This window comes from Leopardus geoffroyi, chromosome C1, assembly GCF_018350155.1.
Source record: "Leopardus geoffroyi isolate Oge1 chromosome C1, O.geoffroyi_Oge1_pat1.0, whole genome shotgun sequence".
Classification (NCBI taxonomy): domain Eukaryota; kingdom Metazoa; phylum Chordata; class Mammalia; order Carnivora; family Felidae; genus Leopardus; species Leopardus geoffroyi.
In genome coordinates this window covers 18,894,781-19,038,571 of record NC_059328.1, presented here as the reverse complement: position 1 = coordinate 19,038,571, position 143,791 = coordinate 18,894,781, and the positions used below count along the sequence as shown (strand labels likewise).

Genomic DNA, 143,791 nt, shown 5'->3' with positions numbered 1-143,791 from the left:
AAGGGATAAAGAAAATAAAAGCAAAAATGAGCTATTGAGACTACACCAAAATACTTTTGCGAAATGAAAAGGCAACCTACTACATGGAGAAGATATGTGCAAAAGAGATATTAAGGGGTTAATATCCAAAATATATAAAGAACTTCCAGAACTCAAAACCAAAAAAAATCCAATCTGATTAAAAATGGGCAGAGGATCTGAGTAGACATTTTTCCAAAGGAGACATACTACGAAAAGATGTTCAACATCACTCATCGTCAGAAAAATGCAAAATAACAAAATCACCTTATACCTGTCAGAGAGGCTAGTATCAAAAAGACCAGAAATAACAAATGTCGGTGAGGATGTGGAGAAAAAGGAACCCTTGTGCACTGCTGGTGGGAATGTAAACTGGTGCAGCCAGTACGGAGATTCCGCAAAATATTAAAAGTAGAAATACCATATGATCCAGTAATTCCACTCCTGGGTGTTTACCCACAGAAAACAAAAACACCAAACATGCACCCCTATGTTTTTTTGTAGCATTATTTACAATAGCAAAGACATGGAAGCAACCCAAGGGTCCATCAAGAGCTGAGTGGATACATAAAATGTGATATGTATTTGTACACACACACACAGAGAAGAATATTACTCGGCCGTAAAAAAGAACAAGATCTTGCCATTTGGGACAACATGGATGGACCTAGAAGACACTATGCGAAGTGAAATAAGGCAGACAGAGAGATACAAGTATCACGTAACGGCACTGATGTAAGGAATCTGAAAAACAAAACAAATGAACAAAGAAACAAACGAAAGCAGAAACAGACCCAAAGATACAGAGAACTGGTGGTTGCCAGAGGGTAAGGGGATTGTGAGGTGGGCAAAATGGGTGAGGGGTGAAGTGAGAGGTATAGGCTTCTAGTTCAGAATAAATAAGTCACAAGGATAAAAAGGTACAGAATAGGGAATACAGTCGAGGGACTGCAACTATACCCTAGTGTTGTATGGGGACACTTGCATTGAACACAGCATGACGTACAGAGTTGTGTGCAATCACTACGTTGTACACCTGCACCTAATGTCACATTGTATGCCAAATATAATGCCATTAAAAAAAAAAAAAAAAGAAACAGGGGCACCCGGGTGGCTCTGTCGGTTCAGCGTCCGACTTTGGCTCAGGTCATGATCTCACGGTTCGTGAGTTCGAGCCCCGTGTCGGGCTCTGTGCTGACGGCTCGGAGCCTGGAGCCTGTTTCCGATTCTGTGTCTCCCTCTCTCTCTACCCCTCTCCTGCTCATGCTCTGTCTCTCTCGCTCTCTCTCAAAAGTAAATAAACATAAAAAAAATTAAAAAAAAAAAAAGAAATTTCTACAGGAGAGAAATGATATCTAATTTTAATCTATAGGTCTTTGGTGATTGATGAGGATATATCCTTATATTCTTTTCAGCCATTTCTTTTTCTTCTGCGAATTATTTGTTCACATCTTTCGCCTATTTTTCCAACTGAGCTTCACTTAACAAATTTTATGAGCTACTTACATATCAAGAGTATTAATTCCTTATATTTGTTGCAATACCTGTACCCCCCTCAATGGATTTTTTTGATTTGTTTTTTTTTGTTTTGTGATTTTTTTTCCCCATTATTTTCATTTAGAACATTTTTCCCGGTTTCAAGATCAAATAAATTCTAGTATATTTTCACTCAGTTTAAAACAAAATGCTTCTTTTCACCCCGAATTCAACTCTTCATCTGGAATTTCTTTTTGTGTGGTAGGAGATGAGCTTCTAATTTTTTTTCCTGGTCATTTAACTGTTCCAAAGCCTTTTTCTGACTGATCCTCACTGTCCCATCCATTTGTGCTGCCACTTTTATCACACACTTTGGGCTTGGTCTCCAAGTTGTGTCATCTACTCTAGCGACTTCCCTTTTTTTTTTTTAATTTAAGTTTATTTATTTGAGAGAGAGAGAGAGAGTGTGTGCATGTGCAAGTAGGGGAGGGGCAGAGAGAGAGAGAGACAGACAGAGAGAGAGAGAGAGAGAGAGAGAGAATCTCGAGCAGGCTCCTCGCTGTCAGCACAGAGCTCGACGTGGGGCTCGATCTCACAAACTGTGAAATCACAACCTGAGCTGAAATCAAGAATCGGATGCTTAACCGACTGAGCCACCCAGGGACCCTAACGTTACTTTTTTTTTTCTTTAATGTACATTCATTTTTGACACAGAGAGAGAGAGAGAGAGAGAGCGAGCATGAGCGGGGGAGGGGCAGAGAGAGAGGGAGACACAGAATGGGAAGCAGGCTCCAGGCTCCGAGCCGTCAGCACAAAGCCCGATGCGGGGCTCGAACCCACAGACCGCGAGATCGTGACCTGAGCCGAAGTCGGACGCTCAACCGACTGAGCCACCCAGGCGCCCCCTAATATTACTTTTAAATGTCCCTTTGCAGAACCAATGCCAAATACTTGGCTAAAGTCCACATGGGTCAGAAAACTGGTTGTGTCCATAGCACTGGCAGCTTTTCCTCTCATGCACTGCTCAGAACTGCAATCTGCAAGGTGCAGAGCCATCCAGAACGGTGAATTCCCTGGTGATGGACAGAGGTTTAGGGCTAAGAAGAGGCATACACGTTCCAAAGATCACTAGTCTGGCCTATAACCTGAAAGAATGTGATGAATCTACAGGAAGTCAAATTCTGGTATAAACCGTGTCAAAGGACCATCAGCATTCCTGGTTATGTTAGAATCCAGCTAATTAAATGTGACTTGAACGAGCTGCATGAGGCTAGAGCTTCTTTTTGGCCTTCAGAGATTTTCCGGGGTGGTGGGATTTGGCCTTTTATCAAAAGGCACCATCTCCACACTGCAGCAGTGAGCACACAGCTAACACAGAAGAGGAACCCAAGTACGAGAAAGTCCTCTGTGCCCCCCGTACCTGAACTTTCAGTTCTAGTTCTCTGATCTGGTCTTCTTTCACTTTCATGTCCATCGTGAGCTTCTTGCCCTCTGCTTCTAATTCTCTGATCCGATTCCGTAAGGTTTCGGTGCACTCCCCCCTTTTGAAAAAAAAGAGAAGGAAAGAAAGGGATTTAAAAGACTATATGGTTTACTTACACTGCAGGACTGATAGTTCTCTTCTACTCCGGAGTTGGTCAGGTTTTAGTTTTTGGCTCAGTCTGCTCATTCTCTGTTCCTTGATTGTTTCAACAATGATCTAAAATGATTATCATTAATTGGGTATCTAATATAAGCCAGGCCTAAAGTGAGGTACTTTACCCATTCTGCCTTCTTTGCAAGGGCAGGACATATTGTCCCATTTTCCAGATAAGAAAACTGAGACCACACAGATATAATACTAGTCCAACACCACCTAGCTGGTAGCTCTCAGAACTGGGATGAGAAGTGAGGTTTTCCAGCTTCCTAACGCAGCCAGCTTCCACCAGGCCACGTGACCTGAGGCGGTGCCCAGGAGCTGAGTAAGAGAGCCCCGGGCAAGTGCTGTCTCCAGCAGGGGGCAGTGAGCTAAAAAGTTTTCACTTTTGAGGGTCTATGCATTGGCAAGTTCACCTCCCTTGAATCACGAAGTTGCCACAGCATCAGGCTGCTTCTCAGGGCCGGGCCGTAATAAGGACAAACTAAAAAAGGTGATGGCAATGGCCACTCTGAAGCTGATTAAGCATTTACATCACAGACACAGCCAGATGGAGAAAGCAGGTGTCCTGTGCCTACCAAAAAGGAAGGTCCAGCGAGAGACTTACACCTGGAGATTTACTCGGGAATACAGACAGCCTCTAGGGAAGGGATGGCAGACAAGGGCCATCTCAGGGGAAGACCAAAACAAACAGGCTTGACTGGAAGCGAAAGGGAGTCAGGGAAGAGACTGAAACCAAGGTCCTGATTCTCAGGCATCAGGCACTGAACAATTTGGTTAAGGGACTGTCATATCCTCCTCAGTGGACTTTTTTTTCAGGGTAGGTGCTGGACGAATTAAGGACAGCACAAGCCACATCAGGTGACTGTTCAGAAAAATCTCCTGCCAGTGTCAGTGCTTCAGAAACTTGGGCTTTTTTCAGAAGTCTGTGCTTACAAATCTTTAAACAAATGAATAAACAAAACCCCCACGTGCTAGGCAGGCTCGTAAAGTGTGTTGTGAGTCTGTATAGACGCTGATGGGCCAAGTGAGCTCAGCTACGTGCACTAGAGAGTCTACTGGGGGTGGCGGGCTCACACAGGAGGAGCGAGTTCTCTCTGGCTATTATTTCCTTAAATGCGAAACGATGGTCCATCAGTTATTCTACAGAGCCCAAGAGAAGGCTTTTAACATGACGTAAGGCAAAGAGCAAAACTTAAGGAAGAATGACAGTAGAGATGTATCACGTAGATACAAATTAGGGTCAAGACTTAAAATGAAATAAATAATAGTTTACCCTCGCCCTGCAACTGTAAACCCATAACTGACCCCTACACACAGATGGAATTCACTAGTCAAAACAAACACAGAAGAGAAAAAGTGATAAAGTGAAGCCGAGCACCCCCTCCCCTCCGCTGCCAGCGCTCTACCCCCGCCCAAGAGTTCTCTAAACGATCTTCTCTCCTTGCTGGAATTCAGGTGGCAATTACATATCAGTTTCTGGAATCCTTATATCCTTTTCAATGGTGTAGAAGTAGTCCCCAGTTCTCCTCACTCCACAAATTCAATGATATCTAATAGTGACCTAAGTTTCCTTTCATCTTTTCCAGTTCATTTGACAGTTTGCTGATATCCAACAAAGACAGGAGCGATCAGTACAAAGTACTTGGGCAAGGAACATTTTCCCTGTCTTCTATTTTAAGATAAAAACTCCAGAAACACACACACCTGAGAGTAGAGAGTAGCGACAGCTCTATAAAGGGAATAAAATCCCAGACTGGAATCTCTCTAAGCGTTTAGTAGTTACTGGCCACGCACAAAGTGACTGGAAACCCATTTACAAGCAGCACTTTGCTCCCGGGTGCGGGAACCATGGTGAGTCCCTCCTCCCACTCCATTGATGAGGTCGCCAAAGGACGAAGCCGTTACGAGACAGTGCGAGTTGCACAGACGGGGCTTGGCCAGCTCATGCAACAGTGCTTGGTGGCCACCTATCCCTGCACAATCGCTCTATTCCAATCCTTCCCAAGGCCTCAAATCCCCATGCCTGTCTTGCTGCAAGGCAGGCCAACCTCAGAGGAAGCGCTCGGGGGACACAGACATACCTCGATGCAGCAGCAAATGCAACGGCCCGGGCAGCAGTGGCTTCTTCTAACTTCTTCCTTTTTTTCTCCTCCATTAACTGCTTTTCTACAAAACTTCGGGCTTCCTGCTCAGCTTTTAGCTTTTTCTCCAGCTGGCTGATATTCTGCTTGTCTTTTTGCTTCATTTGCACAGCATTATGTAATCTATATGGAAATGATTATCATAGAGTTTTGTAATTAGAAATGCCCACTCGGGGGGCGCCTGGGTGGCGCAGTCGGTTAAGCGTCCGACTTCAGCCAGGTCACGATCTCGCGGTCCGTGAGTTCGAGCCCCGCGTCGGGCTCTGGGCTGATGGCTCAGAGCCTGGAGCCTGTTTCCCATTCTGTGTCTCCCTCTCTCTCTGCCCCTCCCCCGTTCATGCTCTGTCTCTCTCTGTCCCAAAAATAAATAAACGTTGAAAAAAAAAATTAAAAAAAAAAAAAAAAAAAAAAAGAAATGCCCACTCGGAACCCTGGAGAAACATGGCTCCTCTTTTGAACAGCAAATCATAAGAGTCAGCTCCCAGAGATCCCAGGAAGAACATAATGCTGTTATTATTTAACAATTCCAAAACATCAACAGAGAGGTTGCCTACCAAGATACAGAGTAAGACCCGGCCTGTTAAGGTAAGTGATCTACAGAAGGTAATCCAGAAAAGAAGCATAAAACGAGTTTCCATCAGAGGGAAAGATAGTTGTAGAACTAAGTCTAGGGCCCCAAAGCACCTTGAAGAAACTTTATCCAGCCCCACTGAAACTGAGGTCAAGGGGTGGGAAGGGGAGGTTTTTCTTTGCCTGAATACAGCCTTTCCTTTCCAGCTGTGAGATGTTTTCTGAGGATCCCAAAATAGATCCTGGAGTTAGAGTCACACAGCGCTTCATTTCAGACAGAAATTTTAGCCATAGTCCCTTCCCTGCCTCCCACCACCCCCAGCTTTACCTATCAATATAAGGTGAGTTTATCTCAGTATATCAGTGTAAGGTGAGATGTTCTCCATCCCACATGTGAGCCAGAAGCAATGGAGAAGTTATTTGCTTATAACAAGCTGTAACGCTCGAGTTATGCTGTTCAAAAATGCTGAAGGACTTCTCTTTCAATGGGGAAAGCCCACAGCCTAGAATAGTATCACTACCCCAGGCACACACTGCAGAGATTGAAGAAAAAAAAAAAAATGACATATTCATATTGAGTCAAGAAGAAATTCCAGGATGAATCAATGGGAAGCATAAACAAATTCACGCAGAAGAGCTGGCTTTTTTTTGCTTGCCTCTTCAAATAAAATCAAGGTTCAATGTCATTTTTGAGTTCCAGAGATGAAGGTAAATAGAGTGCATTATTCCCCTGGAAACTTTCATTCAAAGGAGCAAGATTTTCACATTGTAGCGGAACTACTTCTCGTCACTTTTACTCATATTATCACAAAGGCGCAATAACTATTTTAAACTAAGCGAAGAAGGGGCGCCTGGGTGGCGCAGTCGGTTAAGCGTCCGACTTCAGCCAGGTCATGATCTCGCGGTCCGTGAGTTCGAGCCCCGCGTCAGGCTCTGGGCTGATGGCTCAGAGCCTGGAGCCTGTTTCCGATTCTGTGTCTCCCTCTCTCTCTGCTCCTCCCCCGTTCATGCTCTGTCTCTCTCTGTCCCAAAAATAAATAAACGTTGAAAAAAAAAAAATTTAAACTAAGCGAAGAAGTTATTAAATGAGCAAAAAATAGTAATATTAATAAACTGTTTGGTTGCAATGTAGTAAGTTTTTATAGATTTTATAATATGTTAGCTACCTAATACTAAATTGAACATTTTAAACATTTCATCGGAAAACCCCCTTGCCAGGTCCCTCCGTCCTCACAAATCCTGTGCTCCAAGCCACAGACGGTGCGGCCGCCTGGCTCCCGACCCAAGGCCCGCGCGGCGCACGTACTTGTTCTGCAGCAGCTCGTTCTCCTGCCGGAGCTGGCCCATCTCTGAGCGGATCCCTCGCTCGGTGCTGGAGAGGGAGCTGATCTGGCTGCGGAGCTCCTGTTCCACTTGTCTGCTGGCCTGCAGATCAGCCTTTAACTTTTTAATATCTTGTTCCAGCCTAGGAGAGGGAGAAATGTGGCATTTTCATCCCGGAAAGGACACACACGGGCCTCTGCGGGAGAGCCTGGCTCAAGTCCCAGACCGCCGGGCACAGGGCAGAAGACCCCTCCCTTCGGTGGCTCCTGCCAGCACCGGGATGCCTGCCTGCGACAGGCTTTCTATGGAGTGCTTCTTTCTGCCTGGGCCCCCGCCTCTTCCCACCACCAGAGAGTAACTGTGGGTTTCCTCCAAATGTTTGTGAACACGGACAGGTGAGGTGCTTGTGAGTTCCTGAGCTGCTAACGAAGGAGGAAGGAGACAGAGGGAGGGTGGCTGAAGGCTTGGGTTCCCCCCCCAACCCTTCCCCCTGCACCACCCACACACCCTGGTGAATTTCCTTTGCCCCTCAGCAAGGGGGATGTATTAGTAGCAACCAGCTTATGACCCACCTGCCCTGGTATATTCTGACAGAGCGGAATTTACCGTCTGAGATTCCCTCCCACCACGGGCCTAGAGGAGTGTCTAAGACAACCTCTGAAATTACTAGCGTCTTGGCTAAATGATGTTCACACTTCCGGTGACTATGACAGCAGGACTCACAAGACTCAACAACAATGAAAAAAAGAACAAATGACATGCTCTGAGAATCATAAGCAAACTCCATCTGTGAACTGAAGCCTATCTTCTCTCTTCAGTTTCTTACGTTGGCGCCATCTGTTTTCTTTAATACAGGAATAGCTTCGTTTTAAGCGGTATGTCTGGGGGAACTCTTATATGCACACGTAGGACTGAAAAGCGTCAACAGAAAGTATAAAATCAGGATTCTTTCTTCATGAGAGGGCTTTATAATTTCACTAGGGGCCAGTAAGCAGCTACTTAAAGTGATTAAACACTTAACGCAAGGAAGGCCACGATTAAATATATGCGAGAAGGAATGATAACTAAAATTTAATGAGAACTTTAATGCGCCAGGAATTGTTCTACAGGCTTTAATGCTATGAACTCATTTAGTACACACAACGTGGGCTAAGGGTAGATTATGACTCCCATTTTTACGGATGAAGAAGTCTAGATTCAGGAAAGGTTCCAGCCCACGGTTATACAGGCTCCAGAGCCCATTCTCTCCTTCAGCAGGCTGAGCTGTGGCTCTGTCATCTCCCCGTGGTATGGGTACAAGTGCCACAGGAGCGCTGACAAGAGAAGATGAGAACCAGGTTGGGCCTCGAAGGCTGGGCAGGATCCAGAGAAGTAGAAGAGGGGGAGGGGGGATTCTAAACAAGGGGAAAACATACTCAAAAGTAAGGACGGTCACAGATGTTTGGGGACGGAATGAGCCTGGCCTCTGAGGAAAGCCTGGACTCTGGGAAGAGAGTGAGAAAGGGCAGAAAGGGTCTGGTGGATGGGACTGTGGAGGGCGGCACTGAAGGTCAGGCCGAGGTTGGCCGCCATGTGGGACTGAGAGGGTATCCTTTCTGACAAACAGGCGGGCAAAAGTCAGTCTGCTACGATGAGACCCTTGTGCATTTCACTGATCTGATATTCCAACAGAACCGAGATTTCTGGATGGCAGTAGTGATCTCTCCCCAGAACGGCTGGCCCCACAGACGAAGTCCTTACAGCCATGTTTTGTTAAGCACTAAGTCCCCAGGGCCCGCCACAGTGATCAGCACGTACTAAACATATGTTGCCTGGCCTCCCTTAGAAAACCAAAGAGCAGCTTTATTTACCGATCTACCTTTCGTCACCTGAAACAAAATCTCAAAAGCAAAAAAGTCGTAAGCCATCGATGGTCACTGCCCAGGAACAGTAGCCTGTCCCCCGGTCCTGTGTCCCGGAAGAGACTTGAGACCCAGTATTCCAGAACACTGCTGGGTCTCCTGACACAGCTCACTCCCCAGGGAAGGGGTCACAAGTCGACATCACGCCATACTTTCCCTACTGCCAGGGTTATTCCAGATGAATGTCCTCCCAGAACTGCTCTAAACAATTACAGACTGGCATTTGTACCAACCCGACACCATCCTTCATTCACCCGAAGCAACCCAAAGCAGGTCAATGCTGTCAGGTTATCCCCATTAAGAAGTTTGGCTGAAAAACATGTTAGGTTATTCATCTTTCCGCAGAAGTCGATTTCAAAGTCTGAGGACTGCATTTTTAGTAGAAAGGGTGAGTTTTAAGAGGAGCATAGAGGCTTAGCATGGTTTACTAATGGGGTTTAGGATCAGGATTCTAGATTCAGCGCTGGTACCAACTCCGCAACCCTGGGCAAGGCATGTAACCTTCCAGGACTCAGTTTCCCTATCTTGGGCTAATGACCTCTAAAGTCCCTCCCAGCTTGGTCTAGGATTTCTAGGCCTGACACACTTACTGCTGGCTGCTGACCTGCTTCTTCAGATTAGCAACCTGAGCTGTATCATATGCAGAGGCACAGGAATCAAGTTCCACACAACCAGCCGCAGTTGGGAATGAAAGAAAAATTAAATCTGCTGAGCCTAGCTGTCAATAATTTTGCAGTTTTCACTTTTTTGCATCTTTAATCTCTGAAGGCCAACTTTCCTATCCTGAACTAAGAATAACGACAATATTCTGAATGGAAATTTAGAGTTCCTTGAAAAAATGTAAAAACTCGGAGAGTTAATGTAATCATGAGAACAAAAAAGCAAAATATCTTAAGCGTAACTTCCAGAGACCATAGAACCCTGAACAACAATATATTTTCTTATGTATAATTACGAAATTTTGTCAAAGACAATGCAATAAAAATAGAAAAGCGTGGCTACAAGGGTTACGAAAATTCATAAATTGTATACTTAGGATTCGTGCACGTTTGCAGATGTGTGTTGTACTTCAATAAAGTTTATTTATTTTTAAAATAAAATCACCTAATCTTACAAGACAGAGAAGTGAAATTAAAATGCTTCAGGATTTTCAGGGCGCCTAGGTGGCTCAGCCAGTTAAGTGTCCAACTCTGGATGTCAGCTCAGGTCATGATCTTACAGTTTGTGAATTCAAGCCCCACACTGGACTCCATGCTGACAGCACAGAGCCTGCTTGGGATTCTCTTTCCCCCTCTCTTTCTGCCCCTCCTCTGCTTGTGCTCTCTCAAAATAAATAAATAAACTTAAAAAAATGCTTCAGGGGGCTCCTGGGTGGCTCAGTCGGTTAAGCGGCCGAGTTCGGCTCAGGTCATGATCTCGCGGTCTGTGAGTTTGAGCCCCGCGTCGGGCTCTGTGCTGACAGCTCAGAGCCTGGAGCCTGTTTCAGATTCTGTGTCTCCCTCTCTCTCTGCCCCTCCCCCACTCGTGCTCTGTCTCCTTCTGTCTCAAAAATCAATAAACATTAAAAAAAAAATTCTTTTAATAAAAAAAATGCTTCAGGATTTTCATAACTGCCCTTAATTTTGTAAAATTCTGAATTACTATTCTCCAAACAGCTACAGCAAACCTGTGAGCTGACACCAGCATTCCCAGTTTAAGAAACGCCGATCTGTACGAACACCGCGTGACGCGCAAGATACCTTAAAGTGCTAAACGAAAAACTCAGGAATTTTTAAAACTTACGAGGGGAAATTTTTCATTGTCTCTCAGAGAAAGCGTTAATCTAACCTTGAATGTTATACATATATAGTGAACATTCAAGGTTAAATTAACGTTTTCTTGAGGTGCCTTGGTGGCTCAGTCGGTTAAGTGACCGGCTCTTGGTTTTGGCTCAAGTCATGATCTTGGGGTTTCGTGGGTTCGAGCCCCATGTTGGGCTGTGCACTGGCAGCACAGAGACCTCTTGGGATTCTCTCCCCCTCCCTCTCTCTGCATGTCCCCCACTCATGCAATCTCTCTCTCAAACTAAATAAACTTAAAAAAAAAAAAAACGATGCTTTTCCTGAGAGACAATTACATATATGTGTATATATAAAATATATATAAATATAAAAAATATATATATACATATGTGTGTGTGTGTGTGTATATATATATACATATATATATATATATATATATATATATATATATATATGTATTTTTTTAGGTAGGCTTTACACCCAGTGCAGAGTCCAATGCAGGGCTTGAACTCATGACTCAGAGATCGAGACTTGAGCTGTGATCAAGAGTCAGATGCTTAACCTACTGAGCCACCCAGGTGCCCCAAATGTTCACTATATTTTATTTTATTTTTAAATATTCACTATATTTTATTTATTTATTTATTTAAATGTTTATTTTTGAGAGACAGAGAGCATGCACACGCGCACAAGCAGGGGAGGGAGGGGCAGAAAGAGGCGGGGACAGAGGGTCAAAAGCGGGTTCCATGCTGTCAGCACAGAGCCCAACGCCAGGCTCAAACTCATGAACTGCAAGATCATGACCTGAGCTAAAGTCAGATGCTTAACTGACTGAGCCACCCAGGTGCCCCTAAATGTTCACTATATTTTGAATCTTTACTGAGGTAGGTGGTAATTTACAATCCCTTATTAGGTTTATTTTTTATTGCAAAAGTGACACCCAGGCAATAGTAAGAACCGCATATAATAGAAAAGCACAAATCTAGAATAAAAAGGTAAATAATCTTAGTTCTTTCGTCCAGACGGAACCATTCACTGTTCACATTTGGTTTACTTCCGTTCTGTGTGTTTCTCTTTTCTCTTTCTTCATGCATGTTAATATTGTTTCATGCTGATGAGAGAGTACCACACACATAGTATGTGCATCTTAAGTGCCTTCCCACACCATTAGGAATTTTGCATAAACAATTTACCTGCTGCATAATGTTCCATTGTATGGATGCACTATATGTTCCTATTTTCTAAGATATATCCCAATTTTTGAGATATGCTCAATGGAAAAATGTATACGAGTTTTAAAAGAATTCTGTGAACTAGTAAACTGAACTGAATCAAGCTAGTCAAAGTGCCAGGGACATTTAGCAGACAAATACCTGCTACTTGCCTTAATGGTATACTTAACCCTTTGGTGCTGAAGGCCAAAAGTTCCTGGGTAAAATGCAGATATGTAATTTATTGGTGTGAAGTCCAAGAGGTACTGATTAAATGGGGTTAGAGGTTAATGCTAAATCTTCAAATGCATTCATGGGATTTTACGAAAATGTCAATAGCTGCCACCTGAATTAGAAGCAAGTGGTCAGGAGGAAAATGAGGCAGAAGTAACAGTATATAACCCTTAAAACTGATTTCTGTAAATAGGGGTCGAAAGAAAGCAGGAAAAAGAAACAATGCATCCGTAAACTCAGGCCTTTTTATCAGAGCTAAATTCTACTCTCTTCCCTATACGACAGACGATTAAGATATAAAAGCGAACTTTACTCTAGACCTGCAATCTCACCCCCCCAAAAAAAAACAAAAAGAAAAAAAAATTGGGCCAGACAGATCTTAACAAAACTTTGGTAAATGCTCAGGCAGGAAATAAATGCGCTTCCTGCTTGCCCAACTCCTGTGGCCCCACTTTCCACCCTTGCGAGGTCTGCCCAGTGAGGTCCCCACGTGGGAGACAGACGGCAGCATGGCAAAGGTCTAGAGTCTATGCGTCTAGAGTCTAGAGCCTAACTATGTCCACTTGTGCCCAATTAGCCAAGCCAGGGTTCTAATCAACTCAAAATGTTACCTATCAGGTCCAGACACCTTTCCAGGCCACTTTTACTGATGATTTAAAAAAAAAAAAATTTTTTTTTTAACGTTTATTTATTTTTGAGAAGAGAGAGACAGAGCATGAGCGGGGGAGGAGAGAGAAAGAGGGAGACAACAGAATCTGAAACAGGCTCCAGGCTCTGAGTTGTCAGCACAGAGCCCGACACGGTGCTCGAACTCAAGGACCGCGAGATCATGACCTGAGCCGAGGTCAGACGCTTAACCGACTGAGCCACCCAGGCGTCCCACGGATGATTTTAAAAGATGACACCCAACCTGTAACCTGTGAAGCCACCTCCGACCTCCAGCAGCTACCTCCCTCCCAGCCACAGCGGGGGTTGTTCAGAGCAGCGCTCCTTCAGGACGTCACTCCGATGGGCAGGCCGCCTTCAAAGCACAGCTGCCGGGTAAGGATCCCTCTTACCCCACTCCAGACCCTAACTCTATCTCATTTTCTCTCTCGTCCCACTCAACTAAGGTAAGCTATAATATAAATGGTTGGTAGTTATTAAGAGGAAAGATTTACATTTTAATAAGGGGTAATCTTCTAGCCGACCAAAAGAATGAGGCTCAAACATGAGTCTGTCAGGCAGGCTAAGTAGGAAAAATATCTCTGAGGATCTTGAAGTACATCTGGTAGTAAAACAAAGTACGGGATTCAAGTGTCAGCTTTTAGTTGAAAGCGGTTTTGTGTTTAAGTATGTGAAAAGGTAGGGAGATATTTGTGTCTAAATGTGTATAATCCTTAGCTTCTGTGAATTACTTGAATTACCGCCCACAGTACTATGACTTCATTGAAGGTTTAAAAGTCTCCAGTGGGTACTGACAAGAACTTCAGGGTTTTTATAAACCCAGAGGCGTTATGAGACCTAACGGAGAGCTCAGAGAAACTTAAGGCTTTGGGGCGGTAAATTTCCCTAGGAAGTAAGTCCTGCAAAAAAAGGAGGAGATCTTTTCTCAGCCAGGATTTCACCCAGGGATGAGTAGCTATATCCACTATTAGTCACAGTCTGTCTAACTTAGGTTAGACAACTACCTAAGTGTATACTTCTAGGGCTGATGAGCCCATGAGCCCATCAGGAAGGTGAGAGGCTCTCTCAGCTCTGTTGGTTAGCCCTGAACGCTAAAGAGCTGGTGACAGAGAGGCTACAGGCTCTGCAAGACAACACAGAACTAGAAGTAACAAGTGTCAACAGGGATGTGGGGAGAAGGGAGTCCTCCAGCACTGGTGCTGGGAATGTAAATTGGGGCAGCCACTCCGGAAAGTAGTATGGAGCCTCCTCAAAAAGCTAATGATGGAAGTGCCATACAATCAGGGTGCCTGGGTGGCTCAGTCGGTTAAGCATCCGACTTCGGCTCAGGTCACGATCTCACAGTTCGTGGGTTCGAGCCCCGCGTCGGGCTCTGTGCTGACAGCTCAGAGCCGGGAACCTGCTTCGGATTCTGTCTCCCTCTCTCTCTGCCCCTTCCCTGCTCACGCTCTGTGTCTTTCTCTCTCAAAAAAAAAATAAATAAAAGATCGAAAAAAATTTTTTTTAAGGAAAAAAAAAAAGTACCATACAATCCAGTAATTCCACTTCTGGGTATTCACCCAAAGAAAACGAAAATGCTAATCTGAAGATATATGCACCCTATGTTTCCTGCAGTGTTATTTACAATAGCCAAGACATGAAAGAAACCTAAATGTCCATCCGTAGATGAATGGATAAAGATGTGGTATATACACACAATGGAATATTACTCAGCCATAAAAAAGAATGAGATGGGATCTTGCCATTCATGGCAACATGGATGGACCTAGTTACGTTAAGTGGAATAAGCCAGAAAAAGACAACTACCGTATGATTTCACTTATACGTGGGATCTAAAAAAACAAATGAACAACAACAAAAAAGAGAGAAACGGACTCATAATCCAGAGAACAAACTGGTGGTTGCCAAAGGGAAGAGGGAGAGGTGAAATGGGTGAAGGGGATGAAGAGGTTCACTCTTCCAGTGACGAAATAAGTAAGTCATGGGGATAAAAAGTACAGCATAGGGAATACAGTCAATAATATAATACACTTATCATGGTGAGCATTTCATAATGTATGTAATTGTTGAATCACTTACGTTGTACACCTGAGACTCTAATTCAATATTATGTCAACCACACTTCAAAAAAAAACCCCAACTTACAACATGGCTTGCTCTGTAAGAAAAGGGGCTTCAGAAGATTGTCTCCAAATCATGCAGCCAAGTGGCTGAGAGATAGGTGCTTCTAACAACCTCATCGTACCAGCCAAAATTACCCACTCCTGGTTTCCAGACATCTTCTGCCTTTAATTATACCAGCCCTTGGGTAGGAATGGCCTCCAATTTTCAAATCTCACTCTTCAAGGCCCAGTTAAAAAATAAAGACAAGGGGTGCCTGGGTGGCGCAGTCGGTTAAGCGTCCGACTTCAGCCAGGTCACGATCTCGCGGTCCGTGAGTTCGAGCCCCGCGTCGGGCTCTGGGCTGATGGCTCAGAGCCTGGAGCCTGTTTCCGATTCTGTGTCTCCCTCTCTCTCTGCCCCTCCCCCGTTCATGCTCTGTCTCTCTCTGTCCCAAAAATAAATAAACGTTGAAAAAAAAAATTAAAAAAAATAAAAAAATAAAAAAATAAAGACAAAACAAAGCAAGCTCTCCAGCACAAGGTGCAGTTCTCCAGGGCCCAAAGTCCTCTCTCTCCCCCTGATATGTGAAAGCCTTTACTGTGAGTGATCCTTGTTGGGCACTAAGCTGTTGCCCTGTGCTGTTTTTTAATTTGTTTTGGTGTTTAATATTTTCCTGTGTACGTATCTTTTTCTCCAAAGACTATATATTCTTTGAAGCCAGGGGCTGAATGGGCTATAAAATTAGAAGCCGGAACTGTAGTTCTTTTTTTTATTAACTTTTTTTTAATCTTTATTTATTTTTGAGGGAGAGAGACAGTGTAAGCAGGGGAGGGGCAGAGAGAGGAGACACAGAATCCACAAAGCAGGCTCCAGGCTCTGAGCTGTCAGCATGGAGCCCAACACGGGGCTCGAACCCACAAGCTGTGAGATCATGACCTGAACCGAAATCGGACGCTTAACTGACCGAGCCACCCAGGCACCCCTGGAACTGTATTTCTATTTTTTAACAATTAAAACAATATTTATTATTTTTGAGAGGGAGAGAGAGAGACAGGGGAGGGGCAGAGAGAGGGAGACACAGAATTCAAAGCAGGCTCCAGGCTCTGAGCTGACAGCAGCATGCCCGATGTGGGGCTTGAACTCACGAACTAGGAGATCATGACCTGAGCCAAAGTCAGATGGATGCTCAACCGACTGAGCCACCCAGGCGCCCCGGAACTGTATTTCTAAAGTTTCTTCCAGTCCTTATAGGCCACTGTCTCTAACCCTCACAGTGCTTAGAACAGGGTCAGCCCTAGCAACATTCTACCTACAGCAGGCCGTGAGAGTTTTCAGTTAATAGTGGCTGAAGGAGACAGGGGTAAACGGGCGTTTGCTTATGAAGAAGGCAGGTGTACATGAAAAGAATAAATGAAGGCCAACTGCTTCATCTTGTTAAGGACCTAATTCCATTAGGAGATCCCCTGTTACACATTAATCATACAAGACAAGACTTGTTTAGGACCACACAGCTGTCTATGAGGAACACTGAGCTCATACGTTAAAGCTCTGTCTCCAGAAGAAACAGTACTCACCCTCTCCACCATCTCCTTCCCTTCCCCCTTTCCAGGTCATTCTCGCTGACAGGACAGGCAGCACGGGACAGGCACACACAAGCCTGAATGCACTTCATCTTCAGTAAGGCCTACGATGCTGACTTGAAGTTGCTCCCACATGTCCTATAGATCACAGCTTTGGATACAGTGATCTGAAGCTGCCTCGGGTCTCACGGTGGTTACTACAATTGCTTACCAGGCACAGATATCCCAAAACACGCAACAGACTGATGATTACTAAGTAAAACCGTTATTACAAAGTACTTAACGTCTCTGCTCCCTAATCTGTCAAATGCAAAAGGTAAACACATTCATTGTCCTCAAGAATGCAAAGAGAGAAAAGGAATCCTAGAGGCATTCACGGAACTGGTCCTATAGGGAAATAGGGGAACTGACTTCTTGAAACCCTTCAAGAATAAAGCTGTGAGTGCTACAACTAGTATTTTTAATAAGGTCCTTAAAGGATGTGGTCAGATTTGATAGTTTGTATCAAAAGCCTTTAAAACGTTCATCTCATTCCCTGACATTTATCCAGAGGAGAACTGGAGATCCACACAAAGACTTATGTAAAAGTGTGTTTGTTGCAGCATTACTTCGAACAAGAAAAAAAAACAGAAACACTTAAATTTTCAACAGAAGACTGACTAAATAAATTGTATATTCATGTGTCTGACATGCAGCCAGTAAGAAACCGTTAAGGAAGAATATTTGAGGACACAGTAGAATGCTCACGATGTAGTCAGTGAAAAAGACAAGTTACAAAATATTTTACATGGGGCACCTGGGCGGCTCAGTCGGTTAAGCGTCCGACTTCGGCTCAGGTCATGATCTCACGGTTCATGGGTTCGAGCCCCGCATAGGGCTCTGTGCTGACAGCTCGGAGCCTGGAGCCTGCTTCGGATTCTATGTCTCCCTCTCTCTCTCTGCCCCTCCCCTGCTCACACTTTGTCTCTCTCTCTGAAGAATAAACAGATATTAAAAAAAATTAAACAGAACACAATATTACACATAGTATGAGCTCTGTTTGTAAAAATAATATGTATGCACTAACATGTATGCATGCAAGAGAAAAAAGACTGACAGGATATTATATTAAGATAGTGGCTATCTCTTCTTGATCTTCAAAGTTAGATACAATCAACATACAGAACTTATTTTTATTTTAAGTTTATTTATTTTTGAGAGAGAGAAAGAGAGGGAGCGAGCGGGGGGGGGGGGGGGGGAGGGGGGACAGAGAGAGAGGGAGACCCAGAATCCGAAGCAGGCTCCAGACTCCGAGCTGTCAGCACAGAGCCCGACGCGGGCCTGAACCCACGAACCGTTGAGAGCATGACCTGAGCCGAAGTTGGACACTCATCTGACTGAGCCACCCAGGAGGCCCCGGAACTTACTTTTAACATTTTAATTATTATTTTATGATTGGGCGAAACTTATTTTAAAAGAGGAGGCTACGATGAGATTGTCGCCTCACACCTTTTAGAATGGCTAAAATCCACACCACAGGAGACAACAGGTGGCGGCGAGGATGTGGAGAAACCCTCTTGCACTGTTGGTGTAGTGCAGCCGCTCTGGAAAACAGTACGGATTCCTCGCAAAGTTAAAAACAGAACTCCCCTACGATCCAGCAATTGTACTACTAGGTATTTACCCAAAGGATACAAAAATACTAATTCAAAGGGATACGCGCGCCCTGATGCTTCCAGCAGCGTTATCTACAACAGCCACGCTATGGAAACGGTCCACGTGCCCGTCAATTGATGAATCGGTAAAGAAGATGAGGTGTGTATGTGGCAGACCACTCAGCCATAAAAAAGACTGACATCTTGCCACGTGCAACGCCATGGATGGTGCGAAAGAGTATTCTGCTAAGTAAAACCAGTCAGAGAAAGACTGTGACTGTCACTTCATGTGACTTCACTCACGTGGAATTTAAAAAATGAAACAAATGGGCAAAGGGCGGGGGAAAGAGAGGTAAACCAGGAAAGAGACTCTTGACTATAACAGAACAAACTGATGGTTACAAGAAGGAAGGGGGACAGGGGACAGGTTGAACAGGCGATGGGGATTAAGGAGTCTACTAGTCATGGTGAGCACTGGGTCTTGTACGGAAGTGTTGAGTCTATACAGTATACCTAAAACTAACATTATGATGTATGTTAACTAAATGGAATTTAAATGAAAACTTAAAAAAAAAAAAAAAGAGGAGGCTATTAATCTGCTTTCCACGGCTTTTCGATGTTCACTGTTACTCTTCGATTTGTCCGTGTCACAGGCCAGTTTCAGAATAATCTGAAAGCCTTAGGGAAAGTCCAACTCTTCTACTTTATAAACTTTTTAGGTCACTCCCCAAAAAGGGGAATTTAAGCTTCTGGAGTAGAGAATGCCTCACTTCCTGAATCGACATCAACTACTTCCCATTCATCAATTGCTATCAAAACAATAGTTTTTCTAAATCTAGACTCTAGAACTGCAGTTTATTGCCCTGGTCTGGCTCCCTCTGGAAAGGCAAGAGCAGACATCGTTCTGACATCAGGCTTCAAAGTATACACACGTCATAAGGGATGGTGCTGGGAGGCCAGATTCTAAACCAGCTGGCCCGTGAAGTCTGAATAACCAGCATCCCCGTCCCAAATTTTGATGGATTTTATGCTCTAAGGACACGGGAGAGAAACATGTTGGCGTGGGAGAAGTCACCAGTTCTAGGCCCAGGAGGGCTAAGCAGCTCTCTGTACCATATGGTTGGAGGAACACCGGACACCCAAACCACCCTTGTCACAAGGCCGGCTGTCCCTTCTCCTTCTAAGTGCTCGGAAAGCCTCACAGTCAGCTGTGGGCATTTGACTGTGAAGGGGATGGTCTTTGGGGTGGAGGGAGACACTGTCAACAGGTGCATGTTCTCCAAGAATGCCAAGAACTGAAGGAGAGGATAAAGCAAAAAGTTCCCATTCATACGTGGCAAATGAGTTCATGGGATTTACCAGATACTCCGTAACAGAAAAATCCTTCCTATAGGAGTCAAGTTTTGATTGGTAGGGCCAGAGGGGTGGGAGGGAACAAAATACAAGAATAACAGGAAGGGTCAGGTGCAGAGGCTGCAAACTGGTAAGCCAATCTGGCCCATAAACATGTTTTGTTTGACCCTCCCTGACTTCAAAACTGGGAGATTTGACATAGATACCTATCTTTGGCATCTCTTCAAAATCTCAGAAGATTTAGCAACACCCGCCCTGCAATCCCCCACAGCAACAATCGGCTGTCCCGCAGGAAGGGAACGTGCAGTCCCCCATGGTGACAATCAGCTGTCCCGCAGGAAGGGTACGTGCATCCTGACTCCCAGGGGCCAGGCACAGTAGTGAATGCAAATGGTGCCAACCCCAGCCTGTGCTGTGCCCTGTCCTGCTCCCAGCTCTAGGGCCAGGGGGAGAGTAAGGGCGACGGTCTTTTCCAGTTCATTACTCTGTTTCTTTTGCAAGCCTGGAACAACACTGGGCCAAGGGAGTTGTGAAATGCACCTTATGAGAGAGAAGAGCTGTCATTCTTCCCATAAAAGAGAAACCAAAACTTATTCTAACCCCGAGAGGCCCAGCTGGCTGGAAAAAAGGTCTCAGACATTTGCAAAGATTGAAGTATGCCCACACTGGCTGTCAAAGGATTCAAACAGCTAGTTTCTAAATGATGGCGTGAGTAACATTTAAAGAATATAGTTCCTTTTCCTTGGAGTACGTCCCCTTCAGGGAATCCACCACTAATCCCCTTAGCTGGAAATCTCAATTCATTATGTGCCAGCAGGGGTACTGACTCAGAATTTAACACAAAGTTTTATAGTAGTTCCTTCTGAATTCTAGAGAGGGAAACTTTCCAATTGTCTAACTAGAAATCCCTGTTTTGTTAGAATAAACTCTTAGTACTCAACAGAAAAATATTTCCAGTGTGGACTCCCTACAGCAAATAATTTGTGTCATTTCGTCATTTATTTATCTGTACAACATAATTATCTTCTTTGGTTACCTGGATGTGAAGGCAGTAGGCAAATTGGTGGCTTCAAGTCACTGATGCCTAGTTTCTCCCGAGCTACGTGGTTTTCAAGTCACACGCTAGCCCTGTTTAAGTATAAAATTATCATGCTCCTATTACCACATTTAGATCTCAGAATATGATCGTTTTAAATAACGGCAGTGCTTAAAATCAACTCAAACTATACTGTGGATTAATGTAAACAGAGCCAACCAGATAAAACCTGTAGGTACCGTAAATATTATGAGCATGGCAGAAAGTGGAAATAAGTCATGTCTGCTCAGAGGCAACGCTACACAAACATGAATCAAAAACATTTTCCCACAGAGACAGAAAACACACACACCGAATTTACTAAATAGAACTATGGCTCTACTGCTTATTTTTTCCACTTAATCATTTCCAAATAATTCAGCAGCCGCTGAATTCGACATATTTAATCTAGTTGGAACCTCTAACTGCCCAGTTTGCATCATCTTTATTCTAAAATTTCACACAGTTTTACTAAATTCTACCTCTGGGCTAGAAATAATACTGTTACAAATAAATTACTCTGTGTACCTAGAGAAGCAGAAAGGTCTGCTTTGGTAGCCAACACTCCCTGGGGAGGGGAGCAAGCAAGTCATTTTGCAGCCACGGTTTGTTAGCTCTGCGGTGTGCAGGGGCCACCCGTAGGGGATGCAGCCGGGGTAAAGTCCCAGGGCCCAAGCCCTAGATTTTCTTCCGCAAACTGTTTCTGGCACCCAGCAAAATGTATTCAGATGCAAAAGAGAACAAATGTTATCATTCTCCCTCTGGCACCAGAGATGATATATAAACAGTCAACACATTTTCTTTTTTAATGCTTATTCATTTTGTGGGTGGGGGAAAGAGAGAGAGAGAGAAGGAGAGACAGAGAGAGACAGAGAGAGACAGAGAGAGAGAATATTCCAAGCAGGTTCCAAGCTGTCAGGGCAGAGCCCAACACAGGGCTCAAATGCACAAACCGTGAGATCATGACCTGAGCTGAAATCGAGAGTCAAACGCTTAACCGACTGAGCCACCCAGGTGCCTCGAGTCAACACATTTTCTAACCTGGGGGATTTCCTTGAAGCAGAAACGTGGGATCTGAGCTCCCTATCCAGCTACCACACAGACAAAGAGCATGGCCAGGGCTGGCAGGGGAGAGGGCAAGAGATGAATAAGCAGCAAACTGAGATCTCCTCCAAGTTCTTGGCCGAGACGTGGCTTGTGCCTAGATTCCCTGGCCCTGAAGCACAACCGACCCACTGCCAGAGCAAATGGCTTTTTTGAGAGGAGTCCCTTGGATGAGTTTTCTCCCCTTGTCCCTGGTAACTTCCAGAAATTCTTGAACCTCCTGAATATCCTTAGAAAATAGTACTGACAGAGTACTAAATTGCAAAACTTCCTAGAAAATACCAAGGAAAGGGGCTTAGAGTGGAAAGTATTTCTGTTTTTTAGAAATAAGCGTGTTAACAACCTACTCACGAGCAACGAATAGTGGGACACTGAATGTTCGGTGCTTGGCCTGTCTAATGGAATATGTAACTTTTCTAACTTCAAAAGCCTCTCTGAGCCACACTGCCACTCAACTTTGAACTGCACTGCACTGCGATGACTGAGGCTCATCTTCCTCCCCGCCTCTTTCTAGCATTTTCTCTGCACGAAGGGAATGCTCATTCAACAGGTATTTATTGAGTATCTACTCTGTGTACCATAGCAGGTAAGAGAAAAGGAGGTCCCTGGCCTCACTGAGCTTAGGTTCTATTCTGGGTATTAACAAGCCCGGGTAAAAATTCAAACTCCACAGAAACAGACAATGTAAATAAAAAGTAAATATCCCCTACAATCAACTACAATTGACCACCTGCTATGTGTTATTTCAAGTAATTTTCTGTGTATCTGAGAACCATATCCACCCATAGTTTATAATGGCCTCATAAATGCAATGTTTTGCTACTTCCTCCCCTTTAACAATCAATCTTGGAGGCTTTCCATTACTCGCTTTGAAGATGGGTTTCCACCTTTCAAGAGAACCCTCTGTAAGCTGTCTCACCCAAACCCCTGTGATTCCCCACTGAGGACTCTTCAGGCCTTGGGGGGAGGGCTAGATTAGTCCATACAAGTGCCATCCCCCCCTGGGGCACCTGTCCAAGGGGATGCTCATAGGCTCTACCTCCTGAATCCGCTGCTCTTAGTTCTTCCCCACGGTCAGGTCTCAGCTTTGGACTGTATTATGGCTTTGTGCCTACAATCTTGGGTTCCATGCACTGAATCTTCTTCCTCACTTTCTGTTACAACTTGGAACCACCCACCAAGTTCCTTGTCTTTCCTGGCCTCTGGAGCTAGGAGCCAGCCCCACCCACTTCTAACCCTGAGATGGGCAAACACCCGGACAGCTTCCTACAAGGGACGAGAAAGACGGACAGTTGTAAGAAGAACTGGAGTCTCTTTGTTCTTCTGGGACATGGCATCTGCCCTTGTCCCTAACTTTCCTTGTTGCTTTGAAAAGCTTCTCTGAGATGACAAAATACGAGTTTCTTGGAGTCTCTCTTCGCTTAGCTCTTTTTCAGTTATTCACACCAGGTCATACTGAACCCACTGATGATTAAAAACCAGAATCTAAAAACATGGCCCTTTCTTTTCAAAGGATATGTAATTTTTAGTTGTGCATGGACATCTCAAAATGTGGGGTAATGAAAAATGGGAAGTCCTGTAAACCGGTCTCCTGTCGTTTTTCCCCACAGAGCAAGACCACACTAAGAAGGCTTATGTAAGTCAGAGGTTCTACAACAATCTCAAATGCTGGTATTTGGAAGACAAGATTAAATTCAGAAGTACAGCAGCACGTGGGTGGCTCTGTCAGTTGAGCGTCTGACTCTTGATTTCAGCTCAGGTCATGATTCCAGGGTCACGGGATCAAGCCCCACGTCAGGCTCCACACTGAGCACGGAACCTGCTTAGGATTCTCTTTCTCTCTCCCTCTGCCCCCACCCCCCGGCCCCACGCACTCTCTCTCTGAAATAAAAATAAAAAAAATGTTTTAAAGTACAACAGATTGTAAACTGCTAGTCACAAGTCACATCTGGGCAATCTGTGCCACCAGCAAGTCCGGTCAAGGGGGAGAGCTGGCTGTTTTAGCTTTGGCCACCTTCGTCCCCCTTTGTAAGAGAAACCTAAAATCATAAATACAAATACAAGGCTTATAGGGGCTAGAAAGTGGAATGAAGAACAATGACATTCTGCCCCCCCCCCCCACTTAAACCAGAAAGACAGGAGTCACAAACAAATCACAGCCTGCTAAAACATAATACTAATCGATACACTCGTTGACGGGCTACAACATTACATAGCCTATTTAATAAAACATGTTGTCATCAATCTATATGTTCCAAAAATATTTCTCTAAGGTCCAGATCTGGTAATATAAGTCAGTCCTTGGGCTGAGTGTTAAATACTCCTCAGTGTAAGTCAACGAGTTAAAATTTCTTTTTTTTTTTTTTTTAATTTTTTTTAAGATTTATTTTTGAGAGAGCACAAGCAGGGAAGGGGGGGAGAGAGAAGGAGACACGGAAGCCGAAGAAGGCTCCAGGCTCCAAACTGTCAGCACAGAGCCGGATGCGGGGCTTGAACCCACAAATTGTGAGATCATGATCTGAGCTGAAGTCGGACACTTAACCGATGGAGCTACCCAGGCGCCCCAGTGAACAAGTTAAAGTTTCTTAAAGGGGGCGCCTGGGTGGCTCCATCGGTTGAGCGTCTGACTTCAGCTCAGGTCATGATCTCACGGTTTGTGGATTCAAGCCCCACGCTGGGCTCTCTGCTATCAGTGCAGAGCCTGCTTCAGATCCTCAGGTCCTCTCTTTCAGCCGTTCACACCCTCTTAAAACTAAGTAAACATTAAAAAAAAATTTTTTTTTAATTTCTTAAAGTACTTCTCTATCCGTCCCCTTCCCTCCTTTCCCTCTGAGGCGGGGTCCTGACAAAGTTTTCCCCTCCCCACCACTACCCTCAGGATCTCAAGTCTCCTAACAAGCAGAATTATGTGAACAAATTAAGTTATAAGCAACTACGTTTTGGTGTGCCTAAAGTAACCAAATAAATTTAGAGAGGAATAAAAGAGTGAGTATTGAATAGAGTATAACTTTCCCCAGATCCCATTTTTCCCTAAAGAGAAGGCTCTCCCCGGCTCCCTGGCTTCAAACTTTCTCCAGAACTTACTATCATGGCAGTGTCCCAACCCCAGGATCCCAGGCCTTCCAGGAAGTCACTCGCTAGTGGCCTCTCCCCAGGGTAAGTTGATGGTTCCATCCCTGGGCTTAAGTCTTCCAGTTCAGGGCTCTTGGCTGTCCAGGTGACCAGTTAAGCCTACGCCAGAATTCTCCCTCCCAAAAGGGCAAATTCCATGCTGGGTGGTTCTGGGCTGTCTGAACCAAGCTAGCCCTAAGCAGAGTTGAATTCTCAGAGACCTCGTAAGCTTTCAAGGGTATAGTGGCTGGCCCCTCTACACTCAGAGATTAAGTACACCCTTGTGTCTTTGGCAAGAGCAAAAATTTGAAAAACACTTAGAACAGCGTCTCTCTACAAAAAAGGAAATGAATGAATTCTGAATAACTCATGAATTAATAAAAAATGAATTCTGAAGTTCTAAGCGTTTCTTCCACGGATTTTAGCCACGAGAGCCTAAAATCTAGGTCTGGTGCCAGTCACCGAGCCAGCTTTACTTGCGTGTATATTTAAAATGAGTAACAGCACAGAAAAAAATATATAAAGCAGAAAAATAAAGCAGGTTGATAAACCTTTTTTTTTTAATTTTTTTTTTAACGTTTATTCATTTTTGAGACAGAGAGAGACAGAGCATGAACAGGGGAAGGTCAGAGAGAGAGGGAGACACAGAATCGGAAACAGGCTCCAGGCTCTGAGCTGTCAGCACAGAGCCCGACACAGGGCTCAAACTCTCGGACCGCGAAATCATGACCTATGCCGAAGTTGGCCGCTTAACCGACTGAGCCACCCAGGCATCCCTGATAAACCTTTTTAAAGTAGCATGGTTAGAACCAAAAAGGCAGAAGTCAAGAAGTGTGGGTTCCAGCCCTGGCACCGCCACTCTAGCTTGGTCACTCAGACTAGCCGTCTACTCTCCCAGGGCTCATCTACTTCACAGACAAGAAGACAGGGTTGGGGAGGCTGGTCTAGACGCCCCTGAGAACGCTTCCAGCTCCAACAAATAAACACCATCCTAAATCCGACTCGGTTTTGTTAAATGCAGCTCTGCGAGGCAAACCCTGGAGACTTTTCCTTCATGACTCTTTGTACCAGATACGACTCAACTACATTAGAGACAAAGTTGATATCTTATTAAGAACAAGCACTAAAAATAGAAGGGATGAATCTTCTGTCTTGGGTACCAAAGAAAAAAAAATAGACTGGAAGTGAACCGAGGAGCCTTTTTTTTGTTTCAGCATTTCAGCAGAATAGCGATCACTTTACATTTTGTAGTCAGAGTTTTACATTCTCTCCCTTGACCTGGAAACAAGGGAGAGTGGCAAAGAAGAACCCTCCAGTCTGGGGCTGTATCTGAGCGGGAGCTTCGTGTCGAGCGCACACACGGCTGCCGGCTCTCCCGCTCCCAGGCCCTGAAACTGCAGGAGAGCCACTCCACTGTCACCCTGACCTGCCCCATCTTAGAGCAGCTGCCAAGTGATCTCACAGACTGCCATGGAATATTCCACATCAAGGGGAAAAGAGGGTTCGGCTGCACTGGCAAAATGATTTAGGTACAATTTAAGAGAAAGAAGCCGGACACGAAAACTACACAAACACTATGGCCACAACTAGGTAAGTTTAGTTGATGAAAAGAATACACGACAAAATTTTAACAGTGATTTGTGTCACATGGTGCGACTATTTCTCCCTTTTCTCTAAATCTTCTGTAATTTTTTCACATTTAAAATGTTTTAAAATTGACCAGATTTTAGAAGAAATGTAGCAGATCTCATTCTAATTTCCATCATTCCTTTTAACCCAGCTCTTAATTAAAATAACCGATCTTCGGGGCACCTGGGTGGTTCAGTTGGTTAAGTGTCTGACTTAGGCTCAGGTCATGATATCACGGTTTGTGGGTTCAAGCACTGCGTCGGGCTCTGTACCAACAGCTCAGAGCCTAGAGCTTGCTTGGGATTCTGGGTCTCTGTCTTTCTCTGTCCTCCCCCCCAACCCCCCCACGCTTTGTCTCTCTCTCTCTCTCAAAAATAAACATTTTAAAAAATTAGAAAAACAAATAACTGATCTTCCTTCTTGTATTTTCTGTTTTTATCTAGAATTTTTCTCAGGTCAGAATTTAAATATTTTGGCTACCAACAATATAAGACTGTTTCTAAATATCCTGGGTAAAGGATTCAGAAATCAAGCTGGCAGAAGTCAGGTCATTTTGTAAGATGTATTCTTCAAATGAGAAGAGAAACTTTGGGCTGGCTTTCGCGCGTTCCCAAACTTTTCCTAGGAAGGATCCTACAGGCAACACTTCTTCCCAAGTCCCCACCTTCCCGCACATTCTTTAACCGTAGCCATCTATCAGCATATTTTTTCTGCAAAGGGCCGGACCGTTAATATCTTTGTCTTTGTAGGCCACACGGTCTCTGTCTCTCTGTCGCAGCTACTCAACTGCCACTGTGGCACAAAAGCAGCCACAGACGCTACGTAAATGAATGAGCGGGCATGGCTGTGTTCCAATAAAACTATTTTTTACAAAAACAGGCAGTGGGCCAGATTTGGCCTGGGCGCAGTCATTTGCCAACCTGTGGAATACAGCGCACGGGGGGGGGGGGGGAGCGTGCGTGGGGCTGAGAGGGACAGAGAAAAGACCTCAAGGACTACTTGCTCCTTCCAACAAGGAGTGGCCATCAACCCTTTTCACAGCCACAAGGACCTACAAGAATTCTCTTTGAAAGTGGTGTCCTAATGAATTTTTCCCCCAAGTCACAGTACCGGTTCCTCAAATAGAACAGCTCTCAATCATGATGCTGAGACAGACGAGCTGTGGAATGTTTTGCAATTAACTTACCATTATATTACAGTACTGGTTTTTCAAATGATTTAAAAAAAAATTTTTTTTTTTAAACAGGAAGCGGGAGATCAGTCTTCTCCCTCCAGCCAGCCTGGCTTGTGCACAACCAGAAGCCTGTCTGCTGTAGCCCAGGGCTCCCATATAGGCTGTCAGCCCAGTACATTTGCATCAGAAGGAGCCTTACGGGCCCCTGAAACCAGCCCCTCTCCATCTTAAGACACAACCCCACTCTCTAGCTAACAACTGGAGCACGTCAGGTTTGGGTCAGTTATAGTCTTACGAATATTTACCAAAGCATACATGAAGTCAAACAAGAGGAAATGGGAGATGGCCAAGAAGGACGAGAGGAAATGTGATAAGGCCTCCTACAACCAAGCTGAGTAATGTGCTCAGATAGCTTCTGTTTATAAACTTCTATTGTTGTTCGTCTTGGAAAATTTGAAAATGCATGAAAGTAAAAAGAAAAACTAAAGCCCCAATACTATCATGAGGCAGTAATTATTGCTATCATTTTAGTTCCTTCCCCTTCGAATCATTTTTGTGTATATTAGAAAAAAGGATGTTTTTCATAAAACTGCTTTCTACTTTCTTCATTAAATATTGTGTCATGAGCACTTCCCTATATTGTTTAATATGGCTCAAAAATATGATTTTGTAATGTCTATATTAAAAATTCATCAGAAAGGGTGACTCAGTCTGACTCTTGGTTTCAGCTCAGGTCATGATCTCATGGTCCATGAGTTCGAGCCCCGTGTCAGGCTCTGCCCTGGCAGTGTGGAGTCGGCTTGGGATTCTCTCTCCCCTCTCTCTCTCTGCTCTCTTTCTCAGAGATAAATAAACATTAAAAAAAGAAAGTCCATCAAATGGATGGACCATAATTTATTTAGGTTTCTCCCCTGTTGATATTTACAAAGTGTCCTTATTCTTTGTAATACATTAGACATTGAAAATAATCCTACAGAAGCTCATAAAACATTTTAAATATAATATTTCCTATTTATGTATTTGACAGCAGGTATTCCCTAAAACAGGGTAAAAATATTCTGGGGCCCTTCAGATCAAGGCACATCAGAGTACACATTAGTGACCACAGGAAGAGCCATACCACCCAGGACGAAGGAAGGAAGGAAGACTGGCCATCTGAGTCCTTGAACTTCTTTACTAGAGGCAGATTAGGTGGCAGAGTCAATCAACATTACAGCTGGGGCCCAAGTGAGATGGTATCACAAGACTGAGTCTTATCTGCTGTTTCTGTAATACCCAACAGCAGAAAACTGTTTTGACTTGACTGCTATTCTTTAAAGTGAATAGGAGGGGCGCCTGGGTGGCTCAGTCGGTAAGAGTCTGACTTTAGCTTGCGTCATGATCTCATTGTTCGTGAGTTCGGGCCCCGTGTCGGGCTCTGTGCTGACAGCTCAGAGCCTGGAGCCTGCTTTGGATTCTGTGTCTCCCTCTCTCTCTGCCCCTCTCCTACCTATGCTCTCTCTAGCTCTCAAAAATAAACAAACATTAAAACACACAAAAAAACTTAAGTGGATAGGAGAAAGGATGTTAAAAAGCTTGTGGCACATATTTCATTTACAGCATATAATAAATTTGTGGGACATTTGATTTGAAATAGAAGGTTAACTAATTGGTCTTTCTCCCATGGGCCCCTGGAAGAGGGTTCTCTGCTGAGTGTTTTCTCTGCAGGGCATCATGGGCAGAATGTTGCAACAAACAGATGTGGATGCTGGCCTGACATCATCAGCAGCATGGTATGCTTCTAAAGGTGGCTGGGGGCTAGGAAACCTCTAGAGCCTTTAGCAGCAGAACCCACATATATTTCTCTTGATCTAACCGCCAGTCAGAAAAGTAAGACAAATTAATAATCTATTTTATATAATTTATAACACTGGAAACCTTCCCTCCTAGAAGAAATTGTCTGCTCTTAATTAAGCCAAAGGAAGAGGAATGGAAGATGACTTAGTGGAGGCAGGGAGTTATAACCGTCCTCTTGAGTTACACATGAAAAAAGCTCCAGTTCAGGAGCGCCTGGGTGGCTCAGTCAGTTGAGCAACCGGCTTCGGCTCAGGTCATGATCTCACGGTTTGTGGGTTCGAGCTCTGCGTCAGGCTCTGTGCTGACAGCTCGGAGCCTGGAGCCTGCTTCGGATTCTGTGTCTCCCTCTCTCTCTGCCCCCCCTCTGCTTGCAGTCTGTCTGTCTGTCTCTCTCAAATATAAATAATAAACATTTTTTAAAAATCTTAAAAAAAAGGTCCCGTTCAGATCCCAGTTTCCAAATCAAAAAGATACGAGGTCAAAAGAACATATGTGTATTTTAGAAAATATATAAAACGCAGCAGACTTAAGGCTGAGACAGTCAAGGTAAATACAACGATGTTATTCTCTTACTTAAAGATGGGAAAAGGAACATTTGTGATTAAAATTGAAGTTTAACATTGTATTTACCTGTGGGATGTTTAGAGATTACCTTTCAAACTTGATTTCCCCAGAGTTATCTGGGGACATAATCCACGTTTTAAGTGGAATTAACCAAAACAAGCAAAAACAAGCACAAGGTGGTAAGGTCAACTTTCTCCGCACCCACCCCACCCCGCCTGTTGGATCCAGTCTGACAGAGGGACATGTGCGAACAGGACACAAACTCTTCGTCTTGTGTCTATGCCACAAGAACTTTGGATATGCAAACAGAGCAAGACCAGAACCACAGATCTGTCTCTCAAAACCACTGCAAGAATCGAGTTACGGGTACATTTGGTCACGTGTGCAAAGAGAACACTGTCACCTCTTACTCAGAACACTCAAAAGGGCCCGAATCAATGCTTCAGGACAACGGCACTAGGTGACCAGCAAACTCATGTGAAATAAACACTTCAAATACCGCCGGGTTAAAAGCCACAGTATCTGGTCACCAATTCCCACAGGCCCGTATGGAAGGGTCTGTTTTTCCAGACTTAAGTTGGGTTTCCTGGAAAAGTGGTCGAAGGACACAGCACGCACACTTACCTCACCAGTGCGTCTGGCTTGCTTAGCTGGTTATTAGGAATACAGTTTTCCATTAAGTCCTTGTGAGCACTTGGGCTCTTGCTCGTGCATTTTTGCTTCTTCTCGTTTTTACTAGATGAGGAAGGAATGCTCCCATTTGTGGCGCTATGACTGCGAGGTGAGGAGTTCGCAACTCCACTGGCATTTTTGTAATTTTTTGAGGAAGCAGTGCATGAGTCCTCTTTCAAGAGATTTTCTGTACTTCCCACAAGATCATTATTTAATCTTTTACTATTGATATGGTTTTCCATATACTCAATTTCTTGTATTTTCGAGTCTACAGGTTGTAGAATATTGTTGTTATTTATTCCAAGGTTGTGTTTTTTGGCATCCTTGTCCTTTTCTTTCCCTTTTTCTCGGTATTCTATCTCTGGCAAAGTTGTGGAGAGTTTTTTGTTGGCTGGAATACCTCCGTTGTGGTGTATAAGGATCGAGGAATCCATATCAGGCAATCCTTTGGCTGCTACAATACCAAAAACAAACCAACAAACAAAAAAAACCCACACCGGAACATTTAGTTGTATAAAAACACAGCACAGAGTCAACCAACTGCATTATCTATGCTTAGAAACTTACTCCATCAGTTTACAAACTCATTTAGAAGCAATAATAACCACACCACATCATGCTAACTTGTGCAAGCAAATCCATGGGGTGCCTAGGGTTAAGGTTAAGCGTCCAACTCTCGATTTCAGCTCCGGCCATGATCTCATGGTTCATGGGTTTGAGCCCCACGTCGGGCTCTGTGCTGACAGCATGGAGTCTGCTTGGGATTCTCTCCCTCTCTCTCTCTAAATAAATAAATAAACTTAAAAACCTATCGTTTATGGAAAATCACTATCATTTATAAACACCGGGCCGTTCTAGTTTGGGCCTTGAAAAGAAGATGAGGATTTTACAGTTAAGTCATACTTAATTTATCAGTCAAATCAAACTTGTCTGTCACTGGGATGAAGAGGACACAGGCAGGTCAGACTCTTAAGAGACTATCTTTTAAAACAGGCTAAGCAAACTGTTAGTAGCTTTACTGAAAAGAAAGTGATTAAATGAAACAAAAGGAGAGGTATGAGGTCAGGATATGGGGCATCTATATTTTTCTCGACTCTAGCAATGAGGTAATAAGTCTATGACATTTAGTAGGGCACTCGAAAAGAATTTTCCGTATGAGGTCTACACATTCCAGTCTGTCCAAGTCTACTTGAAGAGATCCTTCTGCACTATAGCAGAGAGTAAGATTGGTATATTTCAACTAAAAACATGACTCCAAACTTCCAGCCTTCAAAGAAAACTAGTATTGTTGTCAATTCATCTACTGAATTAGATACGTGCTCATTAGAGTGGTCTTACTAGAAACTGCTCACTTTAAGAGCCGCACTGCATTATAGGAACCATTTAGAATGGGGCGGAACCACTTTTGCTCTATTCAGAAGAATTTTAACTTAAAAAACAACTATTTATGTCCACATCACGATCTTGCTTATACTTTGGTTCTTGGCTTGCTTCAATTATAAACTCACATAGTTATATAGCTATGTTGCTGAGAATAAACAGTTTTAAATATTTGTAACAAATAAAAGGTTGAAATGGAAAATACGCTATAAAAATAATAAAATAAAATAAACATATTTGAAGCACATGGTCTTCAGCTACTAGCTAGAAAACATCCACGCCCTGTATTTCATGATCACACAAAGCAATGGCCCTGAAAGGGAACACCAGAAAACAGGAAAATCCTTGGTAATCTTCCAAAGTCCTACCAACTTTTCCAGGGCCAAAAAAGAAATCTACTGATAGACAAAATAATGACTAATCTACTGAGCCAACACAGCTTTAGGGTAAAGACCTACCTTCCTCGGCTTCTTTTTCTTGCTTCTGGAGCATCTGTTGCTCCGGGGGGAGGGCTTGTTGAAGAAGCTGCATGTAAAATTCGTTCTCTTTCTGCACTTCCTTTTGCTTCCTTAACCGCATTTTGTAGCTTACGTAACTTTTGAAGCCAAAGCCCAAAGTCACCACGGGGTACCCAATGCTAGAAAGAAGAAAACCTAGCCAGTAATTGCCAGTTAAAAACAAACCACACATGCATCAAGCACACGAGGACACCTACGACTGAAATTAAGAAATACATTCTAGATGATGATGGCAGTGGAGCATTTAGTACACATAAATGTACGTGATGTCTGCTGTGGAAGTGACAGGCAGCGGGCACGTGGAGCAAACCCCCAGGGAACAGAGGGACTGCCGGACCGTAAGAGGCTGCTCTTCAGACTCTGACATTCTTCAAACCAACTCAAGAACTCTACCCCAGTGACTGCTGGATACGGTTGCTAATGTCTTTGATTAACAAACTCCCTTGTGCACTTTTAGAACTTAGGCATCTGGGGGCGCCTGAGTGAGGGGCTCAGTCAGTTACGCGCTGACTCTTGATTTCGGCTTAGGTCATGATCCCATGGTTCGTGGGATCGAGCCCCGTGCCGGGCTGCGTGCTGACAGCGTGGAGCCTGCTTGAGATTCTCTCTCTCCCTCTCTCTCTGCCCCTCCCCCTCTTGCACTCTCTCCCTCTCAAAATAAATAAATAAACATTTAAAAAATAAATACATAAATAAGTATTGATATTATCGGTGCCAACATTTGGTTTGTACCACCAAATTAAACCAGATGTACGTACAACCTCTGGGATAAAAAGTTGAAATAGTTTCATTTGACTCATCAGTCTGTCTAATATCATTTCAAAGCTTCTGCAAACACTGTCAAAACTCATATTAAGTCTCATTAACGTTCAAACTTACAAATTATAATTAGTCTAAATGTGCTCTCACTACAAATTTAAAGTGACAAGTTTTATTGACCAAGTTTATTTAATGCACTTGCTTGTGAAAAGACTTTAAAATATTGGAAACGATATCTTCTTAGTTGATTCCTGTTTATTTTGGTTTGTCATAAATACTAGCAAAAATTAAGTCAGTTCATTTAAATTTCATGAGAGAGCCATCTATTTCAAGACATTTTGGAATCACTATCTGATTAAGATAAAAATAGACAACATTTATCGGACACCTATGTGCTTGAAATTAAGTTAAATACATATATCCCCTCATTTCATCTTTCCCATGACCCCACAAGACAGGTCCCCAATACACAGGTGAGAGGGCTAAGGCTTAGAGCCGGTGACATGTCCAAGGTGACAATGCTATCAGGGGAAAGAAGTGGGGCTCGAATACTCATCTGCCTGAAAGGAGGGCCCACGCTCTTTACTGCCATATTATGTTGTCTTCGGGTTCGTGTAAAATCTCTAAGAAAAAATTTATAATGGCACTTACCATTCTACACTGAAAACACTGAACTGAATTAGAGACTAAGAATACACATAATACTCACCAGTGAGCAGCAAAGGGACGACAAAGGTCTACATGAAAATTTTTGAGATCTTTAAATCTAATCGCTGCTTCAATATAAACAAAGAGTATCCAGAGGGACACCGTGGGCAAACACACTCCCCTTTCTGTGGGAAACAGCAGAGAGACAAGCATCAGCGATACATTAAACTAACATAACAGATGGGTTGTTTGGGACACGAGTTCAATTACAGTAACTTTCTTTTTCTTTTTTCTTTTTTGAGTTTAGCTGACATACAACGTTACACTAGTTTCATGGGTACGACATAGTGATTCGATTTCTCTATATGTAATGTTATGCTTACCACAAGTGTAGCTACCATTTGTCACCACACAACGTTATTATGATGTCATTGGCTGTATTCCCTATGCTGTGCCTTTTATGCCCATGACTTATTCATTCCAAAACTGTAACCCTGTGCCTTCCACTTCCCTTCATCCATTTCGCCCATCCCCCTATGCTCCTTTCCTCCGGCAACCATCACTTTGCTCTCTTAACTACAGTAACTTTCATTAAAACTTTCAAACTAATTAGGGGTGTCTGGGTGGCTCAGTCAGTTGAGCACCCGACTTACACTCAGATGATGATCTCGTGGTTCCTGGGTTCAGGCCCTGAGTCAGGCTCTGTGCTGACAGCTCAGAGCCTGGAGCCTGCTTTGGATTCTGTGTCTCCCTCTATCTCTGCCCCTCCCCTGCTCACACTTTGTCTCTCTCTCTCTCTCTCTTTTTCAAAAATAAACAAACATTAAAAAATTTTTAAAAAGACTTTCAAACTAATTAAAAAGAAGTTTGACCCAAACTGAAAGCTTTTACATAACAAAAGATGCAATGGAATCACAGACAAAAATAAAACACAAACATTCTGGCAAAAAATATTTACAATATGTAAAAGAAAAGAGTCACAGCCCTACTTTACAAAGAGCTCCTACAAATCAATAAAAAGGCAACTGAAGAAAAGAATTTGCAACTTATAAAAGAAAAATATAGATGGCTAAAAAACATATGAAAAGATGCTCAACTTCACTACTACTGATTAGGGAGATACAAATGTTTTAAAAATTAGATTCCATTTTTCACTCTACTAGATAAGCAAAAATTTTAAAGACAAGTAGTAATATAGGGAGGGTAAGCCAAAGGGTTCATTCTCATACTTGACAAAAATATAAATTGGGGCAACAAGTTTTAGAAAGCCGTTTGGTTAGTATAATTAAACTTAAAATGTTATACCTTTGACCCAGAAATTCCAATTCTGGGAATCTACCCTACAGAAATATTTTAAAACTCCCCGGAATAAATATATAAGAATATAAACTATCTTATTCACAATAGCAAAAATGTAGAATTTAAATGCCTATCAACAGAGAACTGTCTATAATAAATGTGTATAACGTATATGATACAGCTTTTCAAAAGAATGAAGATCTGTACTAACATGAAATGATACGTAAAAAATAAATTCTTAAGAATGAGTTATAACATAAAGAAATGTTTCTGACATTTAAGGGGCACCTGGGAGGCTCAGTTGGTTAAGCCTCTGACTCTTGATTTCAGCTCGGGTCATGATCTCACGGTTTGTGGGTTTGAACCCTGCATCCGGCTCTGTGCTGACAGTATGGAGCCTGCTTGGGATTCTGTCTCCCTCTCTCTCTGCCCCTCCCTCGCTTGCTCTGTCTCTCTCTCAAAAATAAATAAATAAACTTAAAAAAAAAAAAAAAAACTAAAAGAAATGTTTCTGACATTTAAGTTCTGTTCTACAAATTGTTTTTCTTGACTATAAGCTTATATTCCTTTTGTAACTAAAAACAAGTTTCAAGGGAGGAAAAAGCAGCTTGGAGCAGAATAAGTAAGATACAAATAATGGGGTAATTTTCACTGATTTTTACAATCAAAATCTGCAAGCTGGGACTATCTATGTGAAGACATGATTAATAATGGGATTTTTTTAATGAAGATGGACTACACAGGCATGAGGTCCAATAACTCTGGAAAAGAGCTCCTTTGAGACTGTATAAGACAAGTGAGTGACAGAAGACGGAATGGGTCGGGGGAGGGAAATCAGTAACCTAAGGTCTTCTTACTAAGGATCTTGGGATGAAATAAAAGAAAAATCATAGCATCTTGAAACTACAAAGAAGATCATTTAGTCTAAGCTCCTTATTATACTGAAGAAGAAAGTAAGGCCCAGAGTTTATAGAAATTGGGTCCAAGATCACCGAGATGATGCGGAGTCTGTTCCTAAGGAGAACCTAAATCCCCTGAGACCTAGTGTGTGAGGCAAGAGACACTCAAAGTCCTGTCAAGGCAGCTAATGGCCTCAACCATTCTTACAGATTTAACCTATAAAAAATAGGGCATTTTCACAAATTCATTTCAAAATACATTTTCAAAAATTTGTATTCCTGGGGTGCCTGGGTGTCTCAGTTGGTTGAGCGTCAGACTTCGGCTCAGGTCGTGATCTCACGGTTGGTGAGTTTGAGCCCTGTGTTGTGCCTGCTGCTGTCAGCAACAGAGCCCCCTTCTGACCCTCTGTCCCCTCTCTCTGCCCCTCCCCCACTGCACTCTCTCAAAAATAAATAAGCTTTTTAAAAAATTTATATTTCTTAATTTCTTATATTAATTTCTAAACTTACCATACACATAATATGCACATTATAGAAAAAAATGGAACATTTTGGACAAAATATCTATATTTCTACACTTGTCAAATAATAAAATCATGAAAATATTTTTGAACAAGTGAAAGAGTCATATTGTACACACAGTTTTGTATCGTGTTTTTTTCCCTCTTAATAGCAAGGAAAAGAAGTTTATGATCTAATATTATCATTCTTTTGTGGCAATATATAATTTCATCAACTATTCCTAATAAAGTTAAGAAATAATTTTAAATTTTAACAAGTGGCAAGAGAAATGTATCCCGTGTTATAAAAACTGTACTCGTATCTGTCTGGCCCAATAAGAATACAAAGTTTGCTTTTTTGTTTATTTGAGCACTAATCATTCCAAATTACAACCTACTTCACAACTTAGCTATTCCAACATGCATTTCTGAGCCTCAGGCTAAAGGGAGGCCAGTATCCCTTATGATCCTAGCTTCACTGCTGCCCTGTGGTCCCCCACCAAACTCGTTCCCAATAGGTTCTATTAACTGTTACAGGGGTAGTTTTTTCCCCAACTACTAAGACATTATTAAAGTAATTTAGAAAATCACTATAGTTCATCACAGTCACAGATTATTGAGCTGGAAGGCTCCCCTAGACATTATCTAGATTACTTCACCTTCATATGACAAAGAAAAAACTGCAACCCAGACACAATGACGAGTGTAAATGGCAACTCACTTGAACCAAGACCCGGGACCAGGAAATACAAGGAAAAATAAAGTATGAAGAAAATCACTTTAATTAGAGGAAAGCAGACTAAGGAACTGTCATGTTAGCTTATAAATCAAGTCAGATATGAGAGAGTGCTAAAAGCTGGAGAAAACCGTGCTCACAGTGGATACTTCAAATATCAGAACTGACCCGTGCCTTCTACACGGGCCAACATCATCCCCTTGGCACCTCTGAGAAGAGGATGAACAATGCTCCAGGGAGCTTTTAGGAGCTGGCACTCCCTCCAGGATCAAAATCCTAACAGGTCCTGCAGCTGGGCCTAAGGATCAAGCTTCGTGCAGCTTTGCTGAAAGCGTAGCACGCTGAGAGCCAGTCCTCACGTCCCCATGCCCCCAACTCAGGCTGCCACGGTGGCCCGGAAGAATGTGAGAATGTCTGGCCTCATCTTAGTTTGAGACAGCAGAAGTACAGCTGTAAGGACGGAGGCGACTGTGTGGCTCCACTCCAGTCAGAACACACCTGAAACGGCACGTTTCGGTTAAGAGAACCGCTAAGAGCTAAGAAGGTCAGGATGGTGAAAGTGGTTCAGATAACATACAAGGGAAGCTGATGAAACTAGAGACGTTCTGCCTACAGAAAAGAAGACTTGAGAGAGAAGACGTTAAATCTCTGAAGAAATGTTAACTGTGGATGGGAGACCACACTCATTCGGTGTGGCTCTCATGTAGGGATGCAATGCTTGGGCTCAAGGGGATGGTCTGTAGACCCCTCGAATCTGAAGAAAAAGTTCTGTGCACTTCCCTTTATTTGTGGGGGAAAGCCTCTTTATGTCCTCTGTGAGATAAGCAAGCCCCCAAACAGTCAAGATGTGCTGGGTCAAAAATATCAGGAGGAAAATTCTGGGTCAGTATCAGGAAGAGCTTTCTATTACAGCTGCCCCAAATGCTGAGTTCCTTGTCACTGTAGGCTTTCAATCAGCGATTAAACCACTAAGTGTCAGTGATGCTGTGGGGATTCTTAGACCGAACAAGGGTTCAACTAAATGACCTCAGACATTCCTTTCAAAGCTGAAACTCTGGGAACATTTTTCCTATGTGGAACGTGGCTATCTTCGAGTCTACCTAAAGAGAAATCACACACACACACACACACACACACAAGAATATCTTCATAATGAGGATTGGTCGTTGAAATGCCTACAACTGAGATGTCAAATCATAAAGGCTTAAACTTTTCATTCAATAACGAAAAAACAGACGAAATAAACTTTAAAGATGTAATCTATTAGGAAAAGGCCACTTAAAAATGTCCACATTAAATCCAACCCTAAGTAATGTATTCAAAGAAATCATTTAAAAAGTTGAATCTAAGATTTCTATCCATGTTAAGAAGCCATTAAGACTTACCTGTGTGCCATACGTACTGAACCCACACATAGGTGCTAGCAGCAAAAAAAAGCCATTGTATGGGGATGAACAGCAGACATATTATATTTGACGTGAATGCTACACAAACAAAAAATACTGAGAAGGCCTAAAGGAAACAAAACAAAACAAAATTAAAAACACGTCTTAGAACTTCTTTTTTAAACAGCGGTTATTAAAAGCATGTTGGACAAAGATCTCTGAAACTGCCATGCTATAGAGCAAGTGACAACAGGACATTTTAAACACTGAAAACCCACCATATAAAAAGGAGAGGTTAATTGAGCATTAAAGAGTAATCCTATTTATGGCCTCAAATCATGAAGAACAACCGGACCAGACCACACTGAGGCTGGATCACAGTGAGTTCATTTGGACTCCACAGGTGGGTCACCTAAAAGAGTTAGAATTTTAACACAGAAAAGGCTCCTCTCCTCATCAAGCATTCCTAAAGAGCCTCATTCTTAAAGAAGAGGCTGTTGGAGCACAAATGAACCACAGTAGTAAGAATTATGCTGATGTTCAGGGTTTTAATAATGCAACATTTCTCTGGACACACCACTATTATGTATTACCAACAGGACATGAGCTCAAAGCCATCTCTTCTAGGCTCTGGATTTCGAAGTCGAAGAGTTACAGGTTTAAGGTGTGGTCATGGAACACAAGAGAACTGCAGGTCAACCAAGGGAACAAGCCCAGCTCTTTGCCCTCGTTCTAAACCTGTAGTTTTCAAACCACAGCCTGGAGCTGTGTGGGGAGGATGCCTCAGCGACCCAATCAGTTAAGCGTCTGACACTTGGTAAGGGCTCAGGTTATGATCTCATGGTTCCTGAAATAGAGCCCATATCAAGCCCCGAATCAGGCTCCACGGAGCTTGGGATTCTCTCTCTCTCTCTCTCTCTCTCTCTCTCTCTCTCTCTCTCTCCCTCCTTCTCAGCCTCTATCCAGCTCAAGGGTATGTGCACGCGTGCACACACTCTCTAAAAATAAATAAACGAAAAAAAACAAAGCAAAACAAAACAAACCTAGTTTGGGGATTCCTGGATCCTTTCAGTGGGTCTCGCAAGTCAGTATCATTTTCATAACAATACCAAGATGTCATCTGCCTGTTACACGCTCATTCACTCAGGCCTAAGGTTTTTTTCTAGAAGCTACGTGATATGTAATATTGCAATTGAGTGAGTTCAGAATCAGATATGAAAATGCAGCTGTCTTCCATTAAGCCAGACATTAAAGAGATTTGCAAAAATGTAGTCAATCTTCGCATTTTTTTGTTTTGGAAAATATAGTTATTTTTCATTTAAAAAATGTAATTTGCGTTACCATGTGATGGGCTTGTTACTATTTTCAAGTGAATTACCAAATATCTAAATTTGCTTTCAAAGTTTTAATTTCTAATATAGTAAATATGGACAGATCTAACCCACATAAATAAAAGTTGCTTGGAATCCTCAGCAATTTAAGAATGTAATGCGGCCCTGAGACCCCCAGAAAGTTTGAGAACCGCTGTTCTAACTCTAACCCAATCACTAACACAGTGATTGGGGCCCCAGAAATACTTCGGAGTAGGGCTAGGTAATTATTGTTTCCTTCACTACTTTGTTTCCCTCCCCAGGTCTTCCCTTCTCTTGTCTCTAGAATGGTAGAGGAGGCAGGGAATGTGACGATTTGATCTGTGGGTTTAGACAAAATTGCCTTAAGAGGCCAGTTTCAGTCCATAGGTCCTATTAGCTCAGTACAGTCACCTAAGGACTGCTAATAAGATGTACTTTAGACAGTTTTATCATCAGTTACTGAAGATTTTCTTAGAAAATTAAATCGCTTATACTTGAAATACATGGATTAATAAACATACCAGCCCCTGGTATCTGAAGGAATCATAGACGCTCCTGATGAAAAGCCAAAATGGCCACAGGTATTCAAATCTGAACTCCAGGACAAAATCGGCCAGGAGGACAAGTGCCCACACTACCAGGAATTTCAGGTACAAAAATGTACTGCAAAGTAATAAAAGTAAAGAATTAATTCAAGGTCATCTGGGAAGCACAGAAAAAGAAAACACACTTTTTTTTTAAGAGACAAAAAAATATCTTCACATACCATGAAAACAATGGAGAAAAAGGACAAAAAAGAGTTGTCGCTGGAACCCATTTAATTTTTAACAGCTCTGGCGTTCACTCTGATACCCACAACCCTCAAAGAAAGGTGATGACCAAAAATGCTTAATTCCATTTAAGATAAAAAAAATTTTTTAATCTCACCACTATTTAAAAATGTGCTAAGTACTTAACTTCAAAATACTGCAACACTCTCAAAATTACAGCTTTCAGGCTATTCTTCATTAGAAGAAAATGTCACGGTTGAAAGGCTTCAAATTTGCTGTTTCCCCACCCCTCTACAGCTGCTTGAAGAGTCTTTGAAATTCTTGATGTACATCCCTACATGCTTGAAGGGTTCTGTCTTTTTCCCTCTTTTCTCCTCTTGCCTCTCTATGTATTATTCACCTGCATTAACCAAACAAAACTCAAATGACTTCCCTAAACAGAAAGAAATGAACTTCAGGAGCAGATGCCAATCACTGCTAAGGATGTAAAATGTACTTTGAAGAGAGGTGCCTGGATGGCTCAGTCGGTTATGTGTCCGACTTGGGCTCAGGTCATGATCTCATGGTTCGTGGGTTCGAGCCCCATGTCAGGCTCTGCACCGATGGTGCTGAGCCTGCTTGGGATTCTCTTCTCTTCCCCTGCCCCTCCCCCACTTGCTTGGGCTCGCTCTCTCTCTCTCTCAAAATTAATAAATAAACTTAAAAAAATGTACATTAAAGAAAAAATCCTGAAGCATCTTAGCCTTGCTCTAGCTAAGATACAAATATGTGCTTCCATTTCTCTCTGGATATATGTTAAATAGAAACACACTTTGATAAACTGGGCAGAACACATATTTAACCACTCCAGTAGCTCAAAACAAGGAAATGGATTAAAATCTCAAAGTCCATTCTTCCAGTTCATGAGTTGTATAGTAGATGAGAGTAGCCTTCAGATTAATAAGCCCCTTATTATTTAATAAGCGCCTAATTCTATGTCCCTAACCTAGTCAATTGTGGAGCAGGTTAAATCTAGGCATTAAAAAAAAAAAAAAAAAAAAAGGTTTTGTAAGATACAGATTGAAAATACCTAACACTCACTTTGACTTGGGCTAGAACCTTGCATGCTGCTTTGTGATATAAATATTCCAATATTGATAGGATTACATTAGCTGTTTGAGTATATATCACCACCACCAAAATCAAGACTTCAATAAATCATTTTGAAATATATTAAAATAAGCTGCAAAAAAACTTAGAAACTTGGGGGCGGGGGCAACAAAAACAGGATCCAGCACTGAGGATTGTTTCTGTGCCCTCTCAAGTCACAAGGGTAAAAAGATGTCAAGAACAGACATGTATGACCCTCAATGATACAGGAGCAAAATGATGCATAATTTGCAACTAGGGGCAATTTCTAATACTAACTCTTGATAGAACCGCTTAGGGCTCTGATAATAGGCTTCGATCAAGAGGTCTGCAATAGAATCAAGGAACCCAAGGCAAACCAGAAAACAGGCTTGTATTCTAAGTCCCACCTTTTAGTTTCATCTCCCTAGATAGACTCAATATTAGCCGGGTGACGATCGGGGTCCCCATTCTCACTCAACAAATCTATCACTGATCCAGTGGAGAGCAAGACATATTTTATTGAAAGAGACAACTGAGTCCCGAATAGGCATTCAGGAACACAAATCTAGTTTCAAACCAGCTTTCCAAGCTGCTTGGCTTTCAAACGGAACGGTTTTTTCCTTGTGTCTAGAATTGTTTCTAGATTTTAAAGAAGTATGATAATAGCCTCTCGGCCATGTTTCTAAGGCATTTAAGAAATGGCATGCATGGAGATGTTTTTTTACTTCGCCTGTAAACACTTTTTCCCATGGGGCTGCCTCCAGACTGCAGCTGAAGGAGATGTGGCGAGTAGGTCAACCTGTGGAGTTGACACCGCTCCCAGGTGAAGGTGGAGTACCACTCTCTGCCCCAAACGCTCCCCAGGCGTGGCAGCCCCCCTGTCCGGCCAGCAACATCCTACTGCACTAGTTAGACAGCCATTATCCAAAGACTGACAGCCTGTTGAATACTTTTTCATGACCTAATCATCTAAACCTAAGGCAATACAGAAGTTATCATCTTTGTAACAGTGACTACTCGTTTTCAAGTCTGTGACTTCACAAGAGTTCCTTTTCATATATTTCGTATCTTTTCAAAAAACTGCTTTCATACTTTTCGTGTTCCTTGGCACCCAGTTCTTAGTCACAGTTTAGAAGTGTAGATATCTAAGGAAACTCGATCTTTCACAAACATATGCCGTACCCTCAACTTTCGTCAGGCTCCCCTTTTAGGAGCACCTGCCTCTAAAAATCAAGAGGCGATCGAATTAACAAAGTAGATTTTATGAGTTTTACAAGAAGAGTTCTAGAGTTTAGTTGCACAATCGTGTGAATATACACGTGGTTACTGACCTGGACATTAAAAATGGTTAAGATGCTAAATTTTACATTATGTATTTGGCCACACTTTTAAATATATGTAAATAAATAATTTACTCGTCTTAAAAAGAAGTTGATTTTACTTTAGGACTGGTACTGAATTGATTCATTTCCGTCTTCAGGGTTTAGAAAGTTTAAGACAATTGCCTGATTCAGTATTCACTTAGTTCTTTCTATCAGTAAATTATGCTTATTATCCTTCTATAGGTACCTGTAAAAAAAAAAAAAAAAAAAAAAAAGGCCAAAAGATGAGTAATCTAAAATGACTACTCTCCGTGTAGACACCCTAACTAATTCCTTTCCTTCCATGTTTTGAAGGTCATAAGATTTTGCCAAATCCAAAGAGATGACATTGTAAAGGGACAGAAAATAAAGTTTTAAGCCATTATAGCATTCCACAATATTTCTTTTAAACCGAAAATATGATTAAATATAAAAGATTTTTATGCATACAGTTCATAACATGGTTCATAGCTTGATGTTACTTTCTCTGATCCAAATACATTTACCAATAACTATAAAATGTCTTGAATGAAAAGATAAAGCATAACTGCAACAAAAAGATAGTTTTCATAATAATATAATGAAACAAAGGTAGACCAATAATGTCTTTTGATGGCCTTACGTGCTTCTGTTCTAGATGCCAGTGAAATAAAGAAGTGATGTGTGTAATTATTAGTCTTAATGGGGGTGACTCTTTCAAGGGGTTGTTAGCTCTAAGTCCCCCCCCCACCCCACACACACACATTCTATTCCTGCCCTTGCCATTTACAACCATTTTTTACCTGAACCTATTTAGCAATACTCTCCACCTATGGATTAATCATTTATGATTAATGAGAAGTAGTATTGAACATTTTTCTTTTTCCAAGTAAAGTGCACCTTCTCTCTGCTACCACTAGCTGCTTGTCACTTAGATCATTTTCTGGAGCCCACATAATTGCCATAGTGTGGCCATCAATCCTCAGTACCTGACCTTTTCCCTTGGCAGACTAATGGCCATTTAGTTCACTTGGTCCTCACCACAGAAATGACTCTCTAGAACACTTCACTGGCTGGCTGTGCTAGCGGCCATCTATCTCAATTCCTAGCTTTCCCGTCCTCTCAGACAGCAACTGTGAACTGCTTTTAGCTTTCAGTACATAGCATGATACGTCTTACACCAGACTGCTGTCTTGTCTGTTATCAAATACCTCTCCCTACTCGACATCACCTCTAGACTATTCCTCCAGTCTTGTCCAGCTGATATTCCTGCTGAAATCTTATTATGTATGATTTTAGTCCTGCTACTCCAAGTGTGGTCCAGGGACCAGCAGCATCAGCATTAAGGACGAGGTTTTCAGAAGAGCAGTATTTCAGGGCCCGCCTCAGACCTATTTAATCGAAGTGTGCGTGCTCACCGGATCCCTAGACCCTGTGTGTGTACATTAAAACTGGAGAAGTACTGTCCCGTCATATAAACTTCTCGCTGTTATGGTACCAGCAGCGAACTCCACAATGTCTCAGAAAGAAAACAACCATCTCCTCGGATTATCAGTTCTTCTCTCCAAACCCTTAGCTCTCCTTGCCTCAACTAGGAACACTGTTTAAGGTTAATTCGTCCATTTTCTTACCTTTCTTTCTGAGTTACAGACAAGATCCCTACCAAAGTACAACGTAACCACATGACGCACTTCTAATTACTTCTCGCCCTTCAGTGCACAGCATGAGCGTCACTTCCTTAAAAAAGGTCTCCGTGATCCCAAAGTGAAGACTGGTACCCCATGATACGCTCACACAGCATCCTGGACCCTAAGAACGTTTACTCGCAATTATAAATAAATAGTATTTTATTTTATTCACTGTTTAAAAGTAAAGTCCAGGGGGGTGCCTGGGTGGCGCAGTCGGTTAAGCGCCGACTTCAGCCAGGTCACGATCTCGCGGTCCGTGAGTTCGAGCCCCGCGTCGGGCTCTGGGCTGATGGCTCAGAGCCTGGAGCCTGTTTCCGATTCTGTGTCTCCCTCTCTCTCTGCCCCTCCCCCGTTCATGCTCTGTCTCTCTCTGTCCCAAAAATAAATATAAATGTTGAAAAAAAAAATTAAAAAAAAAAAGTAAAGTCCACCAGAACAAAAGAGCTGCCTATCTTGTTCCCTGCTTTAGCCTCAGTGCCCAGCAGAGCGCCCGCACACTGCAGAAGCTTAACAAATATTTGTCGAATGAATGACCTACAATGCACAAGAGTGTTCAGAATCGACAGTAAGGCCTTTACCAAAGCACACGCTTAAAATGAAGGTAGATGGAGAGATCGTGCACAGATGACTGGGAAGGGTATTTAAACAAAGCAACATCAACCAACAAAACAAACACAGCTTCTGCTCCAAAGATTACCATGCACATGCTCCCAATCTGTTTTCTCCTTCACTAGGAACAAACGAATCTATTCACTAATCAGTCTTGCTCTGGGTGCCGGACCATCATTCCATTTGGCCTACCTGCCACTGGCTCTGCCTACAGCGGGAGTTCTCAAAGTGTCTTCTGTTAAGCCTAACATTACAGAAATCTGCAAAAATGTAGAGCCACACCACCCTTCTCATGGGTTTATTACTATTTTTATATGAACTAGTAATTCTTAAAATGTTTCTATCGTGGGGAGCCTGGGTGGCTTAGTCAGTTAAGCTTCCGACTCTTGGTTTCGGCTCGGGTCATGATCTCACGGTTTCAGGAGTTCAAGCCCTGCATCAGGCTCTGTGCTGGCAGCATGGAGCCTGCTTGGGATTCTCCCTCTCCTCTCTCTCTGCCCCTCCCCAACTTGCACCGTCCCTCTCGCAAAATAAATAAATAAACTTAAAAAAAGTTTCTGTCTTAATTTCTAATATAGCAAATACTGATAGCTATAACCCATACAAACCAAGAGTGGAAAGAGGTCCTGAGACAAAAACAACTGAGAAATGGTGGACTATAGAAAGTTGTGCGCAAGCATCAAGATCAAATGGTCTAGACCCACTGCTATGTTCTGCACCTGCATCCCGGTGTGCAATCCAGAGAGGAGGGACAGTCTGAGAAGACCTAAGCTGCTCCTTACTTGTCTTTTCTATTCTAGTCCTCCTGCAGACCGCAAAGAGAACTTTTCGAGAGTCAATTACACACACATGCACGCACACACACACTCATACATATATATACATACACAGGCACCGCAGTGACAAATCTACTATAAAATACAACCAATTTAAAAAGAAAAAAGAAAAACTAGGATAGAAATCACTTAAAAAAGCTTTTAAGAATTTTTTAAGAATTGTGTGGTATAGTATTTTACGAAGGACTGTATGGACTACAGAGATATCAAGGACTGGAGAATTTAGAGTTTTAGAAATTCTGTTTCAAAAACACTTTCATCTAAAACACACACACACACACACACACACACACACACACACACCTCTGACAGTGTGGACTCTATGAGGTTTGGGATGGGGAGGGGGCAGAGGCACATGAGGAGAAAGAGAACAAGCCACAGTATCTTGTGTTGAAGACACTTCGTATCTTCAACGGTAGTAATCACGCACCTAATCACACCTTACACTTACACCACACGTGTAATTTTTCCAAATGCTTTCATGTTAATTATCTCATTTTAGCCTTACAACAGTGAAATAGGCAGGGTAGTTATTACCATTTCATAAGAAACCTGAGGAACCAGGAACCTAGAGGCTGCAGGGCACTGTTGAAAGAGCACAGGAATAGGGGTTTGGAGACCACAGAGAACAGAGTGAGTTCTATGTGGAATGCTGTACGGCTGCTAAAAAAATAAATAAATAAATACATTTCTTTTTTTTTTTTTTTTTAGTTTTTAATGTTTATTTTTGACAGAGAGAGAGAGAGAGAGAGAGACAGAGCATGAGTGGGGGAGGGGCAGAGAGAGAGGGAGACGCAGAATCTGAAGGAGGCTCCAGGCTCTGAGCTGTCAGCACAGAGCCCAACGTGGGGCTCGAACTCATGGGCAGTGCGATCGTGACCTGAGCCGAGGTCGGACGCTCAACCTACTGAGCCACCCAGGCGTCCCTAAATACAATTTCTATGGTAAGAAATGGAGAAGAGATTAAGTGAGGAGAAAAGCCAAGAAACTTTTATGTAAAATGGAATCCTACTTTTGTTAAGGAAGAAATATACCCATTTGCTTATATAGAAAGAAGAACAATAATTAAAAACTATGTAATGGTGATTATCCCAGAGCAGGAGCACTAAGGTCTGTTGCATTGTGCTAATACATTGTCATATTAAGTTTTACTTTTGTTTATTTTTCAGTAGACTTCATGCCCAGTGCAGAGCCCAACACGGGCTTGAACTCACAGCCCTGAGATCAAGATCTGAGCTGAGATCAAGAGTCGGATGCTTAACCAGCTGAGCCATCCAGGTACCCCCTCACTACTTTTATTTTTTTAACTCTTCATTTTGAAATGACTTTAGACTTAAGAAAAGGTGCATGAATTGTATAAAGAATTCCCTCCTATCTTTCGCCTAGATTCCATAAATGATAAAATAAGTTATCAAGTTTCTGTTATCATGCTCCCCCTGTTACCATGCATACATATTGGTTATTTTTTTTAATCAGTCAGGAAATTAACATTGATATGTTACTATTACCTGATCTAGAGACCTTATTCAAATTTCAGTAATTATCTCACTAATGTCCTTTGAAGCAACAGATGAATAAATAGAGATCGAGCCATCGACATATCCTGGTCCAGAATCACATTTTGCAGTGTTGTCATATCTATACTGATTTTTTTTTTTTTAATTTAACAGAGATTCTCATTTAAAAAAGGCTCCTGGTAACTGTTGCTTCACCTGGAGAATGAGGACAATGACACTTGCCCTACATGTAGTAGAGAGTTGAGAGCTCCGTATGAATTATTACACATGCATGACACTCAGAAGTGTTGAAGCAGCACCATACTGTGCAACAAAAAAGAGAACAGACTTTGGGGTTAGACAGATATGGGCCTCTATCAAAGGAACTAAACTTGGGGCAAAACTTGGTTTCCTCACATACGAAACTAAAGCTAACACCCTTACTGGAACAAAATAAAAGAATGAAGAGAAAAAAAAAATAGTAACAGCAAATAACTTTCCGAGCAACTCTCTGTGTCAGGCATTATGCTAAGTTCTTTATGTCACTTATCTCAATTGTCCTTATATCAGTCCTGTAAAGTAGGTGGTCTTATTTACTATTCTCATTTTATAGATGAGAAAACAGAGAGAGAAAGCAAGTAAATGACTTGTTCAAGATCACACAACTAGGGTCGGGGACATCCCTTGAACTCAAGTTCATATGACTTAAAGCCCATACGATTATCCCTCATTCTGGACTTTCTCATCTCACATTAGATATTCAGTAAATATCATTTTCCTTCTTTATATCCTTTCCTATGTGTATATTCAAATTATATAATTCTTTAATTTTTCCAACAGGACCAAGTTTTTAAAAAATGAGCAGATGTACTTTAGGAAAGAATACATCCTCAGTATCTCATTCATAAACTATGAATTTATAAACTTAATTTGTAAACACACTATGAAGCTCTGCAGGAAAAAAAAAAATTAAGTCAAATGTTCTTTACAGAAATAACTATGGCACAAAAGATGGGACAACTCAAGACTGCTTTCCAGCAAAATTCACACTCTTAGAACGGTCATTGTAATAAGGAAACATGTAATTCAAAAATAAAAAGACAACTCATCTTTTTAAAAAAAATCATAAATACAATGAACCATGACGTATACAGCTTGTCAAGCCTAGAGCAAGACAAGAAAATAATGCTTACTACCCCTGAGAAAGAAGACTCCAACCTTAGTATTTCTCTCATCTGAGACAGGAGTTTTTGTTTGACCATGAACGTGGCACTCACCTCTCTAGAACTCAAGTGTCCTCACTACAAGATAGGCAAAATACTGAATTTAGTACTGAGTAGCTTATTTGGCTTTTAGAAGTGTTTTGAAGATGAAAAAAGTAGTAATATAATTTGAAAACAGAGCTAAACTGTTTCCAGCCACCTCCGCCGTACTAGGTAAGGAAACAGATCTCAAGCAGCGCAAATCAATCAGTGATGTCTACAGGTACACCTAAAGTGGACTCGCCGCACTGTTTCAATCCACTAAATGCAAAGCCTCTGAAAAAGAAAAGGCAACAGAAGACATGGACGAGGGATAAATTATTTCTGACATCACAATCCCATGACTCAATGTGAGTCCATCACCCTTAAAAGAAGCAGGCAGAAACAAAGGAATGAAGGTCAGGGTTACGAAGGAGCTTCAAAGTCTCGGGATAATAAGCATTTTGGAAGGCTGATGAGCAGAGGCCAACTTGACATCAGTTAAATGTCAGAGTAAAGATATAAAGCCTAGGGGCGCCTGGGTGGCGCAGTCGGTTAAGCGTCCGACTTCAGCCAGGTCACGATCTCGCGGTCCGTGAGTTCGAGCCCCGCATCAGGCTCTGGGCTGATGGCTCAGAGCCTGGAGCCTGTTTCCGATTCTGTGTCTCCCTCTCTCTCTGCCCCTCCCCCGTTCATGCTCTGTCTCTCTCTGTCCCAAAAATAAATAAACGTCGAAAAAAAAATTAAAAAAAAAAAAAAGATATAAAGCCTCAAAGAATACATTCAAACAGTTGATTGCGTTTTTGTTTGTTTTTTTTTAAGCCTCCATTACCAGGATCCATGTGCCTAAAGGTGAGAGACCTTGAGGCAACGGTCACTCCTTGGGTACTTGAAGAAATTCATGATGGAAAAAAAATGTGTAGCAAAGGAGATGTGTTTCTACTGTTGGTACGTGCCACTATGCTTAAGTAGCTTGTTGATTGAGCACACAACTTTTTTCTTCTGGACCTATTTCTTGAAAATGGTCCAAGTAAGATAATTACACCCAAATCTATAAGCCTAGAAAATAAAAGTAATATATTGAAAAGCATACTAAATTTCATCAAGAAAAGTAACCCAGGGGCACCTGGCTGGCTTAGTTGGTAGAGCCTGCAATTCTTGATCTCAGGGTTGTGAGTTTGAGCCCCACATTGGGTGTAGAGACAGAAATAAAGAAATAAAGGAAGGGAGGAGAGGAGGAGAGGAGAAGAGAGGATAGGAGAGGAGAAGAGAGGAGAAGAGGAAAGGAAGAAAGGAAGAAAGAAAAGTAAGCCAATTATAGTATTTCACTTTGAGGTCTTAACCATGTTTATAAAATTTCTATCTGACTCTCCAGGCTCCATGAGGTATGTTATATCTTGTTATATTTCCTGAAGTATCACCTGGATCACAGCCTAGAAAATGACAAAACAAACAAAACACATACATACACACACACACACACACACACACACACACAACCCCAAAGGGTTAATATCAGTGGGCAGATCTGGGAGAAATGGCCAAAGAAAAAGCCTCTGGAAATAGAAGTGCTTATAGAACAAGGATTGGCTCCATGATATTTGGCAAACGACTAACAAGAAAGTGAAAATAATAGGTTATTAAGTCTCCCATTAAAATCAATCTCCAAATCTAGGGAGGTTCAAGAAAGGCCATGAGAAATCAAAGAAAAAGGAAAATATCACTAATAAAACAGGAAGCTTTAAAGCAAATAATCTAAGGGGCGCCTGGATGGCTCAGTCGGTTGAGCATCCAACTTTGGCTGAGGTCATGATCTCGCGTTCATGAGTTCGAGCCCAGCGTTGGGCTCTGTGCTGACAGCTCAGAGCCTGAAGCCTGCTTCAGATTCTGTGTCTCCCTCTCTCTCTGCCCCTCCCCTGCTTGTGCTCTCTGTCTCTCAAAAATTAAAATAAAAAAAAGTTAAAAAAAATTTTAAAGCGAATAATCTGAAATAGATCACATTCCCTCCTTCCCCTGCCTCAACTTGTAGCAGGAATTTAAAGGGATTTTCAAAGCATCTAATGAAACTAAACTGCCAAGAGCACTCAGGCAAGAAAAATCATAAATGAAACTTGAAGGAAAGTACCTTTTTTTTTTTTTTTTAAAGGTAGTACACTACTAGCAAAAACGAAGTACAAAACTCCAGTATGGCAGATTTGTTTAAACGTATTTCATGAAAACTGCAAAAATAAGGATTAGGTAAACACGTCACTGGAAAGGTTAGAACGTTTCCATTTCTACATTGTCCTCACCCCCTCCCCCAACACCGCTCTAAAACCATACCGAATTTATCACCTTCACGTCAGGTCCTGCGTTGCTGCCGTTAAAGCCTACCAAGATTACCAAAATGCTTTTAGGCTGTGAGGTTGCAACATTGGTATCTGGGGTTTCGGTTGCAGAACACATGTACAATCAAGGCAGCCAAGGGTCATACCAGCCTCTAGTGGCTTTAATAAGCATAGCCCAGAGGAGGCTAAAACTAGACTTAGGAAACATCATTAATTAAAGAGGCAGGAAAAGCAGGAAAGTGAAATCTCTGGAGATCAGATTATTCAGACTGGGATCCAAAAAAGGAAATTAGGAAGCTGAGAAGGATGCAAATGTTGATCATTTGAAAAAGTCAAAGGTCAGGCAACTCTGGTCTGAAATAAAGATGGGACAAGGTATTGTATCTGCCAGGGAAGTCCTGAGTCCTCGGTTCTGGTTTTAAGGCACTAAGATATCCAAATCTAAGAGCCAGCTACGGTCCTGCACTGCCCACGCTTCAGGCAGCGTGCTACACAGAGCCCAGCACACGATGACAGGAAGTATTCATAAATTCACAAGTGATGGGGCACTTCCTTCAACCACCAGTAACGAAGATCTAAAATAGCTTCCCAAAGCTTAACACAGGTGCCTTACTTAAAATTCTTATTACACTTACTTGGGTCAGTAACAATTTTGACTGCAGAGACTTAAAACCTCAGCGTTTCTGCCTCTGGCTTCTACATAGCACACCTCGTCTCACCCTCCTACTATAAAGTCAGTAATTCTCAGGGGGAAGGAAGTGGGGAGTGTGGCGGAGTGACAGGTGGGTAAACCACACAGAATCCCCTTAAGGCTTTTCAAAACTACATAGCACTCCAACCCCACCCGGCCTGGAGAAATCACTGCATGTAATTAGATGTTACCGTGGGGAGCGTCTGGTGCATGTGTGAAGGCAGACGCGAGCAGAGGATCACGGCCGTAAAACCCGAGGACCTCTGAAATGTCGCAGTTAAGTGGACTCATTTATTTTACTTTCTCTTATGAATGACCTTTCTTTACAATTTCCAAAGCACTTTCACATCTATCTCATCTGAGTTAGAAAATGCTCCCTCACTTAGTGGCGACCGTCTACTTCATCATAAAATAGCACCGGGCAAAATTAAGCTGTTAGTGCATCTGGTGAACAACTAAAATGGCAAGTTAAAATGTAATGCAACAAAAATATTTTCACATAAAGTTCTTTGGAACCCCCACACCACCGGGCACACTTAAGAGGGCATTGTGATGGTCTGCTGTAAACTCCCTGAAGACAAGAAACTATGCCTTATCCTACATCCTTCACAATTCCCTGAACAACGCAGGTCCTTAACCAAGTAGGATAAATTCATTTATATTCATTTATTTATTAATGCACACGCCTAACATTTATCGAGCACTAAATTCCTACTCTGGCTCTGTGCTGGCCTGGATTGTTTGTAAGTGACATTGGATTTTAGTCCTTAGTAATATAAAAGAAATCCATCGCCATTTCTGTTTCTTTTCTCCTATTCTTGATTGTTAATATGACCAGAATAACATATTTCTATACATTTCAATTTTCAAACAAAGAGCACATATATAAATGGAGATCATGTTGATAGGTCTACAATCCATTTTCCTTCTACCTTGCCCCTGAAACAATTCTACCACAGCCATTATACAGACAATAATCCTATCATTTGACAATCACCTCAGTCACAGTTGCTGGATTGGAGCCCATGATTAAAAGCGTCTCAGCAACAGGATTTTTTTCAGCAAGACCAAGAAGCAACTCACCCTCTGTTTTGACTACTCGACTTCTGTTTATAGCTGTACCAAATCTTCTAGTCTCTCTTGCCTCCTTACAGGATAAACCAAACATGTTAAACTGTGATAACAACAACATGGTAAATAATATTTGTATTGCGTGCTAGAATTTACAGAGTGTCACAAACTGAACGTGATCTCCTTTGGTCCTCAAGACTCATTTGACAGATGAGCGAACTGGGACTCCAAGTGGGAGAGCTGGGATTGGGAGTCCAAACCCAGGTCTCCTGATGCCCGCAGTCCAGGGCTCTCTTCATCACAGCTGCCTCCTTGCCGTCCCAGGTTCAAAACATTGTGCAGACTGAGAACGTGAAAATAATGTTCATGAAAGGTTATGCTGTGAAACAGTAGATAGTGGTTATCAAAACTGTCCACAGAGACTCAGAAAAAAACCAAACTTCTCTGTTTAATGAGACCAAAATTGGCCACATGTTGAGAAACAAAATGGGTAAATAGATGGTAGGAAACACAGTTCAGTAGAGTTAAATTGGATGATCACAGAAATGTGATACTCACAAATCCTCAAACACCATAATTCATAACGAGCCCACTCATTCTGTTTGCTTTAGAAATAAAGGAGAATTTCCTAAACTTTTTTTAAAAAACAGAATTGGAAAAAACCAAAACTATGATCTTGTGCTTCGGGCCAATACACCATATTATAAACTGAGAAACAGGTAAGTGAATGAAAACATTCATTTGATATATGATGCTCCAAAAGGAAAGACCAGTAAATATATATGTAGGTCTTTTATTAACATTTAACTTAAAAAAAAATGCCAAACAGAGAAGGGTAAACAGATTTGAGAGCTACCGGGGTTTTAAAATTTTATAGCGAAACTCTGAATAACTTGCATAGGGTATTTACTGTCAACCTTTAGCGTAAGAACATTCGAATTCCAAGAGATCATCACGAAAATAAATAGATCTTCATTAAGAATGAATTCACTTCACACTGTTCATGTTGATTGAGTGGTTACTACCAGGTAGGTACTAAATTGGGCATCATTTGTCCAAATATAAAGAGACGGTGAAATACAACAGAAGACATGTAAACAATATGGGATCCCCAATCTTCTCTCTATAAATAAAGGTACCTCGTCATATGTTACTGTAAATAGCAGCCATTCAAAGCCACACTTGTCTTTGGTCTACAATTCTGTTTAATACGCTTTTTCTATTCTTGTGTCACTATTAAGTTGTTCACATCTTTTTTCAATGGGCAGAAAAAAAATCCTTTATTCAAGAAGCATAGCGTGTGTAACTTGAAGAGACATTTCCCCCACCCATTAACTTTGTAGGAAAATGGTTTTTACTTTTTCAGTTTAAATGGTCCGGTTTGATTGATTCAGCATGAATTTTGGCTGGTTTTACTGACTGCTGTACTCTCGTAGCTAGAACAGGGCCTGCCACATAATATATATATATATATATATATATATATATATATATATATATTAACTGAATGAATTATTCCTATGATCTACGGCTCATTACATAAGGATATATCTATATGTAAGGATAGATACACAGAAGAACTTTATACTTTGACTTCTTAATGATTTTAAACTTGAAATAAAGAAAACCCCTCCTGTTTACATCACTCAGCTGCTTGTGAAAAGCAATCTTCCACGTATGTAAACAACAGCATGTGCAACATGTACAGTTATGCTAACACTTGGTCATTAGCTTGGTGACAACCTGGGTGTCATCAGCTCCCTCTCTCTAAGTCCCACAGCTAGGAGAGCTAAATTGTAAAATGCCACAAAGACTCAATTAAACCAATATGCACATGCTGAGCATTCCCCTTTGTAAACTAATTATTTCTCCACTAAAATCATTGCTTTATCAAGGCCAGTACCGTTTAGAATGAACATTCTAAGAAGAACCAGAAAATAAGTCATATACAAGTTCTGCCTAGGAAGCTGTGATTGTCACTAAGTTGCCCCATGAACCTGTTGTCGTCCTTCCCCCCTTCTCAGAACAGTGAATTCAATTTCTATTTAAAGAAACATTGCTGTTTTTCGCTAGAAAAATAAAACTGAGTTTGGAGAAAATCTGTGAAAGGTTCAAAGAAAACTATCTGCCTGGAATGATCAAAATAATGTTTGCTGGGAAAAATGACCATCAGCTCCTTCGGAGTCTGGAGCGGGGCCACAGGGCATGATTAGGGGGTATCGGCTTCAGCCCTCGGTGCCAAGTCTGAGATCCCGTAAGAGAAGTAGAGGGCGAAAGAAGGGGCAACGTGGCCACCTGCCCAGTCTGCCGGGGACCGTGGGGCCACCGTCTGCTCCCAACTTTGTCAGCCTTTCCCCCTAGTGCATATGGTCCACGCGTCTCCCGGCTCAGGCCGGCGACTCCCAGGCCAGCGCGGAACTGGGGGACCAGCGGAGGCCCGGCGGCCCCGGGAGCGGCGCCCGGCGCCCGGCGCCCCGCGGCGCGGGCTGGGGGCGCAGGAGGGGAGGGGGCTCGCCGCCCCTCCCCCCTGCGGGGCCGGGGCGCTCCCAACGGCGGCGCGGCGGCTTCCTCGACCGGCGCCCGCCGCGCCCTCCCCGCCCGGCCGGCGGCCCTCGCCACGCCCCGCGCCCCCGGGGCGCACCCCTGCGGGCCGGCCGGAGCCCCCCGGGCCGCGCTCCTCCGAAGAGCCCCCGGCGCGGGCGTGCGGCCTAGTCGGGGTTACATAACGGGGCCGGGCCCCTCCGGAGCCGGCTGGGGGCCGCGGGGCCCGCGCGGGCGGAGGCGGGGGCGCCGCCGCTCACCTGCCGTAGATGCCCTCGGTGATCCGATTCCGCTTTAGGGGGCGGCGGAGCTTACTGCAGTCGGCGTTCCGCCGCTTCATCCTCCCGCTGGGGGGCCGGGTGCCCGCGCCGCCTCCGCCGCCGTCTCTCACCTCAGCCGCCGCCGCCGCCGCCGCCGCCGCCGGCCCGCCCCGCGTCGGGCCTGGACTCTACCCCTGGGGCCGGTCACACAGACATGGAGCCAGCACCCGGGGGGAGGGGGTGGGACGGGGAGGGGGGGGGGGCTCAGAGCCTCCTCCGCCTTCGGAAACAAAGAAATGACAATTCCGGGGCCCGCCCGCCCCAGCACCAGCCAGCCGTCTGCCCCGCCTCCTCGGCTCCGACGGACGGCCCTCGGGACCAATCGAAGGCGCCGGTACGCCTCTGCCGGCCAATCCAAGGGCCCGCTGAGGCAAAACGGACTCTAGAACCCGCCTCTTTGAAGGACAGAAGAATGCGCCAATCATTATAGTGTCTGAGTCCGTGCTTGGGCCTATCAGAAAAGATTTAAATAGAGGCTTATAAATAGGCCCTATAAATATAACATCCTATATTCTGCCTTATTGCGAAGGTACACTTCATGACTGTTGGATTGCGTTTCATTGTATTATAATCCACGCTAGAGCATACCGTGCTATATTCATTGCAGGCTATCACTAGCACCGTATGAAACCGGGAGGCCTGGGTTTGCGGCATGTGCCGTTTCTGCGCTGACATGTGCTCCAGTCAGTCGCGTCATTATGTAAGGGGCTCGCAGCATCCTCCCCCTCGAGGAGCCTCCGGGGTCAGCGCCAGGGGCCCTTTCTGCGGATCCTGGAGCGTTCGGCCAGGCCCGCCGCGTCAGCGCGCGACAGGGGTACGAATGACAAAGCAAACCCCACACACACGGACACACACACACACCCTGCCAGCTCCCCGCGACGTGGTGACAGCGCGGCGGCCAATCGGAGGAGGCGTGGGGCGGGGCCGCTGCGGTCCCGCCCCCTGGGCGCGCGTCACAGGGGGCGGGGCCGTGGGTGCGCGCGACGTCGTGCTGGGCTGCCGGGGGGTGTGTGAGGCGGTGCGACCCCGGCTCCACGTCCGCAGGGTTGGCTGTGCGGCTGGCCCCGTGGGCACCGCGCCTGCTGGACTGGGGGAGCGTCGGCGAGATGTCTGTCGGGGACTTCTCTGCCCGGGCGAGGGGCCGGGGCCGCGGGGACTGAGGGCCAGGCGAGAGGCTGCTCAGAGGTTGGGACGCCGGGCCAGTGACCCGTCTCACCCAACCCTCCTAGAACCCCGATTTTATGCCAGGCACAAAATTTGTGCCGAGTGCTTTGCGTCGATTTGTTCATATACTCATTACTCCCTTGCAACGTAGGTAGGGCAAAATCACTATGAGAAATGACAGCAGAGATTCTTTTGAAAAAGAATGTCATTAAAGAAAACTGGGAAGCTGTCGAAGAGTAGCTGGAGGGAGAAGAAACACGCATGGATCTCATCACCTTCACACGATCACTGTTAGCATTCTAAATTTTTTCCCCCTATTTCCCCCCATGGCTGATATTACTATTACTGTTAATATTATTGAACAGAGTAATGATCATACTAGATAATTCAGCTTTGTATTCTGTTTTCCCGTGTTATTATGCATCCTTCCTAAGTATTTTTGATGGTTGCCAAATCTCCTATCAAGGGGCTGTACCAGCTTAACCACACAGTAACAGCGGGACTGTGAGGTGGTCTTCAGCACATTTCAAAAACTTCCAGGAAGTAGATGGCCTCTGGTTTTGTCCTGAGTTGGGTGGACCTCTTCCTGCTCTATATAATCACCCCCTTAATCAACACCCACCCCAAGGAGGAACTTTAATTTATATCAAATTCATCATGCTTATCTGCTCTGTGTTACTTTATCCTGCGCACAAATCTTTAAAAGATCCTCTGATGCCTGAAAAAGAAAATTCATTCTGTTTATTATGGCAGCCAGAGCCGTCACACCAGGGACCCAGTCTCCTCTTCCAAGCCTACCCAGGCCAGCAAGCCTCAACCCACTGCAACCTCCTCTTCCCTCCTTCCTGCCTTTGCTCCCTCACAGGGCATCTCGAGCAGTGCTGCTCCTAATTTCACGGTTTCTTGGGTGAGGCTTGTTCACCCACCAAGGATGAAAGCTTCTTTAGAAAGCTTTTTTTTTTTTTTTTTTTTTTAGAAAAATGGCAGGAGTACCTGCTTTTTCAGAGTGGGATTGAAATTCCAGCTTGGCCACTTACTAGCTTGGGCAAGTTACAGGATCTTAGAGCCTCTGTTTCCACTCAGGTATGTTTTAAGGCTTACAGGATAATGAACTTTCAGGGCCAGGCCTGCAGCAGGTAGCAGCAAGCAATTACTGTTAATAGTATACTTGTTTTTCATCCCTTGCCTCTCTCCAGCATGTTGATAAAGCGGCACTGGTGGCCAAGGATAACACACTTCTGTGAGCTCAAACTTTCACCACGGCTGCCCATCATTGTGAAAGGGTCTGAATGGAATGCTCTGTTCGGAGCGGCAGGAAAAGGCCTCGGCTGCCAAGGTGAATTGTTTCATGGAAGTGGATACAAGCAGGCCTAAATCAATACGCTGGAGGCTTGAGTGCATTAGGAAGGACAGTTACGTGGTGAGATCCTGGTTCCAGGATCCACGAGTTCAAGGTTCCAGATTACCTGGGCCAGAGACCAACAACCCACTCGGAAGGTGATAACAGGGCCACATCCGTGGTCTTTTCCACTCCTCCTTATGTCCCTGTTATCCAGGACAGTGCCAAGGCACACCGTGGAACCAATAGGTGAGTAATCCAGGGAAAAGATGACAGAGGCACTAGGAGAGTCGTGCCATTGTTCTGAAACTCATTGCCTAGCCTACCATCCCGACAAGGGCATTCCATGCTGTGGCAAACACGTGGAGTGCCTGGAAGTTACTGTTGGGCATAGGGCTACGTGGGAGAAAGAAAAAGGACAGAGATCTCAGGGAGATGGTCTGAGAAGAAGCAATCTGGAGGTCTGGGTTCCAGTCTCAACTCGCTGGTGTTGAGTTCCTGCACGTCCTGTGCCAAGATCCCCTCCGGAGACTCTTCAAGCCCTATGTTTAAGGGCAGGTCATGTTAGCTCCATTTTACAGATGAGAAAACTGAGGCTCAGAGAAAATAAAGTTATGCAATTGGCTTGGTAGAACAGTTTAGCTCAAGGAACAGCTGAATGAGAGCAAGCTTTGATGCTAGAGGCACGTGCTCTGGTGCTTGTAGATAGTTATTGATGATGAGGGTTGTTGATCTGGCGATTACCTGCAGGGAGATGATGGGAATGGTCCTCTTGCCAAGAGCCCAAGCACAGGCCATCATAAGACTGTCCTTCTCCATTCTCTTCTCTTTTACTCCTCCTGCCTCAGCCAGACGATCTCTTTTTCTGGCCCACCTTAGCCCAAGCCCCTTTGGGCTTTAGTCAAGTGCCAGCCTTTCCCCTCTAAGCCATCAAATGGCTCTTTGGGACCCTAAGGGCACAGACCTGGGCAGAGATGAGGCAGGCTGTCTGCCTACCACAGAGCCCCCAGCATCCCATGCCTCCACCACCAGTCAGGAACCAGGGGACATCAGCAGTGGCCATTTTACAGATGAGTAAGACAGGGAAGGGAAATCATTTGCTCTCATTAAAAGTTTGTTTATTGGGGCGCCTGGGTGGCACAGTAGGTTAAGCGTCCGACTTCAGCCAGGTCACGATCTCGCGGTCCGGGAGTTCGAGCCCCGCGTCGGGCTCTGGGCTGATGGCTCAGAGCCTGGAGCCTGCTTCTGATTCTGTGTCTCCCTCTCTCTCTGCCCCTCCCCCGTTCATGCTCTGTCTCTCTCTGTCCCCAAAAAAATAAATAAACGTTGAAAAAAAAAATTAAAAAAAAAAAAGTTTGTTTATTGAGAGCGAGAGAGAGAGAGAGAGAGAGAGAGAGAGAATCCCAAGCAGGCTCCTCACTGTCAGCACAGAGCCAGATGTGGGACTTGAACTCACAAGCCATAAGATCATGACCTGAGCCGAAACCGAGAGACGGACGCTTAACTGACTGAGCCGCCCAGGCACCTCACATTTGGTCTTATTCAAAAGACCAAGGCCCGAACAAGAATTCAGGTCTGTCCCTCCTCTTCTCCTGGGACTCTTGATGGGCAAGGGATTGGGATTTGCACTTGAGCTTCACCTGAGCTCAGAGTAGCTCAGAATAGCCTGGAGAGTAACCATCACACCCTGATTCACAAATAAGAAAATGACATTCCCACCTCTTTCAATAGCATTGATCTTCTCAAGTCCACCGGGCAGGCCTGGCCCAGCTGCCTTTAATGTTTTTCCTGTCCCACAGGAGTCACAGAAAAGTCCAGATGTTGGGGTGGCCACCTCTTTTTTTTTTTTTTTTTTTTTGAAGTTTATTCGTTTTTGAGAGAGAGAGAGAGAGAGAGAGCGCACAAGCAGGGGAGGGGCGGAGAGAGGGAGACACAGAATGAGAAGCAGGCTCCAGGCTCTGAGCCATCAGCACAGAGTCCGATGCAGGGCTCGAACCCACAAACCTTGAGATCATGACCTGAGCTGAAGTCAGTAGCTCAACTGACTGAGCCACCCAGGCGCCCCGGGATGGTCACCTCTTGTACATGTGTCTGTGTCCCCCAGAGAACCCTGTAAATGGAGGATATTCATTGTGGTGTTTAGAATGACCCAGAAAATCCCACAAATGGGACTGGCCAAACAAATGATCACACATCCTTACTATGGAAGTCAGTGTGGCCTGGAGAATGGTGACACACAGCACTTACCATGTACATATGCACTCTGATCTAATCCTTGCAGCAACCCTATGAAGTAGAGGTTATTACTGGAGTCATATTACAAATGAGAAAACTGTGGCACAGAGCAATTCAGTTCTTTGCCTAAGGTCACACAGTAAGTGATAGAGCCCGGATTCAAACTCAGAAATTCTGGTATCAGAGCCTGAGTTCTTAGCCACCATGATTTAGTGTTATAGAAAGATATTCCTGGCTTGGAAATTACTTATGATACACTCTTTGTGAAAAGAGCAAGTTAGCACACAGTATGTGCTATATAATCCCACTTTTGTAGGGGAAAAAAACAAGGCATACGTTCACATGAGTAGAAAAAAAATCAGATAAATATACAAAAAGAAGGAGAGCTGGTTTTAGGAGATATTAAAAATCACGGGTGCTTTATGTAAACTTTGTGCATGTCTGCATTTTCAAAGTTTTCTACGGTAAATCTGCCCACCCCATGCAATAATAATAATAATTACTAACATTTATGAAGCATTTTCTATGCTTCTGACACTTACATGAACTTCCTCACTCAATCCTCACAACTGCCCTATGAGGTTGACACTGATTCTCCCTGCTTTACCGATGAGGAAACAGACTCAGAGATACCCATCATCATACCCAAGTTCACACAGCCGATCATTTGCAGAGCCAGGATTTGAACCCAGCTTGGCCGACTCCGGAGCTCACGTTTGTGGAATGAATGAAAGATGGACTTAGCCACACTTTAAACGGGCATGGCCAGAGCAGGATCACACCCTTGGTGTGGACAAACTTCCAGAGAGGGAACGGAGGACCCACCTACTTCCTCGGTCACTGCCCGTGACTGAGCTTTACAATGCTTGACTCAGATGAGGACGGCATGGTGAGTATTCTCACGGAGTCCTGTTTTTCAGAAAACGCATGATTACGTGGGAACTCTGCAGTCTCTCTGCCTTGACTCATTGCACCTAGAGGGAGGCTGGTCGCTCAGATCAGATTGCTGCAGGCATGGCCTCCCTTGCCCACCTTCATTTCAATAACCCGGTTGCCACTCACGCTTACGTAGCTTCACGTTTGTAATCACCCCGTGAGGAAAGCAGAGCAGCTCGTCTTCTTTGACTCATAAGGAAATTGAGACTGTGAGTGGGTTACTAAATGGAAAGCAGAGTGCTCGCTTCGGCAGCACATATACTAAATGGAAAGCAGAATTGCAAAGGAGTCACCAGCATAAGCCGTGGCGTCACATGGCTGTGGGTTGAGTCCCAACCCTGCCATTTATTAGCTGTGTGACTTTGAGCACTCCCAAGCCTTTTCTGAGCAACAGTTCCTTCATCCATAAGAGACGGTGCCTGTACTCAGAGGCTTGAGGGGAAAAGAAAACGAGATGACGTATGCGGAATGCTGGGTCCAGTGCTTGGCATTCTGGAAATGGCAGCTGTTATTTATTCAACAAATATTTATGGATCACCTACTACGGACCAAACACTAGGTGCTGAGCTACAATAGTCATAAGTCCCTGTTCTCACGTTGCTCGGATCTGAGCTGCTGAGACCGGGAGGGGTTATCTGGCAGGAAGAGGGTTTCAGGCAGGAGGAACAGCAGGGGCGCACCGTGCTTTTTCCCCAACATTTTCTTAGGAAAAATTTCTAACGTAGGCCAAAAAGGTTTGAAAGAATTCTACGACGGAAAGCCATTTACAACCCACCTAGATTTGGCAAGTAACATTGAACTGTGTTGGGGTTTTCAAATTTTGTTTTATAATTTACTTATTTTTGAGAGTGCGTGTGCCTGCATGAGCAAGTGGGGGAGGGGCAGAGGGCGAGGGAGAATCTTAACCAGGCTCCACACCCAGGATCGTGAGATCATGACCTGAGCCAAAATCAAGAGTGGGACACTTAGCCGACGGAGCCACCCACTTTTTTTGTTTTAGGACATAGCTGCCCTCGAATCCCTGTGCTTTCTTGTACCAGGTGAGCTGCCTTGGTGATTTGGGGACAGAGTGTCTGGAACAGTAGTCAGAAAACAGGGACCTTTTGCAAGCGTTAGAGGGGCAGAAAGAAAATGGTGCTTTTGACAAATCTGCTGGGAGAGGTCCAGGGTGGGGGACACCTCCCTTCATTAAAGAAAGCCTGTTTGGCAAGGAGCTTGGTTCTCTCGTGGAGCAGCCAGTCCCTCACTGGGGCAGGGGCAGGACCCACGGGGGTTTCAGGTGCTGTGGAACCGGCTTCTGCCCACATTGAGTCTGCCAGCCCGTAAACAACCATCGGGGGGGCTCCAGGCACAGGGGCTGGCAGTGACTGAAAATCTTCAGTGTTCATCTGGCTGGCATTTGGTGCCCCTGGGCAGGAGGGTCCAGCTGCCTGGTTTACAAGCTGCTAGTACAGGACCCAGGCCAGCCAGGACCTTATTTATCCCCCACACCGGGGAGTTCCTCCTTAAGGAAGGCCAGAAATCAGAACCAGGGGGCGATCATGAGGGAATGGAGACTTCTGTCCCTGCTCTCTAGGGGTCAGGGCACCTTCTCTCTGTTGCTACTGTTCAGGTGGCAGAGGGCTGGGAAGCCTCCTTTCCTAGACTTCTAGAATTGGAAGAGGGCTTAGCTAAAGCAAAAGAAACCAGTGTCAGTGGTTTACAGGCTGAATTCATTAATATATTGGTTTGGTTTTTTTTTTTTTTAACAAGAATGGGAACATACCTTACATACTGTATTATTACTTGCTTTTTCTACCAAATAGTGTATCCTCTGTGTCACTTTTGTTACACCTTAAAAGCAATTCTTCCTGACTTTCCCACATCTGTTCAGAACCACGGCTTTAGTGGCAAGATGTGTGGCCCGTAGTTTGTTTACCTGTCCCTTACTATTAGACATTCAGCTTATTTTTGATTTTTTTCCTTCTACAAATAAGCCGCACTGAGCAAGAATGAACTGATTTCCACTGACTGTACGACCTTGGGTATGGCCTTCTGGGTGTGAGTCTAGTCATCGAAAAACAAAATGACAAGATTCTACTGGGTGATTAAAATCCCCTGCAAATCACGTATGAGTCACTTCTGAGACATCACTGCCAAATAACCGTCAGCTTCTGTTTACATTCCTCTAGTGACAGGGTACTTACTACCTCATGAGCAGCCTGTTTCACTGGACAGCTGTAATGGTCAATACAGGATCCACTCATGTTGGGCCCAAATGTGCCTCCCTGCAACTCCTAGTCTAGTTTTATTATCTGAGGCCTCACAAATTCAGTCTATACTCAGTGGCCAGTGGCTGGGGCCAGTGTCGAAAGCAAGAAAACTTCAATCCCTCCCTCCCTGCCTCCCTCCCTCTCTTTCTTTATACGTCCGACCTTCTGCTAGCCTCAGGGATGTGAGCTACCAAATTAGCTGCAGGGCCAGAACTGGAACCCAGGCGCTCTAAATCCCATTTCAAGGGACTGTCGAAGGCTGTGGGACAGGGGTGCTGAGGCTGGTGGCCTGCCTCCAATGAGCTCCAACCACTCATGCCCCAGGCAGGATCCTGGGTCGCTCTGTGAGGAGGTGAGTAGGGCTGGAGACAACCACAGCCTAGGGCTGGGGCAGGACCCTGCCAGGTTTTTACTAGAGCTGGACCCAAGCTCTCCTTTTTATTCCCCCATCTACCCTTAAAAGACTTACAAACAAATAGATTTAAATACAGATTCAAATATAAATAATTTCAACTGTGTAACTCTGAGAAGTTAGTTCCCCTGGGGCCCTGTCTGTATCCTCCTCAGGGCTTAGTATTGTTCTTTGCTTCCATTCATTCATTCATTCATTCCTTCTTGTTCAATACATCCTTGTGAAGCAAGGGTGCCCTTTCTGAGGTGGTAAGGTATTAAAGAGAAATGTTGTGAATCCAAATCCCCCTCTGAGCCTTAGTTTCCCCATCTGTAAAAGAGAAGTGTTGACCTGTTCTCTACCTGTCTGGTGAGGGAAACTGAAGTAACGAGCAAAGGAGGGTCCTTATGTTTGGGTGCTGAGTGAATGAATGCCCTCTCTCTCTCTCTTTTTTTTTTTTTTTTTTAACATTTATTTATTTGTGAGAGACAGTGAGAGACGGGGCACGAGCAGAGGAGGGGCAGAGAGAGGGGGAGACCCAGAATCCGACGCAGGCTCCCGGCTCTGAGCCGTCAGCACAGAACCCGACGCGGGGCTCGAACTCACGGACCGCGAGATCATGACCTGAGCCGAAGTCAGACGCCCAGCCGACTGAGCCACCCAGGCGCCCCATGAATGCCGTCTTCTAAACTGAGCGCAGTGCCTGCCGTAGAGTAGGAGCTCAGCAACTTCTTGTGGAATGAATAAACAAATAGCGAATGAATGAGTTCATGTTGGAATAAGTACATTTCTTCCCCCTCCCTGTCATAGTCCCTCTGCTCCTGGGTTAACTCCATAGACAGGCCAGCAGAGCCAGTCTTGCAGCCTGAGATAAGGCTGTTGTCGGGTGTCTCCCCTATGACTCCCTTGAGGGGGGGACGAGGGCAGACGGCTGATGCCTGGAGCTGGTGAAAGTGCCACACGGAGCCGGACCCAGAATGGGCTCTAAGTACCCACGATCCATGCAGGGCTTCCTGCCCCTGTGGACCCTAGTGCTGGAGGTGGCTCTCATTGTCATCTTCTTCTTTTTCACCTCCTATGACGCTTCCTCCCAGGATCCAAAGAAGCTCATGGAGACCTATCGAGGTGAGTGTCCAGAGGGGAGGTGGTCACAGGGGCAAGTAGCAGGGACAAGGGAAGAGGAGGTCCGTGATCCTCCGGGGGCCTAGAGGTTCCTTTCCACAAAGTCGTTGAGTATATAGGTTCCCACACCTTCTTCCGTGGGTTGTGCAAAGACCCAGCCAACAATGTAGGCTCTCCTTTAGGACCAGTGTGGACACCCCCTCTTCCATGAAGCCTTCCTTGATTTGTCAGGGCAGTCCGGGGCCTCCTAGTCTGTATTTACAGAATTCCCTTTGCCAAATGGTCTTTGTAAGTCTCTGCTTCTCTGTCCCCCCTTCCCCTATCTCCTTAACGGCAAGGAATTTCACGTTGTTCGGCTTTTAGTTTTTGTTTCCTGTTTGGGGGTCTCTCTTGTTCATTTCTGCGCCACCCTCCTTTCCGGAGCTTTGGTCTGTTGCCCCTCCTCCACCCCCAGCCTTCTCCTCACTTATTGGCCGGAAGTCTGCATTCTGTCTGCAAACCCAGAGCCATAAGGTATGGCTGAAGAGGAGTGGAGAATGGTCGTTATTCTACATGCAACTAAAAATAGGCACAGACTCTGACGAGGACAACTGTCAACAAGACGGGGGTGTCGCTTTTGCTTTTTTAATTTTTAAAAAATTATTATTATTTTTTAAATGTTGTATTTATTTTTGAGAGAGAGAGCATGAGCAGGGGAGGGGCAGAGAGCGAGGGAACAGAAGATCCTAAGGGACTCCGCACTGACAGCAGCGAGCCCAATGCGGGGCTCAAACTCACAAACTGTGAGATCATGACCTGACCCGAAGTCAGACACTTAACGGACTGAGTCAGCCAGGTGCCCCCTGGCTTTTTGCTTTTTTTTTTTAAAAAAATTGAGATGAGTTTCAAGTGATCTCAGGGGGATGATATCTTATCTATGATAATGGATGGGCCTCCTTGAGTGACCTCCCTGAGACAAAGCTGAACCTGGAGTCTGGTTGAGTGCCTGCTTCTTCCTAAGAGATGTGAACTGGCTAGTTAGTTAAAGCAAAGGTAAGGCATCCCAGGGCCTCAGCAGCAGGAGTGGGACAAAGAGATGGGGGGGGGGGGGGGGAGGGGGCAGGCAGGGAGGTAGGTGGGGGGAGGGAAGCATCTACACTTCAGGGGCTGCCTAGGGAGGGGCCCTAGGCTTGTTGTACCTAACAAGCAAGGCCTAGGCACAATTTAAATTCATTTCAGTTTACCTTAATTCTTTTCAATCCAATACAGTGTAATTCAATGCATGCATGCATTCATTCATTCAACCCTGTTATCATATCCCTAAATGTGGGATTTAGACACATGCCAATCAGAGCTAATATTTCTTGAACTCTCACTATGTACCAGGCACTATTTAAATGCTTTATGTTGAACCCTCACAACAACCCCATGAGGTAGGTATGATTATGATCTCTGTTTTTCATATAAGGAAAGTAGGCACATAGATGTTGAAGAGAGGTCACTCAGTAGCGACAGCATAGCAAATTTAAATTTATACAGCCTGGTTTTAGTTTCCATGTATTTAACCATTTGGCTTCACTGCCCCATTTCACAACGAGGTTGAGTCACTTGTCGTATAACCATTGGGTACAGGAGCCAGTATTTAAACTCTCTAGAGTGGCTCCAGGGTCGATGTTCTTCAGCCTTGTGCTGTGCTGCTAGCATAAAGTGTCCTCAGACACTCACTTTCCACAGAAGCACAGAGAAGAGCCCATAACCTGGGCAAGGGAGTGGATAGTGTCAGGGAAGGCTTCTGGAAGGAAGTGACTGCCCAGCCAGGTCTTGGAGGCTCAGGAGGAGTCAACCATGTGAAAATGGATCATCGTCCAGAGTGAGAGGACAGCAAGAGCCACTGCGTGTGCACTCATTGGAGTGGACCAGGTGAAGGCTTAACATTGCAACGTTGGAGCACCAAGATGGGGGTAGGACATGGTAGACCGACTGGATTGAGTCTGGAGTTTGACCCTCATGCTGCTGACCTAATAGGACGAGTTTGGGTTCAGGTTATGGCGAAAGCCATTCCAGGGCTAGTGTAGGGGCAGGGGAAGGGGCCATGACTTGAGGTGAGGGACTAATGTGGAGACTAGTGTGTAGTATGGACCAGAGAGCTTCAAATGCTTCTGATCATTTTTCAAGCATGCACCATATTTACATGTTACAGGCAAAGTACTGCTACATTAATATCTTTTACACATTATAATAATACATACACACAAATTAGAAAATTTGAAAGAGGTCAAATGAAATACATAATATTTTCAAATTACGGGTTGTGAGGGTACCAGGACCAGTCAATCTCGAGGCAAGGTCCATTGTTCCCATTATCGAGAAGGAATGTAAATCCATTCCTAGAGTCTTCTTGATAATTTCAAATTCTCTTGGTTGACTTCCTGTCAGATCTAATTAGACTGACTTCTTTTTAACTTTGTGACCAGTAAAGAGTTTGCACAACTCTTTGCCCTTTTTTTTTTTTTTCATACACTTGACTGCCATTACGGTTTTGCCTTCATTCGGTGGTTTTAGGTAGGTGTCCATTCCGTGAAGGTTAGTTGAACTAGAACTAGGTAACCTAATCTGTCAACTCACTTAATCTAATCCAGTCCAGGGGAACAACAATGTTATTCAAACCTGCCAATTCCAAAAAGACATTTTTGAGACAATCAGCAAGAATCCTGTATGATACCCAGGAATTGTTGTTAGTTTTGTTAAGTCTGAGAGCAGCATGCTGGGGTTTTTTTAAAGGCCCTATCTGCTAGAGAGATATACTGAAATGAGGCAATGTCTGGGGCTTGCTTTATGCCAAAAAAAAAAAAAAAAAAAAAAGAAAAAGAAAAGAAAGAAAGAAAGAAAAAGAAAACAGTGGAAAAGGATAATAAAATAAGATTGGCCCCGTGTGACAGTCATCAAAACTGGGAATGGGCACATGACATTCATCAAGTGACTCTCTGCTCTTGTATATGCTTAAACTTTTCCATAATCCATAATCAAATTTAAAACAAAAACAAAATGAAATCCTGCCATCCGTTGCAACATGATGAATACAGAGAAACAGATGTCCCCTCTTCCCTGTGGCCCAATACTCCCCTCAGGCCACCTTCCAAAGCTAGGAGACTAGAAGCTGTCTGACATCCTGAACAGGCAGAGGAGGCTCCTGGGGTAACGTGGATCTTAAATACTCTCAGAAATGCAAACTTCACCCAGGGCCTTTGGAGGAAGAGGCGGCTAGATCAGTGGTTCTCAAAGTGTGGTCCCCAGAGCAGCTACCTCAGCCACGGGCACCTCAGGAATTTGTTAGAAATGCAGATTCGCAAGCCCACTCCATACCTATCCATCAGAAATGTTCAGGGTAGGGCCCAGCAACCTGAATTTTCCCAAGCAAGCCCTCAAAGTGACTCTTATGCATGTGAAAAGTTTGACAAATGTTGGAGCCAGACGGATTCAAACCCCGCCTCTGCCTCTTCTTAGCTGTGAGACCTTGGGCAAATTATTCACCATCTCTCTGCTTCATTGCTATCACATGACAATAGTACTTTCTCCATACGTTGTTGAAAGGATTAGAAGAACAAACACATATAAAGACTGATTAAACGTATTTGCTTTTATTATTAATAGACTTTAATTTCTTCTATTTTTTAAATACCATTTTTTAATGTTTACTTATTCTTGAGAGAGAGAGAGAGAGAGGGAGTGAGAGGGAGAGAGATTGACCAAGCATGAGTGGGGGAGGGGCAGAGAGAGAGGGGGACACAGAGTCCGAAGCAGGCTCCAGGCTCTGGCTGTCAGCACAGAGCCCGACATGGGGCTCGAACTCATGAACTGTGAGATCATGACCTGAGCCGAAGTCGGACGCTTAACCGACTGAGCCACCCAGGCGCCCCAGTTCCTTATACTTTTATAAAAACAAACAAAACTGGAAGGGCTAATATGTTCCTCCGGGAGCCCCTATGGATCTTCTGGAGCATCTTCTGAGGTGTGCGTTCCCTACACTGGCGACCACCGTCCACACGGCCGGCGATGAGACCAAATGGGCAGGGACCATGAGGGAGAAGCAAAGAGTCACGACATTCAAGAGATAGCTAGGAGATCAAATGAGCTGTACCCGGTGAAAGCGAAAGGAGCTCAGGATGGCTTTAGACGTGTGGTTGGGTATATGGACGTGCCAATTCCTGAGGTGAGAAGCAGGTTCGTGAAATGAACAACGATATATTCACTTTAGGCTAGGGGTTGAGGCGCCTCTGAGATGCTTAGGGGAAGCAGAGTGTATCAGCTATCCATTGCTGCATAACAGACCACCCCCAAACGTAGTGACTTCAAATGGCCATTTTGATTTGGTAATGGTCATTTCATTTGTTCCCGATTGTGATTAAGTGGTTCAGCGATACGGGTTGGGCCCAGCCGGGTGGTTCTTCTGTCGGTTTCCTAGGCTCTCTCATGCATGTGCAGCCTGGAGGTTTGACTGGGGTGGGAGGGCCTCATTCACATGTTTGGCGGGTGATGCTGGCTGGTAGTGCATGTGATGTGGCTCCGTCACCCTAGCCCAGACTTCTTCACATGGTAGCAGAATAGTTACTGCCACAAAAGAGGGCAAGCCCCAATGAGTGGGTGCTTTTCAAACCTCTGCTTGTATCGTGTTTACTCATGTCTCATTGGCCAAAGCAAATCACAAGGCCCAACCCAGGGGGGAGGGGCCTATACTGGAAGGCATGATTCCTTCATTGGAACCCATTACTGTAATGATCTATACACAGAGCCTCTTCTAGGACTGCCAGACTGGGGGGACATCCTGGGCCCTGCACTGTGGATACTACCCAACTCCCCCCTTACTCCCCAAAGGGAGGAGAGCTACTAAAAGACATGAGGGGCTTTCCCACTGACATATAAATATGGTACCCCCAAATCCTAGAACGTCCCATATCTTAGCCTTGGCTGTCCCCTTTGATTGGGAAATCTCTTTTTCTATTCCCAGAATGCTGTAGGGGTGAAGGTAGGGTGGGAGTAGAGGCTATTGGGGAGCAGAAATCAGCATGGGGCACTATGGGTGGTCCCAGTCTGGGGCTGCCGAGATCTTCCCAGTCAGTAGTGGGGAGAATAGTGCAGAGGTCGAGCCTCCTAAGGGACAGAAGCTGGGTCTGGCTTCAGAGCTCTTGGTGCTGGAGTGCCTGCAGGCCAGAGGAAGGAGCAAAGGCGGGTGGGAACACAGAGCTAGGATCACAGGGGCAGCCAGGCCGGAGGAGGCGGGGGAAGAGTCTTGCCCAAAGTCACACAGCTAATGAGTGGTAGGCACAGGATACGTGATTTGCGCGAACCGGCGAAAATGTTCCTGACAGTCCTCTGAGCAGGCACCATCGTTTCATACCCATCTTACAGATTAGGCAGCTGGGACACAGAGGTAGAGTCAGCCTCTGGACCCTGACAACCTGACTCAGTCCATACTCTTCACCATTACACTATGTGTGCTATACGGAGAGGCACGATGTGTGGTGGTTAAACCCAGATGGTCCAGATACAGATTGCTCACCATTTGCTAGCTGTGTGACCTGGGTTAGTTACAGCACCTCTCTGTGCCTCCCTTTCCCTATATGTAAAATGTGGGTAACAAATAGGACGTACTGCGCCAAGTTGCTGTCGGTTAAAACTGTCAGGCACTTAGAAGGGGGCCTGGTGTGGGGGGGCGCACCACATACGTGGCTGCTGTCACAGTGCTGGTAACAAGTGCCTCGTCTCAACACTGGCCTCTCAGGCTAGACCCTTTCTGCAAGCCATGGGGCTTTCATAAAATTCTCCGGAGGCCTGTCTTAGACTGTAAAATTCCCCTCTGGGGCCCAGTCACGGGGGCCCCTGTCGCACATCCACTCCTTATCACCCCTGAACACCTTCGAGGCCATTAGCCTATCAGCCCAGCAGCCGACGTGGGGTGCAGCGCCGGCTCTGAGAGGTGGAGGCTGGCACCACTGGGGATGCTCTGAGCTGGGACCTGGCCCTGAAGTGGGGGTCCGGATAATGAGACCTAGGAAGAATCAGAGAGGGGCCTGGGAGACCAGGAGAAGAAGCAGGAGAGTGCAGGGAGCAGAAAGGCCTGAATTCTAACGTCATGGACGGATTCATTTAGGGTGAATGGGCTCTGTCGACAGCTCCCAGAAACTGCCACCCTGACTTTATCCCGCTGGGTGGAGTACAGCTCCTCCCTTAGGGACAGTGTGGGGCCTTGGGGAGGAAGGCCCCGAGCTCCTACACCGGGCAGCGGTGGGAACGGTAGCTGTGCCTGATAAAGCCCCCCCACCCGAGATCCTCTGAGTTCCTCTTCCTTAGGGCCCCGCCTCTGCCCTATCCCGGTCACCCTCCTCTCCCCACCCATCGATCCTCTCCTCAGAATATGCCAGAGTTGGGGCGCCTGGGTGGCTCAGTCGGTTAAGCGTCCGACTTCGGCTCAGATCGTGATCTCACGGCTCGTGGGTTCGAGCCCCTCGTCGGGCTCTGTGCTGACAGCTCAGAGCCTGGAGCCTGCTTCGGGTTCTTGTGTCCCTCTCTCGCTCCGCCCCTCCCCCACTCATGCTCTCTCTGTCTCTCTCTCTCTCAAAAATAAATAAACATTAAATATTAAAAAAAAAAAGAATATGCCAGAGTTATAAGGGTCTTAGAGAGTACCAAGTCCAACACCTACATGTTTACAGAGAGAGAAATTGAGGCCCAAAAGAGGACAAGGACCTTGCCTGAGGTCCCTTAGTGAGGTGGGGGCGGACAAGAGCGAGAAACAGCCCAGCCCGGTTAAAGAGCACCATACCTGGGGGTCAGAGCTTGGTTCTGCTGCCAGCATGCTCTGTGGCCTTGAGGAGGTCACAGGCTCTCTCTGGTCTGCTTCTACACAACGGGAGGACAATGAAAGGGTCTCCCGACTCATGGAATCTTCAATAAGTCTGGACCCTATGCATTTAGAGTTGCTGCTAAATGGCACACAGGTTGGGCTTAACAGCAGTCTTTAAGACAAGATTGAATTTGAATGCTGAAAGCGGGGTGTCCGATCTCTAGTTGGCCACAGGCCCTTTCATCCATATGGTTTCCCGCTTGGGTCCTGAAGGAATTTGAGCGCTCCCAAGAGGAACGCCCTGTACAACATATGCCAAGAGGGTGCCAACAGGAGACTGAAATGTTGCCTGCACTTTTCTCTCCCCCCATGTCAGGGGAGAAGGGGCAAAAAGTTGAATCAATGCCCTTTCTCACCTACTCCCCAAGCTCCCAGACCCTTTGGGGTCCTCAGGGGTCTCCAACATCCTGGTGTGATCAGACTGTTTGGGGACACGTTAACAGCCACCCAAGTTTGATGTGTACGACCCTAGGTCTACGCATTTCTCAATGAAAGTGGGTTTAAATGTAACTCGAAGGGGCTTTCTGAGACTTTGGAGAGTTCCGGAAACGAGTGCTTCCTCGTTGTCATCAGGGCCAGGGCTCGAGGCCCGCGGAGAGCAGGTGGGTTCTGGTAACCGTGACGGTGAAGAGAATGACGGTGGTGCTGGTGAATCGCCACCACTTACGGAGTGCCAAGCACTTGAACAAAATATCACTTCCTTCAGCTCTCCCGCCCCCTCGGAGGTGGGTATAATGGCCCTTATTTAGCTGACGAGGAAGGTACGGCACCTCCGAGGGCACACAGCTATGAGGTTGAAGCCTATATAAAATGCCATTTTTATAGGTCAAAAATGGCCAAATGTTGGCAATTTTAATACGGTTTAACCTAACGGGGAATGACAGAACTGGGACCAAACAGAAGTGTCTAAACTTGAAGGCTGTCTTTTCTTTGGTGCGTGTGTGTGTGTGTGTTGTTTTGTTTGTTTTTGTTCACTGTCTAAGTGCTGGTTGTAGAAAATTTAAACACAGAAAAAGAAAAGAAAAAAAAAAAGTAAAACTCTCCCCAAACCAGAGGATAATATTCATCGGGGGAAAAGTTCTTGCAAGTTCTCTCCCTGGGTATTTATACATGTGAAATACTCGGTGTTTGTTGATCAAACGTCTTTCTGTCCTGAGTGATGGCGGGCATTATAGCATCGGGCTCTGGGGACCCGACGAAGGGTGTGATCGTTTTTCCCATTGAGCGGGTGAGAAAACTGAGAGCAGATAGTGTGGTGGGTGAAGGCACAGGCTTCAGGGCAGACCATCTAGGTTTAAATCTGGCTGTATGAGGGGCGCCTGGGTGGCTCAGTCGGTTAAGCGTCCGACTTTGGCTCAGGTCATGATCTTGCAGTCTGTGAGTTCGAGCCCCGCGTCAGGTTCTGTGCTGACAGCTCAGAGCCTGGAGCCTGTTTCGGATTCTGTGTCTCCCTCTCTCTGACCCTCCCCCGTTCATGCTCTGTCTCTCTCTGTCTCAAAAATAAATAAACGTTAAAAAAAATTTTTTTAAATAAAAAATTAAAAAAAAAAATCTGGCTGTATGAGTTGGGGTGAGTTACTTCACTCCTCCGTGGCTCAGCCTTCACATCTGTGACATGGTGATGAGAACAGCACCCGCCTTGGAAGGCGGTTGTACGAAATAAGTGAGATGGTCTGTGTGAAGTGATTAAAATCCTGGCTGGCTCAGTCCGGAGAGCATGGGATTCTTGATCTCAGGGTCATGAGTTCGAGCTCCGCGTTGGGCAGAGAGATTACTTAGAAAAATAAAGTAAATAAAAGAGTGTTGCCATATGGGAAACACTTAATACATGTAGGCTGCTACTAAAGTTCAGAGACATTACACAACTAGCTTAAGCCGCACAGCTGGAAACTGCTAGAGCCCTGATTTGAACCCACGTTTGTCAAGCTGCGAACCATTTTTCAAGCTTGGAAGTAAATACAAGGGTCCAGCCTTTTCCTTTTGCTGGACCTCTCCCTGCCATTAGGCAAGTCTCTTGCGCTCACCTGCCACAGCAGCCCTTGAGCAGGGTCCAAGGCTGGAAAAAGGTGAGGGTCACTCAGAAGGCCCCGGTGCTTTCTGCCCGAACACTGGGTCCCTCCCAGCAAGGGACAAAGGGAGAGAGCTGTTTTCTGCAAGGATAATCTGGTTCTTATCAACAGAACTTCGGGACCTGCTTCTGCCCCCTCTCTTCTGGGCCAAGTCACTGGCTTCTGTGGCCTTATTTTCTTTCTTTTTTAAAAAAAAATTGTTTTTAATGTCATTTATTTTTGAGAGAGAGAGAAAGAGACACAGAGCACAACTGGGGGAGCGGCAGAGAGAGAGGGGGAAACACAGAATCCGAAGCAGATTCCAGGCTCTGAGCTGTCAGCGGATGAGCTGTCAGAGCCCAATGCAGGGCTGGAACCCATGAACCGTGAGATCATGACCTGAGCCAAAGTCAGATGCTTAACCAACTGAGCCACCCAGGTGCCCCGTGTGGCCTTATTTTCTCACGTACATGATCAGGAGGTTGAATCTGATCCTCCATAGCAGCGGTAATTACCTTCATTGAATGTCAACCATGTGCCAAGCATCAATACAGATGTTTGACACATGTTCATTCCATCGAGTTTAGTAATAATAATTGCTACATTTACTGAGCACTTACTATGGGCCAGGCCCTGCCTTTGTGCCTACCCAGCATTAGCTCATCGAATCTTTGCCTCAGCCCTGCCTGCTATGTATTTTCCCCATGATTCAGATGAGAAGACTGAGGCTCAAAGAGCCAAAGCAACTTGCCCAAGCACTCTTTAATGATCCCTTCCAGCTGCCGCCCCGCAAATTCACATGGAATGTAGGTACATTCTAATTCTGTAAGTTCTGTAAATTCCAATTTCATACAACTTTCCGTCTCGTCTGCCTCCCTTTCTCCTTCTCCATATCTGCTCCTGGGCAGTCCTGCAGGATGTTACCATCATGGTGGCCCTTGGCTTTGGCTTCATCAACTCGTCTTTGCGGCGATACGGCTGGAGCAGCGTGGCCTTCAACCTCTTCTTGCTGGCCCTGGCAGTGCAGTGGGCAGTCCTACTGGATGGGTTCCTGGAGCAGCTCTCCCCTAAGAAGGTGGTCATCAAACTGTCCAGGTAACCAGACGGTGGCTGGATCGTTTTGTGGATCCTTGAGGTATGGGGCCCAAGAGGGCTGGTTCTAGAATAGCTGGGATGTCCCCTTGAAGCCACGCGATATTAGGATATACCCTCACAAATTACCCACTCTTTATCTAAAATTCAAATTGAACTGGGAATCCTGTATTTCCTCTGACAACCCCGGGCTCAGATCTACAGCCCTCCCCAAGTCCTTTCTTTATTATTGACTGTGATTTTGTAAAGTTACACAAGCAGCATGGGTTCAAAGAAAAATGAATAGAGATTACAGAGAAAAGAAAAAGAAATATCACAGTCTCTTGAAAATAAAAAAAGTACTGCTAGTCCTCAAATGTTGGTGAGCAAGAAATAGCCACGCCTTTCAATTAAGGTTGATCCATTTGGCTGTATTTGTATGAAACTCTTAGAAGTAGCAAAATGACCCATGTTGCTAGGAGTCAGAATAATGGTCACATGGGGAATGTGATGATTACTGAATAGGAAGGATCAGTCGCTAGAGCATGCAAACCTTCATCTCGGCGGCATGAGTTCAAGGTCCACGTTGGGCATGGTGCCGAGCCCCCCGCCAAAAAAAAAGACAAAAAATTTTTCAAAATTAAAAAAGCCGTTAGCCCATGACAGGAGAAACTAGGTAGAATTTACCTTGAAAATTGGTTTTTGGTTTTCTCCACCTCTGAATCTCTGTCCTGCCCAGAGGATGATGGTAAATCCCATCTTGGGGGACCTGTCAGCTCTCCAGGCCACTCCATCTTCCCCTCTGAAGCCCTGCATCTCTGAGCACCGCTGTTGAACATCTCCTCGTGAGCCAAACACCATACCAGGCAGTACACAAACATGGTTTCGTTTAACCCTCCCAGCAGCGGGCTAACTGGTGTACAGGCTCCGAGAGCATAAGGCATTTGCCAAGGGTCACACAGTTAAGGGGTGGAAAATGGCTTTAGCTTTTAACTATCTGTGTGCAGCCCTTCCCACACACTCCAGGGTGGTCAGAACATGAAACATACAGAGCCCGGTCGGTTCTCTACTGACCCTGATAAAAACCTCCACATTTTTTTCTTCTAACAAGTTTTAGGCTAATCCCCACGGGGATTCAATGTGTCCCCACCCCATCCCCCCAAGAAACACCTGGGAAGAGGCAAAGGGGACTCTCCGGAGGAGCTCTGACAGCGGTGGCCCTGGTCTGGCGTTTCTGCTGCCTTGGCTTAAGGTCACACAAACCTTCAGCCTCCTGTACCTACTGTCCAGGCATCTCTGGGCTGCTCCTTCTAAGGTCTCCCGCCCACAGGGACCAACTTGTTCTTGACTCAATCCAGGAAGACAAGAAGAGGCCCTTTGCAGCCTGAGTGAACTCCCCTGCCCCGCCTCTGACCGCTTGGATCCTCCCAGCTGTGACCCTCTCTCCCCGCCCCCCCCCCCCCCCCCCACTCCCGCCACTAGGACTGGCTTCCCAGATTGGAACTGAGAGCTTCTTCCCGACCTTTCCAGGGGCTGGGCTGGTGCAGGAGACGGGGCCAGGCTTGCCTCTGGTACAGCGCCCTCCCCTTCCCCCTCGGCCTCCCCTGAGCTGTACAGCCTGACTTGGCACTGAGTTGCTTTGAGTCACCGATGACCAGTCCCTTCAGGGCAGGGGCCTGTCCCACTCGGCTTTGTCCTTTGTTTTCCTCACGTAGTGAAGACTTAGTAAATGGTTACTGGAACAAAATGAAAATAAAAAGAACCCTGAAAGTTGTGATATTTTTAATGCTGTATTTTGAAAGGTTCAGGAGGCCTCCACCAGAGGATAGTGGCGATAACCAACCCTCTTATTGTGCTTGAAATATATCAACTCAGTTTACCCTTAGAATAGCCTCATAGGCCTTGCCTCCACCTTATAGGCGAGGACACAGAAGCACAGAGTGGTTCAGTGATTTGCCCAAGGTCACACAGCCAGGATTCCAACCTAAGCTGGCTGGACTGGAGACGGCACTCCTAAACACTGCACTTCTCAGTCTCGACACCTCCCCAGTGCCAACTGGCCCCTGGGGTCTGGAATCCCACCACTGGCACATGTCCTCTTGAATCAGGCCCTCGCCAATTCAGTTAAATGAGTGCTCACCCAAAAGACATAACACGGCCAGTCGTGGTGAAACTTTGAGTAACTCCGGTTCTAAATAATTCCTGATCCCTGTGAGACTCCTTCCCAGGCCCTTGGTCCTCTCCTGATCTTCCCTCTGAAGTCCCTGAGCCTTAAGCAAGACACTACGTTGGCAGCAAATGCCGAGGAGGCTGTGTCCAGACTTCAGAGCACAGGCTTTGGATCCAGGCCAGCTGGGTTTGAGCCTCAACTTTTGTTGTTAACTAGCTTTATGGCCCAAAGAGTCACCTCTTCTAGTCTCAGTGTCCTGTTCTGTAATGTGAAGGTACTGACTGGTACCCTAGCGTTGTTTACCGAAGGCCACTTAGAAGATTAAAACTTATTTACTTATTTCTTTTAAAGGTTTATTTGAGAGCGAGCGAGTAGGGGAGGGGCAGAGAGAGGGAGAGAGAGAATCCCAAGTAGGCTCCACACTGCCAGCACAGATCATGACCTGAGTTGAAATAAAAAATTGGACGCTCACCTGACTGAGCCATCCAGGTACGCCAGAAGATTAAAATTTAAACGAGGGGGTGTAGTCGCAAGGCTGTTATACATAATGCTTAACAAATTATGTTATTTTGTACTGATGGTGGTTGGTGGTAGCATTAGGGAGGGGAGGGAGTCTCTGAGCAAGGCGCCCAGAGGAGGGTGGGTTGGTTTAACCACCATGGATTGTTCTGCTTAGTGCCGCCTCCCCCCGGAAGCCCTCCCTGATGAACCCAGTCCACACTGCTCTCTCCCTCCAGTGAGCCACCCCCCTAGCCACATGATATCATGGATAGTCTTTGCGGACAGACTCACAGTGTCAGCCCCATCTCCTCAGCTGGATCATAAGTACCTTGAAAACAAGTTGTTTTCTCCTCTTGAATCCCCACACTGAGCTTGCTCATTTGTCAAGGCAAGGAAGGAATCAGCAATAGTGCTAACAATGCAGGCTTCTACTCCCGAGTTAGTCCTTTGTGCCAATCGCGGTGCTAGACACACATGCACAAATTTTCCTTCTAATCCCCACAGCACTACCATGAGATAAATATCATCATCGGTCGTATTTTCAGAGGAAGGAACAGGCTCAGTGAGATTAAAGAGCTGCTCAAGTGGAAAAGCTGGGACTGGAAGCCAGGCTTGTCCTACTTCTAAACCCAGGCTCCACTACCAAGGAGAGGGTGGCGGGTGCTTGAATGACAGGCAGGCCAACAGGTGAAGAGCGCCCTCTATTGAGCATCTTTGCGAGATGAAGGCGGAAGAGAAGCTGGGGGAGCAGCGCCCCAGTTGTCAGACCCCAGAAGGGGGCCCTGAGGGAACAATCAGCCCCTGTAACTCACGATGACATTCTTACAAGAAATTCCTACACCGTGAATCGGAGTGTCTTCAGCAGGGATGAGTATGTGTGGATCAATTTCTCAGATATTGATGCCCCCCTGATGGGGGAAGGAGCCCAAGGAGACCCTAGATGGGGCATCATCAGTCCCCGTGTGGGTGGAATCTTGTCTTCTTGTTCTCCTATTGCGTCCTCAGCTTCTCAAACAGCACCAGGCTGGTTGAACGAGGGAATAAGTGAATGCATGAATGAGAGGAGTCTTTTCAGTCATCTCTCTCTCTCCCCCAGTATTAAGCTGGCCACCATGAGCGCCATGTCTGTGCTCATTTCAGCGGGTGCCGTTCTAGGCAAGACCAACCTGGTGCAGCTGGTGCTGATGGCACTGGTGGAGGTGACAGCCTTTGATGTCATGAGGATGATCCAGAGGAAGTACTTCATTGTGAGTAACAGCGCTGCGAGGAGGGGACTTCGGGGAGGAGGGGTCAGGAGGTGTGGGGGTTGCGGAACACCACCTCCATTTGGTGGGTTTTCTGGGATTAAAAAAAAATACAGGCCCAGATGGGGGTCCAAAGTGTGGTCTATGCTAAACGTTTAAACATAGCAACCTAATGGCTTTAACCAGAGGTGGTACAGTTGCCGGTGATGACAGGTCTAAGGTTTGACAGGGGATGTGGGTGACGGAAGTGTAATGCAGGAGAAAGATATTAGAAGAAAAAGGATCAAGGAACAGATAGAGGGAGTTGGATGGACCAAGATGATGACCTGGGGGAGTGATGGAGAGAAAGATTGTAAGGCAGGTGCTGAAATCCTCAGCGACCAAGAGGCAGGTAGATAATCAGCAAGGAGCATAGCGTCCGCTGGCAGGTCTTTTCAAGGGAGCTGGAGACATTTGGGGAGGGAAAAGGAACAGTTTAGATTGGAAATTTAGATAGGAAGTTCTTACCATTTATTAATTTTTGGTTCTCCCCATCTGTCTATAGGACTTCATTTTAACCCCTACTTCAGTGTATATTTCCTATAAATAAGGGCATTCTATTACATAACGGTTGTTCAATTAACAAACTTTGGAAATTTACATTAACACAATATTATCTTATTCAAATTTCACCAATTTTCCCAAAACATCCTGTTACAGCAAAGTTTAAAAAATATAAATATATATATATAAAGTTTACATATATATAAAGTTTAAAGTTTATATAAATATAAATATATATTTAGTTTATATATATATAAAGTTTTACATATATATAAAATATATATAAAGTTTAGCTTATATAAATAAAAATATATAAATATATATAATATTATATATAAAGTTTGAAAAGTTTATATACATAAAGTTAAAAATATATAAATATAAATATTATATTTTTTTCTTTTGGGTCCATGATCACACTTTCCATTCATTTCTCATGTCTCCTTAAACTTCTTTGATCTGGAACAGCTTCTCAGTCTTTATCTCTCAGGAACTGGACATATTTCGAGGTTATAAGCCATTTATTTTGGAAGGCAGCTATGTTCACCACTATATCACCAATACTGCACCTAAGCCAGTTATTTTGTTGAATGTGGCTTTGTGTAGTGTTTCCTCATGATTAGTTGAAGAATATGCATTTTTGGCAGAAATTACACAGAAGTGATGTTATGTCCTACTCAGCGCAAAGAATCAAGAGACACATGCTATCAATTTGTCCCATTACTGAGGATGTTAACTCTGATCACCTGTTAAGATGATGTCTGCCGGGCTCTTCCACTGCAAAGTTACTGTTTTCCCCTTTATAATTAATAAACATCTTGTGGGAAGATAGTATCCTGTTTCTTATCATGTTTTTCACACACTGATTTTAGCATGTTGATTTTTTTTTTTTTTTTTGCCTGAAACAGTACTACGATGATTGCCAGTATTTTTTTTCCTTTTTTAAAAGACTTTATTTGTAAGTAATCTGTTTACTTAAATTATGTATTACTTAAATAATCTCTATTTAGAGATCTCTAATCTCTAAACCCCAAGGTGGGGCTCATACTTATAACCCCAAGATCAAGAATCACACACTCCACCAACTGAGCCAGCCAGGCGCTCCCCCACCCCCATTGTTTTTTCTGATTCCATCTTCCCTTCCACATTCATTAGTTACCGTTCTGCTGTAAGAAAGAACTTTCTCTTCTTCTCCATTCATGCTTTTATTTATTTGCTTGTTTGTTTATTTATTTAGATCACTATGGGCTCAGGGATTCACCCAGGCATACTTCCATTTTCTGCCGCTTCTCTCTGCTTACTACAAGGATTAATTCCCACCCCTTACTTTCAAGGAAGAAAACTGCACTGGAGCTTTTTTACACAAAAAGAGGAGAATTTAACATAAGGACCACCAAAGGCAAGGGGTAGCAGCCAGTCTCAGGACTGGAAGTAGATCTGAGGAGTCTTGAAGACCCCAGGCAGTTCACGCTCTCCATCTCTGGGTTCTGTTCCTCCCTGTACATCCAACTTCTGTGCACATCAGCTTTCTCTTTGGTGGAGACCACGTATCTCTCCTACCGCTCTTGTTCATGCGCCTCTAAGGCCCAGATCCTACGGGGAAACAGCTCTCTTTGCTCTCAGCTAGTCCCAGGTCTATGGTCCAGTAAGATAGAATCTGATTGGCTCCCGCGGCCACATGTCTACTCTGGGCCAATCAGCTGCAGCCAGCGTAGGCGGCCACCGAGTAAACACGTGGCTAGTCAAGAGAAGGGGTAAATTCCCAGAGCTGCCACGCGCGTTGTGTGCCGTTCTTTGTAAACCTGTGCCTGCTTTGCCGGGGTCCTCGTAATGATTGTTTTAAAAGGCCGCAGTTATTCAAAGCCATCTCCTCTCCTCTCTTCTCTGCGGCTTTGAATCGCTAGGTGAGATGGTGCACAGGAGGATTTAGTACTGATTTTGAGAGGTGGCCGCTTCACCTCGGAACTTCAGTTCAGCCTGGGTTCTTGAGTGGAAAGACTCAGGAGGAAACCAGAGGCAGCAACCAGAGCTGTTTCAGTGGAGGCAACTCGAGAAATGGGTACAGTATTCCACGCCAACAATCCCCTCTTGTGGTTCCTGGATTCCTGGGGGACCTCACACAGTTTTTTACAAGGGACTATCACAGACTTTCGTTTTCATGTATAAGTGAAATGTGTGAAGGTATCCTTCCCGTTCACTCGTTCATTTCACATGTCTATTCCATGTCTATTATGTAGCGGGCGTCTTTTAGGCAAGGCAACTGTTGGGGACCTTCCATTCCAGAGGGAAAGGCTGCCAATAAACCATCAAATAGGCAAACGGTATTGCGTGTTAGAGAGTGTTAAGTACTACAGAGAAAAAATAAAATGGGAAAGGAGATATGAAGAGTTGAAAGAGGGATAAAATGTTAACAAGGTGGCCAGGGAAAGCTTCCCTGAGTAAAAAAAAAAAAAAAAAAAAAAAAAAAAAAAATTGAGTAGAGACATGAAGGCAGCAAGTGTACAAGCCACATGGGTGTCTGCCTATAAGGGCAGGTCAAGGGCAGGGCGGTAGGAGTGGCCTGCCTCTTCCAGGAGTATTTTATTGCCCACGCTGTTCAGAATTGTTGGCACGTGGTGATAATAAAAAGACAGGCTTTTAATTGCTTTTATTATTATTTTAAATTCTCTCCAGACAATGCACCCCCTGCCTGCCTGCACCCATGGTGGCTCACTCCTTTCACCTGGCATTCCAGGCATTGGAAAAGCCAGTATGAAGTGGGACTGACATGGGAGCATATCTGTGGGTTTGAGAAAGAGTGAGAGTGTGTCAAGAGTGGAGCAGGAGGTGAAGCCGGGGAGGTTAGGGAGCGAGCAAGTCACAGAGGGTTCTATAGGTCAGAGCAAGAACGTGGATATGGACATTGAGCGAGACAGGAACCATTGGAAGATTCTGAACAGAGATGGCCATGCGCTGACTGAGATGTTCACAGGGTCGCTCTGGCTGCCATGTGGAGAGGAGTCAGTAGGGGGACGGTGATTATTGCAATAATTTGGGGTAGGGGTGATGGTGGGGCTTAAATCAAGGTGGGGCCAGTGAGGCATGGTGGTAAAAACTCTGCCAGTTCTGGATATTTCTTTGAAGGCACAGTTGACAGGACTTACGAGTGGTCCACTAAGTGAGTTATTAAGGATGACTAACTTTGATGTTCATAAAGCAAACTTAGCGTATGTCTAGCATTTACTAAAGACTTTTAGTTCAGCATTATAAAGTCTGGCTGCTTTATGCTGCAAAATTTATATTGCTCACCTCTCCATCAATTCTGCCAAAAGTAGGAAGCAGTGGGGGCGCATGTCCATGTGGCTTTTTGCCTCACCTAAGTGGATCCCAGCCAAAAGCATGTAAGAGCTACTGATAAGGCCAACCAGCAATTTCCCTGGAATAAGTACATGGTTACTCCCAGGTCTCCTCTGAGAGGGGAGCTGCTGGGCTGGCTAAGCGCCAAACGCTGGTCTCATGACTCCCAAGTCACACCTCTAAGGTGAAGCTCAGAACTGTCTCCCGGGGATTGGCCCATGGGCGGAGGCTGTGGGCATTCACTGCCTTTGTTGCAGAAGGACAACCACGTCAACATGATGCACATCCACGTGTTTGCAGCCTATTTTGGGCTGATGGTGGCCTGGAGCTTCCGGAGGCCTCTGCATAAGAGAGTGATGGAGAAAGATCAGACAGCAAAGAGCTCCAGTTTGTTTGGCATGCTGGGTGAGGACAAGGTGGGGTGGGGTGTGGGTCGGGGGGGGGGGTCTCACCCCTGGAGTGAGCCAGAGGTTCCCAGATGGCTCTGGGGAAAAATCTCTCTCTCCTTTACCAACCCACTCAGGGTCCTCAGAGCCCCTCCATGATGACTCATTTCCCTGAGTGGTGTTGAATGGATTCACAATCCCTTCTAGGGCAACGCCCTTCATTAATATCCAGAGGAGAGGGAAGGCTCATGTACTTGAGTTTAAATCAGTTTGCCCAATCCTTTTGTCCTCAAGTTAAGGGAGGGAAGTGGATTAGTGGAGAAAGCAGAGGCCAGCAGTGGAGAGAGGGACAGGGAGGGGAAGAGGACGGTCATACTGGTGTATCCTGCAAAGCTGCAGCGGAAATGCTGAACCCTGACTCCCAGGAGAGGCTGGGAGGAAATCAGGCAGTGAGCTGGGCAGCAGGTGACCCAACAGCCAGCTATGAGGCCAAATGAAATTGGCACATTACGTTCTCAAAATAAGCATTGGGCCATCACAAGTCAGACTCAGGAGGCCTGGGGGTTGTTGATCTCAACTCTCTGGGCCTTAGGTTTTTTGCTTGTAAAGTGTGTTAGTTGGGCCCTATCAACCTGAGAATTTCAGGTTCAGAGGAGACATGACTTGCCCAGAGTCACATAGCTAGAAAGTGACCAGGCTGAGACTTGCCCACTCCAGGAAGCGCCCACAGGCTCAGGCTTTGGAGTAGGAGTGCTGGTTCTGGGAAATGACCCTTTCTGGCCCCCAGGAACCCTCTTCTTATGGATATTCTGGCCGAGTTTCAACTCTGCTCTGCTGCTGGACTCTCCAAACGAAAGGAAGAATGCCGTGTTCAACACCTACTATGCTCTTGCGGTCAGCGCGGTGACAGCCATCTCGGTGTCGTCCTTGGCTCACCCCCAAGGGAAGATCAACATGGTGAGGAGGGGGCTGTCCCTTGGGGAGCACTTAGGTCTTGCAGGCTGGACACATCTTCACGCTTCCTGTCCCAGAGCTAGCCCCACTGGGTGACAGAGTCTTGTCTGCAGTGTCACGGAGCATCGGAGCATCGGGGAAGGGCACTGGCTTATCAAAATGGGAACTAGAGTGTAGAGACCATGAAATGATCAAAGGCTGTCTTCGGGGAGTGATTAAATCTATCAGTGTTGACATCAAACAGACATAAGTTTGAAACCTGTTTCTGCTAGTTACTAAAGCCAGCCACCATGAGGAAGAGTCAGCAGAGAAGAGCTAGAATAGAATCGGTCAGTCTCTCCCCTTCCCCTAAGAAATTTCTAGAATGGAGTGAATAGAATCAGAGGTAAAGGAGTATGTTACTTTAGCCATGTAATCTTGGCTAAGCCACTTAAACCTTTGGAGCTACACCGGCTCATATGTGAAGAGGGACTTCCAAGAACATGCTCATAAAGTGCTCCATGGCCAACATCACTGGCTATTACCAATGTGGCCAGGGAGTCTGTGTGTGTGAGTTTGGGGGGAAAAGACGTGTGCAAAGGTAGAGCTAAAGACAAAACGGTTTCCCATGAAGATCAGGTATGGGGCCAACCAGCCAGGGGACATGGGAAAAAGTCTAGAGAGACAGCAAGGCCTGGAGTGGACAGAATGTGGCCATCCATGACAGGTTAAACACTAAGAGGCATGAGTGTCCTTCTGGGGGAGCCCCATGGTGACAGGGAGTCTAGGCTCAGACAAGGGGGGGACATCTAGGGAGGCAAGTGTGGCCAGAAGGTCAGAGAAGCCAGAAGCTGGTCCCAGGGCCCAGATCTCCCAAGACCTGGTTTGAGTGGAGGGGAGCAGAGGGAAGTAGCAAGAACCCACCCTGTTCTAGAGGAACAAAGGACATAACCGAAATGTGACCCAGGAACAAGGGCTAGATTATTATTTTTTTTAATTTATTTTGAGAGAGAGAGAGAGTGTGTGCATGGGGGACAGAGAGGGAAAGAGAGAATCCCTAGCAGGCTCCACACCAGCAGCGTGGAGCCCAACATGGGATTCGTACTCATGAACCGTAAGGTCATGACCTGAGCTGAAATCGAGAGTCGGATGCTTCACTGAGCCACCCAGGCGCCCCACAAGGGCGAGCTTACTGACGTTAGGTCCAGTGGTACAGAGTGGCAGAATCACTAAATAGCCAATAATAATGATAAAAATAGTAAAAGCAATAATGATGGGTTATATTTCTTGAGCCTTTACTCACGGTCCCTGCTAGCTAGGCCCTGGGCTCAGAGTTGTACATGTGGTAACTCATTTAATCTTACCGTAACCGTATTAAGTAGGTACTGCTAAAACTCCATTCTTCTGGCGGAAAAGCTGAAGCACGAATGCTTAGGTGGCCAAAGACACATCACTAACAAGCGCAAGGGTGACTGGGATGCGCTTTGAAGTTCAACGCCTCCCAGTCAGATTGCCTGCCCCCTGAGCCTGAGAAGTGGAGTAAGATTAAGACAATTGATGAAGGTCATGGACTCTCAATGGAGAGGAAGGGGTGTGAAGCAGGGAAGATATTACGGTGTGCTTGCTACCAGCTTACCAAGCAACCCTGGGCGAGATGTTGTCCTCTCTGTGCCTCGCTTCACTCGCTCACGAGCTGTTTCTTTGCAGAATCATATCCACAATGCGGTACTGGCCGGAGGTGTGGCTGTGGGTGCCTCGTGTTATCTGATCAGCTCTCCTTGGCTTGCCATGGTGCTGGGCCTTACAGCTGGACTGATCTCCACCGGAGGAGCCCTGTGCCTGCCGGTAAGAACTGGGCAACCAACACCCTGATGTGCCTTAGACCAGCAGGGCCCCGGGAGCATGGTGGGGCCATGCAGTGCCATGGGCTCCATTAGGCAGGCCCTGGCACCTTCTCAGGCTGGCTTCAAAGCTTGGGTGAGATACCCACCCAGGTTGGATGGTACATTTGTTAGGATCTGGGGAGCAACTAACAGAATCCACTCAAGTTTGCTCAGGCCTGGGGGGGAATATTAGAATATGCTGCTGGGAACCCAAGAATGGCTGACACCAGGGACAGGAGTGTCGTAAGGAGCCCAAGAAGTCCCGGCTCTTCTTCTTTCTTTGCTTCTCCTGAATATCCGCTCTAACCTCACTCTGTAGACTTCCTTCCCCCTCTTCTTCTCCTACCCACATGGGGGAATGTAGTCTTGGTCTTCAGGAAAGCAGCCAGGTAGAATCTCTCGGCCCTATACCCAAGTGTTCTGGAGAAGGGACTCCTTGGTTTAGCTTGGACAGCGTGCTTATCTTGGGCTGGGGCGTAGGGGGGGCTGGAGCATAACATACATACGTGGCCGCTGCCCATGAGCCACATGAATGAGGGGGGGAGGGCAGCAGCCAGAAGAGGGACTCTGGGCCAATCCAGGCCATGTCCACTTCTGATTGTTTAGTTCTTCTAAGCAGATGGACTTTTCTTCCTTCCATACTCAGCAGTTACTAATAATGCCCGGATACCCCATAATAGCCACTTTGTTCTAATACGCTTCTAAGAGAAATATTTAGGAGCAACAACCCTTCATGGGTTTGAAGGCTTGGGAGGAGAAAAAGGAGTAGATTTTTAAGAAGCTGAACTTGGATGAACAGTGGATATTCCGGGAGGCAGTTTCAATCCAAGATAGGGGAAAACGTACCGACAATTTGATCTGACCAGCCGTGAGTAGTCTGCTCTTCACCTTTGGAACTGGAATAAATGTCTTGTAGCTCTTCTGCTCTGAGGCCCGATTCTGAGAGGAGGAGCATACAGCCAAAAACTGCGTAACGAGTTCTCATCAGGCTGGGTGTCCATTGCTTCCTCTGTGCCTGTTTCCTTGACTCTGTCACTGGGGGAATGATTCAGAGATGATTCACTCCTTCGTTCGTTCGTTCGTTCACTCAGCATGTATGTTTTCACATTGATCCTGCTTCCCGGGCTGTGGGGCAGTGAGGGAAATGGACAAATGAATACACAACCATGTGGCAGCTGCTGCGAAGCCCATCTAGGCCAGCCTGGGACGGATCAGGAAATGCCTCCTGGAGCAGAGGGTGTCTCAGCCACATGTTGACAGATGACTAATATTAGCCAGGCAAAGCGAGGGGCAACGTATTCCAGACAGAAGGCACAGTGTGTTCAAAGGCTCAATGGTGAGAAGAGACACCAAAGCATTGAGCTCACCTGGGAGTGTGGTGGCACCACAGTCTTGAGAGACGAGAGATACTCAGGTGTATCCCCTGGGCAGGTTGAGGAGTCTGGGTTTTTATTCTGACGGCAAAGGGGATCCTCAGGAGGGAACTGGCCTGTCTAATTTGCGTTTGTATCCACGTATGTTGGCTCATGGCCCCCTGGAAGGCTTAAGATGCAGAGGGGAAGGAGTGGTGAGGATAAGTCTGGAGGGGTGGTCGCATTCTTTTCTTCTCATTAGCCATGCTGTCTTTGGGGTGGCAGTTAAGTTTGGACTAGACCAGTGGGTCTCAGTCACCCACCATCATCCCCTCCAGGGACGCTTGACAGCATGCACAGACATTATTTGGTTGACACACTGTGCGGGGATGCTCCTGGCATCTAGAGGGAGAGCCCAGGGATGCTGCTTCACGTGCTACGACACACAGGACGGACTTTTCACAACACAGGGTCATCAGGCCTGCGCTAGACCCTTGCTTCCCAGAGGCTGGTCAGTGGACCCGTAGCCTTGGCATCACCCGCAACTTTGTTAGAAATGCAGAATCTCAGGCCCCAGGCTCACCGTATCTACCTCTGCGGTCTAACAAGCTCCCCGCGTGATGCCCGGGCACGTGCAGGTCCGAGACGCGCTTCCGTAGGGGAGCCCCAATGCCTACCCCCTTTGGGGGCCCTGGAGGCCAAGGATCTGTGGAAAACCCGGGTGGAGAGTCCCAGTCCTGCACGTACATCTGCTTATGTGACTCTTGTTCTAGATGTGTTTTAACCACGTGCTGGGGATCCACGACACCGGTGGCGTGTACTACACCTTCGGCTTGCCGGGGCTCCTCGGAGAGATCGCCCACATCGTGCTGATCACGTATCAAGTCGACCAGACCAAGAGTGCCATGTGAGTCACTCGGCTCGTCCCCTTCACGCCCCCATTCAGCTCGGGGTGAAACGCGCCCCCCGCCGGCGCCTTTTGCTGAGGCACACGTGTTCAGAGCCGGGCACTCAGCAGGCCTTAGCAAATATTTGTCGGCAGATGGATTAGTAAACCCTGCAGAGCCCCTACCTCTCCAGGCCGTGGCTGCTTTCCAGGAAGGACAGCTTAGGGGCGGGGCAAAGGCAGACAGGTGTGAGGCTCCCCCAGATGACCTGACAGAGCAGGTCAATCAGGCCAAGCCAGCCGAGTCTGTTTTACAGCCGCTGGTGGTTTGGGTCGCGGGGAAGAGTGTTGTGCAGTCGGACTTGTTCTGACCTTGTACCAGCAGGCACGCTACCTGATCTCTCTAAGCCTCATTGCCTGATTATGAATGCAGACACTGATGGCGCATTCCCTCCTAGGGTTGTTGGAGGCGACTTGAGGCCAGGCGCCTTGTGGTTAAAAGGATTGAATACTTTTTTTCTTAAACATTTTTTTTAATGTTGATTATTTTTGAGAGAGAGAGAGAGTGTGCACGCGCGCGCACAAGCTAGGGAGGGGCAGAGAGAGGGGTAGATACAGAATCCAAAGCAGACTCCAGGCTCTGAGCTGTGAGCACAGACCCCGACGCGGGGCTCGAACCCATGAACCACGAGATCATGAGCTGAAGTCGGACGCTCGACCGACTGAGCCACCCAGGCGCCCCAGGATGTAATACTTTCATGTAAGAAAACACTAAGCACAACCCTCCCTGAGGCCTGGGGAGAGGAGGAGCTTGGCCAAGGTCTCACTGTGAGGCAGGAACGTGGGTCTCCGGACTCGGCTCAGATCCTATGTCCTCCAGACAACGGATGGCGGCGACTGGTTTCACATACCCGAGCCCTGGCCATCACCTCCCGGGGCTTGCGTGACTATCTTCCAGGCGTGGCGCACATAAAATGAAAAAGTGACTTGGGCATGATACGGGGATAGGTTTTTCCGGATGAACTGATATAGCGATCGCAGTAATGGTACTGATAACAATCGCTGCTGTTGATTGACAGCTTTCTAGATGCCAGGCACTCACTACGCGAAAATCATCGTATGCATCATCTCATGGAATCCTCACGACCACCCTGTGAGGTACTATCATATTCCAAGAAATGATACGTGTGGGGTAGTGATCTGCCCTAAGTCACTTGGCTGGAGCCTATCTCCAGGTGGGGAGACACCTCAGTGGGGCTCCGATGGTGTGTCTGCCACCGTTTTAACAGCTGTGCAACTCAGCAAATCCTTTCCCCTCTCTGGGCCCCTGAGTCCCCTCTGTAAAGCTCAGGTGCCTGCTGGGGCCGGGCCGGTAAGGTCAAAAAATGGGAGCAGCAAGGGGAGGCTGGAAAACAGTGGGAAGTTGCTCCTCAGCACCAGGCGACCATAACTGCGCGGGGACCAAGGCTCGGTGTCCCCAGATGTGACTTTTCAAGAGAAGCCAAAACTCCAGAGCTATGCACCTACACTCCCAAGCATCGGCAAAAGATTCAAAATCGTCAAGACACATCGTGTGGGCCAAATTCTGCTCCGGGGTGGCCAATCTGTGACTTCAGAGCCACCTGCCCTTCTAGCTTCCTAAGTCTGTGATTCTGTGGCTCTCCTAGAGCAGTAAATCCCACCCTACCCCAGACCTGCATGGTTAGAAATCTGGTGATGAGGTAGGCGCCTGGGTGGCTGTTGCTTTTAAGTGCTCAACTCCTGATTTCAGCTCAGGTCACGATCCCGGGGTCATGGGATCCAGCCCGGCGTGGGGCTCCCCGCTCAGCACAGAGCCGGCTTGAGATTCTCTCCCCCGCCCCCATCTCTCTTCACCCCGCAAAATTTAAAGAGATCTGGCTATGGGAGCCCAGCAATCTGTCTTCCACCCAGCCCTCTAGGTGATTCTCCCATAAACCAGTTGGAGACCGCTGGCCGATAGCAAAGAACAGGAAAACAAAGGCCGGTTGACCAATGGGGTGCTGCTAAAGGATTAACAAACAAAGCCCCGACTGCAGTGGTGCAAATACTCCCTTCTGTGGCCAATTGCAAGCCATCAAGGGGCTGTCACTGAGCGGGTACACTTAGGAAGGGTTGAGAACACGGCCTGTGCACCCACCCTGTGAGCGGGCTCTAGCACACCTCTGTGAGTCAACTCTGACTGCAAAACCTTATCACATGCAGGGACCGGGCAGCAGAGAGAGGGAGAGAGGGTCTGGAACTGAGACTGTGTCTTTGGGTTTGTAGTGGTGGGGTAATGAGTGGGGGGAGGTCTCCGGCTGGGCAGGAAGAGAAAGCATATATTAGAGTTTGTGCTTGGGCAGGTTATAATATGAATTTTGCACTCCCGTGAAAGTTGACTGGTGGAGAGAGAGGAGTAAACAATTTCGGCTGTTAGTTGGGCCCAGTGATAAATGAGTGCCAAGTAGACAAATACTGAATCCAAGAAACACAGTTAAAATCAGTGTTCTATTGTATGAATGCAGCACAATTTATGTATCCACTACTGATGAGCATTTGGGTTCTTTCCAGTTTGGAGCTATTACGAATATTCTAGTGTTGCCGCCATGAACATTCTAGCACTTTTTTTTTTTTTTTTTTTTTTTTAGAACATACAAATGCACTTCTGTTAAGCAAATGCCTAGAAGCAGAATTGTTGGATCACAGTATTCCCATGATCCCTTTTAGAGGAAACTTCCCGTTTTCCACCATAGTCTGCTGGTTTCTTCACCTGTGGCACCCGAGAGTTCCCCTTACCCTATACATTCTCTAACACCTCATGTTTTTCTTCTTTTTAATTTTCTCCATTTAGGCATCAAACTTATCTTTTTTTCTTTTAAAGTAGGCTCCACACATGGTGTGGAACCCGACGCAGGGCTTGAGCTCACAACCCTGAGATCAAGACCTAAGCCGAGATCAAGAGTCAAACGCTTAACCAACTGAGCCACCCAGGTGTTCCTAGGCATCAAACTTTCTCATTTTATTATTATTATTTTAAAAATGTTTTTAATTTTTAAATGTTTATTTATTTTTGAGAGAGAGAGAGAGAGAGAGAGAGACAGAGCACACATGGGGGAAGGGCAGAGATAAAGGGAGACACAGAATCCGAAGCAGGCTCCAGGCTCTGAGCTGTCAGCACAGAGCCTGATGTGGGGCTTGAACCCATGAACGAAGAGATCATGACGTGAGCCAAAGTCGGGCACTCAACAGACTGAGCCACCCAGGCACCCCATTTATTATTACTTTTTTTTTTAATGTTTATTTTTGAGAGAGAGAGAGACAGAGAGCGTGAGCGGGGGAGGGGCAGAGAAAGAGGGAGACACAGGATCCGAAGCAGGCTCCAGGCTCCAAGCTGTCCGCACAGAGCCCGACGCGGGGCTCGAACCCACGAAGTGTGAGATCATGACCTGGGCCGAAGTCAGACGCTCAACCGACTGAGCCACCCAGGCGCCCCTATTATTATCACTTTTTAATGTTTATTTATTTTTGAGAGTAGGAGACAGAGTGTGAGTGGGGGAGGGGCAGAGAGAGGGAGACACAGAATCGGAAGCAGTCTCCAGGCTCCGAGCTGTCAGCACAGAGCCCGACGCAGGGCCTGAACCCATGAACTGTGAGATCATGACCTGAGCCGAAGTCAGATGCCCAGAAGTCAGATGCTCAGCCGACTGAGCCCCCTGGGTGCTCCTAGGCATCAAATTTATCATTTTCTTATTATTTTCTTACTGTTTATTTTTCAGAAAGAGAGATCACACGTGTGTGAGCACTAGTGGGTGAGGGACAGAGAGAGGAGACAGAGGATCCAAAGCAGGCTCTGTGCTGACAACAGACAACCCTATGTCGGGCTCGAACTCAAGAGCCGTGAGATTGTGACCTGAGCTGAAGTTGGATGCTTAATTGAGCCACCCACTCAAACTTATCATTTTAATTTTAATTTCCCTGATAACTGATTAAATAGAGCACATTTCATATGCTTTTTGGACATTTGATTATCTTTTTTTGTGAAATGTCTCTCCAAGTTCTTTAGTTCTTTTGCCCATTTTTTTTTGTTGTGCTGTTCTGTCTTTTTCTTATAGATTTGTAGGAATTCTGGTTATAGAGCCTTTGTCACATACATGTGTCATGAATATCTTCTCACATTTTGTAGGTTATCTTTTGCCTTCTTAATGGTGTCTTTTGATGAACAGAAGTTCTCCATTTTAATACAGTTCAATTTATCATTGTTCCCTTTACATTTGCATGTTCTGTTTAAGAAATGTTTCTCTATTGTTAAGGTCATATAGATGTCCTGCTAGGCCACTTAGTAGTTTAAAGCGAGGTCTCGGGGTTGTCTTGAAGGAGGGATGACAGGGAAGTATGTTCAACAGGGGTGGGCAGGGGAGATGAGCCTTATAGCCAAGCTATGCTCCGCATTGCCCTGATGGAAAGAGAACTCTCATCTTTAATTGCCTATGAGGAAACTTGGGGCTCAGAAAGGTTAAGTGACTTGCCTAGGATTATGCAGCTAGTGACAGTCCTTGAACGTGAACCTGGGCTTTCTGCCTCCTGATCAAGTTCATCACCCATGGGTTCTGAGAATTGAAGTAAGCCAAAGAGGATCTTAGAATCCCCCCTTCCCTTCTTACGTGTCTGTGTGGCTTTGCAGGAATGTGACAGGGGAATGTGTTGCCAGGGGAGAGGACGTTTGTTCTTCTGGTAGCCCTTCCTGACAGCATCGTTACTGATGCAGACAGTCCTTTTTGATCTCTGCCGTCTGATGCCTGAATGTGACTATATTCTGCTTTGTCATTTCTAGGATTAACTACCAGTTGCTCTTGGACATTGGGGCACTGAGCTTGGCCATGGCCATGGGTCTGCTCATTGGTCTTTTGACAGGTAAGTATGAGACCACCCTTCTTCCCCATGGTGCAGGGCACAGGCCTCAGGGCCAGAGTGTACCTGCCCCGTGGCTGGATGTGTATACCCATCCCCTTCTCTGTGAACCCCCTCGGCTCCGGCCAAATGAGGCAAACCCCTAAGACCTTGATTAACAACAAGAGAATCACATCATTTCAGCATGGGAAAGGCCCTCAGAGGCCGCTTGCTGTAGGTGTGGACTCTGAGGGCCAGAGAAAGTTAAGAGACTTTCCTGAGGTTGTAAGTAGGGGTGAGTGGCGACACTGCAACCTTGTGAACCCAGGGCTGGTGGCTCCACCCAATTTTGTGCATAAAGCCAAGGAAACCCTTCGGCCAAAAAGCTTACCTTTATTTCCTGAGAATACTCAAAGTATTATTTCGTTCAGCAAATATTTATTCAGTATCTACTATGAGCCAGACACTATTCTTAGGCACTAGGGACACAACAGTGAACAAAACAAGTTCCCTCATCCCATGGGGTTGATATTCTAGTGGAGGGGGTGGCAATAAATAAACCAAGAAGTGGAGTATTTGCTCTGTCGGAGACTCAGGGTAGAGGAGCACAGAGTCAGTGTGAGGGTGGGGTACTCTTTTAGGAGGGGAGGAAGGGTGAGGCCCCTGGGTGGCTCAGTGGGTTAAGTGTCTGACTCTTGATATCTGCTCAGGTCCTGATTTCATGGTTGTAGGATCCAGCCCTGGGTCAGGCTCTGTGCTAAATGTGGAGCCCGCTTGGGGATTCCCTCTTTTCTCCTCTCTCTCTCTGCCCCTCTCCTGCTCGCACTCTCTCTCTTTCTCAAAATAAATAAACATAAAAAAAAAAAAAAGCATGGGAAGGAAAGGTCTATCTGGTAAGTTGACCTTTAAGCAGAAACCTGAACAGAGAGAGGGAACAAGACCTACCATGTGTTTATTTGGCAGAAGAGCATTCCATGAAAAGGGATAGCAAGTGCAAAGGCCCTGAGGCAGGAGCAAAGAATGCTCAGGGTGGCTGATATGGATATAGTGAAAGGGAGAGTGGGAGGGGTTGAGAACAGAGTGGTAATAAGGAGCGAGATAATTCTGAGATGGGAAGCCATTAGAAATCTTTAAACAGAGGATTGAAGTATGCTTTTGCTCCTGCAATATGACAGAATAGCGAAGAACCTCAGGGAGTTACTAATTTGCCAGTCTTGTTTATATGCTAGGTGAAAAGATGCTTTCTGTCCAGAACTGCTCACCTTTATTCAACAAGCAAACAGCTTTATTGGTTAGACATTCATAGATTGTTCCCTAAGCAGGGAGTGAATGCCAAATAAGAGAGAAAATAGCATTAACAGACGTAAAAGAGTTGTATGGCCTTGGGCATATCGGTTTACTCTCTCTGAGCCTGGGCCTTGGGAGGCTTTTCTGTAAAATGAAAGGACCGTGGTAGCTAATCATTGGGCTTCTTTTATGCTCCAAAGCAAATATGAAGGTACTTTTTGGAATTGCCTGGGTGATTTTAGACAGCAAGACTGACTAGAATCACTTTAATATACCAACTGGCCTCAACTTTCATCAGAGTCGAGGAGATGAAATACAGATGAGAAAAATGCCCCCCTCTGTAAGTTTGCGTTCCATTTGTGGTGGCAGTCCAATCCTGAGTAGGGTTACCAGATTTAGCGAGTGAAAATACAAGGCACCCGTTTTTTAAATTCAAAATTAACTGAGCATCCTAGGTTACTTTATCTGGCAACCTTCACCCGGACTACGACACCATTCACCATCGTCACTAGTATTCACAAAATGACACTGATGTGCACTGTCTTGTAAAACCCCTGGGAGGGCCTTTTTTTAATGCTTCACTGGAGTCAAAAAAGAAAATGGAGGAAAAGACACTCACAGTGTTCCTTTAGGAGTCAAGACCAATGAGCGTCCGTCTTTCCATGTAGCTTTGAACATAGGAAAGCTGGTGAATAAGAAAAACGTGAACAATGGAAGGGGAAAGAGGCCACTAAGCAGCCAAGATAGCACCTGACTCCCTAAAGCCAAGCATTTCGCTTGTCAAGAGGCCCCTGATTTGGGGCCTGTCTACATTTACTTAAGAAACAATCCTATGGGGGCACCTGGGTGGCTCAGTTGGTTAAGCGTCCAACTTCGGCTCAGGCCATGATCTCACCATTCATGAGTTCAAGCCCCGCATTGGTCTCTGTGCTGACAGCTCAGAGCCTGGAGCCTGCTTTGGATTCCGTGTTTCCCTCTCTCTCTGCCTCTTCCCAGCTTATACTCTCTCTCTCTCTCTCAAAAATAAATACACAGTAAAAAATTTTTTTAATAATAATAAAAAAAAGAAACGATCCTATCAAGCATGGTTATTGGGTTTCTGAATTCAGGCAGATTGGAAATGGCAGGTTAGAGGTGGGATAGTTTTCTCGAAGTAAGGCACACTGGTAGAAGTTAGAGGTCAAAGTAGACAGCCTAACAGAAGAAAAGAAATTCTTTAAGCCGGACACTAGAACATATAAAGCTTGGGCTGCTGAGAGAAGACGCCAACAACCCCAACAGCTATATACTTTCTCTGCATTATATAGTGCATTTCATAAATGGATGTTCCTAGCAATATTTCCGATTAAAAAAAAAGTCCAAATGTGTTTAGTGTTGTCTCATAAGACACGAAAATATAGCATATTTTGAATGGATTTTCATCAGCTATCTGGAAAGTTCATGTAGGTGTTAGAGATCGTTTCTGAGTAATTCTAGCTAAATGAAGGGTGCTGGTTGCCTCCTACATGCCAATATCAGTTAAAGGTGTGCCCTACAAAAGGAAAATGTGACTAAGTACATGCGTACTCTTGTTAATCTTAATATTTAATGCATGAGGGCCGATCATCATTAAAAATACATAGATAAGGGGCCCTGGGTGGCTCAGACAGTTAAGCATCTGACTTCGGCTCAGGTCATGATCTCACAGTTCGTGAGTTTGAGCCCTGTGTCAGGCTTTGTGCTGACAGCCTGGAGCCTGCTTCAGGTTCTGTGTCTCCCTCTCTCTCTCTGCCCCTCCCCCGCTCACATTCTGTCTGTCTCTCAAAAATAAATAAACATAAAAAAAAAGAAAAAAGGTGAGCAATCACTTCATGTATCCTGGGAAATTCGGCCAACTTTGTGCAGCTGGAGGAAGGCACAGGGCCAAGCTCTCTGGGCAGGGGCGGGATGGGTGGAGAGAAGAGTAGGCACAAAAGCAAGTTGGTATAAACTACTTTCCTAACTAACAAGTGGAATCTTGAGCTGAGGTCATGGAGAGTTTATTGGAGCTGGTGACGCAGGACCTACAGGGCCAGCTAATTGGAGTTGCTGTCCATGGTAGTTCCTGTGTTCTTAATGGATCCACTTTTAGGTAGGGGCACCATGTTCTATTCCATCTTGGGAAGCATGTCAGACCCGTGGCTATTGCATACCTCTCACTGTCATCTTAATCCTTTGGAGATATAATTGCACTTGCCAGTTTCCTTTAAAAGGTGTTTATAGAATGAACTAAGCTGGTCCAGGAAGGACAGCACTCCAATTTGTCTGTCTCCTGGTTGTAGAAGAAAAAGGGATTTTTGTGGAGATAACCATATCTGGCATAGGATATTTTTATTAATTTTGAGATAACAAATGCTGTGCCCTAAATGTTTAACATGTAATTTTGAATTTTAACAGGTTTGGTCTTAAACCTCAAAGTATGGAGAGGACCTCATGTATCTAAATATTTTGATGACCAAGCTTTCTGGGAGGTAAGATTTTTAACCTAATGTCATAGATTTTGAGTGAATGAACTCAAAAAGATATCTGGTATATCTGTTTATAGGTTGACCTGGTGTTTGGAGAACAAAATAAAAACAAAATGTGCGTGCGTGTGTGTATACATGTGTTGGTGAGGGCTGGGGAGGTGGTAAAGGTTACCATTTCCCTGATGCCTCAAGGTCACTGAAGGTCAGAGATGTGAGAATGGCCGCTGGCCACTCTTCTCCCATCTGGAGTCATCAAAGTGGGCAAACAGTTTGACATGAAGGTGATAGAATCCTGCAAGGCAAGGGCCAGAAGGCCTGCAGGGGCCAACAAATCTATTCCCCTCATTTGACAGACACACTGAGTGGAACCATGACTGTTCAAGTTCTCGAGTGAGTGTGTGGCACAGCTTGATCTAGAACACAACTCTTGATAAATTATAGCCAGTGGACACAAGAAAACTTATACTATAGGAGTCTGGGATCGTTTAGCCAAAGAACAGAGAGCTCAAACAATGCAGCTGCTGCTGTGGGTCTCTGTGTTCCGTGTCGCATTTGTTCTCATGACTAGGCTAGAAAGAGGGTCAGGGCTCATTTCCTGTCATCCTCCCTTTGACCTACACTCTCACATTTCACTAAGAACTCTGATATGTGTAGGAGGTCTGGGTGGCTTGGTTGGTTAAGAACTTTGATATGTGTCACCTTAGGTAACTTCCATTTGATGCTGAGGTTGAGTGGGCAAACATTGCAAAACTATAAATGGGAGGTTGGGGCTGACAGAGGTCAGGCTAACGCCCAACATCATACCATTGTGAGTGGCAGAGACAGGAACCAGGCCTCCTGAGTCCCAGGCCAATCCTTTCTCCACCTGGCATGCCAAGATACTGATCACGAAAGGGACAGAGAACCAGCCTTATTATGGATGGGCCTTGGCATTAGCATTTGTAGAGGCAAAAAGGAGAACCGGCCTCTTGTCCTTTTCCTCCCTTCTTCATCGCTTCTCTTTCCTTCTCTTCCTCTTCAAACAGCTTTATGGAGGTGTAACTGACAGCAAACACATATTTAAAGTAATATAATTTGCTACATTTAAACATATTTATATGCCCATAAAACCGTCACCACCATGTTTCCTCATGCCTCTTTGAAACTACTCCCTCCCCGCTCCACCCCATTCCGTCCCCAGGCAAACACCTAACTGCCTTCTGTCCAATAGGTTGGTTTATATTTTCTACAGTTTTATAAAAACGAATCACACGGAACATTCTTTGGCATCTTTTCGCCAGCGTAATTATTCTGAGAGTCACCCATTACGTGGGTGCTTGTAAAGCGTCTCATCTCGTACCAGCTTTTCCCTCCAGCTGGTCTCTCCCAGTCCCTGCAAGGGTTCCTGCCCCTCTGGCGGCAGCAGGGTGATCTAGTGAAAGAGTTACTCAGAAAACTGGTTTAATCCAGCCATTCATTGGGCAAGTATTTATTGAGCAACTACTATACGCCAAGCATTCTGTTGATTAACCAGATATGCCGCAAACAGGACAAATGTCCAGCTCAATTATTTGAGTTGCAATAAATATTTGCTAACTAAATGGGGGAAATCTGAGGAACCCCGCCTCACACTGGCCACTGTGGCAGTGGGCAAGATGGAACAATGAATGGAGACCAGTTCTGCAGGGTGTCACATAGGCCAGTTTCTCAACCTCTCTTACTGGTAAAATAAGGATGGTAATCTTTGTTCTACCTCACCGGGGTTGTTTGGGAGACCAAACGAGAGGTAATAATGTCCGTAACTACATTCTGTAAAATGCAAAGCAACACATGAATGTGAAACGGGGGGTTAACCAACCACAAAGGAATACGCAAGCCTAATACTTATCGTTTATCGTAAGCCTCCGGTGTCCGATTTTGTGCTAGATGCTTTTCAACATTATCTGACTTTTATCCTCGCAATAACCGTGCCCAAGAGTAAGGATCCCCGTCTCGAAGATGAGCAGTAACTTGTCCAAAATGATAGAGCTAGTAAGTAAATGGAAAAGGAGGAATTGAACTGGTGTCTGGCTCCAAAGACACAGCGTGTGTGTGTGTGTGTGTGTGTGTGTGTGTGTGTGTGTGTGTGTGTGTGTTGTGGGCAGTTGCTGGAGGACAGTCACTTCTCGCCCCGCTATTCTGATTTAATTTCTTACAGCTGAGTAGAGCCATTTACTCAGCAGTGTAACACAGCTTTCATTTGAAAAGCCAAATATCCATTAAAGAGGCAAGAATTCAAACTTCCAAAGCTGATAAATCCAGGGGTGATTTTTTTTTTTTTTTTTTTTTGTAAACCATCCAAAAAGGATTTTAAACATTATTGAATCTCCTAATGCACTTCAGGGAACCAGACTCCTGGGGGTTGGAAGGGACATTCCTCTGCTGGTTGCCCAGACCATGCCTGGAGGTTTAGGGGTTGGGGTACTCGCTATTCCCCACAGGTCCCCCATCTCATCCTCGGATGGTTCTATTATTAACTGATCATTTATTCACTAATTAATTCCATTTAAAGTATTACCTGATCTATGACAGAGCTCTTGGGTGGAGAGCCAGGGAGACGAATCTAAACAAAATACAGTTCTAGGTCTCAAGAAACTGCATATACTAATCCCCTGTCTTCCTGTAGATGACAATAATCCTAACTCAGATACTGATTTACAAAAATTCAGTTCATAACACAAGATTTCATGTGGCTTGTGCCTTCACTAAGAGAGTAAATTCCTTCCTTCAACTTTTAATTTCAATAACCCATGGGTTTTATTTTGTGCTTTCCAAAGCACAAGGACTCACTGACATCCACTTATTCAGATTAATCCCACAGTTAACCTTTCTGCAGAAAATAGCTTTGTTGGGAGTCTGCCGCAGGCAAGCCCCTGTTCTGGGTACTGTGGGGGAGGAGGGCATCTCAGAGAAACTAGGCCTTTCACCCCTTGGAGGGACTGGGTCTTTCTAGGTGCATAGCTCTGTTCAGAACGGAGTCCGTGATCCTGGCAGTAGCTGCTGGAAGGAGAGGAGGGTAGGATCCTGAGTCTGGGGAGGTCAGGGAAAATGGAGCTTGGAGTTGTGTTGGATTTGGGTAAGTGACAGGAAGTGAAAGACATTGCAAGCAAGGGGAACAGGAGAAGCATGAAGCCATCTGGCTCAGCAGAGAGTTGGTGAAGGGAAGGATGAAAGGTAGGCTAGAGCCACTTGACTTACCCTTCAGGCAGCTGGAAGCTCCCAGAAGTTTCAGTGGGGAAATGGTACAGATAATGTTTGAGAGTCGAGTAAAGTAAGTTTAAGCTTGTAGAATGGATTCTGAAACGAGTGCAAGTATGCTGAATATCATCCACTGGCTTCTGAACAAGTATTTGCAGCTTATTTTTAACATGATTTCATTGCCAAGAAATACAAACACCACCACTGATTTAGCATGAAAATACCTCAATGTGTTACGAGTTCCTCCTGCTGTTTTGTAAAATTCTCGAAACCTAGCCTTGTCGCACGGGTATCACCCCAGCTTCCGATTAAAATAAATGTTCTAGACACACAGTAAGGATCCAACAAATGCTTGTTCAACAGAAATGAGGAGAGGCGGTTTTTAGAGCAAAGTAGGAAAACAGATTAGGAGCCTGCCAACTGACTCCTCTCCTCCTGGAGAGGCCCCTGAAAAAGAGCATTGTTCTGGAAGGTGGATCTGAATTCAAGTCCTAGCTCCTCCAGTGGCAGGCTAGTGCCTTCAGGCAAGTCACTTTCCTTTTCTGGGGCTGTTTCTTCGTTTGTAAAATGGGCTCAAATTCCACATTCTGGAGGCAGATCTGGGTTCCACCACCTCTTGTCCTGGGGTCTCTCTGAGCTTCAGTGCCCCCATCTCTGAAATGGACAGAGTGATAGCAGTATCTCACTAGGTTGTTGTAGGATTTAAAGGAGATACTGTGTGTGAAACAACAGCACAATGATCCATAAAAAAACGCCCCATAAATGTTAGCTCCTCGGATTTCCGGTTCTAGAATTCTGTGATCCAGGTTACTCAACACGCAGTGATGTCTGGTGGGTGTGACACAGCACAACCAAACAACTTGGTATTTTCAGCTTGCAGAAGAGAACACCCAAAGGGAACCTAAAGACAATCTTCAAATACTTCAAAGACTGTCATGGAGAAAAAGAAAACGATGTTCTTCTATGCTTCTCCAAAGAATTTAAGTAGGCCCAGTGGGCAATGCTGTGTAAATGCCGAACAAGTTGAACTTGTCTGCAAAACGGAATGAATTGCTTTGTACGGTAGTGTGTCCTCCATCACTGGAGACATTCAAACAAAAGCTGATCACCGTGTATCCACGACTTGTGCAAAGAGCTCTGAGAATGAAGGTCTATCGAAGAGCTCTTCCAATTCAGATTTTATGAAAGACCTTCTAAGATCTTTGTGATGAGACAGCGTTTTGGTCCAAATAGAAGTTTCCAAAGACCAGACTCAGTATGTGTCCACATTTCAAAAGTCTAAGGGCTCATCTGTTTGCTTTGCTTTCACAGTTTCCTCATTTGGCTGTTGGATTTTAAGCCAAAGCATCCAAGAAGCAGAAGTCCTGTCTGAAATCGAGGCCACCTCCTTTCATGGTTATTCACCCTTTTTGTGTGTACAACAGACACTCTTTACAGTGAAGTCTCCCTAATTACATACAATGAGACAAGGTCAGAGATAAATGCGATATTTAAAAAAAGATTAAACATTTGTTTAAATGGTCATTTCATAATAGCTTAAAATAAATGTTTGGTTTCCTTTTTTTTTTTTTAATTTAACATTTACTTATTTTTGAGAGAGAGAGTGAGACAGAGTGTGAGTGGGGGGAGAGCCAGAGAGAGGGAGACACAGAATCGGAAGCAGGCTCCGGGCTCTGAGCTGTCCGCACAGAGCCCGACGCGGGGCTCGAACTCATGGACCACGAGATCATGACCTGAGCTGAAGTCGGACGCCCAACCGACTGAGCCACCCAGGCGCCCCTAAATGTTTGGTTTCCTTAAAGATGATGCTATCAATATTTTCTTGGGTGCAGACACATAATTAAGATATTGGTTCAACTTTTTGTTTTAAACATACACATTTAACTTTATTTCATTGGTTTAATTTTTTAATGTTTATTTATTTTGAAAAAGAGAGCGTGTGCACATGTGCGAGGTGGGGAGGGGCAGAGTGAGAGGGAAAGAGAATCCCAAGCAAGCAGGCTCTGCGCTGTCAGCATAGAGCCTGACACAGGGCTTTATCTCATGAGCTATGAGCTCATGACCCAAGTCAAAAATCAAGAGTCGGATGCTCAACTGACTGAAGCACCCAGGCGTCCCAGTATTGGGTTCAATTTTATTGACAATTCTTAAGATTCTTTCTCATGCTCAACAAAGTGTGTTGTGCTACCCAGTGAACTCTTGTCTACATCAGCAGAGCAGATGATATAAAACAGGGAAAAATTAAGAATTCACTTATATTTAGTCCTATAATGTGGACACTGTGTTTCTATTCCAGCAGTTTCACAAAGTAGTTCTTATTCCCCGAGCACAGGGGAAGATGTTGTGGTCCATCGTGGAGGTACACCGACTCAAGATTTCAAAACTAGTTCTATGTACGACCTTGAGAAATTTAAGTTTCCACCATCTGGTTCCTCCATCTGTAAAAAGAGAAGGTGGACCTTCAACCTCTAAGGTGCCCTCCAGTTCTCTAAAAACCCACCGTGAATGACTGGCTGTGGGATGGCAACAACACGGCCATTTCTTTGAGTGTGTGTGGATGCCCAGGCAATATTCCAGACCATATGTGCTAGAAGCCCACATGGCTGGTAGGGAAAAGAGTATCACAAATTTAAATCATCTAAGAGGTATTTTGTGTTCCACGAAGGGCTAACTAGCAAGTTTTATGAAAGAAAACATTTCGAGCTGTAGTTCTGAAGAACACGGATCCCATAGTTATCTTTAGATTTATCCCATAGTAAATCTTTAAAAAAAGATTCCCATTTTGCCAAGATTCAGGAAGAGCCTGACAGATAATAGGGTTCCAAAGAGAAACAGACTATGAGAATTCGCGGTAGTTAATGTTTGTAATTATAATTGACCTTGCTGGGTCTATCTTGAGGTTGGTGGTTCAGTACAGAGATACGATGAAACTTGGAATCCAAATGACTGTCAAACCAACAACATAAAGTCCCGTCGCCAGAGTAAAGCCTAGTGTCAAGTCTCTATCCTCTTCCTCTTTCCTTCGATGGTGGATGTGAACTGTCAGCGTCCCGCCAGGACCATGTGTCATCGCTGAGTGACTGCCAACCCCTGCCTCCCCCATCAGTGGTACTGAAGGGACACTTCTGAGCAGCCTCGTGGCTGAAATCAGGAGCTTCTCTTCCGACAGGTTCACTCCCCCTTGGGAGACCCTCAGTGGCTACTGACACTGAAATGTTTGCAGAATTTTTGGCAAAACTGTAGAAACCAAACACAAAGTATAGCAAGAAAGAATTCTGGCCACCGTATAGATTTAAAAACATGAAAATGTTTATATCTTATTTAACATCTGACACAGAAGAAGCCACATTTACACAGACACATTAAATCTTCAGAGCACTGGAGTCACAGTTTTGGACCTTAGATATGACAAATGCTCATGTGAGATGTATCCGTAATTTCTTCTGTAATTGATTTTTACAAGTTATACCATGATAAGACTTAATTAAAGTTACTCATGTGGCATATTTTCAACATTTTATAAGTAAATCCAATGCTTACCACAATCGATTTTTGTTGCTTACACAGGAAGTTCTCATGATTTTAGTATTACACAAATTGAAGCTGAGACCACACTCAAAAATGAGCTTAGAAAATGGCATTACAAAAAACTGGGAGTGAGAAGTAAAAAACCCATGCAGGGCTGGTGCGCAGAAGTAAATCGGAGGTTTTCACTGCCATAGGTCTTCAGTGCGGCCAAACTTAAAAACCAGTCCCCTGCAAATGAAATCAGAAACATCACACCTAGTTGAGTTTGGGGCTAAAATGAGTATGTGAGATTTGGAAAATGGTGGGAAACTGGCAACAAAGACTTGACGAGTTGTATGAAAAAAGCCATGGAATGTATCAGAATAGACACTGATCATGTGCAGTTACCCACCAACTCCACCACTGCCTTAGCTTCCAGGGGCTGAAGACGTATGTCACCCTTAGAAAGTTAACCAGAGTTTAGTAGGTAACCATACTATCATATTCATTCAACAAACCTTTCTTGAGTGTAGATGTGTTAGATGCTAGGGCTACAAAGATGAGTACGATACAGGGTCCCTGCCCTCAAGTTGTTCACGTTCTTGATGACACAGCGTGGTAATGGCGAGAGAGGTGAGGAAGGGGGAGGAGGTATTTATACCACATGTTGAGGGAGCACAGAAGCCTATAGAATTTATTCAGCCTGAATGTGTTAGAAAAGGAGTTACAGGGGCAGTAATATTTGAGATGGGCTTTGAGGGGCAAGCAGGAGTCTGAATGGGAGATTTGCAGGGACAGAAGCTAGTTTGATGAAGGAAGAGGTTTCAGGAGAGGAAACAGTAGATCAAAAGGCAAAGAGGAAGAAAAGACCACGGGGCCTCGGGAAGAGCCCAGGAGGAAAAGCCCAGGAGACTGTGGCGTCAGGAACACGCACACACAGAACATACGATCCAGGGTTTAGGGGGGGAGCTATCTACAGCTCTCTTCAAGGTTTCAACTTAAGAGGGGCAAGAGGGCAATTACACACATAAGAAGATACCTGTCTAGGTCTAGATCTGTAGATACACATAAAGGTGTCTGAGGTGCAGAACAGGAAGAGTCCAGTACAGCTAGATTAGAGCTTAAGGGGTAAGAAAGAGAGGGAATGGAGGTGGCCAGGATTTGGTAAGCCAATTGACCAGGGTGGCAAACTGCCCACAGGGGCTTTCCGAGTCTTAAGTGAGTCAAGAGGGCAGTGCCAGCCTGTGCGCTCTACTCCAGGGAGCAACTGACCCCCCTCTCGGCCGATTTCTGAAATGGGGTTATGCTGAGCTGCGTCCCCTACTTGAAAGAAACAACTATTCGCCTCCAGCTGATGGTTGCCATGCGAGGCTCAGGATCGTCAGATCTTCCAGTTTTTGAAGAAAAGCCAAAAATTCAGATTTTGATGTAAAAATCTCTTGATTCTGAACCGTCAGCTCAATAAAACAGAAAATACTGTACAGGATAAACAAGACAGAACTGTGGACAGAATCTTGCGGGATGGCCGCTAGTGTTGAGTTCTGGAGACAGTTGCAAGTTTTGAAAAATTTTAACAAGGGAAATGACAGGATTAGAGCCATGTTTTTAGAAGGAAAAGTGACACAGGAAAACTGGATTCAAGGGAGGAACCAATCAGGGATGTGAACTGCTCAGGACGGGATGGTGGTGACCGAACAGGAGAAATGGACAACAAGGGCACAAGTTTAAGACAATTCAGAGGCAGGTTCACTGGGCCTTGGATGTGGGGGGCCAGCGTGAGGGCGAAACTGAAGACGGAAGCAGACGCCAGTGGCATATGGAGGTTTTCATTTTGTTTTCTCATCTGTTTCCCAGTTAGCAGTGTATACTTAAGGTTAAGCCTACAATCCTAATGATCAGTTTACCCTTAGAAAAATAAACACTTGAGCGTCTTTTGATGAAAACAAAAATGCAACCAGGAAACGGTCTATACACTCTCGCAAGTATGTTAATGTCTCTTTATAAAGGATTTCCTAAATGCTCCAAAAAGTGATCTGGTCTCTATCTTCTGGTTAGGATGAGGCAGGCCTCCACCCTCCAGAGAGCCTGAATGCGACACACTTCAGAATACTACCCAACAGATGTAAATTGTAATCTGAAGAGTTTCTTGGGCAAAAGCCAGTCCCTCCTACACTGTCAGATGGTCACCTTTGGTACTGACATCTGTGTCTGATTTCTGAAACTGTAATTTCTCGGCTGTTGCTGAGTATTGTTCTGTTACGAATCAGAATGGTAGGCAATCAGCTACAACTATCCTAGTAGCAGTGCCTATTTGCTGAATTTGATTTCACTTTGCTTATAGTATTTTCAAAAACCCAAATTCCTTTTTAGACTTAATAGGGACAACAGGACCAAATGAGAAACTAACCAAACTTGTTGCATTATTAAAAGGAATTTATCGTAATTTGAGACGAGTCCATGACTGGTTTCCGAGGTTTTGTGACATATGAAAACTGCTGTATGAACTTAGTGTTTCTTCTCTCATTGGAAGAGATACACATTTCCCGAAAATCTTCCCCCTCAATCCTCTGTTCCTCCGTGCTGTGACAGAGTGACTTCTCTGCCACAAGCAGCATCTCAGCGTGGAAACTGTTTCATCCTTTATCACTGCCAGAGTAAATAATGATAAAGAAGGCTGCTGTTTGCCCCTCCCTGGCTGGTTCTCAGTAAATCCCCTCCCTAGGAAGCTTTTCTTGCGCACCCTTATGCTGCCTTCCTTTGGCTGAAGTTGTGGGGTACTTAGTTCTCGGGGCACCTCTACCGCTGGGGACATACGGGAGTAGCGAGCTCAGGGTGCTTGGTCCTTCCTTACAGATGCCCAAGCCTCAGCACCGCAGCTTGAAATGACAAGAAATCCTAACTATCAACGCTGTCTTTCTCATAAGCATGCTACACTACCCTAAAAAATAACAAACGTCCTCAAATTTTATTTCATACGTTGAGGAATGAGGTTTACTCATGCTGCATTCTTGAAGTCTAGTGTTACACTCTAAAAAAAGGACGGGGGAGGAGGGAAACAGAACTAACACTAAACAACCGGTTGCGGACAGCAAAAGGAGAAAACGCCAACTGAATTCACCCCAGATTTCAAATGTCATCATCCCAGTAGCTGGAGCTTGAACTCGAGCCAGCCTCAGTTCTAGCCGGACGATCTCAGACAAGGAGCCTACCTTCTCTGTGCTTGTTCTCACATATAATATGGGGATGACGGGGTGTCCTCCAGAGCTGTGCCGGGGATTGGCTGAGAGCATACAGGTAAAACACTAAGAAAGGTGCCTCATGGGGCACCTGGGTGGCTCAGTCAGTTGAGCGACTGACTTCGCCTCAGGTCATGATCTCACAGTCTGGGAGTTTGAGCCCCGCGTCGGGCTCTGTGCTGACAGCTCAGAGCCGGGAGCCTGCTTCGGATTCTGTGTCTCCCTCTCTCTCTCTCTTCCTCCCCTGCTCATGCTCTGTCTCTGTCTCAGAAATAAACATTAAAAAAAATAAATAAATAAAAGAAAGGTGCCTCGTGCATAATAATTGCTCAATTAACTTTGGTCATTATTATTTTCCACATAAAATCAGTGGCTTAACTTTTTGTTTTGTTTATTGTTTGTTTATTTTGTTATTGTTATTATTGTATTGTTTTGTTATTGTTGTTGTTCTTTAGGTTTTCTCCACTAGTTTTATAAGAATGACCCAAAGATGTTGTGCCTCTTGCCACTCCTAAGTTCACACTTTTTTTTTTTAAGGTTAATTTATTGGGGGGGGGGGGGAAGGAGGGAGAACCAGCAGGGGAGGGGCAGGGAGAGGGGGACAGAGGATCTGAAGTGGGCTCTATGATGACAGCAGAGAGGGGCTCCAATCATGAACTGCGAGATCATGACCTGAGCTGATGTCTGATTCTCAATGAACTGAGCCATTCAGGCATCCCTAAGTTCACATTTGTCTTATTTCCAAACTGATTTTATAAAATTCCAAGAATTCCTGGTGAAGGAAGAAGTCTGAATATCACTGCTGAATGTTACTGAATGGCAACAATTAGCATTTCACGAGTGGTTCAAGTAGATACGGGGCTTCGATTTCCCCTTTTGGGGGGGTGGGTAGGAAGGAGCAGAGAAGGAAAGTCTGACCATGGACTGTCCTACAACATACAGTAGTGTTTGAACCTTTTTTGGATTAGGGACTTCTTTGAATATCTGGTGAAAGCCATAGATCTCTTCCCAGAAACAAGCTGAAACACCAGTGTCTTGCATATACAAATGTCTGGTGGTTCCCCATCTTCAGATTCCTACTCATGGTATGATGGTTAAGAATCCCTGATGCAGAAGATAAAGAGAAGCTGTGGTGGGGCTGGGGTTGGGGAGGCTAAGGCCAGGGAAAAGGGCAGACCCTTAGTTTCCCTAAAGAGTGAACATTGAAGAAGATTATTGATAAACGTATTAAGGTTTTTAGGGGATTTTAAAAAAAATTCTTAAATGTTTATTTATTTTTGAGAGAGACAGAGACAGAATGCGAGTGGGTTAGGGGCAGAGAGAGAGGGAGACATAGAATCCGAAGCAGGCTCCAGACTCCGAGCGGTCAGCACAGAACCCGACACAGGGCTCGAGCTCATGAGCTGTGAGATCATGACCTGAGCCGAAGTCAGTCACTCAACCGACTGAGCCACCCAGGTGTCCCTTTTTAGGGGATTTTTTAATCTTTTAATTTGTCATTGCATCAGAAGGATAAAGAATGTTAGGACTTCTCCACACCTCAAATCTCATGCATAAGTTCTAGTAACACCAAGGATAAAAAGAACTATAAAATGCACTCGGAAACAAAATTGTAAGGAGAAAGGGTTTTAAGCAGGCTTTCACTGAAAGCAACTGTTAGAGATACAGATTTAACATGAACATTGTCCTGATGAATGGATAAAGAAGATGTGGTATATATACATATACAATGGAGTATTACTCGGCAATCAAAAAGAATGAAATTTTGCCATTGGCAACTATGCGGATGGAACTGGAGGGTATTATGCTAAGCGAAATGAGTCAGAGAAAGACAGATATCATGACTTCACTCACATGAGGACTTTAAGATACAAAACAGATAAACATAAGGTAAGGGAAGCAAAAATAATGTAAGAACAGAGAGGGAGACAAACCATAAGAGACTCTCAAATACAGAGAACAAACAGGGTTGCTGGAGGGGTGTTGGGTGGGGGGATGGGCTAAATGGGTGATGGGTTATTAAGGAGGGCACCTGTCAGGATGAGCACTGGGTGTTACATGGAAGTGATGAATCACTAAATTCTATTCTAAATTCTATTCTAAATTTTATTCTAAATTCTATAATATATATATATATGTATATATATATATATTTTTTTTTATTGGAAAAAAAGAATGTAAACACTCTTTTTAAAGAAAAGAAACATAGGCAAATAATAAAGAATAAAATAAAATGAACATAGTCAGTGTTACGTAACTAAATCTACACAAATCATAGTTCCTCATTAAAGGGGACATGGTTGCAGTTTAAAAAACCAGTGTATGTTCCCAAGGTTGGCAACGAACCAACTCATGTATTAAAATATCTTTCTCAGCCTCATTCTTTACATGTTATGACATAGCATGGGGGAGGGGCACTGGACAGGGTAAATTTAAGCAACTAAATATAGTAAGTGACTTAAAAGAAACAATTATAAAAAAAGAATTAAGAAAATAGGATGAAGAATGCAAAATAAACTTACCCAAAAAAGATGAAGGCATTTTGGAAAAATACAGCAATTCCAGGATATACGATGGCTTTTTCTGTAAAAATAGTTGCAAACATTTAGTTTCTGATATACTGGTGAACAGCGGTTTTCCTGCCTTACATAATTAAATTTTCTAGTAACCATGGTTGGTTTGAATATTTATTAAATGATGTAATACGTGTGACAGAGTCTAGCACTGGTTTAGTAAGTGATTCCTTCAATTAACAAATATTTAGCAAGTGCATATTATGTTCAGCATCGTTACGTGCTGAGAATATGGCAGTAAATAAAACAGGCAAAATATTTTTCATCTTCATGAAGCTAAACAATGTAGAAAATAAGGAGAAACAAATGAAGTGGGAAAAGGTAAGAGAAGTGTAGTGAATGATGACATTTAAAAAAAATGTTTATTTTTTTTATTTTGAGAGGGAGAGAGCACATGAGTGGGGGAGGGGCAGAGTGAGAGGGAGAGAGAGAATCCCAAGCAGGCTCCCTGCTGTCCACACAGAGCCCGATGTGGGGCTTGATCCCACAAACTGTGAGATCATGAGTAGAGCCGAAATCAAGAGTTGGACACTTAACCAACTGAGCCACCCAGGTGCCCCCAGCTGCCCCTTGAATGATGGTATTTTATACAGGTGGCCAGGAAGAGCTCACAAGGAGGTGACACTGGCATAAGGTCAGGGAGGATGTGAGGGTAGGGACCATGCAGAAGCAGCAGAACAGAGGGCACAAACACCTGGAGGTGGGAACATATGGGCACATGAGAGGAATGGTCATGTGTGCAAAAGAGAGAAAAGCAGGAGACAGATGAGAAAAGTATGAGGGGCGAACTGGGCGTGCGTGTGTGCGTGCGTGTGTGTGTGTGTGTGTGAAGATCCTATAGAGCTCTGCAGTCATGGTGAGGGCTCTGGTTTTCATTCTGAGGGAGATGAGAAGCCAATGGAGGGTCTGAGCAGAAAAGTAACATGAGCTGACATATTTTAAGAGGATTCCTCTGGCTGCTGTGCTGAGGGGATGGGAGAGTAAAAGGGTAAGGGGAGAAACAGAGACCAAAGAGGAAGCTATTTTAGGAAGTCGGACAAGAGACTACAAGGGATTGAATGAGGGTGGCAGTAATGGAGATGGTAAAAAGTGGTGGGATTCAGGGGGCGCCTGGCCGGCTCAGTCAGTAGAGCGTGCAACTCTTCTTCTCGGGGTGGTGAGTTCAAGCCCTACACTGGGTGTAGAGATTACTTAAAAAAAAAATCCATAAAAATACAGTGGTGGGATTCAGGATATATTTTAACAGCAGAATCAATAGGATTTGCTGATGGACTGATGTGGGGTGAGAGAGAACAAGAGGTACCATCTTTGACAGGCCTTAATCACCCAGTTTTTGGCCTGAACATTTGGAGGGACAGAGTGGCCACTAGTGACTGCCAGGGGAACATTTGTTCCAATTTATCCCAGACTGAAGTTGAAATTCTCCTAAGTTTCTACTACTGGAGCCAAGGTGTGATGAATAGATAAATTATCAACTTTTTCTCAGAATAGTTTTAACTTAATCTGATTACTGTAACAGCTGGTTTGCATAGGCCTTCACTACTACAAGGCCGCATTAAATATTCCGTATTAGTGGTAACAATGGCTCATAAAGATCCTACAGAAAGGCAACTTATAAAATTACACATCTCCTGATAATAATTCTCAAAGCATAACTTGACTCCAGAAGCCTTTAGGAAAAAAAATCACTAAAAACTCTAGGAGATAAACACTTTCCTACAAAAAGGGGCTCTGTATTAATAACAGCTATATCCAGGAAAGAAGAATTACAAATAATATTATTTACTTCTTTAGGCTCTTTTATGTTTTCAGTATTCTACAATAAACAAGTATTATGGAATTCAGATAAAAAAGTAACATTTTTGTTTTTAAAATATGGTGATAAAAGATTTCGTAGCAGCAAGAGAACTACTTAAGGTATCATGTAAAATGCAGAAGCCTGTGTTCGAAACTTTATTTATAGTATGATTATAACTACACAAAAACACAAAAGAGGAGACCAAAGGAAATACACCAAAACATTTCAGAGCAGTACGTTATTATAGTCTGCTATAGTTGTTTTTTTTCTTTTCTACATTTTTGGTAACATGGTTTGAGTAATAACTTACATGAGCAACAAAAAACATACATATTTAAAAAAGACTATCATTCCTGTCTATAAGACTTAAAAGATCTTCCTAAAAATTCAGGAAACCCACGATTTTAATCCAAGAATTACATTTTGTTCAAAGAAATAAAGGGTTAAAATATGGGCTAGTTTAGATCTCTGCTGGTCCGGTTTTTGCAAATCATTAATACCATATTTTTACTGTGAAAAGCATAGTCAATTTTACCTGGAACATTAAGGGATTTTCGTATTTTTCCGGGGTCCCTCAAGGTGAAATTTCAACCAGGGATCTAAGAGCAGGCCTTTTCCTGTAGGCCTTGCTTTAAAGTGGCCTGATACTTGCACATTAAGTGCTCATTTACTTTCTATCTAGAAGGAGATGATGTCATAGTACCAGGGAGGCTAACCTCAATAAATTTTAATTATAGGATGTTAGAGCTTTGCATAGATATCATTCATCAAGTCAAAACTTGCCAAATAGCTTGAGAACATATATATTCTGCTTTTGAGGTTTTTGGAAGCCAACGAGAAGCAAGGTTTGGAGCTGTGTCCCATTACTTCTAGGCTCTATTCAAAGGAAAAAAAAAACAAAAAACAAAACAGAAGAAAGGAATACCAAAAACATACCAAATGAACAAAATACTGATAGGGTGAAGGGAGTTCCCAGGCATAAATGCTAATAGCTGACCCATCTAGATAAAAAAAAAAAAAAAGCTTTATTCTAAAATAACCTGGGGTGTCCGGGTGGCTCAGTCAGTTAAGCCTCCAACTTCGGCCAGGTCATGATCTTCTTCTGGTTCATGAGTTCAAGCCCCACATTGGGCTCTCTGTTGTCAGGACAGAGCCCGCTTTGGATCCTCTGTATTTCTCTGTCTCTGCCCCTCCCCAGCTTGTTCTGTGTCTCTCTGTCTCTCTCTCTCTCGGAATAAATAAACTTACAAAAAAATAAATAAATAAAAATTAAAATTAAAAAACCAACTTTTGAGGCGCCTAGGTGGCTCAGTCGGTTAAGTGTCCAACTCTTGGTTTCGACTCAAGTCATGATCTTACATCTCATGGTCTGTGAGACTGAGCCCTGGGTCTGGCTCCAAGCTGACAACACAGAGTCTGCTTGGGATTCTCTCTCTCCCTTGCTCTCTGCCCCTCCCCCGTGCACGCTCACTCTCTCTCAAAATAAACAAATAAAATAACCAACTTTAATGCACAACTTCAGTAATCCACTGAAGTAAAATGTAAACTATTTTCTCTTACCTTTAGCAACATAACCTCCAAAGAGAATCCACATAGATGCAATCAGAGATCCAAAGGCCAGCATGAAACCAATGAACAGCCAGATGCGAGCACCTTAAAAGAAATAACATTTTACCAGAATTGTTTCTCATGTGGCAGCAGTCAGTTCAATCAACTTTTCAAAAGGAAAGCAAAAACCAAAACAGAAAAAATGTATCATTGCCATTTAAAATCTAAAATAAGAATGAAAGATGTGCTGAGTATCTTTCATCAGTGCAGACGTTGGCCTTCTTCCTGTTGGCTGGTCTGTATTCTAAGTGCCTATAATTAATCTCCTTAAATATGAATACTGAGAAAAACTCCTCAACCATCCTATAAAAATCTCACAAAATATGTTTCATATTTACAGGCTCATTCTCCATATATTTTTAGAAATTGTACTCCAAAATTTAGACTCCTCCAAGAGAACTTTGAGGCAATAACATGTGTATACTGAGCAAAAAATTCATATTCAGTGATAGATGAATAGGTAAGTCAGGCAGCAAAATAAATTCAAACTTACTGTGACTGGTGCTTAGGAAAGCTACATTAAAATTATGTTAATAGAGGAGGACAAACAAGGTTTAAATCACATTTATATAATATTTATGAAGATTTGCTATAAAATAAACAGCCTTAGATGAACTGACATGACTTTAATTGGCACGAATACATTTTAATAAAAACACTGCCCTCTTCCATACAGCAAAGCAAATAGAATGCTGTATTTAATTTCTGATTTCATCTCCAAAACATAAGAGCATTATGAAAATAATAAGCTGACAGTTTTAGATATGGTATTAAATACAACGGACTCTGGCCCCCCGAGCTGTGCTAGCTAACCAGTGTTAGTCAGAGATGCGAGGGCCACATTCTAGTCCTGGCTCTAGCTATCACTGGCTTAGCAGTATCAGCGCTGGCCGCTGACATCTGTCTGTTCGTTTACAGTTCACGGTTATGGCAGGTCAGGGCTCCTGTATCTCTGCTACTTAAGTTCATCTGCAGAGACAGTGAACCAGAGAGTCTGAGAGTGTAGATCGGAGCTGACTCCTGCAGCTTCTCCGGTTTCATTAAAAAAAGAAAAAGAAAAAAAGTCACCTGAATTTTGCCTAAATGTATTTATTTGTAGGTTTCCTTTTTGTATGGATGTAATATTTTGTTTACCATTTAAATTGCTTACTAAATGTGCCCCCCATGTCTTTGCGTATACGGGACTCTCGAGGAAGCCGACCCACACGCATGCTGAATTTGGCCTCCCTTGGGTGCGCGGCCCAGGAGTCTCAGTGGAGAGGGAAGGGAGTGGGTGAACCTAAGCACCAAAATTCTATTACTCTACTCCGTTTTGCAAGATGCAAAGAGTTCTGGACGTTGGTTACACAATGATGTGAATGCATTTACGACTACTGAACTGTATACTTAAAAATGGTTAAGATGGTACAATTTATGTTGTGTATTTCAAAACACACCCCAAGTACTATGATTCTAAACTATTTCAAAAATGCCAATCCAATCAAGTGAGGCTGGCAAAAAAGAGAAGAAAATAATTTATATGGTATAGCTTAAAGTACTAGAAGTTCTATTTTGCACATGGATTCTTTTATTAGCTATTGTCTTTTACTGCCCGTGGTACATATTATTGCATGGGGTTATATACTCAAGACTGTGTACCCTATACTATACAGCCGACTTCGATTAAATGTGACTTGTACCTTATGCCTTGAAACCTATAGCCTCTGTTCTAGACAGGCCTCCATCCTATTTCTGATGTGAAGGGGTTAGACGAGTGGTCCTTCCATGTAGAATTCTCACTTTTAAGGATGTATACGGTAAGATGTCGTTTACACCTATTTACCTGTTTGACCCAGGCAACCTTCACTGTAACTATCACCTCGGACTTGTCCATTTGATACTGCATTAATCCTGTGTGAATAAAATAAAGCCAAGATATCACGGTCTTTGACTCCAAGAGGAAACTACCCACGACATCAAATCACTAGAGCCGATAAGCTAGAGTGCCTCAAATGCAAGGTGAGGCCTCATGAGTCTTGAGTAATGGGCTCATGTAAACTTAAGCAAGTCCCTTGAAACAGATACCGTCTAAGCAGTGGTGACAGCCCCAGACCAGCAGAATTAACATCACCCGGGAACTGATTACAGAGAAAATTCCCCAGCCCCACCCTAGACTTACTGAGGCAGAAACTCTGGGCAAGGGGCCCAGCAATTTGAGTTTTCACAAGTCCTTCAGGTGATTCTGACGCTTACTAACATTTGAGAGTGAAATTTTCAAAATTATGTCTCATTTGTTAAAGTTTGAGAGTGAAATCCTCAAAATGATCTTGCTAAGATGGAACCATCTTTAGCTTTGGTTCTATCTAGCTTTCCATTTGTGCAAACGCCACCTGTAACATGCATGCTGACAAAACAGAGAGAGCATGGTCCCTAGACAACCCCAAAGTACTTAAAATTGGCTTAGGAATGAGGGGTTTTTTGGGGGATAATTCTGTACTAAGGTCCAATGTTTGGAGAAATAATTATACTTCAAGCGAAACAACAGCTTTTTGCTCTGAAGACATTATCAAAGGGATTCAAGTGGTAAAATGTTGGGTTATTTTTAGCCCCTGATACACGTTCCAAACAGGAAATCTTTCGTTAACTTTCACAGAGAACCACTCTAAATCGAGATAACCTGGGTTTCTTTAGAAGTAATTGTTCAAAAATTTAAACATCACAGGACAATGTTAACAATATATCAAGTTAAGAAGTTATAAAATTTTAGGGGCGCCTGGGTGGCGCAGTTGGTTAAGCGTCCGACTTCAGCCAGGTCACGATCTCGTGGTCCATGAGTTCGAGCCCCGCGTCAGGCTCTGGGCTGATGGCTCAGAGCCTGGAGCCTGTTTCCGATTCTGTGTCTCCCTCTCTCTCTGCCCCTCCCCCGTTCATGCTCTGTCTCTCTCTGTCCCAAAAATAAATAAACGTTGAAAAAAAAAATTAAAAAAAAAAAGTTATAAAATTTTATACACACTATTATCTGTGTGTATATCTATATATCTCTCCACTCGTGTGTGTGTGTGTGTGTGTGTGTGTGTGTGTGTGTGTGTCTACCACTAGAATGTAAGCTTCATGAGGGCAAGGACTGTGTCTACCTTGTTTCCCATTTTTATTCTCAGTGCCTGGCACAGGGCTTGGCACATAGCAGGTGCCCAATAAATGTGTTGACTATGTGAACCCTAATTTTTTAAATAATAATATGAAGTCATAATATTCATTCAAATCTAAGTTTTAGAATGATCAAAATACTCATAATTATGTTCAGTGATCTCTATTATCAACCACATTATCTGGTACACAAAATAAATACATTTTAAAACAAGCATAGTTTTTTTTTTAATAAAAATTTTTAAAAATGTTTTACTTATTTTTTAGAGAGGAAAAGAGAGAGAGAGATAGCGCACAAGCAGGTGAGGGACAGAAAAAGAGAGGGAGAATCTGAAGCAGGCTCCGGGCTCTGAGCTGTCAGCACAGAGCCCAACGGGGGGCTCGAACCTACCAACCATGAGATCGTGACCTGAGCCAAAGTTGGACGCTTAACCTATTGAGACACCCAGGCGCCCCAAACAAGCTTAGTGTTTTTTAAAAATGCAGATGTTCTTGGGTTAGTGGTACTTTGCTCTTTTTTTTCTCCTTGCTGAGCCATCTCAATAAACTTTCTAGCCCTCTGTCAAACAGTCACGCCCCTGCCATGTCAGTCTCCACTATCAGGCACATTCTGAAATGAACAATCTCCATTTGCTCTCTGGCATTACTAATTTCACATATAATCTCAAACTTACACAAAAGATGTCAAGTACAGTTCAAGTAAATTTTGAAAGTTGCCAACCTGATGCTCCATCACCCTAGAAATGTGTATGTGTTTCCTACAAACAAGACAGTTTCAGAGAACAATACAAGCCTCGAAACTGGGATACTAACAATGATGCATTACCACCATCTAATCTTCAGACGTCATTCAAGTTCCCCAGTTGGCCCAATAATGCTCTTAACAGCAAAAGAGCAGAATCATGAAACACATTTCGTTCTCATGCCTCTTTAGTCTCCTCAGTTTTCTCTGGCTTTTATGACCTTGACCCTTTACTCCAGCCATCCTGGTCTCCTTGCCATGGAGCCTCTGTCCTTGCTATTCCATAGGACTGGAATGATCCTCTCTCATATAGCCCCACAATCACCTCCTTCATTTCTTCAAGTCTTTCCTATGAAAGCGCCTTCTTCATAAGGCCTTCCTTGACTCTACTGAAAATTTCTGTACCCTTGCTGACATCTATCTGCCTTCTCTGTGACACTTCCTGGTATCTCACAGGCTATATATACAATTTATTTCTCCTTGGTTACTCTCTGCCTCGCTCATTTGAGTATAAATTCCATAAGTGCATGGATTTCCTTCCTCCTGTTTTATTCACTGCTGTATTTCCTATACCTAGAGCAGAGGCTGGAACATAAAAGCTTAAAGAATATTTGTTGGCTGAGTGAATAAACAAACGCTTAGACAAAGGACACAGTTTCTGACCTAAATGTAGAGTCACAAACATCAGCAGTACAGAAGGAAGAGGAGAGAGGAGAGAAGCTGGGGGTGGCAGTGGAAGAGGAGAGGTGGAAGGGAGAAGAGGAAAGACAACGGTTGCTTTTCTTTGTAAGTCCTCTGCGAGTTGACTTTTAATCCATGTCCAATACGTTGATGACATTTAAAAATATGAACTCTACTCGACTACATGTAAGACATTTTTATTTTGTGGCGATCTACGTAAGTAGTGTGGACAGTGACACTTACATGAGGAAGGCTATGGTTGCTATGACACCACAGGCGTGGTACGAGTGGTTGAATTCTTCCATGGTGGGGTAAATGACAGCTGCATCTATGATAATCCACCAGCCTGTAAAAAACTAAAGCAGACACACACAAAAAATGTGACACTAGTGAGAAATTACAGTAACTTCCTATCTTACTAGCTAAAAAGAAAGCAAAGTATCTAAGAGACCCCTTCGGATGAATTTCAAAATTTTCTTAAATGTTCCGGCAGTTTCTCGCATATAATGTGCACGTGGCTTAACGCCTGAGGAAATATTTGATACCCTTAAGTCGGCCAGCAATTACCATGTAACGCGAACTTCTTTTCTAAGCCCACTTTGGTCATTATTTTATATTGTTGTAATAAAGTCTGTCATCTTATTGTGTGAACTGGAAATAAGTTGTAATAATCTCATGGCAGGAGAAAGGAAAAAAGTGATTCACATGCCAATCGACAGAAGGAGTGGCTTGTGGCTGATGTTATAAGCTTCCAGAAAGATGTTATCACTGAAGACAAAAAAAAATTATTCAAAACAATATGGGGAATAGTGATTGTTGGCAGCATTTGAGCTGTCCTCTTGGTGTCGTGAGATAGGTAAGGGCCCCGCAGTTCGCTTTTCCTTTCGATGCATTATAGTGCGGTGTATGGATGCTTTTACGTGTGAGGTTAAATTCAATTTAAACACGAAGTTATCATTTATCTTAATTGAATTTGGTTCTGGATATTATCAAGGGCCAATACATAAGGAAAAACATTAAAACTACACAAATATTAGCTAACCACAAACTTAAGAGTAAAATATTAACCAAATTCTGGTAAGTAACGGAGAAGGTTTTGAAAATAACACCGTACCCTACCCCCATTCCCAATCATGACCCAGTTAGCTCTGGGAACTGCCATCTTCTGGCAATTCTTTAAAAATAACTAATTTAGGCTAATCAAATTATTTTTATCAGGTTACAGACAGCTCCATACTCTATTAATGACATTTTAACCGGCTAGCCTGAGTACCTCTTTCATTTTTTTACCCTCATCTCAATGCTTTTATTCAAGATATTTTCTTCATAAACTAAAATGTAAAGTTTTTTTTTTTTTTTTGGATGTTTGTAAGAGCAGAATTTCTACAGTAGTTTTTTTTTTTGTTGTTTTTTTTTTAAAGATTCTATTTTTAAGTAATCTCTATGCCCAATGTGGGGCTTGAACTCACAACCCCGAGATCAAGAATCCCATGCTCTACGGACTGAGCCAGCCAGGTGCCCCTCTACAGTACTTTTATACTTTACTGTTACTTTGGAAAAATATAGGGTAATCATTTTTCATAAATTATAAATGTCAGAGACTAGGCAAAGAGGAGATATTTGAACTCGGATTTTCTTTTTTCAAGATTTATTTTTAAGTAATCTTAACACCCAGTGTGGGGCCTGAACTTAAACCCTGAGACCAACAGTCACATGCTCCACTGACTGAGCCAGCCAGGAGTCCCTAAACTTAGATTTTTGTTTGTTTATTTAAAATCCATTATTTAGAGCACATGACCACATAAGAGCATAAAACACAAATATCAGATGCCTTGAGGGATTTGCAATGTCAATAAAAATTTTACACTATAGATTACTTCTCGGCAATACACTTTAATGAGTTTCCTGGTTGGTTTTTGTTTTTCATTGAGATTGAGAAGAAAGTTAACTCTGGATTATGAAAAAAGTGCAACCATCTCTCTCCACTGGTTTTGACCTGTTTCTTTCTTAAACACTTACTGGTTACTTAATGTACTGACAAAAAGGAGGCATTATTCATATAATGAATAAATGTAGAAACCATTACTGTCTTATATACCATGCATTTAAAGAAAACCAACCATTCTACTAATCAATATCAAACCATAAGGTCAACTCTTAAAATGGAATAACTCAACCCCCGCATAAACAAAACATCAACATTTGTTAAAACAAATTTAGTGGTCAAAGATAAAATAAATAGTACATATTTAAAAACCTCATACAGAATTCAAAACACATAAAAACAAACAAAATAACGAATGGCCAAATTACCAATGACACTTACTAGAACACCAGCAGCAATGGAAGCAATAGTATTGCGCTTTTCCCCCCAGTCAATGCATTCTGAGCATCTCAAGCCTTCTAGAAATCCAGACATTTTTTCAAGTCACTTAAAAAAACAAACAGAAAAATCAACTAAATAAAGTACTTCTATTTACTTGCTTCAAACATGACTTCTGTTCCTAGAAGATAATTAAAAACAGCTCAGGGATAACTGAATAAAAGTGAAAGACTTTATTTTGGCTACATATACTTCTTCAGAATATTTAATTTTTGATGAATTTCCACATCAAAACTTTGGAAAACAAAATTTAGATTCATTTAGCTTATTATTTTTTTAATTTAAAAGATGGTTTTGGTATATTTAAGAACTAGGAACAAAGGTGGGTATCCAAATATTGAAAAAATGTATAACGATGATTAATTTTAATTCCAAACTAAGTTATTATGTGATTTTAACATTTACAATCCAGGGGCACTAACATAATGGAGAGACAATGATAGACTTTGGCTGAGGTAAAGCATGCAGTTAGATGAAAAAATACTTGTATTAGTAATTTTCACATTTTATCATAGGACATGTGTTTCTACTCAGATTAAGAAGTTAAACACTGCCCTACAGGTCTTCTACTCACATCCCGTCCTTTCACTTCATTATTTTTTCCTTCTCCAACCCTTTGTTTTAGTGTCACTTCCAGTAAAGAACACCAATTTCATTTTAATATCTGTTTCTGATTCTAACGGATGTTTTCCAGCCAAAAGAAAGCACAAAATTGAAGTTAATACTAATTCAGACGCGAAAACATCCGCTGTGATGAATCCCGACCTAACAAATCACATAAAACCATTCCTGCGAGCAGACCTAGGCAGACCTGGCCTAAAACCCATCCGCATTATCTCTATTTCAGAGCATGAAAAAGCCTGAATTACGTATAACTTGCTAATTATCAAGACACACCCAAACTCCTACCAGCGACTCTGAACCCGTCTGTTCAACTACTCTTGTAGCCAGCAATCCTGATTGTCCAAAAACATGACATTCCAAACAAGAGCAACGAGTCCAATCGTAACATCCCTTTTAAGCATTAAATATTAAAAACTGAGATTGTAACCAATACTAATATGTTTTTAAGACAAGCCCAGTTTTGACCATTCACCTTCGTTTTTCCCTGGGAGGAAGAGCAATCCAGTTTGTGTTAGTTTCGGTTCGTCTCAATGTCCCCGCCCCGAGCCCATCCGAGTCCACTTTTCTCAAGTTTATTACCGTCACACTGCCGCACAAACCCCGCCCCCAGGCTCGGGATTCTCGGTCCGCAGTGGACACGGGCTGGGAGGATGTGGGAACTCGTTCTAGCTCGGCCACCCCCTGCCGCGTGAACCCGCCGGTGACACTCCCTCTCGGGGGCTGTTTCTCCAACCCTAAAGGAGGGGACCGCGGAGACGCCGGAGGGACCCCGCGACGTCCCGGGGAGGGGCGCGGTCCGGCAGCCGGACGGAGGAAGCGTCCGGGAAGGGTCCAGGGAGGCACAACCCGAGCCCGCAGCCTCCCAGAGGGTGGAGGCGATGACTCGGTCGGCACCGGCCGGGCAGACGGGCCCGGGCCCGAGCCCTCTCCGGCCTGTGGCGGCGACCCCCTCCCCCACTCCCGCCCGGCACTTACGGCCAGCCCCGCCAGGGCAGTGAGTCCCGAGCCAGGTGTCACGCCGCGCGCGGCCGCCTCACTTTCCCCTAGTTTGCAGCCAAGAAAACAAAACAGCCACCCGCCGCCGGGTACCCGGATGAAGCAGCACCGCCCCCCGGGGCTCGGTCGCGCATGCGGAGACTGGGGCGGAGGGGGCGGCGCGGAGAGGGAGGGGAAGGGCAGACGGAGGGCCGGCGGGAACGAGTGCCTCGCGCCAAAGTGGGCTGGTGCTCCGGGCGCTCGTGGCGTTTCGAAGATGGGCGGGCTAGCCTGAGTACGCCTTCCCGGCAGAGGTGTGAAAAGTCGCCCTTGGTCTTCAGCTTTCCGAAACGGGAGGCGTCTGTTGGGCCCAGGATCTGTCCTGTGTGAGGTGGTAAATTTTCGAGGGCTGCGGAGGGCCCTGCAGTTATCTCGGGCCTGCGGTGGCAGGAAAAAGTGCCGGTCCGCGTGGGGCACAGAGTGGCTCTGGGTTTGCAGCCCCCGCCCCAGCTTTAAGTTGTTGAGGGTGTTTATTTCTTTCTTTTTATTTGGTTATTTTAGAGAGAGAGTGGGGGAACGGGCAAACAGAGAGAGAGAGAGAGAGAGAGAATCCCAAGCAGGTGTCATGCTCAGCACCGAGCCGGATGGGGGACTTGAACCCACAACCCAAGAATCAAGACCTGAGATGAAATCAAGAAGAGGCTCAACCCAGTGAGCTACCCAGGAATGCCCGAGTTCTAGGTTTCTAAGTCTTATTTTCTCAGTGCCTGACCCGGCCCTCATTGTAGCTCCGCCTCCAGAAGGGGCGGGCTCAGTCCCAGGAGGCAGGGACTACCCAGGTGAGGGCGTGGTGTACTGTGCAGTCCAAATCCGCATGCTGACCCTCTTCTGGGGCTTGGCCTCCACCCCCCCCCCTCCCCGCCCCCACCCTTTGCTTTAAGGCCGGGTTTCTCAGCCAAGCCACTGCTGACATTTGGGGCCAGATAATTTTGTATATGGGGGCTTGTCCTGTGTACTGTAGGGTGTTTATCTGCATCCCTGACCTCTGCCCACAGGATACCGGGGTTATTCCTGCTGTTGTGACAGCCAAAAATGTCTCAAGACTGCCAAATGTCCCGTTGGGGGGAGGGGAGTCATCTAGGTTAGAGCCGCTGTTGATACCGGTTTGGGGGAAGTGACCCTTTTCAAAAGCAGGAAGCAATGAAGTCTTGATTACAAGAACCACTTGTGGCCTGGCTCGCCTGCTCTTCTCCCAAGAAGCTCTTGGTCTTGCTCCATCGGCTCTAGCCAGAGGTTCTCCCGGAGTCGGAGCCGCCCCAGAGGAGAAGCAGGTCCAGGTCCAGAAGGCGCCACCAGAAAAAGCACGGGCGCCACTTGTGGTCTTACTCGCTGAGCGGGTGGAGTTCTCGCAGCAGGTCGGGTCCTGCGGGAGGGTTGTATTACCTCGGGATCACTCGGGGGCAACAGTACTATGGCTTAGGGTATAATACGATAGCCTAGGGTGTACCCGAAAGAATGCAGTGGTTGGAGGAAGAAATCCAGCAAGAGGTCGCAGAGCAGAACCCCGTTTTGCTTAAGTTAAAGGTTGCGCGGGTCATTTGTCGTCAAGAGCGGCGCAAAGTTCACCTTTTTTACATGTGGGGCTACAGTGTATGAGGAAGCTGGGAACCAAGGTTGTTGTGTCCTTTAATTTCTTTGATTTCCTTTGATGCATACAATGTAGCTTTGTGTTTTGCGGGGGGTGGGGGTGGGGGCATTAGCTGATTAGTAGGCAAAACTGGACAATACAATCCATAGCGTATTTTTAAAGGACATAGCTCTTACCCCTTAGGACTAAAGATTAATTGTGACTGTTAAATGGCTCCGAGTGGAGGATTCTACTGCAGGCAGTTCTTAATAGAAACTTTTTTGGTAATGTTTATTTATTTTTGAGAGAGAGAGAGAGACAGAGCATGAGCAGGGGAGGGGCAGAGGGAGAGGGAGAGGCAGAATCTGAAGCAGGCTCCAGGCTCTGAGCTGTCAGTGCAGAGACCCATGTGGGGCTGGAACTCACAGACCTCAAGATCACAACCTGGGCCGAAGTCGGAAGCTTAACCAACTGAGCCACCTTGGCACCCCCATAGGAGCTTTTTAATCAACTTTTCCTTTCTCGATGTTTTCTCTCTCCACCCTTTTTTACATTTACTGGGGTTAACATGATTGTCAAATATTTTATAAGCATAAGTAAGCATCTTTATATGGCTTTTATAATAAAGCACATGCTTAATTTGTCATTCTTAGCCTTTTTTGGATACGTTGTAGAATGAGTGCTTGTTTTTGTCCTTTGTAGGTACAATGGAGCTATTAGAAATAGGAAAAGCCAGTGCAGCTGGATGTTGGGGAATGGCCAACATGGCCTTGCCAACCAGTCTCAGAATTGGTCCTGTAGTTAAAGAAAGAAACTTAGGAGCAGCTGTAACAAATAATGCAAAGTTCAAGACAAACCAGATTAACCTAAACAAAACTTTCCAAAAAACTATTGCCTGAAAGATCTGGTTAACCATTTTTATTTGATTTGCCTTAGACTACACTTCCAGAAACTCCAGCTAAATATAATTTGCTAATGTCAAAATAGCAGATCTGAAAATACTAGACAAGCCCTCACTCATGAAAATGGGAGAGTAATCAACTTTATATTTGGTGACCAACCATACCAGATTGGGACTGTCCTTGAAAATCCCACGTTCCAAGAAACCCTTCCTGGATGTAACAAGCCCAGGTTTTCAGCAAAGAGTGCCATAGATTGGGGGATAGGAAGAGATACAAAACCCATATTATGTCCCCTCCCCCCAAAAAGGAAGACAACATCATTTTTAGTGACAAATGAATAGGGTGATTATCTGCCTTGTGTTGACCACTGACACTGGCAGCCATGATTTGTGGTTGACCATAATGTATCTATTGTGGCATTTTCTCAGAGCAACTTAAATTCTAATCATGCGCCTTCATAGTCCACGTAACAGTTGCGCTTTGGGTGGAGTTAATACTAGTTTAATTTTTAACTTTGTGAATATTGTGACCATGTTTTCTAAGAGCTGAGATGATGAAAATGCAAGAAGAGTACAATACCAATGCCAGCAGGACCCAACCAATACCGAAAAAGAAGACTAAACATCTGTGTTGTTTTAATGACAGGCGGAAGGACACAGGCAACTGGCTTTGGATAAATGATCCAAAGAGAGCGTACTGCACAACTTGCAGAAAAGAATTTGGGGTTGGGTATGGTGGAGGGGGGTGCGAAAAAACATACGGAGACTGAGTACCACAAGTGTGGGATGAGACAAGCAGTACTTTTGAATCAATTACAAGTGTCTTCCTCTCCTAAAAAGACACCAGTGCTTGAGGGAAGATAGCAGTCGCTGAATTAGCGTGGGCATACCCCACAAATGAACATGTGTTACATGTGTTACATTATTGCTTCCTTGATTGCTCTATGAAGCTGAGTGAAGTTACATTTCCTGATTCAGAGGTTGCAACTAAAATGTCCTGTGGACGAACAAAAGGGGAACTTTTGATTAGGATGTATTGGTCCCTTCCAGCATGGAGCCGATTCTGTCAGATCTCACCAATAATCGTGCCTTCTGCAGTATGTCAAGTGATGTGTTGTATCATGGCAATAAAAAAGAGTTCCCCCTACCTCTTTGGTTCTTTGATTTGAAAAAATGGGGTTTCAAATAGGCTGCTTGGTTTCTGTGAAGATTTTAATGACACCTTAGGAAACATTAAACAAAAGAGCATTGATAATCCTGTCCAAATACAATCTAGACGTGGCTCACTTATTTGCATATTCAGCAGATAGTATGGATGTAAATGTCAGAAACTTCCATTCAGTCTAAAAAATGGAAACCTCTTACCTGTTAAATGTCCTGCACACCTTGTACACAGGCTGCTAAACAGGGATGTGATTTACTTTCTTGTGACATTGACTCTTACGTAATGAAAGTTTTTGGTGACACTTCAGTTTCAGAGGAGCAGTTAATGAGACTTCTGACTTCATAGAAATGGAAAGAGATAGACTCCTTAGACATATGCCTACAAGATGGTTATCATTGTTGCCAGGCTTAGAAAAGATGTTAAAGTGTTGGCCTACCATAAAATCCTATTTTCAAAGTGTGGGAAAAGACGAATGCCCTTCTCTAGTTGGGAAACACACTGAAGATGAAAATGGAGAAAAGGATTACAATATAACAGAAATTTATATGCTGTTACTCCACAACTGCTTGGTGGTCTTTGAAAACAAACTGGTTCATGGGATGGAGCCCCACATTGGGCTCTCGCTCCCTCTCTCTCTCTCTGCCCCTCCCCTGCTCTTTCTCTCTCTCTCTGTCTCTCTCTCTCAAAAATGAATAAATTAACATTTTTAAAAAATGACAGACATTTTAGACATGGATAACCTCTATGATGAACTTATGGATGCAAAGAACCTGATTGACAAATAGCTGGTCTACCAAAAGAAGCCTATAGATAAATATGGATGGACATTTTGGGAGAGCTGGAAACAAACTCCTACAAGCCTAAAAACCTGCTGTTGCTAGTAAGTAAGATCCTAAGTGTACCATGCTCAGATATGTTTGTTGAGAAGCTGTTTCAGTTGATGCAATCACATTGGACTGACACCAGGAATCAGTGTAATGTGGGTTTGATAAGAGCACAGTTGCAAGTCAAGATGATTTTACGTTTCATTGTATTCAGTTTTACCACTACATAAAAGAAAAGGAGGACGTTCTAAAGGCTGCAGGCAGTTTAAGAAGTATTATTGGAAAAGGAAACTGAAAGAATAAAAATATCCTGAATTACGAGATAGAAAGAAATATGCCATTGCATATTTTATTTTTTAATAAAAATAGCAATGTCTGGTGCACCCAGGTGGCTCAGTTGGTTAAAAGTCTGACTCTCGATTTCACCCCAGGTCATGATCTCATTATTGGTGAGATCGAGCCCCACATTGAGCTCTGCACTAACAGCGTGGAGCCTGCTTAGGATTCTTTCTCTTGACCTCTCTCTCTTTTCCTTCCCTGCTCATGCTTGCGCTCTCTCTCTCTCTCTCTCTCTCAAAATAAATAAACAAACAAACATTAAAAAATGAAAAGAATAGCAATGTCTGTTTAGTTAATCCTATTGTATTTAGTTTCTCTTTTTAAAAAGTCACATATTTTTGCATCTTAAGAATAAAGATTAGGGGCATCTGGGTGGCTTTGTTAGTTAAGTATCCCAACTCTTGATTTTGGCTCAGGTCATGATCTGAAGGTTCATGAGTTCAAACCCTGTATACGGCTCCACACTGACAGTGTGGAGCCTGCTTGGGATTCTCTCTCTCTAAAAATAAATAAATAAACTTAAAAAAAAATGTTTAAAAAAAGAATAAAGATCAATATAACCTTCAACATTTAAATATTCAAATTGTTTTTAAAAAGTTAACTAACTATTGTATTAGAGGAGACAATAAAAATATTGTTACATGTTTTTCATATGTTATTTGTTTAATTAGTCCTATTATTACTAATTGTCTCTGTTAACTATTCCTATTTAAATAATAGCATTTATGTAACTGAAAGATAAAGAATGGAATATGTATTTTCAAGTCTTTCATATTTTTATGTTAAAGTTATAATACTTGTGTATAATTATTTTCTATTATGGGGTGTGTGTGTGTGTGTGTGTGTGTGTGTGTGTGTGCGTGCGTGCGTCTGTTTTGGTTTGTTTTAGTTTTGTCCAACATTGGCTGTCCCTAAATCAGTCCTTTTATCCTTCTTAATTATGGAATTTTGGTCCTTGTTTTAAGTGGATTCTCTTTGGGATTTTACCCCCTCAGTACCAATTATCTTTTGCTAAAGAGAACCACCGAATAATTACTTTTGGTTGAGGAGATAAGGAAGGGCCTTGTAGCTAAATTGGTCTGTTGAAATAAAATGGATACTAGGCTTGTGAATTTTAATTTAGGCTATGTCTTGTAAATGACTCTGATAATCATAAAACTTAAATTGTTCTTTTAAAATGGTGTAAGATAATCACTCTTAACCAATCCCCTGCTGTCAGGAAACCCTCATTGTAATAATCCATCATTGCAAAGTTAAATAACTTCCCCAGTCTCATATTATAAGCATCCTGTAATAACATACCTTTGAAGTTCTTGCCATTTTTTTGTTTGAAGTCTCCCACTTTGTGAACTTTTTTCTTGTATGTATGATAAACTCAACATTTTAATTTGATCTGATTTTATTTTTGACAGTTTCTGGTGTCAGAAGTGGGATCTGAACTAGTCCCCTGAAGAGCCCCAAGGGTGGTAAGTAACCGGGTGCCAGTACCTACCGAGCCCATTGTTCTCACTGCTTTCTCACCAACCACGGAGTTCCAGGTAAGTCTCTCCTGGATCAGAGCTCCATTCTCTTTGTGTTTTCAGCTCTCTGACTTTATTGTGCATATCTATGTTTTGTTCCAGTTTCTTGGTTACCCTTCTGTCTGTAAGGGGGGAAAACCCATGATTCCTTGAGTTTCTAGACAGGAGTAAAATTCTTGAGATCCCTATAGATACAGCCATTTTAGAGACTCTATGGCAAAGATTCATTCCAATTGGCCTAAAACTCTTTCCCTACTTCTTTCAAAAACGCCTACTTCCTATATGTATATTCACTTAATAACCAGGATCTTGTCCCTTTTGGAAAAATGGGTGCGTTCTATATAGGATAACTTGGGGTTACAGTGGCCACTTTGGGGGACCTTTAACTTAAGTAAGATAGTCAATAAGATAGTCCACCTATCTTAAGGATAGGGATACTTAGTAGGGATACTCCTGAAAGAGATGATCCTGAACCTTGCAACAACAATAGAATGTATTCCTTGTTTGGTATGGAGGCCTCCAAAAGACAAAATGACTCTAAAATAGACGCCCTAGGGGGGCCTGGCTTACTTAGTGCATAGAGCATATGACTCTTGATCTTGGAGTTGTGCACTCAAGCCCCATATTGGGCATAGAGCTTACTTAAAAAAGAATAGAGGGGTGCCTGGGTAGCTCAGTTGGTTGATTATCTGACTTTGGCTCAGGTCATGATCTCACAGTTTGTGAATCTGAGCCCCACATTGGGCTCTGTGCTGAGAGCTCGGAGCCTAGAGCCTGCTTCAGATTCTGTGTCTACCTCTCTCTCTCTGCCCCTCCCCTGAGCGTGCTCTGTCTCTCTGTGTCTTTCAAAAATAAATAAACACTAAAAAATGTTTAAATAATAAAAAAGAATGGAATAGAATAGAATTAAATTTAAAAATATAAACTCTAGAGGAATCATTACAACAAGCCAATGAAAACCTTAAGGGCAAACCTCTGACATGAGAGACTTGAGCAACCTCCAGCTAATCCCTCTGCTCCTCTTTATCCTCCTTTACCTGATTCTTCTGAACCCACTAACCACTTTTATCTTTTACCCTTTCCCTCCAAGCCCCTTAAATATCAGACGTCCTAAGATAAGACCTTCTAAAGAACCAGGGATCTTTAGCCTCAGCAGAAGTTAAACTGTGTTCTCAAACCAAACTTTGAGCCATTGTAAATGATTTTCCAGAATCGAAAAAGGACAAAACTAAAAAGACAGAAGAATTGAAACATTTTCTTGGTGTCTGTGATCCTAGACTACCTGATTTTTACTAGTTCGTTAGCATGATAGTGAGTCCAAAAGATGCTTAAAAATGGCTTCCAGAACTATATTGGAAAGTCCCTACCTAAGAGTTTGAGGATCCCACCAAACATGCTTCCAGAGATAAATAAAAAGAGGAAAAAAACGAGTCAACTGCTTCAAGAAGCAGTTCTCAAAGTTTTTCCTATGAGAACATACTGGGCCGTATACAACCCTGTAAACAGAAAAAGGATGAGCCAGTGGCAGACTTCTGAATTTATTTAGAGTTAGTATTTAGACAACACCCTGGCCACAAAAGACTCTGGGGCTAGTTTTGCCCTGTGTGCCCATTTTGTTAATGGGCTTCACGCAGACCTCAATGATTTGTTAAAGGAACGTGATTTTGAATGGGACATCACTCCTCTCCCAGAGCTTCAACCTCTTGTGGAATATTTTGAAAGAATAATAGAAGAGAAAAAAGGTTATCAAACAAATAAAGTCATGGTCCTACAGCTGCAACAATTATGAGGACCCTGACCTAACTTCAAGGGATCTTGCCTCAAGTTGACAGAGATTCCTGTCAATACTCTAATCAAAAGAGACATTGGAAAAAGAATTGCCCACTTCTAAATAGAGCGCCTGTTAAACAATCCAGTTGCCCTGTAAGAGAGTGCCCTCAGCTCCCAGATTCTGGTGATAACTGTCAACACTGATAGAGCTCTGAGAAGTTGCCTGGTAAGCTACTTCAATAATTCCTTAAATCAACAGGGAAAATTAAACTAAACTTAAATGGAGAAATTTCTACCTTGTTGATAGATACTGGAGCAACTCTATTTCCTTTAAACCCTACCGTTATACATGAAGAACTACCTTGGAGTAATAAAAATATCTTTGTGGTGGGAGTTTCTAGTCAAGTTCAAAGAGTTCCCTTACTGGAACCCATAGCTGTTACCCTTGGCTCTCTCTCTGAGTCACACCTTTCTATTATGTGATACTGCCCTTGTGAATTTCCTAGGTAGAGACCTGCTTTCTATATTAGGAGGCCACATAAAATTTTCCTCAGGAGAGACAGAGTTTCCAGACTCATCAGACACTGAAGCATGATGTGTTCTCCAAGTCCAAATTGATTGTCCTGAGGAGACTATTAAATTCGATGGAAGTGTAGATGCTACAGATCTCTCTGAAATCCCTGCTACTCTGTGGGCCTTTTTCACAGATGTGGGGGAAAAAATCAGAAGTGTCAAGCCCATTAAAATTCAGATTGATCCTTCTAAACCGCTGCCACAGTAGCCCTGAAAACCCGAGGCCATAAAAGTCTCACCCTTATGATAGAAGATTGAATAAGTCAGAGGCTTCTTATTGCCTTAGTCCCTGCAAACCAGTTCTTGCCTATGAAGAAACCTCATAGTCGGGGATGGAGATGTGTATAAGACCTTAGAGCCAGAAGTGAGGTTGTGATATTGAAGCTTCCAGGGGTAGTGTCGCGTGGTTGAGCTATGTCCTCATATGCTGACCTACAAGAAGACGGTGTAGAAAAAAGAACAATCTGCAAGCTGTACCACCTGCCCTTCCCTTCATTACTTTATTGCTAGCTGCATCCTATTACTCACCAGGCTTGTCTTTTATAATGTAGATAATAATTATATTTTTTTAAACTTTTGACAACGGAAAACTCCAGACATACACAGAAGTACATATTGCAGGCTAATAGACCCTCATCCGCTCATCATGTAGCTTCAACAACTATCAACGCTTGGCCAATCTTGTTTCATCTATACACGTATCCAACCCTCCTCACTGGATTCTTTTGAAGCAAATCTTAGATGTTACATTATTTTATAGGCAACAGAGAACTCCTGAAGAAAACCGCATGCACAAAGACTTAGCCAAATACTGCCAGTTAGCACCAGCGCCTACGGGACAGCAGAACCCACAAAACCCTGCACCTCTATCCAGAAACGTCTAATAACTTGCTAAAGTTTAAGTTTCCAACTTTGCAGTTAAACTTATACTATGGGTTATCACCCATGCCCGTGAGATACCAAAGCCAACTTCTACAACGATGCTGTCTGGAAAATTCTCAATATCTTACTGAAGTTCAAGTTTACAATGTTTTAAAGTTCAGTCCATATGGATAATGGAATGAGAATTGAAATGGAAGTAGATGTGGGTTAGCCCCAGTTCTCCTAGTAACTTTAGCCTGTCCGAAAGCGAATCACGAAAAACTTGGAGACTGTTCCCTCGGAGGATGACTGCGATAGCTCAGTTTTCTTCAATCTCTGTGTCTCTAAGTCTTTAACAGATTGACTTTGAGTAGCACTACCTCTTGTTGGGGTTAGAAGAGGAAGCTAAAGTGCTCTTCACAGAGTTACTGTAGTTGAAGATGCCCTAAGAATAAGGTTAATATGTAGTAGCTGTGACAGTTTCTCAGACTTCCCTTGTTTTTGATGGACAGGTTTGAGGAGTACCAGTCATGAATATTGTAGGTGTTGATGATTTCTTATGTGTAACATTTTGTGATTAAAAATTACCAATCAGGGGGCGCCTGGGTGGCTCAGTTGGCTAAGCGTCCAACTTTGCCTCAGGTCATGATCTCGTAGTCTGTGAGTTCAAGCCCCGCGTCAGGCTCTGTGCTGACACCTAAGAGCCTGGAGCCTGCTTTGGAATTTGTGACTCCCTCTCTCTCTGTCCCTCCCCCGCTCATGCTCTGTCTCTCAAAAAATAAATAAACGTTAAAAAAAATTACCAGTTATAGTAACACCTGCTGTGATTACCTTAAATGCGCATGCGCACATTCACACACACGCATACCACCTCCATGCTATCATTTTAGTGCAAGCCACCATCATTTCTCACTCTAACCACTCAGTGGTCTCCCTGCTTTATCTTAGGCCTCCACTCCCCCATCTTTTCTCCATAGAGCAGCCAGAGAGGCTTTAAAACATAAGTCAGATTCTATGACTTCTGTTTCCCAATGCTTCAATGGCTTCTCGTCTTGGAGAATAAAATCCTACAAGAGCATTCATGCGCTAGCTCCTGGCCACCTCAGCAGTACCATTACTTAATTACTTTACCCCCTGGCTCAGTTGCACTGGCTGCAGACCCTGAAATACCCCGTGCTCCTGCCCTAGAGTCTTTGCACTTGGCCTCTCTACTGGGAACGTTCATCCCCCACGCACAGTGAGCTCCTTCACTCCTTTCAAGTCTCTGCTCAGATGTTTCCCGTTAAGAGAGGCAGTCCTCACACCCTATCTTGCAGAGCAGTCTCCCCCACAAGTCATCTTTTCACCTTCGCTTTGTTTCAAAATACTTATCACTACCTGACATCATATTCTTTATTTGCTTATTGTCTGTCTCTTCCATGAAAATACAAGTTTCATCACACCAGGTACTTTATCGAATTTGTTTATTGCTATACCTTAGACTCAAAGTTAACACTCAATAAACATTGGCTGAATAAGTTAATTAATGAATAAAATACTTTTTTTTTTTTAAACAAGCAAGTGGAGTTGTTAAATAAGGTAGCTCAGGGGTGCCTGGGTGGCTCAGTCGGGTAAGCGTCCAGCTTTGGCTAAGATCATGATCTTGCTGTTTGTAAGTACGAGCCCCATGTCACGCTCTGTGCTGACAGCTCAGAGCCTGGCGCCTGCTTTGGATTCTGTGTCTCCCTCTCTCTTCGTCCCCCCCCCCCCCCCCCCCCGTCAAATAAACATTAAAAAAATAATTTAAAAAGTTCACAATCTGGGACTCCTGAACTGCTAGATGTCTTTGAAGGTAGCAATTTTCTGAATTTCTAAAGGTCCGGTCACATTATGAGCTAAGAACAGGGGCATTGGTTCTTTCATGGATATGTCCCAGAATCTGGGGCAGTTCCTGGAATACACTGAGCACTGAATAGACCTATCTTTATTATAATAAACTGGGATGGAATGGCAATGTGGGAAATAAGGAATCACATTTTCTCAGTCTTTATGATAGCGTATTTGAAAGGCAGAGAAATACTGAGAAAGTTTATATACAAAGACAATAACCACAAATTAAAATTATCTTTCTACCAAATCCGTTATGGACTAAATTGTGTCCCCCTCTCCCAATTCATATGTTGGAACCCCAACCTGAATATTTGAAGATAAGGCCTTTAAAGGAGTCATTAAGGTTCAATGAGGTCACATGTGTGGGGCCCCCATCCAATAGGACTTGGTGTCCTTATAAGAAGAGGAAGAGACACCGGGGCACACATGCTCACAGAAAAGGCCACATGAGCACGCAGTGACAAGCTAACCATCTGCAAGCTAGGAAAGAGAGGCCTCACCAGAAACTAACCCTTCCAGCACCTTGCACTTGAACTTCCAGCCTCCAAAGCTGTGGAAGAAAATAAATTTCTGTTGTTTACACTACCTAGTCTGAAATCAATCACCATAAGTGAAGATATTAATCATTTTAGAATGTGAAGGATAATAAGGAAGGTACACCCCCCCCCCATGTTTTGGGGAGTGGCATCAAATTCATTATTTTATGTACTATATGAGGAAAAAAATCCATAAAATAAAACTGTATTTCAGTTTTAAACAATAGAGGGGCGACTGGGTGGCTCAGTCAGTTGAGCATCTGACTCTTGATCTCAGCATCTCGGTTCAGGTCTTGATCTCAGGGTCCTGAGTTCAACCCCGCATTGGACTCTGCACTGGGCGTGATGACAAAAAAAAAAAAAAAAAAATCAATAAATTGGTTCTCTTTCATTCAAATAATGCTCATAATTTAAAAGCCCCAGAAAAATAAATTCACAAATTTTTAATCTATAATTATTAGTTATAAAAGTGAAACCTTGATAATTTGATAGCGTGTTTATTTTTATTTTTATTTTTTAAGTATTATTGGAAAAAAGAATCTTGATCTTTCAGAATTTTCAATGAAAATAATACTTGGGTACTAATACCAGGGTTCCCCCACAGTAACAACCTATATACAGGCATGTTCAGGGACTAAATTGTGTTTATGCTTTTCTTAAGCAATGGAGTTCATTTTGACCGTTTATTAAGAATTGTGCAAGAAAACTGCCTATTCATTTTCCATGTCCTGTTTGGCAAACACACTGTGACAGAGCAAGAGAAAAATATCGTGGGATGCATTTGCAGTGTGGAACTGTGGCATCAGCATTTAAACACTGCCACACACCGTCCATCTGTGTGTCCTGCGGCCAAATGATATGGGCTTCTGCCCTTGGACTCCATGAAAGTCTGAAACACAGACACTACTAGGTTCACAAAACTGTTGATTCTTTGAAAGGCTCTTCAAAAAGGAAAGTATAAAAATCTTAAGACCGTAATAGTATATTCTCATTAAGATTCCATGAAGCACATGATTGTGGTTGTGACAAAGCAGTCTTTAGGAGTACACTGTTGACAGTTAAACAAGTAGAGATCCTCCCAGAAAGATTTAAAATATAAAGGAAGTAAACTTATTGATGTCTTTGAAATTTTTACTTTATAAATTTCATGACATTCTTTGTCAGTGCTAATTTTCTATGATGCTACATAGAACCAAGTTCTCTAAAAGAATTGGTTGAAATAAAAGTGTATCTGCCTTTTCTAAAAACAGTGTAATATCCAGATGCCTGTGATGTACTTCACGGTAGGAATCATATTTAATTTAGTTTCATTTTGGGGGTGCCTGGGTGGCTCAGTTGAGCATCCGACCTCACCTCAGGTAATGATCTCACAGTTCATGGGTTCAAACCCCCTGTCAGCTGTGCTGACAGCTCAGAGCCTGGAGCCTGCTTTGAATTCTGTGTCTCCCTCTCTCTACCCTTCCTTCCCTCTCAAAAATAAATAAACATTAAGAAAATTTGTTAATTTAGTTTCATTTTTCTTGTAACTGGTAAAAGAGGAAATACTGAGAAACGTCTTTTGACTGAATAAATGAATGGATGATGAAGCATGATTCAGAATTCTAGGAATTTCTAGAGAATCCCAGATCCTTAAAGAAGCTACCATTTACTTCTCTTCTCCTCCTTTTCTGAAATAAATATGTAGATGGAAAGATTCAAAACTAGTCAGTTTCACATTCTTATTTTTTTTTTACTCAGCAACATTATCCTCAAGAGAAATAACAGCACTAAAATAAAATCCTTGCTTATTCTAATTACCTTGAACAGAAAAACTGAACCAGGGTGTGCTACTCTTTGCTATTATCTTAAGTCGTTAATTTTAATAAAATCTAGCAGGAACCAGTTCCAATTAACAGAGAAGTATCAAATTAAAAAGTGTATTTTGTGCATGTAATATAAACTCAGTATTAACTCTATTTATTCATTCATTTAAATACTGAAAACTTGTAATATGGTAAGAGAAGATCAGATGCTGGGGAAAATACTGACTGGTCTCATTTTAAACTCATGATCACAAATTCAAGTGGGTTTGAATGATGCCTCACTGTCCTATTATGTCTAGTCAGTGTCACCCTAGATGACTGCTGGTCCTTTTCCTTTCTCTTCAGACCCTAGTATCTCCTGCCTCTCTTCAGGAGGTAATTACGGGGGTAAATTCTCAAGGGGATTTCCACAAGTGTTCACCACCGAGCTATCCTACCTCCAGCTGTAGTCATGCTCTGCCTTCCCACCTGTCCTAGGTCATACAGACTGGGTGGCTTACAATAACAAAAATTTTCTTCCCATTGTTCTGAGGGCTGGAAGTCCAAGATCAGGTGCCCATATGGTCAGGTTCTGGTGAAGACCTATGGGTTATAGACTGCTGACTTCTCACTGTGTCCTCACTTGGTGGAGGGGTGAGGGATCTCTCTGGGGTCTCTGTTAGAAGGGCATTAATCCCAATCATGAGGGCTCTACTCTCATGACCTAATAGCCTCCCAAAGGCCCCACCTCCTAATTCAATCACTTTGGGGGGTAGATTTCAACACATGAATGGAGAGGGCACAAACATTCAGACCATAGCACTACCTTTTATGTTGGATAAACTGTCTGTGTTCCCATGTAAGGCCAGATCCTCCACTTGTTCACCAGACCTATCCTCACTCCTTCTCAATGATGTGGTCCCCACAACTGTCCAGTCTCTCTCCCACATCATCCATTTTCTCCTTTCTACTAGATTATTTCCATCAGTATATGAATACACTATAATATGGCCCCTCTTAAAACAAACGAACAAACAAACAAAAGCTTGATTCAACCACCTTCCCTAGCCACCACCCCAATTCTTTTTTTCTCTTTACAGTAAATCTCCTCTAAATTCATACCCCCTGTAATTAAAAAGAGAGAAAATATAAGGTGTTGGCAAGGATGTAGAGAAATTGGAACCCTCATACAATACTGGTGGGAATGTAAAATGGAGCAGCCATTGTAGAAAACAGTCTGACAATCCCACAAAAAGGTAAACATAGCATTCTCAAGTGACCCAGCAATTCCACTCCTAGGTATTTACCCAAGAGAACTGTAGACATATGTTCATACAAAAATTTGTATATGGATGCTCATAGCAGCTTTATTCAAAATAGCCCCAAAGTAGAAACAACCCAATATCCATCAACTGATGAATGGATAAACAAAATGTGAAAAAAATATAATAAAAACCCTCCACAAAATGTGGTATATCCCTACAATGGAATATTAGTCAGCCATAATAGGGAATGGAGTATGGACACATGCTACAACATGCTAAACTGAAAGAAGCCGGACACAAAAGACCACATGTCACGTGATTCCTTTTATATGCAATGTCCATAATAGGTAAATCCATACAAACGGAAAGTAAATTAGTGGTTGCAGGGGACTGGGGAAGGAGGGGGATGAGGTACAATTACCAATGGGTAAGGGATTTCTTTTGGGGGTGACAAAAAAGTTCTTGAATTAGTGGTGATGATTGCACAACATTGTAGATATACTAAAAGCCACTGGACTGTATACTTTAAAAGGATGAGTGTTCTGGTAAGTACATTGCATTTCAATTTCAAGAGTTGTCTAATTTATCTAAACCTATCTTGACACCTCTTTTCCCACATTTTTTATTGAGCCTACTGGTTTTCATTACCACTATGCCATAGAAATTACTATCGTCAGTGTCCTCTATGCTCTGTTGTTTCCTGTAGTGTGTGTGTGTGTGTGTGTGTGTGTGTGTGTGTGTGTGTGTGCGTGTTTTTAAAGTAGGCTCCACACCCAGCATGGAGCCCAATGCAGGGCTCAGACTCATGACCCCGAGATCAAGACCTGAGTCGACATCAAGAGTTGGACACCTAACCTACTGAGCCATGCAGGCGCCCCTCATGTAGTTTTAATCAAGATCTTTTCAGAATGTCAAGGAAAAATAAAGAGTTTAACATTCCTCTAGTAAATTAATTTGTCATGACAGATGATTCTGGAAATTGTATAAAGGAAGCTAAATGTGTTCATTAAAGACAGTATTTTATCGTTGTATTCTATAGTGCATAATAAGATGTGGGATTATGCTTTTTGTAGTATAGCTGACTGTTTTAAGTATTTGTTTAAGGAGAGCATATGTAACTAAAAGCCTTTTGATTTTTATTCCTCAAATCCTGCAAGTATTTCTTCTTTCCAATCCAATTAAGTACAGCTATTTACCTATTTACTCTCCAGTTTTATCTTCTCAAAACTCCCCATCACAAACTCTGTGCTCTAGCCAAGTTCACTTACTTTGTCCCCAAATAATAAAATGGACATTTCCATTTCTGAGATTTTGCTAAGACCTTTGTTCTTCTCCAGAATAGTCCCTTTCTTTCCCTCTGCATATCCTTCAAGACTTACTTGAGATTCTGTTTCATTTGTGTATTCAGTAAACACTGAGTGCCTACTATATGCAGTGCACTGTCTGGAATGCTGGAGTTCAATAAAAACAAGCCTGTCCTTATGTAATTTATGTTCTAGCAGGAAAATGATACAAAATGAATTAAAACTAATTATTACAATTGTGATAAATCCTAATAATAACGAGGCACAGGAAAATAGGATAACCTCTAATGGGGAAAATGAACTTGGTCTGGGGTGTCAGAATGGCTTTCTCTCCTACGTTGTTGTGACAACCTCTTGGGAAATTATATGGCAATATATTAAATCACATAGACCCTTTAACCCCAAAATTCACTCTTTTTGCTTATTCGAGTATAATTAACATACAGTGCGATATTCGTTTCAGGTGTACAATATAATGACCCAGCAATTCTATACATTGAAGGGTCAGCAATTCCACTTTTGGGATTTTATCATATAACGGTAAAAGTGCCAGTACTTAAAGTGGCATGTGACTTTGGTTTAAAATCCTACCCAGCCAAGCTGTCCATGAGGTCAATTTCCCAAGCCAGGCTTGTGGACAGAGGAAAGGAAATTAAGGTAATCTAATGTGCCAAAAAGTACTATTGAAGTGGGTGCACTGATCATGAGATGCATGGAATATTCCAGAGAAATCGGCTTTAGGTCCAATTGCATAATACAATGGATCCAGCACATGAGACCTTACTATAAGATCCTGATGGATGTCTCCCAGTAAAAACTTACCCATTAATGTGCTTTGATGAAATGGTTGTTGAAAACGGGGGCAATGGCTGGGGTGACTACCCCAAGAACATGTGTTTTATTGGCCAGACTGCTTGATATGTGTCATCCTTTGTCTCTGGAAGGCCAAGCGCTGTGAAAGATCCTGTTCCACTGGTAAAGCATCATGGCTTCACTGCATTGTACCTTGAAGTAAAGGTCAGTTGTTGTTGGGTTGAAGACAGAATAGTTCATCTTTACACAGGGCCAGACAAGTGCTGAGTCTCCTGAGACAGTAGCTGGGATTGGTTGTTGAGCCAAGGTCGCAAAAATCGAGCATGGTCACGTAAAGGCTGTGAAAGGACTTGGGGGAGCAGGCATACAGTAGACTGCGTGATATGTAACCTTTGAAAAGGAAGTCTTTTACAGCGTGGATAGTGTAGCCTTGTGCAGTACTTTGCCTCTTTCCATTCCGGACCAGTTGACGTTCTCTAGTTAATTTGCCTCCCATGATGCGCCATTATGGAAGTCAAATTCCTTGTGAAGGTCATGTAACATAATCCCCATATGGTTCATTATGGTTCCTCTGACATTCAGGGGAGAATGGCTGAGACAGCTTGTCTGATTAAGTAGCAGCACCCTGGTGAGCAAGGTGTGCACTGAAGAGTTATATTGCTGTGTGGAATGGAGTAACTCTCAAACGAGTGATATAGGCGGCCATTAGGCATGGACACAAATGTTACATTCTTAGCTAGGCAGAGGCACCCATCAGTCCTTATACTGTAATACCACCACCAGTAATTGCACCTTTGTGGGTTATTGGGAATGATATTGGCAGATACACATCTGGATCTGTGTGCTGTTCACTTGCTTTCCTGGCTTCTTCAAAGCCAAATGACAGTACAGAATCCCTAACACCTCTCTATGGCGGCTGCCATGGGGACAGAGGCAGAAGCTTCCGTGGTGATGTCACAGATAACAGCCTCATGTGGTAAGTCTTCGTGGCAGGAAACAGATATAAGCTGGATATATCGAGGGGTGCCTCTTAAACAGCATTATAAGTGTGATATTTCCAGGCCAGAGCTACCAACCTGAGACATAGTCATCAGGAGGAGCTGTAGGAGTAACAGCTCAGCCATAGTGCGGCTCAGTAATTGTAGGCAGTGGAGGCATGAGCCCACATGGGTGATGGCTGAACCAATGGCAGGAGTTCCTTGGGACATACTAGAAGACAGGAATGTCACATCAGACTGGAGTTTATTGATCTTCATGTTACTTACCTTGAATGCTGCACTGGTGACTATTCGCAACCATTCTACAGCAGCTCTAGCAACAGAGATGTCTGATGTCAACTCGTCTGTGATGTAAGGTCAATGGATAGGTCTTCTTCTGTGTCACAATCACTCTGCACTTTTTCCTCTTTGCAGCTCACTCTTTAGATGAGCCTCCTTGGTTGAAAGCTCCCCTGATCCTCTTGGTCGGAGAGAGCTGAGTTTACACCTGAGCTACGATGTCATGTAACTCGGAAGTGACTCCTCAGATAGGGCTGGGGTCTTCATTGCAATCAGCTGCTCCAGGCTGTATCCTGAACATAGCTCTGTTGACCTTAAAAGCATGGAGTAGGAGCATTCAGAGGAGCTCTGCTACCACCGCTGTTTTCAGAATCCAACATTGGTTCCAAGGCGTAGTGTTCAATGGTGGAGGAACTGGATACCACATGACTGTCCGTGAATAAGCAATAAGGGATAGAATATTAATTTCTGGTATTTCCAGACTCTGGAATATTATACAGCTGATAAATAGAAAAAAATTAGACCTATATGATTTATCTTAAAGACTATTGGTTATAGAAGCAAGTTTTTTTTTTTTAATTTTTTTTTCAACGTTTATTTATTTTTGGGACAGAGAGAGACAGAGCATGAACGGGGGAGGGGCAGAGAGAGAGGGAGACACAGAATCGGAAACAGGCTGCAGGCTCTGAGCCATCAGCCCAGAGCCTGACGCGGGGCTCGAACTCACAGACCGCGAGATCGTGACCTGGCTGAAGTCGGACGCTTAACCGACTGCGCCACCCAGGCGCCCCTAGAAGCAAGTTTTAAATAAATTTGTTTAGAATGAGCCCAGACTCCTAAAAATCCACAAGGGTGCTTGCTAACTGCTAACATTGGTTACCTCTAATTTATGGGCAAAATAATGGGGACCTCTTTTGGAGGATTCCATATCTCCAAGGAATGGATTATTAGCTTTTATTTTGTATATCTTTGGATTTTCTCATTTGTTACAAAATTAGCCGTCATGAAAATTAATGAAAGGGGCACCTGGGTGGCTCACTTGGTCAAGCGTGCGACTGTGGCTCAGGTCATGATCTCACGTTGTGACTTCAAGCCCCGTGTCGTGTCTGTGCTGACAGCTGAGAGCCTGGAGCCTGCTTCAGATTCTGTGTCTCCTTCCCTTTCTGCCCCTCCCAGCTGGTGCTCTCTCTCTCTCTCAAAAGTAAATACACATTAAAAAAAAATTTTTTTTTCAACGTTTATTTATTTTTGGGACAGAGAGAGACAGAGCATGAACGGGGGAGGGGCAGAGAGAGAGGGAGACACAGAATCGGAAACAGGCTCCAGGCTCTGAGCCATCAGCCCAGAGCCCGACGCGGGGCTCGAACTCACGGACCGCGAGATCGTGACCTGGCTGAAGTCGGACGCTTAACCGACTGCGCCACCCAGGCGCCCCCAAAATTTTTTTTTAAATAATGAAAAAAATTCAATTTTAGTAGGAGAAAGAGCCACTAAATTTTTCTTAACCTACCTAACCGCATCTAATACAATAAACATTCTATAAATATTTGTGGAAGGAGGGGCGCCTGGGTGGCGCAGTCGGTTAAGCGTCCGACTTCAGCCAGGTCACGATCTCGCGGTCCGTGAGTTCGAGCCCCGCGTCGGGCTCTGGGCTGATGGCTCAGAGCCTGGAGCCTGTTTCCGATTCTGTGTCTCCCTCTCTCTCTGCCCCTCCCCCGTTCATGCTCTGTCTCTCTCTGTCCCAAAAATAAATAAACGTTGAAAAAAGAAATTAAAAAAAAAATATTTGTGGAAGGAGACAGGAGGGGAGGAGGAACAGGTTTAAATGTTTGGTAGAGATTAAAAAAAAAAAAAAAAAAGGTAGCCAGGAAACCAGAGAAGAAATTTGATCAGGCTGGCAAAATAAAATGGGAAAAAGTGAGGAAAAAAAAAGCAAAGTAAAATAAATAAGATACACTACTGAAGTGATAAGGTCATATTGCAGCTACTCCAATAAGCGTAAATGAGTTGAATTTACCTATCAAGTGAAAAAAATCTTTCATATTGGGTGTAAAATTTTGGTTAGGTGTCACGTACATGAAACAAAATGAACCTGTAAAAAAAGGATTCTATTCACAATCTGCAAATACCATTAAAATATTTCAGAATACACCTAGCAAGACAAGAGCAAGATGTGGATGAAAAAAGCTACAAAATTTCAGTGGAAGTATTAGTTTTCTATTGCTTCAGTAACAAATAACCACAGGCTCGGTGGCTTAGATCAAACCAAGTTTATTATCTTACAGTTCTGGAGGTGAGAAGTCTCACGGGGCAAAAGTCAAGATGTCAGCAGGGCTATGTTCCTTTTGGAGACCAGGGGAAAATCTCCAACACCCTGCTCATTCAGGTGTTGGCAGAATTCAATTCCATGAAGTTGTGGGACTGAGACCTCTGTTACCTTGGTGACAGTCAGCTAGGAGCCGACCTTAGCTCCTAGAGGCTTCTCAGGACCTTGCAGATAGCCCTCAACATTTCAGATGCAGCAAAAGGGTGTGACATCCACAGGCTTTGAATCTTTCCTGTGATTGGATTGGGCTGACTTCGCCCAGCCCTGTATGTAATTCAGGATAATGTCATCAGCAGGTCCTTAGTTGTTTTTTTTTTTTTTAATTTTTTTTCAACGTTTATTTATTTTTGGGACAGAGAGAGACAGAGCATGAACGGGGGAGGGGCAGAGAGAGAGGGAGACACAGAATCGGAAACAGGCTCCAGGCTCTGAGCCACCAGCCCAGAGCCTGACGCGGGGCTCGAACTCACGGACTGCGAGATCGTGACCTGGCTGAAGTCGGACGCTTAACCAACTGCGCCACCCAGGCGCCCCAACCAGGTCCTTAGTTTTAATCACATCTGCAAAAATCCTTTTGTAAGGTAACCAATTCACAAGTTCTGGGAATCAGGGTGTGGACATCTTTGGGGGCTATTCATCTGCCTACCACAGTGAAGGACCTAAAAATTTTTAAATAAATGTATTAAAGTGTCACATTCTTGGATGGCAAGATGTGCTACTGTCAAGAGATGTCATTTCTGCCTGCATTAGCCTACAAAGTCTCTGCAAGATGCTTTACTGATAACCAAAACTGGATTTTGAATCAAGTGAGGGGATAGATGATCAGAAAAGACTATATTGCTTAGAAAAATAAAGAAACACTGACATTCTTTGCAGACATTAACTCAGGTAGACCACACATATTCTAGATACAAATATACCAACATTA

The 143,791-nt window shown here is 44.0% G+C and overlaps 3 protein-coding genes and 3 long non-coding RNA genes across 7 annotated transcripts in view; 3 read left to right on the top strand and 3 right to left on the bottom strand.

The window, feature by feature from the left end:
- Nucleotides 1-56,547, bottom strand: part of MACO1 (macoilin 1) — a 63,655-nt gene extending 7,108 nt beyond the window's left edge. The window contains exons 1-9 of the mRNA XM_045476116.1: nt 56,252-56,547; nt 40,793-40,934; nt 38,920-39,046; nt 34,162-34,285; nt 32,634-32,812; nt 30,748-31,249; nt 7,151-7,309; nt 5,215-5,397; nt 2,915-3,035 (exon numbers count right to left, since the gene is read on the bottom strand). Of these exons, the coding sequence (XP_045332072.1) occupies nt 2,915-3,035; nt 5,215-5,397; nt 7,151-7,309; nt 30,748-31,249; nt 32,634-32,812; nt 34,162-34,285; nt 38,920-39,046; nt 40,793-40,934; nt 56,252-56,331 (1,617 nt within the window). The 5' untranslated portion in view covers nt 56,332-56,547. The remainder of the gene's footprint in view (nt 1-2,914; nt 3,036-5,214; nt 5,398-7,150; nt 7,310-30,747; nt 31,250-32,633; nt 32,813-34,161; nt 34,286-38,919; nt 39,047-40,792; nt 40,935-56,251) is intronic.
- An 8,946-nt stretch (nt 56,548-65,493) lies between these two features.
- On the top strand, nt 65,494-102,383 carry LOC123597369 (RH-like protein). The gene is made up of 10 exons (XM_045476110.1): nt 65,494-65,753; nt 75,587-75,773; nt 79,517-79,667; nt 83,801-83,948; nt 84,717-84,886; nt 86,570-86,707; nt 88,871-89,004; nt 93,815-93,894; nt 97,573-97,646; nt 102,171-102,383. The coding sequence occupies exons 1-10, from the start codon at nt 65,606-65,608 to the stop codon at nt 102,195-102,197; spliced, it is 1,257 nt and encodes a 418-aa protein (XP_045332066.1). The 5' UTR covers nt 65,494-65,605; the 3' UTR covers nt 102,198-102,383.
- A 1,763-nt stretch (nt 102,384-104,146) lies between these two features.
- TMEM50A (transmembrane protein 50A) lies at nt 104,147-122,262 on the bottom strand. Of its 2 annotated transcripts, none has more exons than XM_045476114.1 (7): nt 122,113-122,262; nt 120,457-120,561; nt 118,374-118,486; nt 115,404-115,471; nt 113,534-113,626; nt 110,125-110,185; nt 104,147-104,615 (listed from the first exon to the last, which is right to left on the bottom strand). In XM_045476114.1, exons 2-7 carry the CDS (start codon nt 120,547-120,549, stop codon nt 104,570-104,572), a joined length of 474 nt encoding a protein of 157 aa, XP_045332070.1. In that variant the 5' UTR covers nt 120,550-120,561; nt 122,113-122,262; the 3' UTR covers nt 104,147-104,569. The 2 variants fall into 2 exon arrangements, with proteins under 2 accessions (XP_045332070.1, XP_045332071.1); XM_045476115.1 differs by lacking the exon at nt 122,113-122,262 and adding an exon at nt 121,610-121,732.
- A 115-nt stretch (nt 122,263-122,377) lies between these two features.
- On the top strand, nt 122,378-132,329 carry LOC123597375. Its single transcript, XR_006712097.1, has 3 exons — nt 122,378-123,527; nt 128,381-128,506; nt 131,592-132,329. It is a non-coding gene; the product is annotated as an uncharacterized LOC123597375 (long non-coding RNA).
- Nucleotides 132,330-137,454: 5,125 nt separating this feature from the next.
- LOC123597373 overlaps nt 137,455-143,791 on the bottom strand; it is a 7,714-nt gene continuing 1,377 nt past the window's right edge. The window contains exon 2 of the long non-coding RNA XR_006712096.1: nt 137,455-140,966. This is a non-coding gene — a long non-coding RNA (uncharacterized LOC123597373). The remainder of the gene's footprint in view (nt 140,967-143,791) is intronic.
- LOC123597376 lies at nt 140,963-141,363 on the top strand. The gene is made up of 2 exons (XR_006712098.1): nt 140,963-141,101; nt 141,332-141,363. It is a non-coding gene; the product is annotated as an uncharacterized LOC123597376 (long non-coding RNA).

What these genes read in the sequence shown, in the direction of transcription:
- TMEM50A (XM_045476114.1), bottom strand. Translation starts at nt 120,549, where the DNA reads ATGTCTGGATTTCTAGAAGGCTTGAGATGCTCAGAATGCATTGACTGG. An exon ending in GCAACCATAGCCTTCCTCAT is followed by an intron (nt 115,472 to 118,373) that starts GTAAGTGTCACT and finishes TTATTCACACAG; the next exon opens with GATTAATGCAGTATCAAATG. An exon ending in AGGTTGCCTGGGTCAAACAG is followed by an intron (nt 113,627 to 115,403) that starts GTAAATAGGTGT and finishes ATTTCTTTTAAG; the next exon opens with GTGCTCGCATCTGGCTGTTC.
- LOC123597369 (XM_045476110.1), top strand. Translation starts at nt 65,606, where the DNA reads ATGGGCTCTAAGTACCCACGATCCATGCAGGGCTTCCTGCCCCTGTGG. An exon ending in GCTCATGGAGACCTATCGAG is followed by an intron (nt 65,754 to 75,586) that starts GTGAGTGTCCAG and finishes GCTCCTGGGCAG; the next exon opens with TCCTGCAGGATGTTACCATC. An exon ending in TCCAGAGGAAGTACTTCATT is followed by an intron (nt 79,668 to 83,800) that starts GTGAGTAACAGC and finishes CCTTTGTTGCAG; the next exon opens with AAGGACAACCACGTCAACAT.